This window comes from Cervus elaphus, chromosome 24 (genome assembly GCF_910594005.1).
Source record: "Cervus elaphus chromosome 24, mCerEla1.1, whole genome shotgun sequence".
Lineage (NCBI taxonomy): Eukaryota > Metazoa > Chordata > Mammalia > Artiodactyla > Cervidae > Cervus > Cervus elaphus.
Window position 1 is genome coordinate 13,832,459 of NC_057838.1, and position 123,242 is coordinate 13,955,700.

General features: G+C 43.7%; 3 protein-coding genes, 1 long non-coding RNA gene and 1 pseudogene across 10 annotated transcripts; 3 read left to right on the forward strand and 2 right to left on the reverse strand.

Moving 5' to 3' along the window:
• The first annotated feature begins 7,071 nt into the window (after positions 1-7,071).
• PGAM2 (phosphoglycerate mutase 2) lies at positions 7,072-9,446 on the forward strand. Its single transcript, XM_043885849.1, has 3 exons — positions 7,072-7,547; positions 7,670-7,850; positions 9,243-9,446. The coding sequence occupies exons 1-3, from the start codon at positions 7,134-7,136 to the stop codon at positions 9,407-9,409; spliced, it is 762 nt and encodes a 253-aa protein (XP_043741784.1). The 5' UTR covers positions 7,072-7,133; the 3' UTR covers positions 9,410-9,446.
• Positions 9,447-10,304: 858 nt separating this feature from the next.
• Positions 10,305-22,994, reverse strand: DBNL (drebrin like). Of its 3 annotated transcripts, none has more exons than XM_043885847.1 (13): positions 22,809-22,993; positions 18,704-18,759; positions 16,839-16,951; positions 16,181-16,255; positions 15,101-15,247; positions 14,222-14,299; positions 13,733-13,884; positions 13,562-13,607; positions 13,065-13,140; positions 12,373-12,468; positions 12,159-12,271; positions 11,815-11,911; positions 10,305-11,340 (listed from the first exon to the last, which is right to left on the reverse strand). In XM_043885847.1, the coding sequence occupies exons 1-13, from the start codon at positions 22,889-22,891 to the stop codon at positions 11,201-11,203; spliced, it is 1,272 nt and encodes a 423-aa protein (XP_043741782.1). In that variant the 5' UTR covers positions 22,892-22,993; the 3' UTR covers positions 10,305-11,200. The 3 variants fall into 3 exon arrangements, with proteins under 3 accessions (XP_043741782.1, XP_043741781.1, XP_043741783.1); XM_043885846.1 differs by having other exon boundaries at positions 13,562-13,610; XM_043885848.1 differs by lacking the exon at positions 16,839-16,951 and having other exon boundaries at positions 13,562-13,610; positions 22,809-22,994.
• An 8,231-nt stretch (positions 22,995-31,225) lies between these two features.
• On the reverse strand, positions 31,226-58,903 carry UBE2D4 (ubiquitin conjugating enzyme E2 D4 (putative)). Of its 5 annotated transcripts, none has more exons than XM_043886962.1 (9): positions 58,526-58,903; positions 47,058-47,121; positions 43,269-43,300; positions 43,102-43,179; positions 39,931-40,036; positions 38,141-38,234; positions 36,646-36,687; positions 35,732-35,774; positions 31,226-31,900 (listed from the first exon to the last, which is right to left on the reverse strand). In XM_043886962.1, exons 1-8 carry the CDS (start codon positions 58,751-58,753, stop codon positions 35,747-35,749), a joined length of 672 nt encoding a protein of 223 aa, XP_043742897.1. In that variant the 5' UTR covers positions 58,754-58,903; the 3' UTR covers positions 31,226-31,900; positions 35,732-35,746. The 5 variants fall into 5 exon arrangements, with proteins under 5 accessions (XP_043742897.1, XP_043742896.1, XP_043742898.1 ...); XM_043886963.1 differs by lacking the exons at positions 31,226-31,900; positions 35,732-35,774; positions 58,526-58,903 and adding exons at positions 35,798-36,265; positions 47,839-47,950; positions 58,173-58,405; XM_043886964.1 differs by lacking the exons at positions 31,226-31,900; positions 35,732-35,774; positions 58,526-58,903 and adding exons at positions 35,798-36,265; positions 48,894-48,934; positions 58,173-58,363.
• Positions 58,832-95,607, forward strand: LOC122683268. The gene is made up of 4 exons (XR_006337664.1): positions 58,832-58,962; positions 62,334-62,512; positions 63,434-63,503; positions 95,470-95,607. It is a non-coding gene; the product is annotated as an uncharacterized LOC122683268 (long non-coding RNA).
• Positions 95,608-103,223: 7,616 nt separating this feature from the next.
• On the forward strand, positions 103,224-103,607 carry LOC122683236 (annotated as a pseudogene).
• The last annotated feature ends 19,635 nt before the right edge of the window (positions 103,608-123,242 follow it).

Genomic DNA, 123,242 nt, shown 5'->3' on the forward strand with positions numbered 1-123,242 from the left:
CCAGAAACTATAGAACTCCTACAGGAAAACAGAAAACATAGGCAGAACACTCTCTGACATAAATCACAGCAAGATCTTCTATGACCCACCTCCCAGAGTGATGGAAATAAAAACAAAAATAAACAAATGGGACCTAATTAAACTTAAAAGCTTTTGCACAACAAACAAAACTATAAGCAAGGTGAAAACACAGCCTTCAGAATGGGAGAAAATAATAGCAAACAAAGCAACTGACAAAGAATTAATCCCAAAATATACAAGCAGCTCATGAAGTTCAATACCAGAAAAATAAACAACCATCAAAAAATGGGCCAAAGAACTAAACAGACATTTCTCCAAAGAAGACATACAGATGGCTAACACACACATGAAAAGATGCTCAACATCACTCATTATCAGAGAAATGCAAACCGAAACCACAATGAATTATCATCTCACACCGGTCAGAATGGCTGCTATCCAAAGTCTACAAACAATAAATGCTGGAGAGGGTGTGGAGAAAAGGGAACCCTCTTACACTGTTGGTGGAAATGCAAACTAGTACAGCCACTATGGAGAACAGTGTGGAGATTCCTTTAAAAACTGGAAATAGAACTGCCATATGACCCAGCAATCCCACTGTTGGGCATACACACCGAGGAAACCAGAATTGAAAGAGACATGTGTACCCCAATGTTCATCACAGCACTGTTTACAATTGCCAGGACATGGAAGCAACCTAGATGTCGATCAGCAGACAAATGGATAAGAAAGCTGTGGTACATATACACCATGGAATATTACTCAGCTATACAAAAGAAGACATTTGAGTCAGTTCCAATGAGATGGATGAAACTGGAGCCTATTATACAGAGTGAAGTAAGCCAGAAAGAGAAACACCAATACAGTATATTAACACATATATATGGAATTTAGAAAGATGGTAATGATAACCCTATATGCAAGACAGCAAAAGAAATGCAGATGTAAAGAACAGACTTTTGGACCCTGTGGGAGAAGGCGAGGGTGGGACGACATGAGAGAATAGCATTGAAACATGTACATTACCATATGTAAAACAGATGACCCATGCAAATCCAACGTGTGAAGCTGGACACTCAAAGCTGGTGCTCTGGGACAACCCAGAGGGATGGGTGGAGAGGGAGGCGGGAGGGGGCTTCAGGATGGTGGGACACATGTGCACCCATGGCTGATTCATGTCAGTGTATGGCAAGAGCCAGCACAATATTGTAAAGTAATTAGCCTCCAATTAAATAAATACTTTTTTAAAAAAGAAAAAAAATTTTTAAACTGTAATTTAAAAAGATATATACACCCCTATATTCATAGCAGCACTGTTCACAGTAGCCAAAACATAGAAAGAACCAAAATGTCCATCAACAGAGGGACAGATAAAGAAGATGCATACATACATATGATGGACTGATACTCAGCTATAAAAATTAATGAATAATGCCATTTGCATTAATACAGATGCAGCTAGATTATTATCATAAGTCAGAAAAAGAAAGACAAATAACATATGATATCACTTATATGTGGAATGACTTCCCTGGTGGCTCAGATGGTAAAGTGCCTGCCTGCCATGCAGAAAACCTGGGTTCAATCCCTGGGTCGGGAAGATCCCCTGGAGAAGGCAATGGCAACTCACTCCAGTACTCTTGCCTAGAAAATCCCGTGGACAGAGGAGCCTGGCAGGCTACAGTCCAGGGAGTTGCAAATAGTCAGACACAACTGAAAGACTTCATTTTCCATGTGTGGAATGAACCTATCTGCAAAACAGACTCATAGAAATAGAGAACAGATTATGGTTGGCAAGGTAGGGGGGAGGGAGACAGAGGGGCCAGGAGTTTGGAGTTGGTAGATGCAGACTATTACATTTGCACTGGATAAACAAAAAGGTCTTAATGTACAGGGAGCTATGGTCAATATCCTGTGGTAAGCCACAATGATAAAGAATATTTTAAAATAATGTATATATGTGTATAACTGAGTTATTTTGATTCACAGCAGAAATTGGCACAACATTGTAAGTCATCTATACTTCAATAACAAAACTAAAATAGATAACAAATAAGGACCTAATGTCTTTCACAGGGAACTCTACACAACACTCTCTAATGGCCTATCTGGGAAAAGAATCTAAAAAAGGGTGGATATACATATATATATATATATATATAGCTGATTTACTTTGCTCTCTCTCTATATATATAAACACACATATACAAAGAGATGTAGAGGTTATTGTATAAAGATAAAAGGGTCAATACAACAAGGGTAATTTTAAATATTTACTCAGCTATTAAAAAGAATGCATTTGAATCAGTTCTAATGAGGTGGATGAAACTGGGGCCTATTATACAGAGAAGTAAGTCAGAAAGAAAAACACCAATACAGTATATTAACACATATATATGGAATTTAGAAAGATGGTAACAATGACCCTATATGTGAGACAGCAAAAGAGACAAAGATGTAAAGAACAGACAGTTGGACACCGTGGGAGAAGGCAAGGATGGGATGATTTTTGAACAACACTGAAACATGTATATTACCATATGTGAAATAGATCACCAGTCCAGGTTGATCGCATGAGGCAGGGTTCTCAGGGCTGGTGCACTGGGATGACCCAGAGGGATGGGATTGGGAGGGAGGTGGGAGGGGGGTTCAGAATGGGGAACACATGTACACCCATGGCTGATTCATGTGAATGTATGGCAAAAACCACCACAATATTGTAAAATAATTAGCCTCCAATTAAAATTAAAAAAGGTGAATACCCCCCAAAAATATTTTGCACCTGCATTAGGGAAAGCAAATATATATTTATTATATATGTATATTATTATATATTTGTATAATTTACATATCTTTATTAAATATTATATATTTATGTCTGTATTAACAGACATGAAGGGAAAATAGACAGATATACACAGTAATAATGGGGGACTTTAGTATCCCACTTTCAACAATGGATAGATCATATAGACAGAAAATAAGGAAAAATTAGACTTAAAACTATGTATTATACCAAATGGACTTAACAGACATATACAGAACATTTCATCTATCAACAGAATACACACTCCTCTCAAGCACACATGGAATATGCTCCAAGACAGATCATATCCACAGAGCAAGTTCTTAATAAATTTAAGAATGCCAAAACCATCCCAAGCATCTTTTCTGAACACAATGGTTTAAAACTAGAAATCAACTGCAAGAAGAAACCTGGAAAATTCACAAATATTGGAGATGACATAATATATTCCTGAATAATCAATGAATCAAAAAAGAAGTCAAAAGAGAAACCAAAATATATCTTGAAACAAATGAAAATGGAAATACAACATACCAAAGCATATGGAATGAAGCAAAAGCAGTTCAAAGAGGGAAGTTCATAGCAATATACACCTACATTAAGAAAAAGAAAGAGCTTAAATAAGCAATTTAACCTTATACCTCAAGGAACCAGAAAAGTCCAAAGTTAGTAGAAGGACAGAAGTAACAAAAATCAGAGCAGAAATGAATGAACAGATATCAGTGAAACAAAGAGCTGGTTCTTCGAAAAAACAAACGAAGCAGACAAAGCTTTAGCTACTCATCAATGAGAGGAGTCAAACAAAATTATAAATGAAAGAGGAAGAGATACATTACAACTGAACACATAAAGGGCCATAAGAAACCACTATGAACAATTATATACCAACAAATTCAACAATCTAGATGAAATCTAGAACTGTCAGAACTAATCAACTCAATGAAGTTTTGAAATACAAACTATACAAATATCAGTTACATTTCTATACACTAAAAAATAGCAGAAAAAGAAATTAAGAACAATCCTACTTACAATTGCATCAAAAAAAAAAAAATAAAATAACTAGAAATAAATTTAGCCAAGGTGGTGGAAGATCTATACACTGAAACCTGAGACACGGATGAAAAATTTGAAGATAATACAAACAAGTATAAAACTATTCTGTGCTCATAGACTGGAAGAATTAATATTGTTAAAATGTCCATGCTACAAAAAGCAATTTATAGATTCAGTGTAGTCCCTATCAAAATTCCAATGGCATTTTTCTCAAAAGAGAAAACAAAACAACACAAAAAGCTAAAACTTTGTATGGAACCTCAAAAGACCATGAATAGTTAAAGGAATTTTGAAAAAGAAGAACAAAGCTGGAGATACACAGTTCTTTGTAACTATATTACAAAGCTACAGTGATCAAAAAAGTATGATATTGGCATAAAACACACACATAGGCCAAAGGACAGAATAGAGAACTCAGAAATAAATCCCCACCCATGAGTGGTCACATTCACAACAAAAGAACCAAGAATATACAATAGGGAAAGGACATGCAATAAATGGTTTGGGGAAAACTGAAATGCCACATGCAAAATTGTCCTAGGTATTCTGGATATTGAGAGTCTGTTTAAATTCTAAGAATGTTGATCTTATCATTTTGGCAGATAATCAGGTCACCAGTGGGTCAGCCTAGGTCAAAGACCACAAGTGCAGGGAGCCCAGGAATTCACTTGTAACTGGACTGAATCCCTCACCTAATCTCTGTCTTCTCCATGCTTACCCTGATACTTGACAGTTACCTGGTCCCTGCTTTTCAAGGCCACTGGCCAGAAATTCGGGGTCTTATTCCCCCTCCATCCCCCAGCTTGCTGCACATCTCCTGCAGCCGCATCCAGTCCTCAGCTGCAGGAGGGCAGACAGAGAAAGCAGTGGGTAGTTGCCATGCACTCTTGTAGCCTCACCTCCTCTGGCTAGAGGGTAGCTCTTCTCTCACGGTTTTAGCTACCTGCCTGGCTGACAGTGCCACCTCCACGTTACTGCCCAGGAGCTGTGGTGCTAAGAAGCGGAGAAAAGGAAGGGACTTGTAGGAACTTTATTTCTACTCCTTGGACCAGAGATAGTTTCTGGAGCCCTTTCTGTCCACATTGGGCATATGTCTAGGTTTCAAGTTGGGAAATTCTAGAAGAAGAAACATGCAACTTTGAATCTGACCTGCTTTATCTGCCTGAAACTTTTCTGTTTTCTGAGATCTGCATTCTGCCTGTCCAGGATTTACAGCTGTGGTCATGGGGAGACCAGTGAAGGGTGCTCACTCCATCCTCCCAGCACAGTCCCATTAAAGAGCAGTCCTGCTGCCCCCTTGCTTGCTTCTCCATGGACCTCTTAACTGTCCACCATGCTACACACATCACATGTTATTGTCCATGTCCCATCATTGGGATGGAGACCCATCCCAGTGCTTGAACAGCCCTGGCACACCAGACATGCCTAGCAAACACTTTTTGAATGAATGAGGCAGGTTGAAGTGAGCCACAACTGAGAAGCTGTGTGTCTTCTCGATCTTAAAACTTCCTTTGAGGTCCCTTGTTTTTTCAACATCCCTCAGACAGACAGAAAGGCATGTCCTATCTCTTCCTTTGATTTGCAGTAAGCCCAGTGGCTCCCCAGTCTAGCATCTCCTCACCAGGCCATCTGCACCCAGCCTAGGCTAAGCAGCCTCGTTCACACCTAACCCAAAGCCACCACCTCTACCAGGGCCTTTGGCTCCCAGTCCTGCCTCCACAGCCGCAACTGAGTTTACAATCATGCTTCAAACTCTCCAGTGATGCTCACTCATTAGGACACATGACCCAGGCCCTCCATGCCTCTTTACCACACACTTGTTTGCTGTCCTATAAAGATTGGTTCTTTGCTGGTGCAGCTGCAACGTGGCATCTTAACCCTGCCCCTCTGCTTGATTTCTTCACTGCCAAGACCCCCGCGGCCCTCGACCCCCCAAAACTGAATGCAGAAGTCCTGGGCCTGTAACCAACTCTACTGCCAAGTCCCAACCTTGGCTGACCTCTGCATGCTTCTGATAAGCTGGGCACAGACCTAACACACGGTACCTCTGATTCTGGGACCCCTTATGAGTCCTGGATTTCTTTTTCTTTTTAAAGGTACTTTCAACTAAGAAGAATAAGCCTGACTTGCATGAAGGCAGGTAGGGTGGGAGAGTGTGGCAGATGTGGGAAAGAACTTGACAAAAGGATGTGAGAACAGAAAACCCTCTGCGCCTCTCTGGCCCGAGCAGCCAGGCCTGCAGCCCTCATTTGTCCTGGAGACCCACCACAGCCCTTGCCCCACACTGCTGCCACTTCCCACAGGGCCAGACCTCTCCCTGCAGGGCTGCGGCCCTCACCCACTCCCTCACTCTGCCCACAGCACCCTTTCCTTCTCCCCTGTCCTTTGAGGGGATTAGTGGAGATATCACAGTCCCTCCCAGCCTGGCTGTCAGCCAGAGGCTTCTGCAGGACCCATCCCGTGAGCAGGCAAGGCAGAGTCTGCCAGGGCAAGAGGGACCCGAGGAGGGAGGTCAGGAGTCCTGCGGAAGGTCCCCTGCCAACATACAGACCCCATTCAGGTGAGCAGAGCAGAGCCACGGGGGGAGCCTTCTGGCAGCTCACATGTACGCACATGTGTGAGCACACAGGCAGCATACATGTGAGTACAGGGCACACATATGTCTATGTAGTGTGTGCATGCACACACACACGTGCTCACAGGCACGCACACGTGGGTGGGCAAACACGTGTGCATACTCACTCTGGTTCCTCTGACAGCATACCAGTATCCTTACTGAAATGCAGCCTTGTGCCCCAGTTGTGTCGAGTGATTCAAAGAAAGCAGTTAGGATTTTACTGTGCCTCTGCCTAAGAGTGACAAGTTCCCTGGGAGCAGAGAGCAAGCAGATTGACAGGGCTGGGAGCCCCAACATCTGGGGGTCTTTCCCCAAAGAGTCCTTCTGTTTCTGCTAGCCCTCAAATTTCAGACTTGTCAGAGGCCCTGGCTTCTGTTCTTCACAGCCAGCCCTGCTCAGCAGCCCCACCCAGCCTGGGCTCTGGGCAGTGGGGTCTGGTGAGGCTATTTTAAGTCGAGCTCTTGGCCTGCCTTACACCAACTCTGCTACTGGGCACCTGCCGCCGCCTGTCAGGCCTGGAATGCTGATTGGCAGTTGGCTGGGGCGGGGGCTGGGGACAGACCGTTATAAAGCTGGGGCACCCGGGAGTCACCCGCCCCTGTCCACAGCCCGCCAGTCCCCACCTCTACCACCATGTCCACCCACCGCCTTGTGATGGTTCGGCACGGTGAGAGCACCTGGAACCAGGAGAACCGCTTCTGTGGTTGGTTCGACGCAGAGCTGAGCGAGAAGGGGGCTGAGGAGGCCAAGAGGGGGGCCCAGGCCATCAAGGACGCCAAGATGGAATTTGACATCTGCTACACGTCAGTGCTGAAGCGGGCCATACGCACCCTCTGGACCATCCTGGACGGGACGGACCAGATGTGGCTGCCCGTGGTGCGTACCTGGCGCCTCAATGAGCGGCACTACGGGGGTCTCACTGGCCTCAACAAGGCAGAGACGGCCGCTAAGCACGGGGAGGAGCAGGTGAAGATCTGGAGGCGCTCCTTTGACATCCCACCACCCCCCATGGATGAGAAGCACCCCTACTACCACTCCATCAGCAAGGTGAGGTGTGGGGACATGGGAGGGCAAAGGGAAGGCCTGGGGCCCAGGCCTTCAGGGATGGAAGCCGGGTCGAGGCGGGGGTGCCCCGCCTGGGGAGTGAACAGCAGCCTGGATGCCCCCAGGAGCGTCGGTATGCAGGCCTGAAAGCTGGGGAGCTGCCCACGTGTGAGAGCCTCAAGGACACCATTGCACGGGCCCTGCCCTTCTGGAATGATGAGATCGCCCCTCAGATCAAGGCTGGCAAGAGAGTGCTCATTGCAGCCCACGGGAACAGCCTACGGGGAATCGTCAAGCACCTGGAAGGTGAGGCCCATCCTCACATACGGAATGGGCAGAGGCGGGTGGGATGACACGTTCCCATGAACCAATCAGCCCCCAACTGCTCTTTTCATAGAAGGGACAGTCACTTCATTGAGGCAGCTTTGCAGACATCAGCATCAGGGTAGGGTTTTTTAATTGTGAACTCCAGTTCACAACCAGGAGGGTTGAGAAACCTTCTCTGTTAAAAAAAAATATATTAAATTTTTTTTAAGTCTCTGTGTAGTGGGACACCATGTGACATGAGTCTCCTTCTGAAGATTCTGGGTGAAAATGTCTGCCACCACTGACTCAGGGCCCAGGCCCCATACAGGGGTCCACTGCTGGCCCAGGTTCCCAAACTCAAGCCCCAGGTGAGAAGGGGGAAGGCCCTGGGGCTGGCACCCCGCCAAAGGACACCCACTCCTGAAAAGAGCCCATCTCGTTCTAAATCCCAGCTTGCTGAGTGAACTTGGTCAAGTCATGTCACTGGTGACCGAGGGCAAGGTCCTGCCCACACCCACTCCAAGCAAAGATTAGTCAAAAGCAGGGAACAGGGTGTGGAGAACACTAGAGACCGTAGGTTCATAACTTGGCTTTCATTAAAACAGCAATACCTCGCAGTATGACAGGCTCCTTCATGGAAGCCCCAGCTGCCTTTCTGATGCTGAGTCCACACAGATGCCTCACATTTGGCGTTGAGCCTGGCAGACGGAAAGACCACCTGCCCTCCCTCCTGGGGACTTCCTGCAGCCTGGTCTAGGAGAAATGAATGCACTGAGGCAAAGCTGATTGGGGTCTCGCACTGACCAGAGCATGTTCTCTTAAGCTCTCCTTCCATCAACAGAGTGGGGTGACAGGAATGCCAAAGGTCGAGCTGCTATTCCAGGCCATGGACTGGAGGCCAGCAGGCTTGGGTTTCCTCGGAAACCTCTCCTTTGCACCTGGCAGGGCCTCCCATCCACCGTGGCCATGAGCAGCCCTTCTTGCTGTCCCTCCCTGCCCCCTCCCCCTTCTCAAGGCACCGATGCTCCTTTGCTTAGAATGTCCAGAAACTATAACTCTCTAGAAACCAAATGGTTAATGTCTCCCCTGATCCCAAACATCCAGAGTTCACGCTGGGCCAAGGGGGGCTGATGGCATCGGCCCAGATCAAGACAGCTTGGGGTGGAGTGAGGTCCCTGGTTCGCCACAGCTATTTCTGTAGGCTGCTGTCTCAGAGCTGCCTTGACCTTCTCCGGGCACAGTCCTGTGGCTGTGCTATCAGGGGTGGGAAGACTGCTGCCTGGCTCACAGTACTATGGCCCATAAAGGTCACGAAACCTGCTAAATGCACGAGCAGGTGGCTGGCTGGTCGACAGGCTGGGAGGGGCTAAGGACCCTATTCCCCTGGTCTAGGGATGTCGGACCAGGCCATCATGGAGCTGAACCTGCCCACGGGGATCCCCATCGTGTACGAGCTGGACCAGGCGCTGAAGCCCACCAAGCCCATGCGTTTCCTGGGGGACGAGGAGACCGTGCGGAAGGCCATGGAAGCTGTGGCCGCCCAGGGAAAGGCCAAGTGAAGGGCGGGCTCTGGCAATAAAGGCACCTCCTTCCACAGCCTCGAGTTCAGCGCAGCCCCAGACATCCGGCAGGTGGGTTGGCAGAAGCTCACCCGCTACCCCAGCACTCCCTCAGGGCTAGTTCCACAGGTCTGCAGCCTGGGATGCCACAAGCACAGCCCCAGGCCCGTGCTGCCTGCCTACCCCATCCCCATCGGTGGTGGCCAAGAGACTCCCTATCCCTGGCTAGCAAGTGGCTCCTGACAACTCACCATGTAACCCCCAAAGCTGGAGCCACTTGGTAGCCGTGCTCTAAATTAAGAGTGCCCAAGGTCACCTAAGGGGTGTCCAAGCAATGCCGCCCACGCTGTGCTGAGCCAGGACTGCAGCCAGGACACCACTTCCTTCACACTGGTGTCCTCTACCATCTCTGCAGCCCCAGGGTGGGAAGGGCAAGATGCTACCCTGGGCCCTGCCCTGCGAGTGTCCCCTTGTCCAGGGACAGACAAGCGCACAGGAGGCCTTAAAGCTGGCAATACGTGATTCATGGAGCTCCCATGGCTGGGTGAGCCTTGGAGTTTGTCCTGAGATATCTGGACATGGTGGGACCTGCCTGCAGCTCAGCCTAAGTCGACAGGAAGTGCCATCTGCAGCCAGGCAGTGGGGGGAGGGGGGCACTGCGATTGGCCACCAGCCCCACTGCCTGGGGCTGGCAGCCTCCTCAGCACATCCTTTGCCCCACGCTGCTTCTGCCCGGCACTAGAAGAGAAGCTGTAATTCCCCAGACACGGTGGTGCGGGTGCCTCGCTGCATGCACACAGGCACACGGGCTGTCTTGGGTGAGGGGAAGTTCCCTGCGGCAGGGGTCAGAGTGGTCCTCGGCCCCTCCCAGAGAACTGAGATGCAGAAGGCTGACTTCAGTCACATGTAGATCTTTATGCCTCTTCTAGGTGGCTAATGGTTGGTCAGAGGTCAGAAGATATACAGGTGTGGGCTACAATAGGATGGATCAGAGCTAGCGCCTGTGTGGGGCAGTTGTTATTCCAAAAGCAGACACGGGTGGGCTGGGGCAGAAATAAGGAAAGACAGCAGAACAGGCCACCATGGTTACTTCTCCTGAACCTCTCAGGCACACTGGGGCCAGGAGACAAGAGTGAGCCACATGGAAGGAAATGCAGTGTCTGTTGATGTTTTCACCTCCTCCTTCACATATTCAGATGGGGGCTTGGTCGTCCCTGTCTCCACTGCCCACAGCCCAGGCAGAGGGACAGAGAAATGGGCAGGACAGACTAGGATCCAGAAATACTGTCGTCAAAGTCATGACCCACTCCAACTTTGGTCATAAACTAAGTTCACTGTTCCCAAGGATCATGGACATTCTACTTATAGACACCATCCCATGGAGCCAAGAGGAAATGGAAAGAAAGGCGAATGCAGGAGGCCTCGAGGTGCCCCTGCTCAGATCCCCCGCCCCTGGCAGTGCCACACTCCTGGGGCAGAGGTTACTGAGGGCTGGCTCTGGGCAGGCCTCGGCGCAGTCTTCTGCTGGGGGTCTAGGGCCAGGCTGGTTGGGAGGAGTTTGGGAAGCTCTGGTAGCACGTTTGGAGATCACCAGGTTATTGCTGCATCTGGGGTAACAGAGGCCAAGCCACCCAAGCCAGAGGGAGCCAGAGGGCTTGTCCTCATCAGCAGATACCATTCCTTGAAAGTGCTGTACACAACCCTCACCCAACCTCTTCCAGCAAGAAGGAAATCACATGTGGGTGGGGAAGGGAAGGACAGCCCTTGGTTTCAGCCAGCAGTCGAGGGTCCTTACTCAATGAGCTCCACATAGTTGGCGGGAAACATGCCAAAGTGGCCATCTGGCCCATAGCCACGCCACCAGCCTTCGTCAATCACCTCAATGCCGGTGATGAGGTTCTCAGGGTCAAAGGAGATCTCGGTCTCGTCGGCTGCAAAGAAGGTGAGCCCAGATGCTGTGCTGAGAGCTCGGGGACCCTGGCCACCAGCCTGTCCTGATGCTGCTCCTGTGGCCAGTCCCCCAGGACACACCTTTCTACACAGTCTGGCTCTGGGACCACTGTCCCAGTGAAAGACTAGAATATAGCACTTCCACATGTCAGCCTGCTCCCTGAAGCCTCCACCCAGGGTCAGCGGGAGGGGTACCAGCATCCAGGTCTGACCCATCCCTCTGGTCATATTTCTAGTTCCAGAACAAGGTGGGCAACCGGGATTCACACCAGTGGACAGCAAGCAGCTGCTCAGAGCACGTGGGGAGGCCTAAGTTGTGCAGCACCCCCATCCATTCTTCCTTCTCAGCCTGTTTCCATTTCTGACACCTCCTGAGGCTATTTCCTGAGGGGACCCCCAAATCCCGCCTCCTGGTCTTGGGCCCTGTGGTCTGAGGTGGTGGGACAGCACATTACCTGCCTGGTAGTCATACAGGGCCCGGGCACAGAGCCCTTTCCCACTCAGCCCGGGGTAGTGGTCAACGGGCTCAGAGCTGGCATCTTGCTGCTGCACCTGAACACAGACGGGAAAGAAGAAGCGAAGTCTCAGGTCTTGATTACCCCAGACTCAACCCTGCTTGTGACCAGGGCTCACCACAGGCTTGTGGGGAGGGCATGAGGGACAGGGCCTCCTCCAGGACTAAGCGAGACGAGTCAGGCAGTGAGTCACAGAAGTTAGGTGTCCCATGATGGGAGAGCCAAGGCGTGCATGTCTGGGTATGCGGCCCCTTCACAGATCTGCCCTGCTGCAGAGAACCCACCCCTGGAGGCTCCTCATAGACAGTCTCCTGCTCTGGAGGTTCCTCGTACACAGCCTCCTCTTCCACCTGCACCGAACACGGAGGGACGCTGGGCACCGGCTCCTCGCGGAGATCTGCATGGGGGACACAACTCACTCTGACCCAGGGGAGGGGACAGGACCACCCACGTCTCCCTCCCACCCTCAACCCTCCACGGGGCAGCCAACAGCCTTACCTGCCCTGGGCCTAGGGGTGGCATGAGCTGACTCTCTGCTGAGGGGGGTATCTGGTTGAGTGAGTTGCTTCTGCAGGAAGGGGCTCCTCAGCTTGCCTACAAACCAATGGTAAACATGTAAGACATCACACAGTTGGAAAGGAGGAAGAAGCAAGTACCTGCCGTCTTTTCTGTGCTCTGTATTGCTCAGAAGGGGGACCTGTTCTGGGACAGTGAGCATCACACAGGGAGTGAATGGGGACGTGGAACAGCTACAGGAATACTACCGAGCATGCACAATCACATGTGTGTATCGTGGGCCTTGTGCAGTGCTCCAGAGCTGGCCAGCAGTGCAGTCTGATACAGCCTTTGAAGGCCAGAGAGATGACAGATCCAGGCCCCTGGGGCCTGGATAACAGCCCAGCACGGTAGGTGTGCCAGGGGTACAGGGCCAGGACTGGAGAGTATTCTTTCCAGAGCCACACATGGTCCCTCCTGTCCCACCAGGTCTCTGGAGGAGGAGGTCAAGAGCAGAAGGTGGCACCTGGGTCCCAGGCTCGCATCCCAGAAGCTACCCACACGAGCACAGGCTCTCCTTACTCATCCCTTTCACGTTCTGATACATCTGTCACTAATTCAGGGGGGCCTGTACTGGGACCCCCAGACCCCTTCAGCCATCCCCTGCCTCACAGCTGGACCAAGGGAAGTCTCACCTGGCTGGGGGCTGGAGATGGATGTGGTAGACATGGCCCTCTCCTTCTGCTTGAAAATCTCCCGTGGGTGTGCTGGCTGTGGACAAACAAGCTCATAGAGGAGTGCACATGGACCCGATAGTGAATGAGGCCCAGGAGCCCATCGGCCTGCCTGGCTCCCTGCAGCTGTGCAGGGGGGTCGGGAAGCAACACCCCAAAGCTGAGGGGCTCACAGGTCTTTTCCAGGACCACAGGAAACCCACATCGGGCTAAGCTTCTGCCCTCAGCCTCCTCTCCACTGCCAGCTCTGAGACACCACATGTCCCATGTTCAGATCTGCCCAGCCCCCTGCAGGCCCCTTAGAGGAAGCCCCTCTCTTGGGCCTGTGACGCAAGATGCGTGCATCTGGAGGAATCCATGTGGCCATCACCGCTCCCAGCAGGCAGCTTGCACACCTGTCCTGGATGAGCCTCCACGTATTACTTTGGCCTCTCAAGGTGGGAGCATCCAAGACTCACCTGCTCCTCTCTGTTCCTTGAAACCACCTCATGCTGTTCATACTTCCTGCTGGGAGGGACAGAAGGAAGAGCTGCAGCCTGGCCTCAGCATACTCCTTACCTGCTTCTGGGGGACACTCCTAGGGAGAAGGAGAGACAGCCCCTCCCAGTAGGTGCCAGCCCCCACCTCACCTCTGGAGGCCAGCCTCGCCTCCCTGCTCCTGATAGCGCTGCTCCCGGAGGGCAGCCTCACGCAGCTCCCGCTCCCGGCGCTCCTGTTCCAGCTGCTGCCGCTCCTCCTCCGCTCGCCGCTTCTCCTCTAGCCTGCGGTTCTCCTCCTCCTTCTGCAGGGAGAGTCGCACCCGCCTGCCCCACTCAGCCTCTGCACTGCCGGCAACATGGACCTCCCCTCTCACCTGTGACCTATTCAGGCAGGCTGCACAGGCTGTGGTCAAGCGTGGGCTCTAAAGCAACGCTCACTAGCTATGTTACTTAACACCTCTAACCCTTAGCTCAACCACCTGCAAATGGGTGCCAAAAGGCTTATTTATTCAAATCCCTTACTGAACAAGTATCAGTGAACTTATTGTAAGAAAAACTGAGATGCAGCAGCTCATGTTTGGTGCACAGACAATGCTCCATAAATGCAGCTCTCGTCATCATGCCCTGGGCAGCACTTACCTCTGCTTTGGCCCAGAAGCTGTCTTTGCCAATCCTTTTGATCTCAGACACAGCATTGGTCTTCTGGTACACTGAGCCCTGAGAGGAACAGAGAATTCACTACAGGGTCACTGACAGGAGCACAGAATGGCTAAGAACTGCTGTGATGGCACCTGGCAGGAGAGGCGCTTGGAACAGCGACTCTTAAGGAGGCCTGAAACAAAAACAGCCTGAAAGGCCCTGGAAACTCCAAGTGGGGATGCTCAACCCCAGAGAAAACTGGAATCGTCTCTGGTTGCAACCAGGCCCTTGTGCACGGAAGCCAAGGCAGGAAAGGCCCCTGGGCCTGCCTGAGAATCCTGGGAGCTGGGCCGTGCTGAGGAAGACTCTGGACAGGGGTTCCCTCAGACAGCTAACTGCAGTGCAGCACCCACAGAATACCCGAGAACCTCAGCTGTGTGTTGGGAGACTCAGCTCCGCAGCAAGCACCAGGCCACAAGCCCAAAGGTGTGTGGCCACAACCTAAGAGAGGCTTGCCCTGTACACCACCAGGAGCTGCTCCAAAGCAACCACTGTCCAGGGCCACACAGGATACTCTGGTGCCGTGGCCTGCAGAGTGGATGGAATCTCTCTGCAGAGCACCCCTGACCACACAGATGCAGTGTGAGAGGCTCCAGCACCACCGCACAGGGTGAAGGCCACTCCTCATGCACACTGGCGCCTGCCTCAAGAAGGCAACTCCTGCTCCTGTCAGGCGCAGGGTCACCACAGGCACCTCAATCAGGCTCCGGGACCAGAAGCCAGGCAGGTGGCGGCCCAGTCCCTCTGCGAATAAAGCACTGAACGTGGGTCCAATCAGTCTGAAGTTAGGGGTTGCCCTCAGGCCCACACAGCACTCACCACTGGGGCCTGGGGGCCCGTGTCCTGGAAGCGGCTACTCTCCTTGTGGAAGGCGTAGTTAGCACCTGAGGCCCTGGCCACCTTCTGCATGATGCACTCGGGCTCCACGTCCTCCTCGGCCCTGGCATTGATGGTCACATGGGCCCCCTGCAGCAGGAGCAGGACTTGATGAGAAAAAAGCACTGTGGCCCCAGGAGAGGACAGGCTGCACAGGGCTCGGGGTCAGGAGGCCTGCTCTCACCAGGGCCTCAGGAAAACCAGCTGAGGGAAGCCTACTGTTCTTGTCCCAGCTTTCGTGGAAGGCCCGTGCCCTCCACAGTGTGGCCTGTTCAGCGCTGCTACAAGACAGCCCTGGCATTAAAGAGCTTCTTTCCAGTGAATGAAAACGAACCTTAAAAGGCACCTGGAAACAAGCACATTTTCTGCAAAAAGCAAGCTACTATTTCTCCATGGAAAATGAGAACTATGACCTTGTTGGCACTAAACACCAATAAGCTTGGGACCCTCTCTTTTACCTCCTAGATGGAGAAACTGAGGTGCATATGAAGAAATGTTGGCAGAACCAGAAAACAAAGTCTTGGATCTCCTTGCCAGTAACCAAAGAAATGCAAACAGTAAGCTGACAAGTGAACAACAAATAGTTTTTGATCACAATGCTTTTGAAATTAAACAAAGTTCCATTCTATGATGACTAAAATAAATATATGCAGAAATGGACTGGAAAAAAAAAAAGCATTAAAGGGAACATGCACATTGAGGTTGTGGACATAAGCAACTATCCTTCTCCTCCAGATCCTTAAAGTACAGCTGAAAATTTGTCCTCATAAAACAAGTGGAACCCAAGGCTTAGCCCTGCCTCAAGACCAGCTCCAGCATGGCCTCTTTGTGGTCCTCTTCCCCGCCCCCCCTGCCCCCCCACTGATGCCAGCTTGCAGGGGCTCTGGCTACATCCTGGGCAAGAGCAGAGCAGCCTCAGACGCAAGGCACACTTCCAACTCTGGATGTGATTCCTGCCACCTCACACCCTGGAACCTGGAGATCTGGTGAATGCTGGGAGGCCCCGTACAGAGCAGCCCTCACCTTCAAGAAGCCGGCCATGGTGCTGACGTGGTTGGCGCATGCTCCCTTCCGCACGTCATTCACACCCTCACCGGTCTGCAACACAGCACATTCCTCGGTGTCACCCAGGTCTCCCTGCAAAGTCACCGCCCACCCCAGGGACTCGGCAGTTTCCCTGTGTTCCAGGAAAGAGAAAACCGCAATCCCTAAAGCAGAGGACATGGTGAGACCCCAAACCTCCGAGTCAGGCGGAGTCTTGGAGAAGGACGTCACCCGCTTCCACTGTGGTAAGTTTCCTTAGAATTCCACAGTCCCCACCCAGGGGAGCCATTTCATTAGAGTCACTGTCCTATACTCCCAGAGCCCTCCTAGCCCTCATCCAGGCCCTCTGCTCCCTGAGGATGACTACATTGAGAGGGACAAGGACAAGGAGAAGAGTGTCCTGTGGTTGCCTGTAATCCATTTTACAGGAGTACTTCTGGGCCAGGACAGTGAAGTCTGCACAAGTAAGGCCCCAGGTGCCCTTTGGGCCACACTGAATGAACCCACTATTCTGTCCAGTCACCAGATTCAAGTTCTCCCCTGCTCCAGTCATAAAAGGCAAAGAAGGAAATAAGAAAAGGAAGTTTTTCTGGATCACATCTAGATGAGAACTCAGAAGCCCTCAAGTTCCACATACCCAGTTGATGAGGACAAACTTGGGCAGGCCGGAGTTGGGGTCCTTGACCCTGCAGAAGGCGTACATCACCTTCCCACTGTTGAGCTCCTCCACCATCTCCTCCAGGCCCCCCTCTGCAGCAGTCACAAGGAGAGTCAGAGGTGGCCCAGGCACCCCACGCCCGCCCTGGCACCTAGTCCACCAGGAAAGGAAACCCCAGCTGCTTCTAAGCCAGGGTTCTCAGTCCTATCTGAAATAGAATCAGATTCCTAGGCCTACCCCCACCAAGCTGACTTATGAGAACTGGACGGACCCCAGGGTCTGCACTTGTGAAAAGCACCTCAAGTGATTTTTAAGCCACACTAGTCTAAAAATCACTCCTCCTGCAAACTCACAGGTAATTCTGGAAATAAAAAATGTCATTTCTGCTGCAAACCAGGCAGGCACCAGACCTCCAATGGAGGAGCTCTGCAATAGTTTTACCAAGGCCTGAACTCCACTAACCGCCCTGGGATAGCAGGGCCTGCTGTGAGTCACCCTGTCCTTACATGTCTGCTCAGACTCCAGGGCCACCCAGAGGCTCCTGAGCAGATGTTAACTGCCCACAGTCATATAGGACCTCAGCTCTTAGACTCCCTGAGTAGGGACAAGGGAGTGATGGGGAAATAGGAGTGGTCGACCCTATGCCACTCTCCCCTGACACTTAGGCTGTAAGCCCCAGCATGCACTAGAGTTCTGGATTCCTCTCAGGTACCCCAGACATTCCCAGGTTGTGAGAAAGTGCTGGATCAGGTATTTTACCTATTGGGCTCCACAAAACCTGGGGACAGCAGAGCCTGTGAATATCACTGCGAATGGTGGCATGAAAACTGAACTCTGCAACTCTCAGTTCCCTATGACATCACAGTGCACCTGATTCCACCGTCAGTGGCAGTCCTTCTAGAAAGACGACCACCAAGAAGAACCGCTCATGGAAGAGGTTTTCTACCAACAAGTTACTAGAACCGTTCATGCAGCAAGCAGAGAACATGCCAGTGAGCATGCACTGAATAATGAGGCTATGTCACTCAGGTCAGGTGAGCTGGCCTTGAGAATTGAGGAGTCAAGGGTATCAGGTGGGGGATCTACAGTTTATACCCCGCTGCCCAGCACTGGCCAAGAGCCTGTTCTTCCCAAGAGCCTTCCTATCACCCTGTATTTGGGCAGCACTTTTCCAGGTCACCCTGTCCCAGCTGACCATATACATTGATATGACCTCTCCCAGGTGGGGGTGTGCCCAGCAGATATTCAATCCACCAGAAAGAGGGCAGAAGGAAGGATGTGTCTGTACCTTCTCTTCCTCCACCAACACTCAGCTCTGTGGGACTGTCATCCTGTCTCAGCTACAGCCGGGGGCTAAGGACAGAGCACAGGCCAGGCTTTGGGCTGTCTGCAAGCTAGAGAGGGCAGGCCTATTCCCCATCTCAGCTCTTCCCACCTATGACACAGAGAACACTGCTGCCTTGCACCTCCAGGCAGAGACAGCCAAGGAGCAGGTATTTTCACTTAGAAACATCTGAAACCCAAAGCAAGCCAGAAGGAGCTGTGGGCCCCACACTGCTGGGGGAAAGCCTCTGTCCTGCCTGGCTGGCTGCAGTCACTCAGATCAGGGGAGCAGGGAATTCCTCAACATTGACACTGATGTGGGGCAGGCTCACTGACAGCCAGGGAAGGTGTCACTGGTCATGCCACGTGCAGGGAATACCTCTGCACCCTGAGTGTCCTTCCCCCTGCTGTGACGGTGTCAATCCAGCAGAGATAGAGCACTGATGTCCCAACTCTCCCTGCTGCCCCCCATCTCCTGATGCTCCTGTAGCCCATCTACCTCCTCATTTGACCACACTCACCCCCAGTGCCAGCCACGCGGATGTCATTGCTGTTTCCTTCATAAGTAAAGAGGGCCCTGAAACAAAACACAAATAGGCTCATAACCAGTGCCCTGGTAACCTTGTGCCCTCACTGAACCCACCAAAGCTTCACACTGCACCCCAAGAGCTCAGCCTGACAGCAACAAGTGGGCTGACACAAGCCCCACTATGAGGCAGGATCTCACTAGGCTGCTGGGGCTCCCAGAGCTCAGCCTTCTCATCTGGAACTGGCCCAACCTACCAGAGCGGCTTGTCGTGAGGACCAAATCTATGGAGATGGGAAGCATGCGTCTACTTTGCAGAAAACTAGGCTGTGAAATTTTACGGCAACGTTCTACACATTTATGTGTGAAACATTTACCTTGCTACCATGTATGTCAATGGTGGTGGTGGTTTACTCATTAAGTTGTTTCTGACTGTCGTGACCCCATGGACTGTAGCCTGCCAGGTTCCTCTGTCCATGGGATTCTGCAGGCAAGAATACTGGAGTGGGCTGCCATTTCCTTCTCCAGGGATCATCTCGACCCAGGAATCAAAATTGGGTCTCCTGCATTGCAGACAGATTCTTTACCGACTGAGCTATGAGGGAAGCCCACGTATGTCCATATGAACAAGCAAAAGATACTTGCATATTCCTGAAACCAGAGCACACCAAGGAAAGAGAAATACATGCATTTTTAATAACCAATGCCCGTGTGCATGTCTGCAGTCTTCTGGAAAGTCTGAAAGGTTGGTGGAGCAGGTCTGCCTCGGCTTGAGACTCTTCCAGCAAACGCAGACTTTTATAGGTTGCATATGGCATCAGAAACCATAGAGGCCATGACGCAACATGAAGTCAGTTTCCTCACAGGACAGGCTCCTATGAGCAAGTTCTATAACCTAGCAGAGCCTCGGGTCTTCACAGGTGACCCTGGGTCATGCCTTCCTTCTATAAGACTATTCATAAGAACACTGGCAAAGATTTGGGCTTATAAATCTGTGCCCTGTAAGTGTTGAGAAGTATGGTAAATTGTATTAAATCTAGGAAAGGGCCATGGAAGGTCCTTTGACCAGGACAAACATTACTCAGAGAGAACATTCTAGAAGAGATAGCATCCACGCAGGCCACATAAAGCCGAGCCATCAGCATGAACTCTGCAGAAGCTGAGTTCCAGAGAGTGCTGGCAGACGCCAAGGTGAAGTTGGTAATCCATGGGACAGTAAGTCAAAGGCTTAACCCAGTCAAAACCCAGTCTGGCGTGTCATCTCCCCATGCTCCAGAGCACAGGCTGCTGAGGTGTGCCAGACAGAAACTGCAGAGTCAAAAGTCTGACAGGAACCAAATCAAGTTCCACTCAGCTTTCCACGGGCCTAGAAAACAGCACTGGGCAGCGCTGCCTAAACCTAAGAAAGTGAGAAGAAGTTATACCCAGGTCCAAAGATCTGGGAGACATCCAGAATCTGGGGGTCAGGGTCCTGACCAGCCTTCCTCCTGGAGGAAAGAAACCCATTCCTCTTGAAGGCCACAAACCGTGGCTGCAGAAGACAGGCACACTGGACAAGCACCACGAAACAGAGACTGCTGCTCAGGCTTCACTTTTCCAAGAAGAGATCCAGCAGCTAAGAAGGCATGCTAGCACGCCTTGTGTCTACCATCCACCCCTCTGACTTCATTCCACTTTATCCTAGGCTCCAGCCTAAGCCACCTTCTTGAATGTTCCCAGTTCAGAAGTTCATCCAACATTCAATCAAACAACCCTTCTTGCAAATCAACATTAAATTAAAAAAAAAAAATGATGTGATGGCTGTTGGTTTGTGCAGGCCCATGGCACAAGGAGCATGCGGGCACTAAGTACCTTATAACTCAGTCACTTTCAAAAACAGTCTGAAAACCTGTTACTTGCGAGTGATGGAATGCAGCTATGAATAAACCTTAATAGGACCTGACCACAGAACTTACTTTCTAATGGAGACAAAACACACACACGCAAACACATCACACTAATGTATAGTCAGATAGTGAAGTGGGTACAGGAAGTGAGCAAATATGCCACAACCCAGGGGAAGAACCTGGTTTCCCCAGGAGAAAGTCCCAGTACAGAGAGCTGATGTTAGGGCTGCTCCCTATCCCACCTCGCTTTGGAGCCTGTTCCAATGCACCCACTCTGAATGTGACACTTCATGACCCACCAAACTGGAGACCAATTCTTGCTTCTCTGCCACTTTTTCTGTACTCCTCTCAGTACCCCTACAACTGGGACAGAGATGAGGCCCACTCCATCCTTTCTGGTGAAGAGAAAAGGTGACAGAATCAACGAGGATGCATAGTGTGTGTCTGAGGAAGCCAACCAGGGAGATGGGAATATTTGACTGCAACCAAACGAACAAGAATCTAGAAAGGCCTCTCCAAAAAGGCAATACCAGAGCTTGAGAAATCGTTTGGGGAGCCCCCTAGGATGATGTGGAAAGGCACTCCAGGCAGAGGAAGCATAAAGAACAAGGGTTGTGAGGAACACCAGCTTGCAAGTTTAAAGAAGAAAAAGAAGGCTGCTGCTGCTAAGTCGCTTCAGTCATGTCCGACTCTGTGCTACCCCATAGACGGCAGCCCACCAGGCTCCCCTGTCCCTGGGATTCTACAGGCAAGAACACTGGTGTGGGCTGCCATTTCCTTCTCCAGTGCATGAAAGTGAAAAGTGAAAGTGAAGTCACTCAGCCATGTCCGACTCTTAGAGACCCCATGGGCTGCTACCAGGCTCCTCCGCCCGTAGGATTTTCCAGGCAAGAGTACCGGAGTGGGGTGCCATTGCCTTTTCGAAAGAAGGCTAGAGGGATGGTAAACAGGTGGAGCAGTTAGGAGCCAGGTCATGCAGGGCTTGTCAGCCATGGCGAAGAGTCCAGGCTTTATTTATGCAACAGGAAGCCACTGCGGAGTTTAAGCAGGGAAGTGACATGGTCAGATATTTTTTCAGCAGGTCTGTACATGCAGACCTGCCCACATTGACATGGCCCCAGAAATTCTGCAGACCTAGGAAGCTGGTATTCTGAAGCTCTTCCCTAAAATGCCTTGGAGTGAAGGAAAGGATAGGCACTAGTGTTCTCGATATCCCAGTAGTACACTGGACAAAAGCCATTGGGCTGGGCACCAGGGAAAGCAGAGATGAGAAAACAGTAGCACTTGACAAGCGGAGAAAGCCATAGTTGTTCAGCCTCGCCGGCAGAGCCCTTTCCCAGGCAAAGGAATAAGGCTCCTCAAAGTTGGTCACCTTACTTCATTATACTCAGCATATTTCTTAGAACTATAAACGCTCAAAACTGATCTGTGAATGTAATTTAAGACATATGGAAAGTAACAGAATGACTATGCCTACAACGACCCTTGTTGCAGGACAGAACAAGGGTCTATGTGTGGGCTACCCTGGGCTCTGTCAGAGGTTTCAGATTCAGGCCTTCTGTACTATAAAGGCCCTATTACCGACACTCCAGCAAAGGATGTCACCGGAGGTGGAGGGAAGGTGGGACCTTTTCCAAACAGATAACCAGCATCCTCCTTTCATTCATCTCCCCATAGTTCACGCATACGAAGTAGTATTCTTCGTGATGAAAGGGAGGTTCTTAAAAATCCCTGGAGAACCAAGGACCTAAATCCCTCGACCTCTCTGTCTGACGCTCCCAAAGCAAGGCTCCCATTTCCAGTCTGGCTGCTAGACCACCCTCGGAGTCCCACTGCTGAACAAAGCATTCGGAATGAAGGCAGATGTAGCTTCCGCTTTCTCAAGGAGGGCTGAGAGGGCTTTCTCAAAGTGCCCCATTGTCCACGGAAGTCCCCGAGCAGGAAACGAGAACCTGGCGAAGCCATCAAGCACAGCCAAGGCCCAGGATCCAACGAGGCCAGGGGGCCGAGACCGGTTGCTAGCGGAGTGGAAGGGCTGGGGACTTACCGGGCCCCCACCCGGGTTTAAGCTGCACAGAGGGGCACGGGGTGACGGAGGTGGGGACCTAACCTCGTGGGGTGTGGCGCAGGTGCGCGGCGCTCAGCGTTCCGCGCGCCCTGGCTCCCCGGCCCCGGCCCGCTCCCGGCCCGCTCCCGGCCCGCCCCGTCGCCCACCAGTCGGTTGAGGACTTCTCGTTGACCACTCTCTCGTAGGCCTCCAGCAGCGCCGGCCCATTGCGGCTTAGGTTCACAGCCATAGCCCACACCTCGCTCTCCGCGACACTATCGCCGCCGCCGCCGCAGCCGCTTCCCAGACCTGCCGCGCAAGGCAGTCCAAGGCCCCGCCCGGCGGCCGGAAGCCCCGCCCCGACGGCCGGAAGCGGAAATGGGGCAGGCGGGACCCAGGGTGAGCGGCCGAGTGCGGGCTGGGCGTTTGTTAGGCTGCGGGCAGGCTGGAAGCCCTTGGGGGGTCGAGGTATGTAGACCGCTGTACGTGGCGATGGAGGGAAAATGTGGCCTTCTGCGTGTCCCCGTGCTCTGTGCTGCCGAGCCAAGGCACGCTCTCTGAGTCTGGCCGAAGGATGCCACCCAGTCACTCGTTAGTTACTTTCGTGGAGCACTTTCTTACTCTTATCACGGTTAAAAGCACTTGTTTGAGGATCCCGTGACGGGCACGGGGGTCCCTTATCATCTGTGTGAATTCCGAATAGTTTTATCTAAGAATGAAGCATGCGTGATAATTAATCAGCAGAAGAATAAAAAGGAACACTAAGTGATGGCCACACTGCCACAAAGAAAGAAAGTGAAGTCGCTCAGTCGTGTTCGACTCTTTGCGACCCCATGGGCTGTAGCCTACCAGGCTCCTCTGTCGATGGGATTTTCCAGGCAAGAATACTGGAGTGGGTTGCCTTTTCCTTCTCCAGGAGATCTTCCTGACCCAGGCATCGAACCCAGGTCTCCTGCATTGCAGGCAGACGCTTTACCATCTGAGTCACCAGGGAAGTCTACAAACCTACCTCAAAGTGCAGTTGTATTTCTCAGACCTCACCTGCATTTTCTAGAGAGGTCAAGGATGGGGTAGCGAAGGGAAGATGAGAACCTGCCCCGTGCTGGTCCTGTTACCCAGCCAAACTTGGGTCCACTTGTCCATTGGTCCCAGTGCAGTAAAGCCAGTCTACCAACATGAGGTTGTGGGGGAAAAGTGCAGCAGCTACTGTATGCGCCAAGCAAGGAGTCCAGGCAACTAATGCCCAAACCACCCACTGGCTTTCAGAAGGTTCTTAAAGATAGGGTGAGTGAGGGGGGGGGCGGTGTGGGGTTCAAGATCAGCTTGTGGACATTCTTCTGATTGGTTGGAGGTGAGGTAATCAGCAATCAGCAGCATCAACCTTCTGGTTCTGACCAGTCAGGTCTACCTGCCAATGAGCAGCATGCAGTCAACTTCCACCTGGTAGGGGTTTCATTATCTGTAAAAAAAAAAAAAAAAAAAATTGCTCAAGGATGTACCTCAGAGTATTATCTATAGCCCTTAAAAGGAACTAATGGTCCTTGACTTTATTTAGTGATGAAACTTATTATTTCACCTTGTTTGACTTTTCCTTTATTTCTGCGTTGTCTCACTTCTCTGCTTAAATTTATTCTTTGAAACTCAGGGAAGGCCTATGAGGCTAAAGTTTTTCTACAGACAAGAGGCAGGCAGAGGACCTGGTGTTGGTGGTGGTGGGGTGTCTGTCCCAGGGAGGCCTCCTAGGGTCCTGCTATTGTGGTTCTGATTCTTTCCAGGCCCTAGCTGACTGATGGAAGGAGCTCCCCATGCTTCAATCTGCACCTGACTGTGACTGACCTATCTGGAGAGAAACAGAGACCCATGCCTGGCCTATAGCAGTCCACAGCTTCCTTCTCACCTTAGAAAACTCTCATTTCCCTGAAATTCATATCCACAGTCCCATAACCCATTAGAATTCCATGTTTGAAATTCAGTCTTTCAGTTTTCAGAAAATATCAAGTATATCCTTTATACTATGTAAACCCTACCACAGGATCCTGAGCAGAATCTGGTAGTCAAATATGTTCATTTTTCTACAACAATGACTGAGAAATCAGTTCAGTGGCTTATAGAAAGACTAACAGCCTCATGACAGTTCAGGTCAGATTTTGCTGCTAAATCACTTACCAAAATCTTAAGGTGTTGGGGTCTGGGCTGCACATTTAAGGACTTGTAAGCCTTATTTGGGCACAAGTACTGTTCATTTGTTACATCTATTTTCATTTCTGTTCACATCACTGCTTGTCTTACAGGCAAAAACTCTGACATCTCTCTGATGGGCAGAGCAGTTACCTGGTCCCACCCCGGGGAAAACCTGGGTCCTAGCCAAATACTCCCTCCCTTCAGCAACTCCATCTGCAGCCCTCCTCCCTCCCCCAGTTCACCCTGGATCTTTTCTTCTACAGTGTACAGGTCTCATTTCTCCACTCTGACTTCACAAATGTGTTTGCATCGGAAAACCAAACTCTTGTAAATAGAGGACTCCCAGATCTCCCAATCTCTAGTCTTTTTTTTTTCCCCTCAGTAACATCTATGCTGTCATTTTTTCCTCAGAGGCAGCCTTCAGGTGACTTCCTGATCCACCACAGTTCAGTTCAGTTCAGTCGCTCAGTCGTGTCTTTGTCATGACTCTTTGTGACCCCGTGGAATGCGGCACACTAGGCCTCCGTGTCCATCACCAACTCCTGAAGTTTACTCAAACTCATGTCTGTTGGGTCGGAGATGCCATCCAGCCATCTCATCCTCTGTCACCACCTTCTCCTCCTGCCCCCAATCCCTCCCAGCATCAGGGTCTTTTCCAATGAGTCAACTCTTCGCATGAGGGGGCCAAAGTACTGGAGTTTCAGCTTCAGCATTAGTCCTTCCAATGAATACTCAGGACTAATTTCCTTTAGGATGGACTGGTTTGATCTCCTTGCAGTCCAAGGGACTCTCAAGAGTCTTTTCCAACAGTGCAAAAGCATCAGTCCTTTGGCACTCAGCTTTCTTTATAGCCCAACTCTCACATCTATACATGACTACTGGAAAAATCATAGCCTTGACTAGATGGACCTTTGCTGGCAAAGTAATGTCTCTCCTTTTTAATATGCTGTCTAGGTTGGTCATAACTTTCCTTCCAAGGAGTAAGCGTCTTTTAATTTCATGGCTGCAGTCACCATCTGCAGTGATTTTGGAGCCCTCCAAAATAAAGTCTGCCATTGTTTCCACAGTTTCCCCATCTATTTGCCATGAAGTAATGGGACCAGGTGACATGATCTTAGTTTTCTGAATATCCAGCTTTAAGCCAACTTTTTCACTCTTCTCTTTCACTTTCATCAAGAGACTCTTTAGTTCTTCTTTGCTTTCTGCCATAAGCGTGGTGTCGTCTGCATATCTGAGGTTATTGATATTTCCGTCGGCAATCTTGATTCCAGCTTGTGTTTCATCTAGCCCAGTGTTTCTCTTGATGTACTCTGCATATAAGTTAAATAAGCACAGTGACAATTTACAGCCTTGATGTACTCCTTTTTCTTTTTGGAACCAGTCTGTTGTTCTATGTCCAGTTCTAACTGTTGCTTCTTGACCTGTATACAGATTCCACAAGAGGCAGATCAGGTGGTCTGGTATTCCCATCTCTTGAAGAATTTTCCATAGTTTGCTGTGATCCACACAGTCAAAGGCTTTGGCATAGTCAATAAAGAAGAAATAGATGTTTTTCTGGAACTCTCTTGCTTTTTTGATGATCCAGAGGATGTTGGCAATTTGATCTCTGGTTCCTCTGCCTTTTTTAAAACCAGCTTGAACATCTGGAAGTTCACAGTTCATGTATTGCTGAAGCCTGGCTTGGAGAATTTTGAACATTACCAGTGTATGAGATGAGTGCAATTGTGTGGTAGTTTGAGCATTCTTTGGCATTGCCTTTCTTTGGAATTGGAATGAAGACTGACCTTTTCCAGTCCTGTGGCCACTGCTGAGTTTTCCAAATTTGCTGGCATATTGAGTGCAGCACTTTCACAGCATCATCTTTTAGGATTTGAAATAGCTCAACTGGAATTCCATCACCCCTGCTAGCTTTGTTCAGAGTGATGCTTCTTAAGACCCACTTGACTTCACATTCCAGGATGTCTGGCTCTAGGTGAGTGATCACACCATCATGGTTATCTGAGTCATGAAGATCTATTTTGTATAGTTCTTCTGTGTATTCTTGCCACCTCTTAATATCTCCTGCTTTTGTTAGGTCCATACCATTTCTGTCCTTTATTGAGCCCATCTTTGCCTGAAATGTTCCCTTGGTATCTCTAATTTTCTTGAAGAGATCTCTAAGTCTTTCCAATTCTATTGCTTTCCTCTATTTCTTTGCACTGATCACTGAGGAAGGCTTTCTTATGTCTCTTTTGGAACTCTGCATTCAAAGGTATACCTTTCATTTTCTATTTTGCTTTTCACTTCTCTTCTTTTCACAGCTATTTGTAAGGCCTCCTCAGACAACCATTTTGCTTTTTTGCATTTCTTTTTCTTGGGGATGGTCTTCATCTCATCTCCTGTACAATGTCATGAACCTCCATCCATAGTTCATCAGGCACTCTGTCTACAGATCTAATGCCTTGAATTTGTTTGTCACTTTCACTGTATAATCATAAGGAATTTGATTTAGGTCAGACCTGAATGGTCTAGTTGTTTTCCCTACCTTCTTCAATTTAAGTCTGAGTTTGGCAATAAAGAGATCATGATCTGAGCCACAGTCAGCTCCCAGTCTTGTTTTTGCTGACTGTATAGAGCTTCTCCATCTTCAGCTGCAAAGAATATAATAGTCTGATTTCTGTGTTGACCATCTGGTGATGTCCATGTGTAGAGTCTTCTCTTGTGTTGTTGAATGAGGGTGTTTGCCTAGATCAGTGCGTTCTCTTGGCAAAACTCATTATCCTTGGTCCTGCTTCATTCTGTACTCCAAGGCCAAATTTGCCTGTTACTCCAGGTGTTTCTTGACTTCCTACTTTTGCATTCCAGTCCCCTATAATGAAAAGGACATCTTTTTTGGATGTTAGTTCTAGAAGGTCTTATAGGTCTTCATAGAACCATTGAACTTCAGCTTCCTCAGCATTACTTGTCGGAGCATAGACTTGGATTACCATGATGTTTAATGGTTTGCTTTGGAAACAAACAGAGATCATTCTGTCATTTTTGAGATTGCATCCAAGTACTGCATTTTGGACTCTTTTGTTGACTATGGTGGCTAGTCCATTTCTTCTGAGGGATTCTTGCCCACAGTAGTAGACGTAATGGTCATCTGAGTTAAATTCACCCATTCCAGTCCATTTTAGTTTGCTGATTCCTGAAAGGTCAACATTCAGTCTTGCCATCTCCTGTTTGACCACTTCAAATTTGTCTTGATTCATGGACCTGACATTCCATGTTTCTATGCAATATTGCTCTTTATAGTGCAATATTGTGCTTCCACCACAGTCCTTTTAGAGTCTCCATAGTTCAGAGGAGTTCAACCCACAGTCTTATTGTTTTTCTTCCTTATTCTCTTTGGCCCCACGTCTCTTTGTTTTCTCTTCTTTCTCTGGTAATACTGCTATTTAAACACATCCTAGTTACCAGTTTCCCGAATCCCTAGGGCCTACTAGGGAGCACTTTTCAACACTTTAGTCAACTTGGGGAGGCCCCACCTTGCTTGAATCAGGTTGTTCAAACCAAAGAGGCGGGTAGGTCTCTTTGTTCTGGAAATAGATCAGCTCAGTGTGGTGACCAGGTTTATCCATACTGAGGAGGGGAAAGTAGGGGGGCCCAGGCTCCACTGAAATAAGACTATGACTGTGAAGAGAGGTCCCTGGTGTGGGAATGTGGGGGCATTAGGATTCTGTTTTCTGCTTTAGTGTTTGGTAGCCTATTTCAACTTGACAGATCAGGGAAGGCCTCTCAGAGGTAACACTGGAGCAGACTAGATATGAGGGCTGGAGGGTGGCAGATGTGGCTATGGAAGATCTTGGTGGAAGTGTTCCTAGCAGAGGGAATAAGAGCTCTGAGGTGAGAGCACAGAGAGAAAGAGAAGGAAGGAGGCATGGGTGCAGGTTGGATCCTGTAGGACCCTGTGAGTTAGGGGAAGCACTTCAGGTTTTATTCTTAGGTGTGATGGAATCCTTGTGTGCTGTGCTTAGGCGCTCAGTGGTGTCCAACTCGGTGACCCCATGGACTGTACCCCGCCAGGCACCGCTGTCCATGGGGATTCTCCAGGCAAAAATACTGGAGTGAGTTGCCATGCCCTCCTCCAGGAGATCTTCCCAACCCAGGACCGAACCCAGGTCTCCCTCATTGCAGGTAGATTCATTGCAGGGAAGTAGGATATTTTTTAAATGTTCCTCTACTTGCTGTGTGTAGATCCTCTCCATGTTCCTCTCCCTCCTACTCCAGCTTTTCTGGAGTTTCTGTTTCCTTTTGGCCATCTCTCTCTTGTCGGTTGATTGTCCCTTGGTTTGAGAATGTGAGATATCTCCAAAGGTCATTCCTAGAACTCTTCTCTTTTCTTAGCAAATTGGCCCCATCTTTCACACAAGCCTCTATACTTTTCTTGCATGTAGACAAACTCAGATCTGCTTTGCTTCTTGAAGCTCTCCTAGTGGGTTTAGGTAACAGATCCAAGGCATGAAAGCAGAGCTCCAGTCAGTCAGTGTCCTTCGAACTCTGAGGGCAGTTGACTGTGTCCTGAAGGCATGTGAGCCCAAATGTAGAGGGAACATGCTGGCAAACTCCCTCTGGAGTCCACTGTCTAGAAGGAATCAACAACAGCAGTGTCCCCCAGTGTTTACATCCATTCAAGCTGATACAACAAAATACCACATACTGGGTGGCTAATGAACAACATAGTTTCTAGCGCCTGGAAGTCCTAGATCAGGGCACTGGTAGATTTGATGTCTAGTGAGAGCCCATTTCCTGGTTCTGATAGGCAGGAAGTTATCTGAGAGCAACAGAGAGGTGGACCATTCAGCTAACTGTCCAATAGCCGCCTAATCCCACCAAGCAATTTACCAGCCCTGCCCCTAATACACCCACTAGCACTGCAAAAATAGTCATGGGGCTGAAAAAGCCCCCACCTGCTGACTGGTGGGACTTTCCCCATGTCAGCACATGTACTCACCTCACAGTATCCTGTACTAAGGTAATCTTTGTCAGCCACTGGACTCATTAACTGCTCATAAATATTCCATGAATGTACTGTGCTTAGTTGCTCGGTCATGTCTGACTCTTTGTGACCCCAGGGACTGTAGCCTGCCAGGCTCCTCTGTCCATAGGGATTCTCCAGGCAAGAATACTGGAATGGGTTGCTATGACCTTCCTCCAGGGGATCTTCCCAACCCAGGGATGGAACCCAGGTCTCCCACATTGCAGGCAGATTCTTTACCAGTTGAGCGACCAGGGAAGCCCATTCCATGAATATATACATCTAATTATAACAGACTAAATTATAGGAAGAACATGCACAGTAGAGCATCTTGTTAATATAACCTGCAGCTATCAATCAATGATACCCCCCAATTATGCAAATGACCCTGCCTTAAAACCTGTACTTCAGCCATCCAGGGCCATTTGCCTCCCTTGCATGCTTCCAAGTGTTCTTTCTGTACTTTTTTTGTGTATACTCAGTTCAGTCGCTCAGTCGTGTCCAACTCTTTGCAACCCTATAGACTGCAGCACACCAGGCTTCCCTGTCCATCAGCTCCCGGAACTTGCTCAAACTCATGTCCATTGAGTTGGTGATGCCATCCAACCATCTCATCCTCTATCATCCCCTTCTCCTCCTGCCTTCAATTTTTCCCAGCATCAGGATCCTTTTCTAAGGAGTCAGTTCTTCACATCAGGTGGCCAAAATATTGAAGTGTCAGCTTCAGCATCAGTCCTTCCAATGAATACTCAGGACTGATTTCCTTTAGGATGGACTGGTTTGATCTCCTTGCAGCACAAGGGACTCTCAAGAGTCTTCTCCAACACCACAGTGCAAAAGCATCAATTCTTCGGCCCTCAGCTTTCTTGATGGTCCGACTCTCACATCCATACATGACTACTGGAAAAACCATAGCTTTGACTGTATGGACCTTTGTTGGCAAAGTAATGTTTCTGCTTTTTAATATGCTAAGTTGTCAAAGCTTTTATCAAAGGAGTAAGCGTCTTTTAATCTCACGGCTGCGGTCACCATCTGCAGTATACTCAGTCTTGTCCAACTCTTTGTGATCTCTTCTTTCCTGATTGTTAATAAACTTTCTTGCAACAGGCAAGACCTTAGATTCTTCTTTGCATCCTTACCAAGATCTGAGGCCCATAGGAGGAAGGGTCTCCAGACTCTCCTGCTGACAGTTCACAGATGGCCATTATGTGTTCTCACATGGCAAAAGGGACCAAGAAGCTCTCTGGGGCACCTCTTTTATAAGCACACTAATGCCATTCATGAGGGCTCCACTGCTGTGACCTAATCACCTCCCAAAGGCCCCACCTCCCAATATCATTACCTTGAGGGTTAAGATTTCAACACAGGAATTTTGAGGGTACATAATCATTGACACCACAATAATCGGTAGAAAATAATAGGTTTTTATTCAAAGTCTTCATCCACAGAAGTGTCAGTTAGCAAGAAAATAATTTTCTTAAAAACCACCAGGATTACATCTCTATGCTCCAGCCACACATGACCACATTATGACAGAATGGGAGAAATGAAATCATTGGTTTTCCTGCCCTAAAAAGAAAACTTATTTATGCTGCATAGTAAGTGGAACCCAGTAAACAAATACTTCACATCTTGAGAGATTAAAAACAAAACAAAAACCCCCAAACCTTCCTAGTTGAATCCCTGTTATGATTTATACAGAGGGTAAGCAGTCAAGGGTGGAAAGGTGGGAAGGCTGCAGTCTTGAGCTTGATCTGTGACTCAGGCCCGCGGGTAGGGAATGGCCAACGTGGTCTGCTTGTCATTTAAGGCTTGGCTATGAGGGGCTGCGACAAGTCAGTATGTGGTGTCTCACAGAAAGGGCAAAGCCGCCTCCTTCAGGAGAAGCAGTGCTCTTTCCTGCCATCCTAACCCTTTACAGAGAGGGCATACTTGCTGCTCACATAGCTCTTGCTGTGAGGGCCTCTAGCTTCTCAAGCCTTGCTGAAGCCTCAGCCTCAAAGACCTGGAGACATGCGTGCATCAGCCAAGCTCCCTGTTGTAGACAGATGAGCCCACAGCAAGGAGTCGGCAGAAATTCTAGAAGGTTCAAAGGGAACAGAAGGTACAGGTGATGGGGATTTTGCAGTTTAACTACAACTCTGCCAACATTTTAAACCCAAAGATGTTGACAGCTTATTGTTAGTTCCTCCTGTTTCAGGATGGTGTCCTGAGCTTGCTTCGGGTCACATGGCATGTGGGATCATAGTTCCCTGACTAGGGATTGAACCTGTGACCCTTACAGTGGAAGCACAGACTGCTAACCACTGGACCACCAGATTATTCCTACTGCTGGATATTTGACACAGAAGGAAGAAACAGCCAAGTTCCCTCAGAAGGGTAGTTAGCCTTTCACCCCTTGCCTCTGCCACCCCCAACTTTACCGCCCATACCTCCATCTGCATCCTTGTTTCTGGAGCTGGTAGATCATTTTGCCCATTAAGCACGCCTGGCCTTCTAGTGTCCTGGCCAGGTCATTACTGCTCCTGGGAACAAGCTTTGACATGAGGCTGGGCCCAGGCCTAATGTCATTCCATTCCTTTCTTCATGTGGATCAAGGGATAGATGCAGTTCTGTGCCTCTGTCCTGGCCCCTAAGAAGTCCCCGGCCCAGTGACGCTGCTTGTTTACCTGGGAGTCTAGGGTGCGAAATGGTTTTACACACCAGCTTATATGAACTATGCCATCCACTTAATATGAAAATTGCCATTCATCCTGCATGCCTCTGCCTGTAATGATTCTCCAGAAAGGTGAGCCCTGTGACACCCGGAAGGTAACAGGGCCCCAATTCTGGAAGGGCCAGGTGCTGGGTGAGCCCCCAGAATGTGCTGTGCTTGCTGGGGAACACAGTCCTCTGCCTGTAGAACCCTCCTCCCTGTCCATCCACCAGGCCCTACCCTAGGTTTAGCTCCTTCCTGAGGCCTGTGTAGTTCCTTTTTTTGCATAATTCTCTTCCTTTCCCCTCCCCTTCACACCTTGTACTTGGCAAGTGCTCAGTCATTGCCTTGATAAAGCTACCTAAAGTCATGAGAAAGTGATGACAGCCAGCAGTGATGGACATTCCCATGACTGGCCCCTTGAGCTACTGTGGTTGTGGTGGGGTGGGCAGCACGGGTGAGAGGCAGGCTCTGAGAGGGCAATTCTGTCATTGCCCCCTAAAGTGGAGCCCGGCCAAGCCCGTGCACCCAGAGGTAAGCTCTGTTGCAGGGAGCTGGAACAGCTCAAGTGGGCCTATCTGAAGGTAAGGATTAGGCGCCTGGGAGAAGTGGGGTAGAGACGGCGTAAGATGGGGACATGACATTTTTTAGGAAAGTCAAGAAACCACTATTTCGTTTGAGAGCGGGTTTGCAGATTTTCTGTAGCTTTTTAGTTTTAATAAAATCCCTCTGCCAACAGAAGAGAAACCCCAACGGTGGTCATGATGAGGCCAGCAGACTGGCTGGGATGACCACCAGGCCTGAGGGAGCCAGTGTGCCTGCCTGCATGGCCCCAGGCTGCTGTTGTGAGCGTGCTGGTGAGATAGGCTGGGGCCTGGGTCCCTTTACTGGAGTGCTCGCAGGTGAATAAACATGAGCAACAGAACACAAAGAAACTGTACGGGACTGAAAATAACTTGATGAATGCACAGTTGGGGTCAATTCTGACTAATGCAAAAAGACCAAACCCAACTGTCACTTCTGGGGTACGGGGAGCAAAAGCAGGGTTCTGCACATGATCCTTGCACACAGCACCACGTGGGCTGGCAGACCACCCAAGCCACCCTTGCAACCTGACCCACTGGTCCGCCCCACCCTCACCTCATTTAAGGGACCAGCTTGCCCTGCCACCTGCAGGGGTCAAGCAAGGGCACTGGTTCACTTGCTCTTACTCCCCACTGCTGCAGCGTGAGTTCCAGTAAAGCCTTGCCTAAATTCCTTGTCTGATCTCTTATCAATTTCTATTGATTAAAGAGTCCAAGGACTCAGGTTGGTAACACTGGTAAGCCATCCTGTTTCTCAGACAGCTTTCATGGCTAGATCTAATCCTCATTCAACCCCCACCCAGTGCTGCCAGGGAGGAAGCATGTGTCACAGAGAGACGAGCTGGAGGAACAGAGGCACTGAATGGGGGGCAGGTGAGGGCAAGAGGGGCAAGTGGCCCGTGCTGCTCCCAAGGCTTTCTCTGCCTCTACCAGAACAGGCCTTCGGGCCAGGAGCTCTGCTGACCAGTTTCACAAGCACCTCTTTATCACTTTAGGAGACTTTGTCCTGAATCTGAGACAGAAACCTGCCTGTCCTTGAGCCTCTGTGGTCAGCTGGTGTGGGATCCCATGGTGCTGACACATGGGTCAGCTGTGAGTTGCCAGGCCCATTGGACATGGGTGCTCTGGTGTTTTAATCCCTTGTTGGGAGATTTTGACCCTTTGCCACATCCTTGGAACTCTTGGGTCTTCCTGTAGTCTGCCAAAGGATCAAGATCACAGCTCCATCCAGCAAACTGAGACACTTTTGGCCACAGTTAAGTCATTTGTTCATGTTGGATTAATTGCTTAAGATCATGCAATTCCCTGGTATCTCTGGTCCATGGAGAAAACAAAGTATCACTGCACAGTTAGCTTTTTAGATGTGCTATTAAGTTACTGACCTGAGACGCGCCTTGGAAACATGATATCTATACCTGTGTGATACCTGGGAGCTGCCTGCACACAGTGCATTTTAAAATAAGGGTTTCAACTTAACATGCCTGTCCTTCAGACTGATCTGAGCCCTGGAAGGCTTGAAAAGCAAGTTTCCCAGGGGTAGAGAGTCCAGGGAACTTGCCAGGGACAGGAACATCACTGTGGTGGCCTGTCCATCACTTGGCCTGGCACAAGTACAGGCCTGTCCAAGTACAGAGTGCAAATCAAGCAAACGGTGAATGGTAATTCATAATCAGGATCCCAAAGGATAATTTTACTTTTTCTACTGCATTATCTCCAACAGAGATAGCAGGCTTGGGAAAATTTTAGCTAGACAGAGAAAATTCATGAGCTTCTGGGGAGTCATAAGCTATTATGCTTGAAAGGCTGAAAATGGCACCCTCCAACTCAACACCAACTTGGGCCTGGATATTCCTTCTCTGAACCTCTGACTTGTCTCTGAAATTTGAATCTGTCCCACCTTCCTAGGCTTTGTTACATTTGGTTCAAGGAGTATTATGACCACTGTCTGAAATGGCAGAGTTGTGTGATGGCAGTGTTCCCAGCGGACATCTGAAGTTTATCATTTTGTTTAAGTAAAGACCAAAGGGGTAGCAAAGAGAGAAAAAATTAACAGGGCAATCCTCACCATGGTACAAAGCAGGGAATGGGGCCCATGGGACACAGAAAGCAGCCTTGTAACTGAGGATCCCAAATGGGGACCCCCGTAAAGTAAATACAGACCAGGCTCAGACTGCTGCCTGCTTTGCTAAGGAAGTGGTGGTGACTAATCCCAGCACTCCTGCTGGAAAGCAAGAACAGTGAAGTTGTGCTACAATGTAAGAGTTTCCCGAGCAGGTCAGGCTCACGTGATCCCCAGGTGCAAGGTCTATAGGCCTCCTTCCAAACGCCACAGACCTGGCCATCTGGTTGGAGAATTTTAGTGTTTGTCCACTTCCTGGTCCTACTCACCCAAACATTATTCTCATATGGCTGCTCTGGGAGTGGACTAGCTTTGAAAACCACTTAGAAAAGACTAGGCCAAATTGGACTTTAGAGATGTGAAGTCCCTCAATTTTCCTCCTCTCTTCGGAGGTTCAATTAGAATAATCCCTTTACTACCCTTCTCCTCACTAACCTAATCTCAAACCTCTGAACTCTAAAGGCAGCTCTTGAAATGATTACATCAGAAACTTAAGAGAGGAGGCCAGTTACCTGATGGGCTACCTGTTAAAAGTTTCTGTATCTTCTGTTCTGCCTGGAAAAAAAAAGAGACTTAAATGTCAGTTATCATTCAGGGTTATGAGTGCTTTACATTTTTATTTACATTTCACAGTCCCCCTCTCTCCCTGTGTTCTGTTCAGGGAATGGCTCACACTCTGACTTCATGTAGGCTTGGGCTGGGAGGAGGTAGGGGTGGTGAAATCTCATCAGATAGAAAAGCATAACCCAAATCTTTTCAGGCTTCATAATTTTGTTCTTGCTTCTAAAAGGACAGTCACCTCTCATGGCGTGTTATGTGCTTTATACCCTGACTTTCTATTTACAGCTCCTTGGTGCGGGGCGAGAGTGCCAGCCCGTGGCACTGCTGAGGAAGACTGGCGGGAGCTGTGGGGCGAGGCCTCCACTTCCCAGTGACGCTGTTTCCAACTCCCAGAACTCCTGGGATGAGCTGAGAGTCCTCAGGATGTGGCTTGTGGCAGACACGACGTGAGGAGAGCCTGCCCGCTCCTTCCTGGGCACCGAGTTCTAAAAGGCAAAGAGCACGTGGTAAGGGGCCAGACTGAGGCCCCTGTGTGGCGCCATGGCAAGCGATGCCGCCTGAGTGAGGCCAGGCAGGGGAGGCACCCAGGTCCCCCCAAGAGGTGAGCAGTGAGTTGGGGTGGAGGGACCGATTCCACCGTAGCCAGGAAGGCTGTGGATCCCAACAGTGACTACTGATCTGGCATCAGAGACAGGACGTTGTCAAAACCACGATGGCTGAGAGTGGTACCAACATGCTGTGGTTGGAGAAAGTGGGTAATCAGCATTTGTTTGCAGAAGAGATGACGCTCTGTGAGTGGCTCAGCCAACAGCTCAGCTCAGCTTCTCTTGGACAATGTCTCCTGTAAAACCTCTGAGGCACTTACATAGCATATTTCTGTGTCCACTCTCTTGCTAGTCTGTTGTACCTGGAAGAAAAAAGCGGAGGAAGTGACACCCTCATTCATAATGGTCACTTCCTTTCAATGTGCAGAAGAGAAAATAACTGATATAGGGAAAATGCTGTTGCTTTTCATCAAATACCTAAGACGGATGAATGAATGAAAGAGACCGCCTAGACCAGGAACATGCCATTCACGGCCATAAATCCCGAGCTTGGTGAGTCCTAGTAGTTCTTCACAACTATCTGTTGTGGAAGATTTAATGTAGACTTCCTCCCTCTGTCTCTCCTGTCTTTCAACATGGATGCATTCAGATCAGGAAGAGATACACAGAGGTCAGCTTGGGAGTCCCTGGTATCCAGCACATGGGCTCCATGAATCTGGCCACCCGAGTGAGTCAGCGCCACCGGTAGCAGCCACAGAGCAGGTCTGGTGCCCGTTGAGAATATGTGCATTTATCCACATTACTGTAATGAAACCTGGTGCCATGACACTGTAAGAGAGCTATGTCATCAGAGGGGGCAATGAAGAAAATCACTTCTGGTGTATCTAAAATATATCATAAGTGTTGAAATAAATACAAATTAAGATCTCATCAATTAAGAATCACTTTGTCATACAGGAGAACTGAAATGAGGGAAATAATGAGCTCTGTAAAGGTTTCAAGAAATATATGCTGGAAAGACCACATTCCATTCTAATCTCTTTAGACAGAAGAGAAGTAATGAACTAGAAGACCCACTGGAGAGTTCTTTTAAAAGCCAGCAATGCCACCCTCCGCACCCTGGGCCTGCCGCCACTGCTGACGCCTGGGGCCCTGCCATGCCCAGCGCTTTCTCACAGTGCTGTCAACGCTCAGAGGTCTTCACACAATGTGCCTGCCTCAGCAGCCACAGACATCTGCTCAGGATACAGGGCACATGGTTGTGTCTGGCCACATGAGTCAGAATGCTACAGTCACGAGTCTGGCGATCAGTACTTAAACGCAGTCGGCAGCGAGGGTCTGTCAGCAAACCAGGAGCACACCGCCTACTTCTCAGCCTCAACTAGCAAACGGGGCACGGCAGTGTTTCCCACTTCAGTCAGCCTCGGCCTCACCCTGGGCATATCTGAGCAGATACCCCATTTTCTTGTGATGAAATCCTTGTACTTTAACCCAGAATTTTCTTGCTGTCAGATTCTTCTGCGTCCATTCCTGGCTGACCACTGACATTACTGGCCTCAAGGGCAGGTTTGGCAATAATATTTTAGGATTCAGTAGCAGCAGCTGATGTGCTATCTGGGAGGGCTTTTATCTCTTTTTCCCTCCTCAGAGTCAAAGGATATGTTAGTGAGAGAGGCAGGAGTCTCAGCCCAGCTCAGAATGGGCAGGATGCTGTCCATGGGAAAACCTCGTTGGCCTGGAAGCACCAACTCAGGGTATTGCTGGGAGCTGCCCGGAGCAGCTGGGGCCCAAAGGCAATCCAAGGAGGACACGTACTTCTCTCTATCAGCCTTGTAGGTATGGGCTATCTCTGGCACCAGAGGGTCATCAGGGTTGGGGTCGCAGAGCAGAGAACAGATGGATAAGAGAACTGGAAGGAAAAGAAACCATGAGTCAACTGCAGTCACAAGGCTCCCAGGTCACCCCAGGTCCAGTGAGCCCCTCAACTTGAACTCTCTGTTGACAGAGCAATTATTTTGTCTTCAACATCCCATCAAAATTATTCTGATGTCCCAAGAGTCATGAATGTATTTACTTTGTCCATCTATCAGCTGAACAGCAATTTTACCCTGTGGTGTCCCAGTTATATCTGCTCTAGGGCACTTCTGGCCTTCCTTTCCTGATCTCAAAAGTTCTTTGGCTCCGTGCCATGTACCTTTGTTGTTTGGTCCCAGGGGCCCTGTTCACTCTTAAAGAAACCAGAACGCAGAAGATTCTGGTGACCTGTCCAAGGTTACAGACTTGGCACACCCACCAAATGGGTAAAAACAAGACTCGGAACCAGGTCTGTGTGACTGCCAAGCAAACGCGCACTGCCCTGCACTCTCAGTTCTGCTCTGCACTTGTGAGGACACTCCCACCGGGGCTGTGGCTGGAGGCTGGGGAAGAGGTGCTGCTGGGGTTGTCAGGGTCCAGGCTAAAAGCACTGTCAACCCTACATTTGTTCTGGAACCCTCTGTACAAACAAGTATCATCCTTGCCTCAGTGAATCCATCCAAGTCCCGACCACAGTTAAACTATGGTAAACCAGGTACACTGTGATTGAGGGATGATTTGTCTTTTTAAAGCTGTTCAACTCTCCTGCTGTTCTGAGCTCAGAGGACGTGTCATGAGAGGGCTAGTTCCTTCCTTCCTTCCACATTCAAGTGCCTACTCCTGACCATTCTGATTTCTTCTCCCTTCTTTCTTAGAGAGTGTCCTGACCCCCACACCCAAAGGCATGCTAGGCAGTGGGGGTGAAGATTCAGCTCAGAGAGGAGCAGGCCCCCAGTGTGGAGTTGTCTCCTGGAGGCCTGAGGACTGGAGTCAGCTCTGCCTCCACGGCATCTGCACCACCATATGGGAGCGGGCAGCTTTCCCTCTAGATTTACCATGCAGAGTCTCAAAGAGCCTGCTCCGGTCAGCTGTCCTGGTGCCTTGGCCCCTCCTCCCCCTGCTGCCTAAAGCTCTGCCACTTGCATTGCCTCACACTCCACTGTGTTTGTTGGCCTCTGGTACCCTGATTCTCTCAGGTTGCTTTTTTTTACCACCTCACTCATTCCACTGACAGGTAACTCACACCCTCTGTGTTCAAGTCTCAGGGTTCATACAACCATGTTCAGTCTATCCTAGTTGGGAAGGAATATCTGCATTCCTTAAGCCCAGTTTAGCCTGGTTTCTTCACCCTCAAGCAAAGCACAGGCGCTGTGTCTTCTTCACTCAGGGCTGGTTCACAATCCATGTTGCATAAATGAATAAATGAGAGAATGGAGGAGGCAATGTAATATTTGCCTTTCTTACTTTTAGATCAAAAGTATAAATAGGATCAATATTTTCTTTTGCACCCATGCAACAGTCTGGCTGGAGCACCCTGCAGCAACAGATCCAGGTGGACACAGTGGGGGTGGGGAAAGCACCACCTCGGACTCCTCCCGTCTGGGCTGTGACCACGGGCTAGGGCCGAGGCTGCTTCCCCGGAGCCTGAATCTGCCCTCAGGAGTGCGGGGGTAGAAACGCTGCTGTGACAGAGATGGGCACGAGACAGGCATTCACAGCATGAGAAGCTGGTGCACACATCTACCTTTTACCTTTTGACACAGTCAGGGCCGGAGACCACTGGGACCGCAGGATGTCAAGGCAGATGCTGCCGTTGCTGTTGATGTTGGGATGGTAAATTTTGGTTGTGAAAACAACCTGCAGAGATGAGAGACCTCACGTCAGACAGGCCACAGGGACATTCTAGATCGTATCTGTCTGGAAAATGAACCAAGTAAGGTGGAAACGACCACTACTGGGACATACCTGGCCCTGCACAATCCTGGGTGAGCTGGGCATTATTTCAAACCAGAATGGGATCTAGGAGGGTGCACCTGGAGGAGAAGCCCCCTAACCCATTCCCTGCTGGGCTCTTGAACTAGACGTGGGGACTGACACCATCTCCCCCAGAGGAGTGTGTTCTGAGGGCTAACAAGAAGAGCAATGGCCAGGACTCAGAAGTCTTCTTGAATAATGGAGTTCTTAAGCCAGATGATGAATATGTGGGTATCCATTATATGATTATCTACAATACTTTACATGCCTGAAATAGTTTATAATAAAACAGGATTATTTTTGTTGGTTTCATTTTAAAACAACTCAGAATATGAGGAGGGGAAGGCTGTGTATGTGAGGCTCCTCATCTGTTACCAAACGACTTTTTCCAGGAGGGGCTTCCCTGGTGGCTCAAATGGTAAAGAATCTGCCTGGAATGCAGGAGACTTCCTGACCATCCCTAGGTCGGGAAGATCCACTATACCCACTGCAGGATTCTTGCCTGGAGAATCCCAGGGACAAAGGAGTCTGGCAGGCTACAGTCCATGGACTGTACACAGTTGGACATGACTGAGCGACTAACACTTTCAGTTTTCACTTTTTTCCAGGAAGCATCAAACTTCCAAAGCGTCTCAGGCAATAAATATTTGCCTTATTCTTTATTATCTCCTGTAGAGAAGATCATGCAACCTTGCCAGATTCCCCCCAGAGATCCAGAAAATTCTTGCCAAAACAGCAATCTTATTTTATCTTGTTCTTCTATGGAAAGGAGATTTTTAAAAAGACAGAAACACTTTCTTCTATTGTAGAAGACACAACATTTTGGCACACAACTCTCCTTGTTACAGTAAACCCAACTCACAGGGCTGACTTCAGTCTCTAATAATAGGCACTGCTTTTGCTTTGTCCTTGGGCAATCAGGAATCCTGAAAATGCCCAAGAGACATACAGGATTATATCCTATCTGTTTATTTTAAAAAAGATCAGCAGCAAGTTATACACTAATGAAGGGAATAAGATGCTACTTTACAAGACACTGCAGCAAGTCTCAATAGGGAAAGGGGAGAGTGGGGGTAGATTCAAGACCATGAAACGTGCGTTTTCAACCAAACCCCTGAAATAACAGTTATACTTAAGAGAGGTATTTTACTATCTGTCCCCCTGTGCCCAGCACAACCCAGTCGTCTTCGCTAAAAGCTGGCAAAGTCTCCAGAATCTTAACCACATTTAACTCTGATTTAAAATACAGAGGCACCAATGGCCTCTGGTGGCAATGACCAGGGAGAGTTGTGGGCTGGGGAGCCCAGAGGGGCTTCTTCTCATAGCTTAGATAGAATGTGCACACAGGGGTGAAGGGTCTGACTTTAACTGAGCCATCAAGGTCAACCTCAGGGCAGTAAAACACACCACAAACCCTGAGACAGGGGGCCCTGGCACAGATTCAAGACTTCTGCATAAGTCTTGCTAAAATGCAAAACCTTAGGTCAATCCTGAGAAAACAGCACACAAACCCCAAATGGGGGCGGGGGGTGGTCTCTGACAATGATCAATACTTCTCAAGAGCATCAGGGTCATGAAAGACCAGAGGAAATGGAGGCTCTGTTACAGACTGTGGAGATGGAGGAGACAAGACAATAAATACAGTGCAGGGTCCTAGAACACGAAGAAAACGGGTTAAAAAGCAAGGCCATCAGTTTAGCTCTGAGCATGTGGCCAACACTGACTTCCTGGATTTGATACTTGGACTTCAGTAAAGTAAGATGTTGACTTCAGGGAAAGCTAGACAAGGCATATGTGGAAAGTCTGTACTATTCTTGCAACATTTTTCTAAATCTAAAAGTAATTTAAAACAACAAGTTACCAAAAAATAGGCTGACACATCTGGGCTCAAGTCCCACCCTCCACTATAAGCCACACCATTTTCAGGAAATGGAGGGCCCATTCAAAGCCTCGGCTTCCTCATTCACAACCAGGACTGACAATTTTATTTTAAAAATAAGAATTAAAATATATATTGGTATATGAAGAAAAACCCTGGAGGAATGTACACAAGGCTATTAGCTGTGATCTCTGGGGATAGGTTTATACATAGACTGATTTCCATCTGTATATTAGTTAGTTCTCCATATGCTCTACTTTTAAAATAACCCACTTTTATCAATTTTTCCATCAGAAAGATAAAAATATGTTAAAAATGATATGAATAACATACAAGCACTGCTGTGTGACCACATCTGCCCGTGCTGCTGGCTCCACCTTGGAACATGCACACCGTGGGTCCCCTCGGGCTCATCCCACCCCCAAACCAAAGCTTGCCCTCCAGTTCCCTGTGACGCTTCCCATGCTCTGGGTGAGCCCACCACCACCTGCCCTCACAGTCCCATCCCACTTTCCTGCTGTGTGCTTCTCCTCAGCAGGGCCTAGCTCTCACACTAAACTTCTCCCACATGAAGGCAGGGCTCCTCCAGGTGCAGGAAAGAGGTGACTTGCCAGGGTCCGAGGCCAGCTTCTCTCCACCCGTGGACACTCAGGGCCATCCTGTGCAGTTCAGGGTGCTGAGTAGCATTCCTGGCCTCCACTGGATACTAGAAGCAGTCCTCTCCCCACCTCCCATCTCAGGCTTTATTACCACGAAACCCCAGTGTCCCTGGGGCAGGGGCTGAGAAGTCCTGTCTGAGACTGAAAGGGACTGCACAGAAGGGAGCTGGAGCCTGAGACACATCCTAAGTCAGCCACCCCACAAGGAACACCCCTGAAAACATGGCTTCAGTAGGAAGCCCTCACCACACCAGCCCTTGCTCACATGAGGAGTGAGTCCTGAAAGTCCAGAGTTTAATTCCGGGCAAGCTGTACTCCCGGTGGTGGATAGGGGCCCCTGGGAAAAGCCCCAGGTGCAGCTTTCTGTACCAGTGACTTCATCACACACTGTCCCTGTCCCCTGTCCTCACCTTTGGGGGCTTGAAAGGATAATCGGTAGGGAAGTGGATGGTCAGGAAGAAAACGCCTCCTTGGTAAGGACTGTCATTCTGGAGGATGAGACACCAAAAGCAGATGAGTACATGTGCAAGAGGCCCAGCAGGCAAAGCAAGGGCTGCGTTCAGCAGCTGCTACCTACCGGGCCCATGATGGTGGCTTGCCAGTGGAACACTGCAAGACAAAAAAGAGACAGGAACGTGAGCCTCTCCAGCAAACACGTCTCTCCACCAAACAGGAGCTGCTCTGTTCAGAGGGCGCTGATCACACAGGCCTGCCCTCACTTCTGACACCAACCACCGCTGTAGGCGTTTCTGTAATTTAACTGGACTCCAGACTCACCAAAGACTGTTGTGCTCACAGCTCTGATTTATCACAGTGAAAGGCTGAGGTCAATGTCAGCTGAGGGAAGAGCTCATGGGGAAAGTTCCAGGCAGAGTCCAAGCATAGACCTTCCACTGTCCTCTTCCCTGGAGCCCCGGCACCGATGTGTGAGAACACATGGAATACTGTCACAGGGACGCTCACCCCGGCTCAGCGTACAGTTTCTACTGGAACTCCATCATGTTAGCGGGATGGATTAATGGACTATTCACATGCTGATCTACGTCTCCAGTTCCTCTGGCAATGACCCAAAACCTCCACCTTAAACCAGCTGGCTGGTCTGTCTAGTGTGGCCTGCCCCACCCAACTCACATTGCTGGTTTGGGTCAAGGCCTTCAGCTAAAACAGACAGTCCTATCAGGCAGGGTAGTTTAGACATCGCATTCCTGAGGCTAGGGACAAAGGCCAGATCTTTTAAGGACAAAATTAAATTCTTCACTATCCAGGTGCCAGTAAACTACAATTCAATCTTCTCTCTGCACAGAATTAAGCCTTACATAGGCTTTAGCCACTTTCTACATCACTTTAAATCCTCAGTTCTTCATTATTTACTCTGAAGCCTTCTCCAAAGGGTGTCTTTCAAGAGTCAATCGATGCCTGTGGCCCTGGGGCTTCAATGTGGCTACTTCCCGCCTGTGTCCTCTCATACCTCCAAAAGCAGCCCTCGTGTTCTTCCCTCCCAGGTTCCCACCAACCTGGTGGTCAGGCCAGGTGCCTCCTTAGAGCGTCGGAGCTTTCTCCAGCTGCACATCATGCCTGCGGCCCTCTCTGGAGTCATGCTGCTTTTACTGCTGTTCACGTCCCTAGAAAAGCTCCTATGCACTCAGCAAGACTGGCCTCAAGCAGGCAGATGACTCAGTTCCAAAGCTCCCAGGACACTGTACTCCAGTCTTTGTGGAAAGTGCCTATATACCCACCTTGGGGGGCTGCTGAGAGCATCTGAGGGATCTGTTATTCTCTAGGGAATTCTGTCTCATGGGTCCTTCACGGGTGTGAAATCAGCCCCAATTTTCAGACCTGGTCCTGTATTGGGTTTCCTGCCATTTATTCAAATACCTCACAGACTCTGCCCTTGCCAGCAGACAGGAAATTTCCAAAGCATGAGGAGGGGAAGGAATTGAAGGGACAAGAGAAGAGGTTTCCCAAGCCCCTACAGGTATCCAAAGATAGTCACAGAAGCCCTTGCCCTTTTTCAAATGTTTCAAGAAATGCTACTGATGGGAACACTTTTATCTACAATGAGGCTGCCTAAGCTAATAAAGCGTCACTTCTTTTTCTTTTGACTGCTTTTATTCCAACTCATGCTAATCATTAGCTGGTAGGTATACATTTTCCTAATCACAGTAGAGAATGGAATTCCTTATTAAATAAATGTTTTTTGATAATTAATATACAGAGAAGGGGAGGAGTAGATATGAGTGGCTCCTTCTGGCAAAGAGGTGACCCTTTGGTCCCATTCACTTTAACCCCTGAGGTCTGCTGAGGGGCTGAGCAGAACCCAAAGGCACAGTCAGAACAGAAGGCTCCAAAAGAGAGAGGAAGAGAAAGGAAATTGCAGAGGGATGCCGGAAAGGGGCTGTTAACTCACAAGGCAGGCATGAAATGGCCCCAAAAGGTTAGCTAGTTTCCAAGACTGTGCAAACCTCATCAGAACTCAGGTACTGAGCATGGAGGGCAGCTAGACTCTCAGATAAAGACGGCTGCTTCCCAGCACAGGGCTTCAGGGAAGGGTGAGACTGTGTGGTGCAGAACACCTAGGGGTACCTTTAGAAAGCAGAGGCTGAATCATTACCAGTTCAATCTTATCAGTAACCCCAGTACACATTGTTTCAAGCAACAGGTAAGAGGGGGAAAATATGCTACTGAGACCTGTGACGCTTGGAAGGACAACACAGATCAAGTAACAAACCAGGGAAGCCACACTTGTTCACTAATTCTGCATGTGCAATGGGAATCATTTCTGTTCTGCTCTAAAGAATTCTTTAAACTCTCACATAAAGCTTTTGGAATCCTCCATTTTCAGTAGCTGTCTGCCCACTTTCACTTCCTCTAAGCATCAGCCCATAGAACATGCAGGAACACACACATATGACTTCTTCCTCACATATGACTACTTCCCTCTTTTTCTTTTTTTTTCCCATCTCTGTGAAATTTTTCTTTCTTGCATTTTAACACAATAAAAGTTTTAAAAAATGTAGCGTATGGCTTCCCTGGTGGCTCAGACAGTAAAGAATCTGCCTGCAATATGACAGACCCAGGTTTGACCCCTGGGTCGGAAAGATCCCCTGGAGAAGGGAATGGCTACCCACTCCAGTATTCTTGTCTAGAGAATTCCATGGGGTTGCAAAGAGTTTGACATGAAAATGTAGCAAAAATATGTCATTTAAGTCATTTTTAAGTGTCAAGTCAGTGGCATTAAGCATGTTCACGATGCAGTGCAACTACCAACATTATCCATTTCTGAAACTTTTCCATCACTCCAAACGGAAATTCTGTACCATGGAATATTTTCCCATTTCTGCCTCCTCTCAGCTTCTATAAACCTCTCTACTCTACTCTCTGTCTCTATTATCTGCCTTCTCTAGCTAGACAGTTCATATAAATGGAATCATATAATATCTGTCCTTTCATTTCTGGCTTATTTTATATGGCATATTTTCAAGATTCACCCATGTTATTGCATGTGTCAGAACTTTATCCATTTTTATTGCTAACTAATATGCTATTATATATATATATGTATACACATACACATATATACCACTTTGCTTAATCACTTATTTGTTAATGGACATGTGGGTACCTCTGGGGGGTTATAAACAGCGGTGCAATGAACACTGATATATGAGTTCTCTTTGAGTACCTGTTTTTAATTCTTTGGTGTCCTTGGAGGGCACCACCCCTCTTTTTACACAGTCTCTCCCTCACACACCTACTTTTCCTTCATATGCAGCTATTAGAGCCTCACAGTAAAGGATGAGCATCCCAGAGCCTGAGATGCTCAGAAAGTAGAGGTGAAGTGGGATAGCGGAGTAGATTTGGGCTATCCAAGTGCTGCACAGCATGGCCCACGGCCAGTCGGCTACAGAAGGCGACAGAGGGCTGCCCACTGCAGCTCCTTCCGTCTCCCCCTGGGAGCAGAAGTGGGAGAAAAGAACTGTCCCTTCCCTTCGCAGAGGCAAGGAGCTAGCCCCATTCCCCACCCTTCACCAACCCTCCAGTTCCACCCCCAAGTGCAACAGCAACAGGTCCTCCATGATTAGCTTCATGACCATTTTTCCAGCAACGCCCCAAGTTTTATTTGGCTTTCCAGATGGCTTTCTTGTGCCCCAGTGGAGGGAGACGGTGACTTCCAGCAACATCTTGACCAGCCGGGCTATGAAGTCAATGCATCTTATGAAAAAGCTACTCACAAGTAAAGGAAGAGAAAGCAACAGTAACAACGATAGGTTTTCTTAAAACAAAAAACAAAAGAACTGAGGGGCAGATAAATTTGGGGGTCTTAATTGCAAGGCTCATAGGATCTGGAGCCCTGAAGGGTACTTACAATCATCTCCCACAGGTCCTGCAGAGCACTGGGCAGGGGGGTCCCTCTGCAAGTCAGTTAATTCCTGGAACACAAGATAGTGAGCTCAGAGCCGGGGTGTGAACTGAGGATACTGCTCCACACCCCACACATTTTGGCCAGAAGCGCATTCTCCTAGTGGGAGGGGGCTTCCAGACTCCAAGAGGGGGTGATCCTGGCTGATGAAAACAAATGATCTGCAATACCCTTGAAAACAAGGGTCTGCTCATGGCTGTGAAGATACATGTGAAAAATGTATTACCATTTCCAATTAATAAGCTAGAAAATTTAGAGGTAAAGAGGTTAAGTTACTTACCCAAGGTCACAGAGCTGAAAGGGGGCAGGGCCCCAACACCACTCAGGTGGAGAAGGGCAGGGGCTAGGCTTTAGCTCTGAGCTCCCCAATGCAAGCACTTAGCCCAGAGGAAGTGCCCAATTAAGGACAGGGCTCCTGGATTTCAATCTCTCTGCCCCACTACTGCCCTACCCACCATGGTTGTATGGGAGTCCTAAGGCTCCAAGTGGGAGATGAAGGACATCTGAGCCAGTGAGTACACAGCTATACTATATACCAATGGGGGAAAACAGGAATTACATCATAACTAGATTCCCTAAATGGAATACAACTTGTGGGCACAATCCCCAAAAGTTATCCTAGCCCAGCATGAGCCTCAATGTCTAAGAGTTTGGGCAGTGACTTAAAAACTAGTTTACATGTACTAGGATGTTTCCTAATACTCCTCACTCTCCCTAGGTTGCAGACCTGGGTAAACTTCTTGTGGTCTCCAGAGGGGTTCCAAAGAGAAGGAATGAGGCACAAGGAATGGTCCATCAGGTTGCAGGGAAACTTCTCAGAGGATGGCAAATCCCAGGGTCTAGGGCAGTATGTATGAAGTTTAAACCTGGCTGATCACATTCTTCCTTACCTGAACAACGCTTGAAACTGAGCTCATCCACAAAGAACCTCGAGACCCCACCTTGTAATCTCTGGGCATGCTGATCATTCTAATAATGCCTGCCTCTCTGGCCATTCCGTACTTATCCCACCTACACACAAACACAATTGGCCACAGTGGGAATATTTATATTACAGAAGCCAGCAAGTACCGCAAGTCAGGGCCAAGTTTTATCCCAGGGGGTTGGTTTCTAAACACCTACTAGTATACCACTGGTCAGTTCTTAGCTGCTGCTGCTGCTAAGTCTCTTCAGTCGTGTCCGACTCTGTGCGATCCCATAGATGGCAGCCCACCAGACTCCCCCGTCCCTGGGATTCTCCAGGCAAGAACACTGGAGTGGGTTGCCATTTCCTTCTCCAATGCATGAAAATGAAAACTGAAAGTGAAGTCACTCAGTCGTGTCTGACTCTTAGTGACCCCATGGACTGCAGCCTACCAGGCTCTTCCATCCATGGGATTTTCCAGGCAAGAGTACTGGAGTGGGGTGCCATTGCCTTCTCCATCTTGGCTAGGATCTAATATATCTAAATAGGTTACTCTTGATAAGCACTAAGTACCCAGCGTTACTAGTTGTCACAACAGAAATGAGCTTGGGGAACAACTAATGTCAGGTGATGGGACCAGAGGACATGCTCAGAAATGCAGCATGCCTGTAGGAAGCTCCACAGAACAGCTCCTCGCCTGTCTACCTCTGCTTTGGGCTTCCACACCTCTACAACCACTCTGTAGGAGACTGTTTAGACTCTGCAATGCTGTATGAATGAATGAGCTCTGTGATGAGGCTAAAGGAAATCCTGGAGAGATCACATGAGCAACTGGGGGCAGGAAAGCTAGCAGAACTGGCCAATTCCCCCCAACTCACCAGGTTTCTCCATACCTCCAGGCATCCACATGGGCTGTTCCCTGTCCATAGAAGGCAAATACCTCGTAAAGGGCGTGGTGAATGGCTACTAAGAATTGATGATTTCTGAAGGCCCAGAAGTGGGTCTCAACTGACAGAGACTCCAACTAGCACCAAGGAGTTTCCAATGTTAACTGGCATTTCAAGGAAGAACAGCGTGATTTGAAAGAAACTAGTCTACCAATATATTGCATTCCTGTGCTTTCCCAATAGAGGCCAGAAGACCCAGGTCTGAGTTCCAGCTCTGTCACTAGGAAAACAACTTTGACCTCTCTGGGCCTCCATATAAATTATCTGTTGAGATGTAATTACATCTGCCTGCCACCTAGCCAGCACTAATATTTGGCTATAATTTTGTAATGTTTATAACGTACACAAATGTACCCAGTAAAAAATCAAGGATGACAGTGTATAGAGGCTTCAATGATTAGCATTACAATAAGAAGAATGAGGAATGTACAGAGATACCTATTACTGGAAGAGTACAGAAGAAACTAGTAAGACTAACCACACCCTGGGAGAGGAACTGGGTGGCTGGGGGCAGAAGTGGATGGGAGAGTTTTCCCTGTAGACTCTCTTGCATTTTTTGAATTCTGAACCATGGGAATTTATTACCTAGACAACAAATGCAGAAATATTTCATAAATTGTAAAGGACAAAGCAGGTTAACACTGTATAATCCTTATTGTTATAAATAACACTGATGATAAGTGAGTCTTGAAAAGGAAAAAGGTTAGAGTGGATTACCAGAGGAAAACAGTAGTTTTTTCTGTTTGTGAAGCAAACATAGTACACACTCTTTTCTTTAACTGTGCTGTACTCAATTCAAGATCTCACTCAATGCCAGACACAGTCTTATAGACAACTAAGAAAGAAAACACACTGGCAGTTAAACTCAGACCAAATGCATTCTTTTCTTTCCATCTTAAATTGGATAGTCTTTGAGTCTTGCATTGTAAGAGTTTTTACATATTCTGGATATATATCCCTTTTCAGATATTAATATTTGAGAAATACTTCCATCCATTCTGTGGGTTGTATTCTTGCCATCTCTAATTTTTTTTAAGTACAGTTGGTTTACAATGCTGTGTTAGTTTCAGGTGTATGGCAAAGTGATTCAGTTATATCATTTTTTTTCTTTTTCAGATGCCTTTCCATTATAGGTTATTGCAAGATATTGAATATAGTTCCCCGGATTATACAGTAGGTCCCTGTGTATTTTATACTCTGTATCTGTTAAACCCAAACTCCTAATTTATCACCCCCTCTTCCCCTTTGGTAACCATAAGTTTGCTTTCTTTTTTTTTTCAGAAGTTTGTTTTCTAATTTCTAATTTCTGATTTCTAATTTGTAAATCAGTTCATTTTTGTATAATTAAAAAAAAAAACCTCCACATACAAGTGATATCCTATGAGATTCCTTACACTTAAAACTTTTAATTTTAATTTGAAACTAAGCTTTAAGTCAAAGCTATGGTTTTTCCAGTAGTCATGTGTGGATGTGAGAGCTGAGCATGGAAGAATTCATGCTTTTGAACTGTGGTGCTGGAGAAGATTCTTGAGAGTCCCTTGAAACGCAAGGAGATCAAACCAGTCAATCCTAAAGGAAATCAACCCTGAACATGCATTGGAAGGACTAACGCTGAAGCTCCAATACTTTGGCTACCTGCTGAGAAGAGCTGACTCACTGGAAAAAATCTTGATGCTGGGAAAGACTGAGAGCAGGAGAAAAAGGCAACAGAGGATGAGAGATGGTTGAACAGCATCACTGACTCCATGCTCATGAGTTTGAGCAACTCCAGGAGATGGTGAAGGACAGGGAAGCCTGGCATGCTACAGTTCATGGAGTTGCAAAGAGGCAGACATAACTAACTTAGTGACTAAAAAACAACAACAAAAAGCTTACTACTTGGGCATATGTTTTATCTTTAAATCATTCTCATGCATACCAAAAAAGGAGTGGAAGACAAGTGAAATAAATAAATGGGCTCTCCTCGTTTAGGGTCTATACTAACCCTGGGTCATGAGTATCCTCACAGTCATCCCCTGTGCCTGCCAGGCAATGGTGATGTGGCAATTTTTAAACAGTCCCCCATGAATGTTTCTGGAGTTTTCTTCCAGAAAGGTCCACAGTATACAACGTTTTGCACAAACCTCAGCAAATATAGGTGAGCCAGCCTCACTGACTACAGGTACATGGTATCTTCCTTTCTGTGGTCTATGAAGCATTTGGTTAGCATGGCATGGAAATAAAGAACTGCAGTCCATTTTCCAGCAACATTTATTCCATTAATATAAAATTTACTCCCCACTGTTCCGTTTCTGTGCCTGTGTTCACAAAAGCTTTACTCTTCAGCATTAAATCAAAATATCTTTTTGGAGACATTTTTAAAGCAATTAAACTCAACACATCGACAATGCACTTAACCTCAATATACACTGCTGTGACACGGCTTTCACACAGTGACAATCAAGTTACTGCCAGTGATTTTAAGCAGCATCCCAATTTCAGAGATGTGAAAATGTAAAAAAGTGTTCATCTTAGAGTAGATGAAAATACGGTATTATCTATACTTTCCTGACTTTGCAAGTTATCTCTAAAGAAAAATTAACATTTATAGTCAGACCATTACATCTACCACTGTGGACAAGAATCCCTTAGAAGAAACGGAGTAGCCCTCATAGTCAACAAGAGTCCAAAATGCAGTACCTGGGTGCAATCTCAAAAATGACAGAATGATCTCTGTTTGTTTCCAAGGCAAACCACTCCAAATCTATGCCCCAATCACTAATGCCGAAGAAGATGAAGCTGAACAGTTCTATAAAGACCTACAAGGCTTTCTAGAGCTAACAGCTGAAAAAAAAAAAAAAAAAAAAAGATGTCCTTTCCATCATAGAGGACTGGAATGCAAAAGCAAGAAGTCAAGAGTAACAGGCAAGTTTGGCCTTGGAGTACAAAATGAAACAGGGCAAAGCCTAACAGAGTTCTGCCAAGAGAACGCACCAATCATAGCAAACACCCTCATCCAACAACACGAGACAACTCTACACATGGACATCACCAGATGGTCAATACCAAAATCAGACTGATTATATTCTTCACAGCTGAAGATGGAGAAGCTCTATATAGTCACCAGAAACAAGACTGGGAGCTGACTGTGGCTCAGATCATGAACTCCTTATTGCAAAATTCACACTTAAATTGAAGAAAGTAGGGAAAACCACCAGACCATTGAAGTCTGACCTAAATCAAATCCCTTATGATTATACAGTGCAAGCGACAGATGCAAGGGATTGGATCTGATGGGAGTGCCTGAAGAACTACGGGCGGAGGTTTGTGACATTGTACAGGAGGCAGTGGTCAAAATCATCCCCAAGAAAAATGAAAAAAGGCAAAATGGTTGTCTGAGGAGGCCTTACAAATAGCTGAGAAAAGAGTAGTGAAAGGAAAAGGAAAGATATATTTATCTAAATGAAGAGTTCCAAAGAATAGAAAGGAGAGATAAGAAAGCCTTCCTCAGTGATCACTGCAAAGAAATAGAGGAAAACAATAGAATGGGAAAGACTAGAGATCTCTTCAAGAAAATCAGAGATATCAAGGGAACATTTCATGCAAAGATGGGCTCAATAAAGGACAGAAATGGTATGGACCTAACAGAAGCAGAAGAGATTGAGAAGAGGTGGCAGAAATACATAGAGAACTATACACAAAAGATGTTAGAGCCAGATAACCACAATGGTGTGATCACTCACCAAGAGCCAGACATCCTGGAATTCGAAGTCAAGTGGACCTTAGGAAGCATCACTATGAACAAAGCTAGTGGAGGTGATGTAATTCCAGCTGAGCGATTTCAAATCCTAAAAGATGATGCTGTGAAAGTGCTACACTCAATAAGCCAGCAAATTTGGAAAACTCAGCAGTGGCCACAGGACTGGAAAAGGTCCGTTTTCATTCCAATCCCTAAGAAAGGCAATGCCAAAGAATGTTCAAACTACCACACAATTGCACTCATGTCAAATGCCAGCAAATTAATGCTCAAAGTTCTCCAAGCCAGGCTTCAACAGTACATGAACTAAGAACTTCTAGATGTTTAAGCTGCATTTTAAAAAGACAGAGGAACCAGAGATCAAATTGCCAACATCCGTTCAATCATTGAAAAAGCAAAAGAGTTCCAGCAAAACATCTATTTCCGCTTTATTGACTATGCCAAAGCCTTTGACTGTATAGATCACAACAAACTGGAAATTCTTAAAAAGATGGGAATACCAGATCACCTTACCTGCCTCCTGAGAAATCTGTATGCAGGTTAAGAAGCAACAGTTAGAACCAAACATGGAACAACGGACTGGTTCCAAATTGGGAAAGGAGGACAACAAGGCTGCATATTGTCACCCTGCTTATTTAACTTACATGAAGAGTACATCATGCAAAATACTGGGCTGGATAAAGCATAAGCTGGAATCATGATTGCCAGGAGGAAAAAAAAATTGCCGGGAGAAATATCAATAACCTCAGATATGCAGATAACACAACCTTTATGGCAGAAAGTGAAGAAGACTAAAGAGTTTCTTGATTAAGGGGAAAGAGGAGAGTGAAAAAGTTGGCTTAAAGCTCAACATTCAAAAAACAAACATCATGGCATCCGGTCCCATAACTTCATGGCAAATAGATGCGGAAACAATGGAAACAGTGACAGACTTTACTTTCTTGGGCTCCAAAATCACTGCAGATGGTGACTGCAGCCAAGAAATTAAAAGACTCTTGCTCCTTGGAAGAAAAGCTATGACAAACCTAGACAGCATATTAAAAAGCAGACATTACTTTGCCAACAAAGGTCCATATAGTCAGAGCTATGGTTTTTCCAGTAGTCATGTATGGATGTGAGAGTTGAACCATAAAGAAGGCTGAGCACTGAAGAATTGATGCTTTTGAACTGTGGTGTTAGAGAAGACTCTTGAGAGTCCCTTGGACTGCAAGGAGATCAAAGCAGTTCATCCTAAAGGAGATCAGTCTTGAATATTCACTGGAAGGACTGATGCTGACACTGAAGCTCCAATACTTTGGACACCTGATGTGAAAAACTGACTCCTCAGAAAAGACCCTGGGAAAGACTGGAGGCAGGAGGAAAAGGGGACCACAGAGGATGAGATGGCTGGATGGCATCACCGACTTGATAGACATGAGTTTGAGCAAGCTCCAGGAGTTAGTGATGGACAGGGAAGCCTGGCATGCTGCAGTCCACAGGGTGGCATAGAGTTGGACATGACTGAGCAACTGAACAGAACTGAGGAGAAAGGTCCTCAACAAGAATGGACCTTGGGGATGACTTGGATACCACTGATATAAGGTAATTGAGGTTACAAGGCAAAGAACTTTCCTTGGTGGGAACCAATAAAGGAAGTAACCAGAGCTGGCTTCACCAATATGTGACTCATACTCTCTCTCAGGGACTTTTGCTGTGAAGGGCCCTAGCCTTGGCTTAATGCTCTGCAGTCTCTGTCTTGAAATTTTCAGTAATTTTGAACAAGAAACCCTGCATTTTCACATTGTGCAAGGACCCTGCAAATTATGTTTCAAAACCTGGAGGAAATAACACAACTTAAAAGTGTGTCAGCTCCACAGAGGAAGCCCTGACTGCTAGTAACAGAGACCCAGCCACACTCTCTCAGAATTGGAGGTCCATAGGACTTCGGAAGTGATTTTGGAGCTCCTGCTCTATTTTTGTAAAATTCTCTGGACTGAGCAGCTCTGGGTCCCATAGCCCACTGGACATACCCTGGGAGGCAGAGAGGCATTGGCTTTCAGAAGTTCTCAGAAAGCACAGCAAATCATTTTTTCCTTGCCCTTGTTGCGAATCATTTCACATGCTTATTGAACCAGCGGTTAGTAAGGGGAGTGGTTGGTAAGTGGAGCTGAGGGTGAGTCTGCCTTTCCTAAGGACTGGATCTGAACAAGAGCTCTTCTGGACAGAGGAAGGGGAGTGGCTGCCAGCAGCATGAGGCCTGATTAGGAACTGGCCTTGCACTAACTATCTCCTTAGCTCTCAATCCACAGCCCTTGCCAACCAACTTCATACCTTTAACAAAGTTTTTTTCCAGAGTTGAGTATTTGTACGTGAAGTCTCGCTTTATTGTTAAAAGTATTTCCTTCAATTAAACAAGAATTCACATTTTTAAAATCTGAGTATGTGTGACATTTCTAAATGCCTCCAAAAGGGACGGGGATAGAATTACATTTCTGTTTATATTAATACTTACTTTTTGCTTTTTAAAGCAATATGTATCCTTTAGAAAAAGTCTGAAAAATACTCCCAAATCCAGTTTTATAAAAAGTCATCTGTAGCCCCATGATATAATTCTGGTTAACATTTTGATAAGATTTCATTCCACTCTCCTCTCTGTGAATGTGTGTTCCTGTAGATTATAGTCACTTGGTACATCAAATTTTATATTCTGCCTTTTCCCCCTCTTTTTTCCTTATTGTAGTTTCATGACTTTTACTCCTGTTACCCTGTAGTCTCTTCAGAAACTATACTTTTTATTGATTGCATAATTGATTTAACTTTTCATAAAATCTTTCAGTTCAGTCGCTCAGTTGTGTCTGACTCTTTGCCACGCCATGGACTGCAGCATGCCAGCAATGGTCCTTCACCAACTCCTGGAGCTTGCTCAAACTCATGTCCATCAAGTCGGTGATGCCATCCAGCCATCTCATCCTCTGTGGTCCCCTTTTCCTCCTGCCTCCAATCTTTCCCAGCATCAAGGTCTTTTCTGAGGAGTCAGTTTTTCACATTAGGTGTCCAAAGTATTGGAGCTTCAGCGTCAGCATCAGTCCTTCCAGTGAATATTCAGGACTGATCTCCTTTGGGATGGACTGGTTGGATCTCTTTGCAGTCCAAGGGACTCTCAAGAGTCTTCTCCAACACCACAGTTCAAAAGCATCAATTCTTCAGTGCTCAGCCTTCTTTATGGTTCAACTCTCACATCCATACATGACTACTGGAAAAACCATAGCTCTGACTATATGGACCTTTGTTGGCAAAGTACTGTCTCTACTTTTTAATATGCTATCTAGGTTTGTCATAGCTTTTCTTCCAAGGAGCAAGTGTCTTTTAATTTCACAGCTGCAGTCATCATCTGCAGTGATTTTGGAGCCCAAGAAAATAAAGTCTGTCACTGTTTCCATTGTTTCCGCATCTATTTGCCATGAAGTTACGGGACCGCGTGCCATGATCTTTGTTTTCTGAAAGTTGAGTTTTAAGCCAACTTTTTCTCTCTCCTCTTTCACCTTCATCAAAAGGCTCTTTAGTTTCTCTTCACTTTCTCCTAGTTCTCCTTTTTACAAATCTTATCAGTCTACATGTTCAGACATATAAGTTCAAACCTACACCCTTATCTCCCTCACCCTACTCCCTGCCCTCAAGATGTTTGATTTCCAAGACAGGCAATAACACTGCCATCCAATCAGTTATCCAGGTTGTGTGTCCCCCTCCCTCACTTTCACCACATACTCGTTTTCAAGTTCTGTCAATTCTACCCTTTGCATGTCATCCAAGCACAGTTCCCGTCTCGGCACCTGCTCCACGGTCGGTCACTGGGACGCAGTTTCGCTGGACGTTCTCGGCGCCCTCAGTCCCTCTCTGGCCCACTCCAGGCTACAGGAGCGCCTCTTCCTGTGACACAGATCTGAGCATATCATTCACCTGTCTCAAAGTCCTAAGATAACAGATTACCTCTTTCAGAGAATAATTTGCTAAACAAATTACTTTTAGGAGAGCTGTTTATTAAAAATGAGCCTCACCCTTAGCGTACCCTTGATGCTTTTGAATCGTGGTGCTAGAGAAGACTCTTGAGAGTCCCTTGGACTGCAAGGAGATCAAACCAAACAAGTCAATTCTAAAGGAAATCAACCCTGAATATTCATTGATAGTACTTATGCTGAAGCTGAAGCTCCAATACTTTAGCCACTTGATGTGAAGAGCCAACTCACTGGAAAAGACCCCACTGTTGGGAAAGATTGACGGCAGGAGAAGAAGGCAGCAGAGAATGAGATAATTAGACAGCATCACTGACTCAATGGACATGAATTCGAGCAAACTCTGGGAGATAGTGGAGGACAGAGGAGCCTGGTGTGCTGCAGTCCTTGGGATGCAAAGTCAGACAGTACTTAGCAACTGAACAACAACATCATACTCTTAAAGAGATCCTGCAATCCCACCTCAGACAATCAAACCTAAGCTCACCATGTTGCTTTTAGTCACTAAGTCACACCCGACTCTCAGGACCCCATGGACTATATCCCGCCAGGCTTCTCTGTTCATGGGATTTTCCAGGCAAGAATACTGGAGTGGGTTGCCATTTCCTTCTCCAGGGGATCTTCCTAACCCAGGGATCGAACCAAAGTCTCCTGCATTGGCAGGCGAATTCTTTACCAATGATGGACCAAACTCACCACACAATGATGCTTATCACAGTATTATTTACTTCCTATAAAATTTAGAATATCAGTGGCCGTTAATTCATACTGAGCGCTTGATATATTCCATGCATGTACTAAACATGTATCATCTAAGTCTAAAAAAAAAAAAACCTATAAAAACATGTGGACACAGAGGCTGGGAATGATTAGGTTCCTCGCCTTCTGACATCCATTTCCATATGTTTATTCACTACAGGTAACGAGTAAATAAATTAATGGTCATATACTTTTGGAACTCTGATGTTAAAAACAACAGTTATGAATACTATTTAACATGAAAAATGCCTACGTTTAATGCTATGTGAAGAAGCAGGATGCAAAGTATAATTTAAGAATAGGGCAAAGATTGATAGTAGATATACTACGATGTAAACAAATAATAATATAGCATAACTGAAAATACTTTTTCTTCCTCCTATTATGCAGTCTCCAAATTCTATTTAATATATTAAATGCCCACAATGACTCCCAATTACCTACAGGATAAAAAAGTTATCCTAGCACTGCCCCTAATACCCCCACCCTAGTCCTGCCCACCCACTCCCTTCCCCTGTTCCAGCGGCACTTAAAGCCCAGTCATGCTCTCCCCAACCCAAGCCCAGCCACAGCATCTCTCCAAGACCGCGAACGCCCTTGTTCCTCTTCTGCACTTGCAGAGTTCGTACTCATCCCTTAGAATCCAGCTCCAGCCTCGACTCCTCTAACCAGCCCTCCAGACACCCCACAGGGGCATGCCCTCCTTCCTCTGAGGCCAGGCGCTACCTCTCCGCCCAAGGCGCCCGGAACACAGCATCCAAGGTGCAGGGAGCCCGCCCCTTGCCACAGATGCGGCGCTGGGAGGCGGGGAAGGAGTGTGGAACGCTAACCCTCCGTGGCCCCGCCCGGTGCCCCGCCCCGTCCCGCGCGACGCTAACCCCACGTGACGCCGCCCCGCCCCCGCGCGCTGCGCGGTACCCTTTTAAGGCCGCGCGGGCGGCGGTTCCGCCTCCCTCCCTGGCAGGTGTTACCGTTCTCTGCTCGGTCTCAGCCGCCGTTCATTTGGCGGCCGTGGCGCCTCCGCCTGGGAGTCGACGCTTCGGCCTCGCAAGGAGCCCTCAGGCGGAAGGACTTCTTACCTTCTGGATCCTCTTCAGCGCCATCTTACCCCCGCTGCTGGGGACGGGGGCGCCTGGCCCGGGGCTGCCAGAGGCGGCCCGCTGCCGGCTCGGCCGCCGCGCAGCGCTGCAAGCTGGGAACGGCTGCTTGCGCGCGTGCGCGCCGCGGGGCACTGTGGGTAGGCGGTCCGCCTGTGGCCGGTACCGGCGCGGGCGAGCAGAGCGGGCCTGGCCTGCAGACGCTGCCATGTCGGTTGTTACCTTTCCTCTGCTTTATGTCGCCCCGCCACCCTATCTCCGGGTCGGCGAGGGCCTGGGGAGGCCTGCGGAGAGGGGCGCTGGTTGGTTTAACACAGGACGTGCCCGGGTCGTGCCCTTTTAGCTTCCGCCTGTGTTCCAGGCTGTCACATATTCCTGTAGATAGTGGTTCTTGGTTGTTCTGCTTTTAACTTAAGTCTGTAAGTATTCATACCCTTTCCTTTGTTATTTGTCAAATATGTTACAGTTTTTTCCATAGAAATACATGTAATAGAGCTTTATACGCAGTGGGCTTGGAGTTGTGCGTTTTCAGTAATGTTTCAGTCTATTTTGATGGATAGCCAAGGTTGAGAACCACGGCCTCAAAAGTGTGCATATCTAAACTTAAACTGTGTCTTTTTCCTCCTTAAAACCTGACAGGCATCTTGGTCAGAGTTTTGGGATTAGGAACAGTTAACGTGTGTCGTAAAGTCAGTTTAATGGTTGCAGCTCATCTAGGGTGCCAGCAATAGGGCTTAGAGCGGGGCGTGTGTTCCCTGGGCTGAGGCAGGGTCCTGGCAGTGACAGCACCAAATCCTAACCACTAGACATGTGATCAGTGACAAAGGCCCTGGGTCTTTGGCTTTGCAGAGAAGAATTGCCCCAAAGAAGGAAAGTAGTGACGCAAATAAAGGGTTTACTAGGAGGGAAAAGAATACAGGACTGTGGATAGACAGACAGGCAGACTGAGAGTGAGTGGCAGAGTCACACCCTCAAGGTAGTTAAAATTACTTTTATGGGGCATTTCTTCTGGGTTTCCTTTGGCCAATCATTTTGATTCTCCTGTTTCACAGCCCATATTTGGTATATCTCAGGATCCACCCATGTGTGCACATGCATCTCTTAGCCAAGATGGATTATACTGTAAAGGCCCAACTTCCACCCCCTAATTGTCTTGTTCTCATCTTGGAGTTTTTCAGTCTATAGGGAATGAATCTCCAATTGCCTGGGCCTATCTACCTCCTGCCTCACAGCCAATGTACATTTTTTTTTAGTGAATTAAAATAGAATATTTTATGTGTGTGTATGTAGATGATGATATTTATCCCCCAAACTTAGGCATTTTGAGAGTGAAAGGGGGTACAACTAGAAGATCAAAGGTGTAACTGAGGCTGTGACCAACCAGGTCACAGGTCTGTGAGTACTCAGAATATGAAGTGTATCACAGACATTTACATTGTCTGCAGCCGTCTTTGTCCGGAAGTCCTTAAGGATGCCCCGCGGCCTGCATGGATCACATCCATTGCAGTGTAAAGCCCTTCAAAATCCAATGTCATCCAGTCTGGCTTAGTATCAAGAGTTTACTCACTACTCCCTTGACATTCCTTTACTTCTGGTTGCCCTCTATAAAACTTTCTTTTTCTCCTAAAGTACAGTCATCACTCACCTACAGAGTCAATTCAAGCCACCACTACCTCTCCTTGGTGTCACATGGCATCACAATAGTTCTGCCTGCAAAGAACAAGTGCTCCTCAATTTTTATAAATATTTATATATTTGTGTGAGAATATAACACTCAGTGACAGTGATAATTATCTCTGGATGGTGAGTTTACTAATGTTAATTTCCAGAGAATTTGCATCACTTGTATAATCTGGGGAAAAAAAAAGAGGAAAAGAAACAGAATTGTATTTAACAGCAAAGGAAAAATTCCACTTCTCCTTCCTTTTGGTAGTCTAGAGCACAGTCTTCCAAACTTCTTACATAGATTTTTAGTTTTTTTTTAATGTTGAAGTAATTTTAGATGTACAGAAGTATTGGAAACCAGATATAACATTGTAAAACTCTTGTGCTTTAAATAGCACCATCAAGAAAGCAAGAAGACAACCCACAGAATGGGAGAAAATACTTGCAAATCATGTATTTGATAAAGATTCAGTATCCAGAATTCTTGCCCAGATGGCTCAAGCAGTAAAGAATCACCTGCAATGCAGGAGATGCAGGTTCAATCCCTGGATCGGGAAGATCCCCTAGAGGGGGAAATGGCGACTTACACCAGCATTCTTGTCTGGGGAATCCCATGAACAGAGGAACCTGGCAGGGTACAGTCAATGGGATCGCAAAGAGTTGGATACAAGTGTGCGTGCATGCATTCAGTATATATACACTCTTGCAACTCAATAAAAAATATAAACTGATTAAAAACTAGGGAAACGATTCAAGTAGAAATTTCTTCGAAGAAGAGAAATGGTCAATAAAGCACATAAAAAAGTTCAACATCTTTTCCTCTTGTGTGTGTCTTACCTCTGTGTCCAAATTTCCCCTTTTTATAAGGACTCAATCATTGGATTAGGACTCACCACACCTAATGACCTCATCTTTACTTGATATCTGCAAAGATCCAAATTTCAAATAAAGGCACTTTTCATAGGTACTGGCCTTATTAGAACATCAGCACCTTTTGGGGGGACACAATTCAGCATATAACGGGATGAACCTTGAAAACATGCTAAATGAAAGAAGCTGGTTACAAAAATCTTATATTTCCATATGATTCCATTTATATAAAGTGTTCAGAATAGGCAACTGTTTTGAGACAAAATATATTGGTAGTTGCCTAGTGCTGAAGAGGACTAGAGGAGTTATTGCTAGTGGTTAAATTACACATGGGCTTTCCAGGTGGCACTAGTAGTAAAGAACCTGCCTCCCATTTCAGGAGATGTAAGACACATGAATTCAATCCCTAGGTCAGGAAGATTCCCCTGGAGAAGGAAATGGCATCCCACTCCAGTATCCTTGCCTGGAGAATCCCATGGGCAGGAGCCTGTCAGTCTGTGGTCCTTAGGGTCGCAAAAAGTCGGACACAACTGAAGCATCTTAGCAGGCAGGCAATACTGAAATATAATAACAAATACACAGGGTTCTTGTATACCTTTCATCCAGCTTTTAATGTTTGCATATTACATAACTAATTAATTGAGAAAATTAACACCTATGCAATACTATTTTCTAATTTACAGACTTCATTTAAATTTCACTACCCAAACTGTCCTTTTTCTGGTCAAGATCCGATTTAGGATCCCATGTGTTTGTTTTTCCTGTCATCTTAGCCACCTGCAATCTTAGACAATTCTTTAGTTTGTCTTTGATGTCCTTGACACTTGAAGAGTATTGGAAAACTATTTTGTAAGATGTCCCTCAGTTTGGGTTTTCTGGTTGATGAAATTTAGGTTATGCATTTTTGGCAAGACATATTACAGAAGTGATGTTGTATCTTTCTTGGTGCAGCATATTACAGGTATATGAAATTGATGTCATTACTGGTTAAGCCTGGTTATTTATCAGATTTCTGTACTATAAACTTAAAATTTTTCTTTATAAATTAATAAGTAGCCTGTGGGGAGAAAATTTAAGACTTTGCATTTACCTTATTTTTAAAAATCAGAATTTCATCCTGTAATTTTAGATTCTATTCTTGCTCATGGCATTTATTAATGTGGTATATACCTAATGGTAATTTTCTTTCTACCGTTGTTAAATGTAATTCTACTGTAAGGAATAGCTGTGTCCTTTCCCCTCTATTTATTTACAGACAGTCCCTGACTTACAGTGATTCAATTTATAATTTTGTGCTTTGCAAAAGCAAAAGTTGAGGACAAACTGTACATGGAATTTTGAACTTTGATCATTTCCTGAGCTGGCGATAAGTAGTATGATACTCTTGTGATGCTGGGGAGTGACAATGAAGCTGTCAGCCACACAGTCGGAAAGGTAAACAACCAATACACTTGCAACCATTCCATACATCCATCCTGGATTTTTATAGTATTCAATAAAATACATGAGATATTCAGTAGTTTATTATAGGTTTTGTGTTAGATGACTTTTTCCAACTTTAGATTACTGTGTTCTGAGCACATTTAAGATAGGCTTGGCTGAACTGTGGTGTCCAGTAAATTAGGTGTATTAAATGTATATTCAACTTATGATGGGTTTATGAGGACATAATCTCACCATGTGTTGAAGATTTGTGTTTATTTATTCAATTGTTTTATATAGCAGTATGGATTCATGGATTTTTATTCTATCAATTTTAATCCATTAGTGTCATCATTTATTATGCTGCTCAATTTGTCCCAAATTTGGCCATTGAGACCTTGTAGGGAGCCTCTAAGATGGCCTCTGATAATACCTACCTCCTAGTATTCAGGCCCTTTTAAAATCTCTCCTTGGGTGTGGGCTAGATTTAGTGACATTTCTAACGAAAAGAAAAGGTGATGGGATGTCACTGCTGAGATTAGGGTTTAAGTAAAAGCCTGGCTTCCATCTTGAGCAGACACTTGCTCTCGCATTCTCTTATTCCCTTGCTCCTTCAGTTCCTTGCTGTGATGGAAACCAGCTACCATATTGTTAGCTGCCCTGTGGAGAGACCCCTGTGCCATGGAACTGAGAGAGGCCTCCTAGCAATAGCCAGTGAAATACAGGTCCTTGGTCCAGCATCCCACAAGAAACTGAATCCTGCCAATACCATGTTAGTGAGCGTGGAGTTGATCCTTGGGATGATCCTGGCTGACAGTTTGATTGCAACCCCATGGGAAACTTTGAGCCAAGGCAATCTGTATTAGTTTGCTAGGACTGTCATAAGTACCACAGACTGGGTGACTTAAACAGCAGGAATTTGTTTTCTTACAGTTCTGGAGGTTAGAAGTACAAGATCAAGGGTCTAGCTGATTTGTGGTTTCCAGTGATGGCTCCCTTCCTGGTATGTAGATGGCCTCCTTCTCACTATATATTTACATGGTCATTTTTTGGTGTGTGTACTTAGGGAGGGGTCTGGGTGGGGAAAGTGCTAGTTCTCTGGTGTGCTTTATATAAGGATATTAGTCCTGTTGAATCAAAGCCCAATATTATGACTTCATTAACTTTAATTATTATTTAGAAACCCCATCTCCCAGTATAGCCACACTGGGGGCTTCAACATAAGGACTTTGGGGGAAAATAAATAAGGACCAAGAAAGAAGCAACTTAGCAAGACAGAAAACTTACAGACAATAACTGCTTGACTGCAGCCAAACATGGTGGAAGAAAGTGGGCCCTTATCCCCCTCAGCATAGGTTAAGTGGGGACCCTAGACGTCCATGATAGTCTTGCTGATATGATTTCAGAAAAGGCTAAGAGGAGCTGGGATTGTCATGATCACCCAGTGGTAAGGAGACCTTTCCTCTTTAGTGTTTTTGAAAGTAATGTAGGGAACAATTGCAAGGCATTCTCCCCCACCCCCAAACTGGCACTTGGTATTAGGGTTCTCCTGAGAAACTAGAGGGAGGTGTAAAGAAGAGATTGACCAGAAACACTAAGGGCAGGAGAAGATTGGTATCTTAAACTCAAGCATTCAGGCTTGAACTTTTGTTCTGTTCAGGCTCTTGATAGATTGGATGATATCCACCCACTTTGGGGAGGACTGTTAGCTTTATTCAGCCCACCAATTCAAGTGCTAGTAATTGCTTCTGGAAACACAGACATCCAAAAATAGTCTTAAGCTCTCTAGGCATTCTGTAGCCTATTCAAGTTGAAACATAAAATTAATTATCATACTCTCCCAGCCAGGGTGGTGGACTTTCACCCCGACTTGGCAGAAATGGGGTGAGGTCTGCCTTTCTGTGCTGATGTCAGAGGCACCTGTAAAACAGATTTAAGTAGGATCCCAGTCACATAATGTAGTAATCAAAAATGTCCCCCCCCCCAAAAAAAAAACCAAAACACAAAAATGTCCAGGGTACAAATGAAAACCACTGATACCAAAAATCAGGACTATCTTAACTTGAGTAAGACAAGACAGTTGTCTTGATACAGAGATGGGAATTATCTGACAAAGGATTAAAGCAGGCATGATAAAAATACTTTAATGAAAGTTTATGAAAATGCTTGAAACAAAGCTGTAAAGTCTCAGCAAAGAAGTACAAAATATAAAAAATCAAATGGAAATTTTAAAACTGAACAATAAAGGAAATAGTAAGCTCACTAGATGGACTCAACAGCAGAGTGGAAACAATACTGAAAGGATCAGTGAAAGTAAAGATAAAGCAATAGAAATTAACCAGCAGAGAATAATAGGTTGGAAAAAAAGTAAATAGAGCCCCACGGATCTGTGGTAGTATAACAAATGATCTAATATTTATTTCATCTGTGTCCTAGAGGGCGAGAAGAAAGAGTGTGGGGTTGAAAAGTTATTTGAATAAATAATGGTCAAAACAAAACAAATTTGGTGAAAGACATAAACCTACAAATTCAAGAAGCTGAGCTAACCCCAAATAGGATACACCCCCAAAAATATCTTGCCAAGATACATCATAATTAAATTTCTGAAAACTAATGGTGAAAAATCTTGAAAGTGAAAAGAAAAAAATAATACTTTACCTATAACTGAAAAGCAATTTGAATCATAGCAAGTTTCTTATCAGAAACCAAAGAGGCCAGAAAGAAGGGGCATCACATTTCCAAGTGCTGAAAACAAAGAACTGTAATTCACAATTTGATATGCAGTGAAAATACTCTTCAGGAATAAAGGGGTTGGATATCAAGACATTCTCAGACAAAGGAAAACTAGAAGGATTTGTCTCTAGTAGATCTGCCTTATTTAAAAAAAAGTAAAAGACCTGAAGGAGCTTCTTGAATTGGAAAGGAAATGATGAAAAGAGGAAACTTGAAACATTAGGAAAGGAGATTGAACAATACAAAGACTAAATATATTAGTTAATACAGTGGAATTTTTTCTTAAGTTTTCTAAATTGTATTTCACTGAGGCAAAATTATAACATTGTCTGATAGTAACTACCATACAATTGCACTCATTTCACATTCTAGCAAGATAATGCTCAAAATTTTTCAAGTTAGGCTTCAATAGTATATGAACCAAGAACTTACAAATGTACAAGCTGTATTAAGAAAAGGCATAGGAACCAGAGATCAAATTACCAGCATCCGTTGGATCATAGAAAAAGCAAGGGAATTCCAAAAAAACATCTGCTTCATTGACTACACTAATGAACTTTTGACTATATGGTCTTTTGACTATATGGATCACAATAAACTGTGGAAAATTCTTAGAAAGATCCAGATACCAGACCACCTTACCTGTCTCCTGGGAAATCTGTTTGCAGAACAAGCAGCAACAGTTAGAATCAGACATGGAAAAATGGCCTGGTTCCAAATTGGGAAAGGAATACATCAAGGCTGTATATTGTCACCCTGCTTATTTAACTTATATGCAGAGTACATCATGCAAAATGCTGGGCTGGATGATTCACAAGCTGGAGTCAAGATTGCTGGGAAAAATACCAGCAATCTCAGATATGCAGGTGACACCACCCTAATGGCAGAAAGTGAGAAACTGAAGAGTCTCTTGAAGGTGAAAGAAGAGAGTGAAAGAGCTGTCTTAAAACTCAACATTCAAAAATATTATGGCATCTGACCCCATCACTTCATGGCAAATAGAAGGGGTGAAAATGGAAGCAGTGACAGATTTTATTTTCTTGGGCTCCAAAGTCACTGTGGACGGTGACTGCAGCCATGAAATTAAAAGACCCTTGCTCCTTGGAAGAAAAAGCTGTGAAAAAGTGTATTTAAAAGTGTATTAAAAAGACTTCTGCTGACAGAAGTCTGTATGGTCAAAGCTATAGTTTTTCCAGTAACATATGGTTGTGAGAATTGGGCCATAAAGAAGGCTGAGTGCTGAAGAACTGATGCTTTTGAACTGTGCTGGAGAAGACTCCTGAGATTCCCTTGGACAGCAAGAAGATCCAACCAGTCCATCCTAAAGGAAATCAGTGCTGAACATTCACTGGAAGGACTGAGGCTGAAGCTGAAGCTCCAATAATTTGGCCACCTTATGGGTAGAACCAACTCATTGGAAAAGATCCTGATGCTGGGAAAGATTGAGGACAAGAGGAGAAAGGGACAGAAGGGGATGAGATGGTTAGATAGCATCACTGATTCAATGGACATGAGTTTGAGCAAACGCCAGGAGATAGTGAAGGACAGGGAAGCCTGCTTTGCTGCAGTTTAGGGGTTGCAAATATTCGGACATGACTTAGCAACTGAACAACTAATAATACAGGATCTTAAAGGAGTAAAGTTTTTTGCACTTCACTGGAACTGGTGAAATCTTGACACCAGAGGACTATGAAAGCTTACGTATACATAATATAATACAAGAACTAAATAGCTACAGAAAGAGATACAAAACCACTATTGATAAAATGGAATTCTAAAAATGGTACAAGTAACCCAAAGGAATACAATAGAAAAAACAAATCCCACTGAAGTTCTCAATTCAGTTCAGTTCAGTCGCTCAGGCGTGTCCGACTCTGCGACCCCATGAATCACAGCACGCCAGGCCTCCCTGTCCATCACCAACTCCTGGAGCTTACTCAAACTCATATCCATTGAGTTGGTGATGCCATCCAGCCATCTCATCCTCTGTCATCCCCTTCTCCTGCCCCCAATCCCTCCCAGCATCAGGGTCTTTTCCAATGAGTCAACTCTTCGCATGAGGTGGCCAAAGTATTGGAGTTTCAGCTTCAGCATCAGTCCTTCCAATGAACACCCAGGACGGATCTCCTTTAGGATGGACTGGTTGGATCTCCTTGCAGTCCAAGGGACTCTCAAGAGTCTTCTCCAACACCACAGTGCAAAAGCATCAATCCTTTGGCGCTCAGCTTTCTTCACAGTCCAACTCTCACATCCATACATGACCACTGAAAAAACCATAGCCTTGACTAGATGGACCTTTGTTGGCAAAGTAATGTCTCTGCTTTTTAATATGCTGTCTAGGTTGGTCCTAACTTTCCTTCCAAGGAGTAAGCGTCTTTTAATTTCATGGCTGCAGTCACCATCTGCAGTGGTTTTGGAGTCCAAAAAAATAAAGTCTGACACTGCTCCCACTGTTTCCCCATCTATTTCCCATGAAGTGATGGGGCCAGATGCCATGATCTTAGTTTTCTGAGTGTTGAGCTTTAAGCCAACTCTTTCACTCTCCTCTTTCACTTTCATCAAGAGGCTTTTCAGTTCCTCTTCACTTTCTGCCATAAGGGTGGTGTTATCTGCATATCTGAGGTTATTGATATTTCTCCCGGCAATCTTGATTCCAGCTTGTGCTGCTTCCAGCCCAGCGTTTCTCATGATGTACCCTGCATATAAGTTAAATAAACAGGGTGACAATATACAGCCTTGACATACTCCTTTTGCTATTTGGAACCAGTCCCTTGGTCCATGTCCAGTTCTAACTGTTGCTTCCTGACCTGCACATAGGTTTCTCAAGAGGCAGGTCAGGTGGTCTGGTATTCCCATCTCCTTCAGAATTTTCCACAGGTTTATTGTGATCCACACAGTCAAAGACTTTGGCATAGTCAATAAAGCAGAAATAGATGTTTTTCTGGAACTCTCTTTCTTTTTCGATGATCCAGCGGATGTTGGCAGTTTGATCTCTGGTTCCTCTGCCTTTTCTAAAACCAGCTTGAACATCTGGAAGTTCTCGGTTCACGTATTGCTGAAGCCTGGCTTGGAGAATTTTGAGCATTACTTCACTAGTGTGTGAGATGAGTGCAGTTGTGTTCGAGCATTCTTTGGGATTGCCTTTCTTTGGAATTGGAATGAAAACTGACCTTTTCCAGTCCTGTGGTCACTGCTGAGTTTTCCAAATTTACTGGCATGTTGAGTGAAGCACTTTCACAACATCATCTTTCAGGATTTGAAATAGCTCAACTGGAATTCCATCACCTCCACTAGCTTTGTTCATAGTGATGCTTTCTAAAGCCCACCTGACTTCACATTCCAGGATGTCTGGCTCTAGGTCAGTGATCACACCACTGTGATTATCTGGGTCATGAAGATCTTTTTTGTACAATTCTTCTGTGTATTCTTGCCACCTCTTCTTAATATCTTCTGCTTCTGTTGGTCCATACCATTTCTACCCTTTATTGAGCCCATCTTTGCATGAAATGTTCCCTTGGTATCTCTAATTTTCTTGAAGAGATCTCTAGTCTTTCCCATTCTATTGTTTTTCTCTATTTCTTTGCCTTGATTGCTGAGGAAGGCTTTCTTATCTCTCCTTGCTATTCTTTGGAACTCTGCATTCAAGTAGGACTATCTTTCCTTTTCTCCTTTGCTTTTTGCTTCTCTAGCCCAGCAATAATTACATGAAATGTAAATGCTTGAATATACCAACTAAAAGAGGGACAGAGTAGGTAAAAACAATACCCTACTCTATGCTCCCCAGCAGAAACTGAGTTCAAAATGAATAGTATGTTAAAGGTTGTTGTTGAGCCATGAAAGACGCCAGGATTCTTGGCCTCTGGAGGAGAGGAATTCAATCTGGGGCCAATGACCAGGCTTGGTCACTCAGATTTTTTGTGTAATAAAGTTTTATTAAAGTATGAAAGAGATAGAGAAAACTTCTGACAGAAGGGGGCAGAAAGAGTGCCCCGCTGCTATTCTTTAGCCAGATGTTATATAGCTACTAGCAGTCTGCTAATTAGAGAAATGAAATGTCTCAAAACTCAGAGATTGGCACCAGGCCCCTCACCCACAACATGCGTTTTGAGATAACATTGGCACAAGGAGAGTTGTCCCGGGCCATACAATGATGGGTAAGAATCTTGAAGAAAGGCAAGTTTCCAAGCAAATACAGTCTCATTAACATAGCTTAAGAGAACACTTGCATGAGTAAAACATGCTGGTTTGTCAAGTGGGTTCTGAGTCTTAGGGGAACAACGCGAAGACAGAGTGTAGGGTGTGTTCTGTCCGTAGTCCGAGTCCCCGGTCAGGAAAGAAGACTCCTCGAAACAATGCAACTTGCAATAGGGGAATTTATTACTGACTCGAGCCAGGGCCTCCCGCCCTCACCAGGTGTGTGAGAAAGAAAGGCCCCGAGCCCCAGTTCTCTCGGGTATTTATTAGGTCAAAATAAGCAGCAGGTAGTTGGCGCAATCGGATTGGTTACACAGTGGGTAGTTGGCGCAAGCTGATAGGTTACACAGTTGCAAGGTAATTTTTGTTGGCCCAACGTGGGGCTTTCAGCTTTCCCCTGATAGGTTCCCTTTTCTCTGGCTAGGCATATGCTGATTGGCTGGCTCTAGGAGGCCTGATTATTATGTTACCCTGGGAAACCAGGCCTACTCCTAATCTAGGCTGCCTGCCATGGCGTTAGCCGTGACAGCCTCACATTTCCCCCCTGTCTGTTGTTCAAGTAGAGGAATCTTCCTCTTTACTCTGTGAAATTGACTGATATTGTTGTCTCAATACCATAATTTGGATGGTATTTAGGCGCTCCCTAATAAATGAGACCAGACGGTTTAAAATGCATGGACCAAAGGTCAGTAACAATATTAATACTATGAGTGGACCCAGGAGGGTGGAAATCAAAGTGGTCAACCAGGGGGAGTGCTGAAACCAAGATTTAAACTAGCCTTGTTGGGCTTTTCGTTCTCTCTTCTGCTGGGCTAGTCCCTCTCTTACTTTTTAGAGAGATTTTTGTACCACCCCTGAATGGTCGATATAGAAACAGCATTCTTTTCTCAGTGCTGCACATACTCTTCCTTGTTGCAGAAACAGCAAATCTAAACCTCTCCTATTCTGTAACATTACTTCAGCCAAGGAGCTCAAGGATTCTTGGAGGTGCGAAATGGACTGTTCCCTTGGTTTTGCAACCCCAAGCGGCGCAATAAAAAGAGTCAATTTCCCCACATTTTTCATTTTGGTTCTGATCCCTCTTCCCCCCCCGGGCAGACATAGACAGGCACCTGTTCGTAGTACTGTGGGCCTTTTCTCTCACAGTTACAGGTGAACAGACCGAAAGAGCCGTGGGCAAAGAACTTGGTCTGTTGGTGGGGACCAAACCCATTACCGTCAGCCACCAGCACGCACAAATCAAAGGTCAGTACTGGCCACCATGTCCCTTTGGGGCCAAGCTGGACCTCGAATTATGCACTTCTCCAGTCTCAGGATTGTAGATCACCCAAGTCAGGTTAGCTGGCTGATGGGGGTTGTGGCTGGTTCCTCCTGGGCCAATGAAAACTGTTATCAGCAGGAGAGTTAAGAGGGCTCCCGTCGTACGAGTTTCAGTTTCAAAAGATTTGACGGGTGAGGTCTTGCCTCCCATTCTGCTTGCATCTTCTCCTGTTCTTCTGGGGTGGCTTGCTGCACGTGATTGCAGTGAACCTAGGGCCCGATCCCGTTGACCTTAACAGCAGTAGGAGTGGTAAGGAGAACAACATAAGGGCCTTTCCATCTAGGTTCTAATGCTTTAGATTGGTGTCGTTTTACCCAAACCCAATCACCCGGGCCAATATTATGTGAGGGGATGGTCCCCTTGCTTGTTCCCTCGTGTATCTCTCAAATTAATTTCTAAACATGGCTATGCACCTTGCTTAATGCCATCAGTGATTGCTGGAATTGTCCCAAGGTAGGGGGTGGTAGGCATTTTCCCTCAAATATAGGACACACAGGAGGGGGTCTTCCATACAGAATCTCAAAAGGGGTAAGATTCAGCTTATAAGGGGTGTTACGCGCTCGAAAGAGCGCGAAGGGAAGGAGGGTCACCCAGTCCCAGCCAGTCTCTATTGCCAACTTTGTCAGAGTTTCTTTTAGGGTCCGATTCATTCTCTCAACCTGTCCTGAGCTCTGGGGATTATATTCACAATGTAACTTCCATTTTGTCCCCAGGGCTTGGGCCAGCCCTTGTACAATCTGGCTCACAAAGGCAGGTCTGTTATCTGAGCCCATAGTCACTGGCAGCCCATACCTAGGCACTATCTCCTCTAAGATCTTTTTAGCAACCACTGTTGCTGTCTCTCCCTTAGTGGGGAAGGCTTTTACCCACCCCGAGAAGGTATCTACCAGAACCAACAGATAGCAATACCCATACTTGCCTGGTCTTACCTCAGTGAAATCTATCTCCCAGTGTTGCCCTGGCTCTTCCCCTCGGTACCTCGTTCCAGTGTGCTGCCTCTTCCCTGTCCTCATCAGCTGGCATGCTTTGCAAGCCTGGATTATTTCTCGTACAGTTGCATTTTGTCAAGGGAACCTGAGGCAGGCTGTCTGGAGAAGAGTCAAGGTCTTTTTCTCTCCCAAGTGTGTAGTTGTGTGCAGGTGTTCACATAGGTGACGACCCAGGATGGCAGGCAATATCAGGTTGTTGTTTTGATCTCAGTACCATCCATCTTTGTTATTCTTCTGGAGGGTGGTATCCTCGTTGATCCAAATGAGGTCAGGGAGGGAATAGTCGGGGACTGGTGGCAGAGTCCCCATACCAGGAGGTGGAAGTCCCATGGCTAATATGGGGGCGGCATAGTCCCGGCTGGCCGCTTTTAGTAGGGCCCGTCTGAGTGTCTGGAAAGCCTGTTTCCTTGGCTCAGTCCAAGTCCAGTTTGGGGTCTCTTTACTTCCCTCATATAAGGGCCGGGCCTTCTCAGCAAACCCCATGATCCATAGTCTACAATATCCAACAGTCTCTAAAAACTCTCTCACCTGGCGAGGGGTCTTGGGCTCTGGTACCTGCAATATTGTTTCCTTCATGGCCTGAGTTAGCCACCTTTGCCCCTGCCTGATCTTATACCCCAAATAGGTGACCTCTTGCCAGGATATTTGCACCTTCTTTGTGCTAGCATGATATCCCAAGGTGCCTAGAGTCTGTAAGAGGTCACCAGTGGCACAGCTGCATGCCTCTTCTGTGGTTCCAGCCAACATAAGGTCATCCACATATTGCAGCAGGATGACCTCTGGGTGGCGAGTCCGATATTCATAGAGGTCTTTACTCAAAGCCTCGTTAAACAAGGTAGGGGAGTTTTTGAACCCTGGTGGGAGGCGGGTCCAAGTTAGTTGTACTACCGGTTGGCCTTCCCCCTCAGTCCCCTCAAAAGCAAATATTTCCTGGCTCTGGGCCACCAGGGGTAGGCTGAAAAAAAGCATCTTTCAAGTCCAACACAGTGTACCAAGTGTACTCAGGCAGCAAACTGCTCAGGAGGGTATACGGGTTGGGGACAGTAGGGTGTATGTCACTCACCCGCTTGTTGACTTCTCGTAGGTCCTGGACAAGTCTGTAATCCGTACTCCCTGGCTTCTTCACCGGTAGTAAGGGGGTGTTCCAAGGGGATTGGCACCGCTTGAGAATTCCGGCATCCATGAGCCGTCGAATGTGGGGAGTGATCCCCCGCCGAGCCTCCTGGCTCATAGGATATTGCTTCACCCTCACAGGAGTCGCTTCAGCTTTTAATTCGATGACGACCGGATGTCTCTGTTTAGCCAGTCCCATTCCTGCTGTTTCTGCCCATGCCAACGGATATTTGTGGACCCACAGTTGTACATCCAGTGCTATAACCTCTGAGGGCTTAGGCACAAAAAGTCTGTATTCATCTCTTAAAGCTAGAGACAAGACATGTATCGGCTGTCCAAGTCCATCCGTGACTGACATTCCCCCAGGGTCAAAATGGATCTGAGCATTAACTTTAGTCAACAAGTCCCGTCCAAGTAGAGGGGCTGGGCATTCTGGTATCACCAAAAACAAATGGGACACCTGATGGGTCCCCAAATTTACTTTCCGTTCTGTGGTCCAACAATATTTTTTTTGTCCCCGTGGCTCCCTGCACCAAGCTGGTTTTCTTAGACATTGGTCCCAGTTTTTTATTTAAAACAAAGTGTTGGGCGCCAGTGTCCACCATAAAGCCAACGGGTTTCCCCTCTACATGTATGGTTACCCAGGACTCGGGGAGGGGTGTCGAGTCTTGACTCCCCTAGTCACTGTCTTCCCCCGCATATAGAACTCGAGTTCCAGGGGAAATTCTCTCTCTGGGTTGTTCTTTTCTTCGGGTCCCTCTTAGGGCACTCATTTTTCCAGCGCCCCCGTTCTTTGCAGTAAGCGCACTGATCTTTCTTTAGGGCCTGCCTTTTTGGTCTCTCTGTTTCTCCCGTCTGGGGGTCTCGAGGCTCCCTCAATTCTGTTCCGGCCTTCATCCCCGCAAAAAGAATCTTGGTTAGCTGTCTCTGGTTCTTCCAGTTTTCTTTTGCCCTATGTTCCCTATCTTCTTTCCTGATCTTCTCAGCTAGTTCCCTTTCCTCCCGACGAAGTCGTTCCTCCCTTTCTTCTGGGGTCTCCCTATTATTAACTATCTTTTCAGCTGCTTTCAGTAAGTCTTGTATTGTCTGCTCTCCTAACCCCTCTATCTTTTGTAATTTCCTCTTAATATCTGGGGCTGCCTGATTCACAAACACTAGTAGAACTGCAGCGCATGATTCCTCAGCCTGGGGGTCCATGGGTGTATATTGCCTAAAGGCTTCCATTAGCCTCTCTAGGAAGGCTGACGGGCTCTCAGTGGGCTCTTGCCTTACTAAATTTACCTTTGCCAAATTTGTCGGCTTCCTAGCTGCGGCCCGCAGGCCAGCCATTAGAGTCTGGTGGTACACTCGGAGACACTCCCTACCTTCCACTCGCTCAAAATCCCAGTTAGGCCGCAACAGAGGAAACCTCTCATCCACGAGATGAGGCTGGGTGGTTGGTCTCCTGTTGACCCCCGGGACCCGTTTCCGCGCCTCTGCCAGGATTCACTCCCGTTCTTCCGTGTTGAAGAGCACCTGCAACAGCTGCTGGCAATCATCCCAGGTGGGGTTATGAGTGAACAAAATGGGAAAAGGGCCAGTATTGCTAGGTTCGCTCTCCGTCCGGGTTAGCTGGTCCCACCCGGACGGGGAGTGCCTGTACAGTAGATGAAGGTTCCCCATGATCCTGCTCACCCCTATTTCCTCTATTCTTTCTCCGGGGTCGGGATTCCCTTGTCCCTTCTGATTCATTGGGGGGGGGGGGCTCTTCCCCCCGGGGGAACCTGCAACGGAGGAGGGGCATATGGTGGGGGCCTAATTTCTGTCTCCAAGTCAATCAGGTTCCAGTCCGAGGATTCCTGCAAGACCAGTTTTGGGCCCTTATTCTTCTTGGCTTCCTCTGGGGCAGTGGGAGTTTTCATAACTAGGGCCTGTGCATTAGGAGAATCAGGGAGTTTGTGAACAAAAGGTTTTAACCATTCGGGCAGATCTTTTACTAGATCTTGCTAGACCATAACATATGGGACTTGGCTCGGGTGGCCCCAGGGATCAGGAGCCATAACTTTTTCTTTTTCACTGCCCGAATAATAGAAGGTTGAAAAGTTTCTTCTGAAGGCCATCCAACCTGGAAGGCAGGCCACTCTGCAGAGCAAAAGGTTATTAATTTACTCTTTGTAACCAGTAGCGACAGTTCATATGCTCTAGCCCTGACATCCGAGAAATGATCAGTCATGAGAGAGAATGAGGTAGATTTTCTTGCCCCATAGCGAGAGTCAGAAGAAAGTCACCAAGAATTACCACCAATAAATCCTATCGGGAGTGGTGGCGGCCAGGAGGTTGGGCTTGTGGTATGCTTCGTGGAACTATTTGAGTGCCTTAGTCGTTGCACGGAAGTTTTCTTGCTGGGGGCGGGCACCCTAAGGGTTTCTAGCCCGTTCCGTGACCCCCTTATCCTTTCACGGGAGTCTTCCAGTGGCAGGCGCCCTATCGGCTCTTAAGTGCCTGTCCTGTGCCCACACAGACGGGTTTTTATTTGGCCAGATTCTCGGTTTAGAATACGAGAAAAAAAGAAAGGAGTTTCACCCTCTCGGGCTCCCGTTACTGGGGCTGACTTGTTGGGAGGCCTTCAGAATCCGTCAGGGAGTAGCCCTGGCTGGGACTCGTCAGTTGCCCCGACAACTGTCTGCCTGTTCACTGAAACTCCCAGAAACAGAAATGAGGCTCCAAGGCTTTATAGGAAGAAGTAGACAACGACACACCAGAGAACAATGAGACAGGAGACAATGCTGGCAGTTACACAGAAAAACACACATACATCGGCTGACGACACAGATCCTCTGGAACAAGGGTCACCTTACCGTATGGCGTCCACTGTTCCCCAGATTCGGGCTTAGGAGAGGAGGTCTCCTTCCCGCAGAGCTGGCTGCCTCCCAGCACACTCGCTGGCCGTGGCCTCACACCAGCCGGAACGGCCAGTCCGTTCCCTCATGGAAAGCTTTCCCTAACGCCAGACACCTTCCTGCTTCACAGCAGGGCCCCGGATTTACTCTGGTCTTTTTCTGCGCCAGACACCTTCCCGCTTCACAGCAGGGCCTCGGCTTTACTCTGGTCTTTTTCTGCGCCAGACACCTTCCCGCTTCACAGCAGGGCCTTGGCTTTACTCTGGTCTTTTTCTGCGCCAGACACCTTCCCGCTTCACAGCAGGGCCTCGGATTTACTCTGGTCTTTTTCTAAACCTGCCTGAGCACCGGTGCTATTCCCTATCTTTTTTTCCCCTTTGTTCCAAAGAGCGTTCTTCCCCGGTCAAGGGATCCCGGACGAGCCCCCAAATGTTCTGCCCGTAGTCCGAGTCCCCGGTCAGGAAAGAAGACTCCTCGAAACAATGCAACTCGCAATAGGGGAATTTATTACTGACTCGAGCCAGGGCCTCCCGCCCTCACCAGGTGTGTGAGAAAGAAAGGCCCCGAGCCCCAGTTCTCTCGGGTATTTATTAGGTCAAAATAAGCAGCAGGTAGTTGGCGCAATCGGATTGGTTACACAGTGGGTAGTTGGCGCAAGCTGATAGGTTACACAGTTGCAAGGTAATTTTTGTTGGCCCAACGTGGGGCTTTCAGCTTTCCCCTGATAGGGTCCCTTTTCTCTGGCTAGGCATATGTTGATTGGCTGGCTCTAGGAGGCCTGATTATTATGTTACCCTGGGAAACCAGGCCTACTCCTAATCTAGGCTGCCTGCCATGGCGTTAGCCATGACAGCCTCACAGGGTGAATACATAGTTCATTAACATAGCTTAAGACAAACGTTTCCATAAGAAAATAGCATTGGTTAGCTAAAGGTTTGAGAACAGTTAAGTTCAGGTGGAACCAGGTGTCTTTATGGCAACACAGAATTTTAAAAGAAACCTTTTTAAACATTCATATAGAGAAGGGAGAAAAAACCAAACACTTGTTGTTTGTTTCCTCCTGCTACTTAAGAAAGAGATAAAAAAATGTCTGAGCCTATTTCTTCCCATTTGGAGACACTTGGCCTGCCTTCCTTACCCTCTCATTCCCCCCTTTTCTTTTAGGAGAATTATGTTGCCTAGGGAAAGGGGTGTCATTCTCATTCTGTAACTGATTCCAAGCTAATAAGAGGTGTCTTCCCTAAATTGGTGAGGCAAGATGCTCTCCTTACCCTCATATTGAAGGTCTCTGATCCAGGGACCCAAGTAACAGTTGAAGGGAGCTGCCACAGTCTCAGGAGTTTGAGCACCATTTGTAACTTAAAAGCTGTCATGCAACTAGAAACAAATCCAGCTACACAGTTGCAGATGGAGGGAGAAAACAGGAAAAACAGAGCAATTGAAATCATTACAATTAGGATAGTTTTCCACCATGGGGAACTAGTTAGAATCTCCCAAAGTGAGGCAATTGAGGATTCAGGAGTATCCATAGCCTGAATCATTTTGTTCATATGTTTAATAAAGTGAGTAACATTAGTGCTCATATCAGGTATATATGTACAGCACTGGGTATGAATAATGGCACAAGTTCCTCCTTGTGCAGCTGTCAGAATAAGGCCAATCTATTTTGTAAAACCATGTTTCTAATTTGTATTTGTATTTGTTCAGCATTAAGAGCTGAAATAGCTTTTTGAGAATCTTGTAAAGCCTGGTGAGTAAAGTTGGAGCATCCACTTGAAGCATAACATCTGTAGTTCCCAGAGAGGGAACAAATACTGCAGCCAAATAATCATACCAGTGAAATATACACCTTGCCCTGCAAGTTCTCAGGTGTGGTAAATTAGCAGGCTTCTCTGGAAGCTCTGAAAATATGAAGCCCTGAGTAAAAGCTAGACCTAGGGTGCATCTCCCTATCCAGCCAGGAAGAAGCCGTGCCCACAGGTAAGAGCAACATATCCAGTAGGTCCCGTTTGGAGCAAGCCAGCATGACTGAGGTATCCAGTCCCAACTAGTGCCTGGCCAGGCAAAGGGAGGGCCTGAACTGGGATTGGAAAACACGGAAATGATTACGTTGCATATTTACTGAGGCAAAAATCTCAATTGTTTCCAGTCATTATAATTAAGTTGTTGGCTAACTTCTGGAGATGGCTGTATTTGTTCCAAGCATATGGGGGCACTAGATATTAGATGTCCCTTTTCAGGAGTTAGCCATATAACTTCATCCCATATTTGGTAAACGTCAGGTAAAAAGCCACCAGATATAGACCCATTTACCTTCTTATGTGTAGCAGAATAGTCATTAAACCAACACAATGTACAATCAAAATTAAAAGTCACATGTCCATCGCTAAAGTACAAAATGTTGCACTTTTTTTAGGATCGTTAGATGTCATCACATTAAGAAGAGGCATCACATATGATTGTTGTTGTCAAAGGTATTCACAGACTTGGAGAAAGTCTTTTCCTTGAAATGGAGATGCCCACTACAGGAAACCTTCCACTGATGAAGAGGGGAGCGCTCCACAGACCCAGCAGTTAGACCAATTGTGGAATGCAGCATAGGGGGGAGCCCAGGACAGGAAGTCATTGTCTTGGGGATCAAATGGCAGACTCGGGATTTTTGGAGTCAGCAGAAGCAAGCTCGCATAGATTATCAGGCTCATCTGAAAAACACAAAGTCAGAACCTACAAAGTAAAGACATAAAATGACATCACTTAGTTCTGGTCAGGGCGCCACCTCTTAAATCAAGTGTGATGCACCTGGGAATCAATTCCTGGCACTTTGACAACTATGGGAGAAGAAAGAATAACCTGGTAAGGGCCTTCCCAGAGGGACTCAAGGGATTGGCTCCAAGATCCTAATGTTTTTATCAAGACCTCGATTCCTGGTTCAAACAGAGGCTTGCTTGACTCAGAGGCAGGGTCAGGAGTCACCTCCCGGATTTCCGCTAATGCTCGTTGAAAAGCTGAGAGCTGAGTTACATAATTAGTTAATTCCAAGGCTTCAGGTTCTATAACAATGATTGTGCGTAAGAAAAGCCTTCCATAAATTCATTCAAAGGGGGACAGCCCCTCCTTTTTGGGGGCAATTTGAGCCCTCATTAAAGCTATGGGTAGAACTTTTATCCAGTTGTCCTGCGTCTCTTGAGTTAATTTGCGCAGATGTCACTTAATAATGTTGTTAGCCTTTTCAACCTTTCCTGAGGATTGGGGTATCCTGGAACAGTGTAAGTGATACTCTATTCCTAGAGCTTTAGACACCCCCTGAGTTACAGCAGGTTAAAGGTGGAGCCATTGTCACTCTGAAGGCTCCATGGCAGCCCAAACCTGGGGATAATTTCATGGATTAAAATTCTTTAACCTCTGTAGCCTGTCACTACGACAGGGAAAAGCCTCATCCATCCAGTAAAGGTATCCACCCAAACTTGTAAGCAAGAATATCCATTTGCTTTTGGCATATGAGTAAAATCAATTTCCCAGTCCTTTCCAGGATATTTTCCAGTTCATTGTAACCCAGGATTTGGTTAGCTTTTCAGTCTTTGGGTTATTTTTCTGACAAACCTCACATCTTTTGATAATGTTCTTTAAAGTTTTCATTACATTTTAACCTTCAAACAAATGAAAAGCCTTCTGTTAAGTACTCTCTATACCTAAATGAAAACTCTGCTGTAAACCCTTAAGAATTTTCCATTGAGCATTTTCAAGAATTATTAATTGCCCATCCTTTGACTGTAAAAATCCTTTATCAGTAATCTTTCTCCTCTTTTTTCATATCTTTCTAATTCTTCCTCAGTATATTGTGGTTTATCCTGTTCCACAGGACCTGTCCAGATCAAAGGTGTCTTCAGTGAAGGGGTTTTGCAAAGTGCCACTTTTCTGGCTTGACAGTCAGCCAGCTGATTACCTTCAGCTGCTTTACTCTCGTCCCTGCTGTGCCCTTTGCAGTGCATAACAGCTAATTCTTTAGGACAATATATAGCAGTTAAAAGTCTGTCAATCTCTCTGAAATGCTTACTAGGTTCTCCTGTTGCCATTTTAAACTGTCTTTCCATATTGCAGCATGAGCATGTAAAGTCAAATAAGCATACTTAGAGTCAGGGTAGATATTCACTCGCTATCCCTTACTTAACTCTAGAGCTCAGGTCAGAGCCACAAGCTCCTCTAACTGAGCACTCATTCCCTGGGGGAGAGATTTTGCCTCTAAAACCTGTTCAGCCACCACCATGGTGTAACCTGCTTAACACTTCCCATCCCGAGCAAAAGAACTGCCATCTGTAAATATTTCCATATCTGGATTGTCCAGTGGGGTATCCATCCGATCTTTCCGAGCTGCATAGTTTAAAGTTAGAAATTGGGAACAATTGTGATCACGTGTTTCATTTTCCTTTTCAGGAAGGAAAGTGGCAGTATTTAAATTTCCGCTAACTTTAAGCTTAGTTTTTGGTCCTTGGAACAACAAGAACTGATATTTAAGAAGCTTACTGTCTGTCATCCAAGTATTAACCTTACAGTTTAATAGTCCACTCGCCTCATGAGAAGTCAGTACGGTAAGATTTCACCCATTAATTATTTTGAGGGATTCAGGTTAATAAATCAGTTGCTCTAATTACTCTTAGTGCGGCCACCCATGCGACACTACATCTGATTCTCTGCTCAGACACGCTATAGGTTGCTGGTGAAGCCCCTGGGGTTGTGTCAAAACTCCCAAGGCCATACCTTTTCTTTCAGTGACAAATTAAATTCTGACCCTGTGGGCAAGCTCCAAGTGGAAGCTTGCAAGATAGCAGTCTGAAGAGCTGTAAAAGCCTTTTCAGTATCTGGAGACCAAACCAGTTCATCAGTTTGGGCTTGTTGAGTTTCAGTTAGAAATTTATATAAAGGCTGGGCAAGTTCCCCTAACCCAGAATCCAAATGCAGCAGTAGCCTGTGATTCCTAAAAGTCCTCTCAGTTGTCTTAAAAGTCATAGGTAGGTGATGATTTCAGCAATATGTGAATAGCCCCTGCTCCTTTAAATTCTCAATGATGGGTTTTAACCCTTCCTTAACCTCAGGTATCAGTAGATAGTGCTTTTTATGTGGAAATAAATGTGGGCCTTTGAGCTTGACCACTATAGGAATAGCATTTTGTGCTTGACTCACAGATTTTCCACCAGCCCACACTCTAGGATTTACATTGTGTTCAATTAGAGAGAAAGGGAGGGCTCCATATTCATGAAAACAGAGGCACAGACCTTGCTCAGTATACCCCTCCCCAAAAGGGGTGAGGGAGACTGCCATGATCAGAAATTCGTGTGACAATAGCATAAAGTTCCAGTTGCAGCTTAGAGGACGACTGAAATAATAACCTTTGGCTTGTCCAGACAGTCCCATTACAGAAGCAGATTGGGGTGGGCCAGGGACTTCAGTAAGCACAGAGTAAGTTGCCCCAGTGTCTAAAAAGAAATCGATGGATCCCCCCCCCCCCCCCCCCCAGTTATTAATACCTGGGGTATTACTCAGGGGTAATTAGTATGGGAGCTTGTGTGGGGACCCCTGGGCACCTTCAGTCCTGATTGTCTTGAGAGTCTGACCCCTGAAACCTATGCCTCTGGGGGCAGTCTCTCCTCCAGTGTGGTCCCTTCCAGAGAGGAAATGGAGCCGGGGGTGGCTTAGCTGCCTGAGGGCAATCCCGCTTGAGGTGCCCCTCCTTTCCACAGTAATAGGAAGCCCATCCCTTTTCACCTGAGTCCCTCTGGGCATTTTTCTCAGGCTGTTTAAGAATGGTTCTAACAGCCATTACAAGGGCTTCTGCCTGTTTGTCTTTTTCTGCCTATCTTTCTTTTCCCCATATTCCCTGCTGTAATAGACTGTCTGAGTCAGTTGCAGCAGATTATCTAAAGACTGATTTGGCCCATACACCTGTTGTAATATCTTATGACTATTCTGAGTCTTCAGCAGAATCAACTTGAAGACAGAGTCTAGGGTAAATACATAGTTCATTAAAATAGCTTAAGACAAACATTTCCACAAGAAAAATGCATTGGTTAGCTCAAGGTTTGAGAAAAGTTAAGTTCAGGTGGAACCAGGTGTCTTTATGGCAACACAGAATTTTAAAAGAAACCTCTTTTTAAGTTTGTATAGAGAAGGGGAATAAAATCTAGCACTTTGTTTCCTCCTGCTGCTTAAGAGAGAGATAAGAAATGTCTGACACTTGCAGCCTGTGTCCTCCATTTGGAGACACCTGGGCTTCCTGCCTTTTACCCTCTCATATGGATAGGTTGAAAGGAAAAAGATGGCGAAAGATATGCAATACAAACATTAATCAGAAAAATGCATTAGCAGATATATTAATGTCAGATAAAGTAGACTCTAGAGCAGAGAAAATTGCTAGGGTCAGAGAGGGGCATCTCATAAGAATAAAAAGGCCAGGCTGTCAAGAAGACAGGACAATCATAAATTTGTATGTACCAAACAACAGCTGCAAAACACTTAAAGCAAAATGGATAGAGCTGAGAAGAGAAATAAAGTCCATGATTATAGTTGGAGACCTTAGTGCCTCTCTTTTGATAATTTAGCTACATGGAAATCTGCAAGGATATATAATAACTGAACAGCACCATAATCAACAGGATGCAGCACGCATGTGTGCACACACACATTTTCCATTTCTTCTGTGGATAGTTTACAAAGACAGATCACTTACCATCATAGGACCATAAAACAGACTTCAAGATATTTAAAATACTTGAAATCATACTGTGTGTGTTCTCGCCACAAAGGAACCAAACTAAAAGACAATACCAGAAAGATAATAGGAAAATCTCTGAATAGTTGGAAACTAAACAACAAATTGTTGAATAATCTTTGCATCAAAGAAGAAATCTCAAGAGAAACTAAAAACAACACATTGAACTAAATGAAAATGAAAGTAAAACACACCCAGTTGAGTGGACCACAACTAAAGTAGTGTTGAGTGAAAAATTTATAGCACCAAATTCTTACATTAGAAAAAAGGGAAAGTTGGGACTTCTCTTATGCTCCAGTGGTTAAGAATTTGCCTTCCAATGCAGGGTGCGAAGGTTTGATTACTGGTCAGGAACAAAGATCCCATATGCTACAGGGCGACTAAACCTGCATGCCACAATTGGAGAAAGCCTGTGGCTGCAACAGAGACCCAATGCAGCCAAAAATAAATTTAAAAAAAATTTTAAGGAAAGTCTGAAGAAAATTATGTAAGCTCTCACCTTAGGATCATATAAAAAGAAGAGCAGGGTAAACCCAGAGGTGCAGAAGTAGGAAAATAATGAAATTGAAAATAGAAAAGCAATAAAGTAAACAAAAGATGGTTCTTTGAAAAGACCAATAATATTGCCAAACAACACAAATTAGCAGATATCAGAAATGAAATGGTATGTTACTATAGATCTTGTAGATGTTAAAAGAATAATAAGGAAATATAACAATTTTACAAATTTGACAAAAGCAAATAGGCTAGTTCTTAAAAAATCACCTAATATGAAATATATAATTTTGTAGTTCTATAAATATATTGAATTTTTAATTTAAAAATGCCCAAGAAGGGACTTTCCTGGTGGTCTAGTGTTAATACTCTGAGCTTCCAATGCAGGGGCATGGGTACAATCCCTGGTCAGGGTACCAAGATCTTAAACATGTTGCATGGCATGGCCAAATAATAAATTATTCAAACATTTTAAAAATAAAAATAAAAACTTCCAGGAAAGAATCAGATGTTTCAGTGGAGAATTATACCAAACATCTAAAGAAAAAGCAATTCTACTCATTATCAACCAGAAAACAGAAAAGGAGAAATTCCACAACTCATGTTACAAAGACCACCACTCAAGAAAGGAAAACAGATTAATAGCTCTCATGAAAACAGGTGTAAAAATCCTCAAAGAAACATTAATAAGTGGAACTCAGCAATATATAAAAGAGCTATGGGATTCTGGGGAGATGACAGAATATGAAGTGTCAGGAACCTGTCTTTCCTAGACAGTTATACTGGCAGAATCTGCTTGATGTAGCTATGTTGTAACTCTGGAGTCTATTCAGACTTGCAGCTTCAAGGAGAAGGTTTGAATGGGAAATTGCAGTTCATTTTGGTCAATTTCAGCAATGGCTACCCATCCTCCACTTATATCTCTGAGACAGACAGTTCATTTCTGCCAGGAGCAGTTTATATGCAGCTTGCTGACCCAGGGTGGGCAGTAAGGACTCTGTGCTCTGAATATCAGGGATCTGCTTTCTGATTGCTGATTGCTGCTTCTGATAATGGAAGTACAGACAAAGAGGTGGGCAGTCATTGCTGCACCACCACTCCCATTGTTGCAAGCCCCTTGCTCTATAGCTTACACAACTTCCAGGAGATTTAAAGGGCTGGCGATTTTCTCTCCATTTTTATTTATCTCTTTTCTTCATTTTGGGAGTCAGACATTAAAGGACTAAGACATTTAAAAGCAACTACATATGCATGTTACCATACATGCCTAAGGAAATAACACAGGCTCAGAAAGATCTGATAAGACCTTAAGTTTATACCCCAGGCAGATCCCTGGGAAAGAGATCATAGAACAATAAAAATATCAATAAAATAAACAAAAGCAAAAGGAATTCCCTTGAGAACTCGAACAATCTGATTTCCAGACTTATTCCATTGCTGGACTCAATTATAAAAATTTTTAGAAAAAAATATAAGATGTGAAAAGAAACAGGGGGAAAAAAATCTCTATTCCAAGGGAGAAAGTCAACAGAAACTGGTGAGAAAGGGCAGATAGCAGACACAATAGACAAAAAATTGGAAAAAAGTGTCTTTAAGATGTTCAGATTAAAAAAAAAAAAAAAGATGTTCAGATAACTAAAGGAAGACATGGAGGAGGTCCATAGTGATGTATGAAGAAAATGGAAATATGAATAAAGAGAAAATATAAGAACATACCAAAAAGAAATTCTGAAACTGAAAAGTACAATAGCTTGGATAGAAAACTCATTAGATGGCAATCAACACAGATTTGAGTAGGAGAAGAATCAGTGAATTAGAAGATAAAACAATTGAAATTGTCAAGTCTGGGGAACAAAAAATAAAGAGTGAAGGAAGGTGAAAAAAGCTCAAGTTCCAATCTGTGGAACGTCTTCCAGAGGATCAAACATGCATTATTGGAGTTCCAGAAGAAGAGAGAAACAGGAGCAAAGGGAAAGAAATAATGCCTAAAAACTTCCCAAATTTGAAGAAACACCTGAACATAAACACTCAAGAACCTTAATGAATGCCTAATCAGAATAATTCAAAGAAAGTCATGTGGAGACACAAAAACTGTTGAAAGTAAAAGAAAATCTTGAAAACAGCAAGAGAGAAGTGACTTGTCACATAAAAATGATCTTCAATAGGTTATAAGCAGATTACTCCCTTGATACTTAGGAAACCAGAGGTCAGGGTTGATATAGTCAACCCTGGTATATAGTCAACCTGGTATATATTCAGTATATACCAGGGTTGGTATATTCAAAGTGTGTGCTGAAGAAAAACTCTAAAAAGTGTCAATCAACAATCCTATATCTGTCAAAAGCTGTCCTTCAGAAGGGAGGGAAAAATTAAACCAAAACCTAGCACAAGGAATAAATATTAAAGATTAGAACAGAGATGAATGAAATATAAATTAGAAAGATTATAGAGAAAATGAAAGAAAACAAAGGATTTTTTAAAGAACATGTGAAATAAATTTTTACCTAGATAGATTGAAGGAAAAAAAAAAAGAGGCTTCAGGATAGATGGTGAAGGCAGAAGCACCACAAATCTGTCTACCCGACTCGACAACAACTGGATCAGCTAAATTATCTTATGAAACTATTGTGGTGCTCTGGAGTCTGTTGAACACAAGTAACTTTTATGGGAACACTTGGATGGTAAATTTTATGTCAATAATCAACATTTGGCACAGTGGCAGCTACCAATTCCCAACATAGTTACATGGAAGGCAGCTGCAACTGTGTTCCTGAAGCGGCTTGCACCCAGCTTGTGAGAGTCAGGGTGGGCAACAAGTACCCTTTCTTTCAGGTATCAGGGATCTCTGATATGATTGGTGATTGCTACTTCTGATCAGAGAGGTGCAGATAAATAGAGCTAGAGGAGAGCCATTGTGGTTGCACCTCTTCCCATTATTGCAAGCTCCTACCCCTCCTGGCTCAAGTGTCTTCCAAGATACTTAAAGAGCCAGAACTCTTCCTCACAGCTTCATTTTCAGATTTTTCTCTTTTGAGAGACAGGAATTCAAGACCAGACTATTTAAAAAACCCTGCATATATGGGTAAAATTAGAAGGTGATTGTAAATGCCTAAGAAAATTCTGAGAAAATACATAAGCCCTTGACTTTGCACCTTAGGCTGATTCTCAGGACAGAGACAGTCAACAGCAGTCAGAAACAACAACAGCAAACTCTTGGGGAAGGGGGAAGAATCTGATTTCCAGAGCTACAACATTATTACATTCAAATGCCCAGTGTTCAACAAAAACATCACAAGACATACAAAGAAACAGGAAAGTGTGACCCATTCAAAGGAAATAGTGTATATCAATGAAATTTGACCCTGAATAGAGTTTATGGCAGAAGAGAGGCAAGATGGCATAGGTAGGAGAAGGTCTTGAGATCACCCTTTTAATGGAAACACCCAAATCACAAATAACTGTTGAAAAACTATGGACAAAAAATGCTGGAACCTACCAAAAAAGATAACCCACATCCAAAGGCAAAGAAGAAGCCATAAGGAGATGATAAGAGGGGCATAATCACAATAAAATCAAATCCCAAACACACTGGTGGGCAACCCACAAACTGGAAAATAGTTATACCACAGAAGTTTTCCCACAGGAGTGAAACTTCTGAGCTCTACATTGGGCTTCTCAGCCTTGGAGTCTGGGAACGAGAGGAATAGCCCTCAGAGAGATTAGCTTTGAAGACCATTTGGATTTGGCCATAGGACTTCCACAGAACTGGGGGAAAGAGAAACTCCACTCTTGGAGGGTGTTGTGTGCACCAGGACCTAGGGAATATAGCAGTGACCTGATAAGAGACTGGGCCAGACTTAGCTGCAAGTGTTGTAGGGTCCCCTGCAGAGGCAGGGGGCCTCTGTGATGTACTGTGGGGAAAGGGAGACTGGTAGAAGTGACTCTGTCAAGTGCTGATTGGCATGGGCCCTCTAGGAGGCTGCCACTTTTTCCCTAAGACCTGGCCCCACCCAACAGCCTGAAGCCTCCAGAACTGAGGTGCCTAAGGTCAAAGAACCAACAGAGTGGGGACATAACCCCACCCATCAGCAGAGAGGCTGCTTAAAGTCTTCCAGGATAAATAGCTGCCCAATAATGAACACACACCCAGACATGATCCTGCCTGCCAGAGGGATAAGACTGAATGCCACCCACCAGTGGGCAAGTACCAGTCTCTCCCACCAGGAAGCCCCAGCTATGGGTGGCAGACAACAGAAGAAAGAAGAACTACAACCCTGCAGCTGCAATGTGAAACTGCAATCACAGAAAGTTAGACAAAATGACACAGCAGAGGAATATGTCCTGATAAAGGAAACTGATAAACCATGAACAGAACAACTAAGAACAGACTAAGAGCAGTGGAGATAGGCAATCTATCCAGAAGAATAACTGAGGTGGATCTAGCCAAAAAAGAATTCAGAGTAATGATATTAAAGATATCCAAGATCTCAGAAAAAGATTGGAGGCACAGACTGAGAAGACACAAGAAATATTTAACAAAGACCTAGAAGAACTAAAGACCAAACAAACAAAGGTGAACAACAAAATAAGTGAAAACTACACTAGAAGGAAACAATAGTAGAATAATTGAGACAGAAGAGTGGATAAGTGACTTGGAAGGCAACTTGGTGAAAATCACTGTTATAGAACAGAATTAAAAAAAAAGAGAGAACAGTCTAAGACACCTCTGGGAAAACATTAAATGCACAAACAATCACATGATAGGGGGCCCAGAAAAAGAAGAGAGAGAAAGGGCCTGAGAAAATATTTGAAGAGATAATAGCTGAAATATTCCCTAATGTGGGAAAGTAAACAGTCACCCAGGCCAGGAATTACAGAGTCCCAGCCAGGATAACCCGAAGGAGGAGCACACTGAGACATATAGTAATCAAACTGACAAAAATTAAAAATGAAAAACTTTTTGTTTTAATTTTAAAAGTTTCATTTAATTTTAAAAAATTAAAAAAGAAAAATATTAAAAGCAACAAGGGAAAAACAACAAACAATACATAAGGGAAACCCATAAAGTTATCAGCTGATTTCTCAGCAGAAACATTGCAGGCCAGAAGGGAATGGCACAATACATTTAAACTGATGAAAGGGAAGAAACTGCAACCAAGAATACTCTACCCAGCAAGGTCATCATTCAGATTTGACAGAGAAAGCAAAACCTTAACACAAAAATGAAAGCTAGGAGAATTCTGCACCTTCAGACCAGCTTTGCAGCAAATGCTGAAGGAGCTTGCATTGAAACAGCTAGAATATATAAAATATAAAATGTCATAATAAAAACATAGAAGGGTTAAGTAAACAACATGAAAAATACAAAGAACTATTGCTTTAATAGATGTAAAATGTCAAGACAAGATTACCACTGATCAAACCACATTTCGAATATACAGTTTTGGATGCCAAAGCATAAGTGAGATATTTAAAAATCTTGTGAGCAGAGGAAAGATTTCCAGAAGATTAAAGAGTAGAAACTATGTCATGGCAGTAACAATGGGAGTGGAAGCAATCATAGTTGTGTAACCAGAAGAGAAGAGCAAAAACTGTTAAAACAATCATGCGGAAGAATTACAATTTTTCTTGTGACATAGGAAGGATAAAACAGAGTAGGTTTCTTTGTTTTTCTTTTTGAGGAAACTGCAGCTAAGGACGCTGAGTCAATTGTACTATTTAGTTTATGATAACTTCTTCTTATTGGTCTTTACAGTGATTTATTCTCGTCATCATCATAACATGACCCATTCTAACTCTATTCTATAGACAGTTATGTTTAATGAAAATAGTTTTTCTGTTTTCAAAAAATATATATTAAGTAGTGTTATATAGAATTCTGTTATTAAACATTTTCAAGCTTTTTGTTTCTAATAATTATTTGCTATGCTATGTATATATCTAAAGTTTTGTTCTCAGCTGCTGTGCAATGCCCCATGGAGGCTATCCACCATGCTTTACCTCTCTGGCCCCTGAATGGTAGATTCAAAGATTGTCTTAGGTCTCAATTCCCCACAGCACCATCATAGATAAAGCCATGAAAACCATTTTTTGTACATGTCCTTTTACAAAATGTGTGAGAATTGAGTTGAGTTTTACACCCAATAATAGAATTGCAGTGTCAAAGGGTGTAAAAGAAAATGAAGTAGAGATAGAGAAAATGACAGAAAAGATCAATGAAACTAAAAGCTAGTTCTTTGAAAAAATAAACAAAATTGATAAACCTTCAGCCAGACTCATCAAGGAAAAGAGGGAGAGGGCTCAAATCAATAAATTAGAAAGGAAAAGGGGGCATTACAATGGACAGCACAGAAATTAATAGGAAATTCATAGGATCACAAGAGACTGGCACAAACTCCTATATACAAATAAAATGAACAACATGGAAGAAATGGATAAAGTCTTAGGGATGTTCAATCTCCATAGACGGAAGCAGGAAGAAATAGAAAATACGAACAGACCAATCACAAGCTGAAATTGAAACTGATTTAAAAACTTCCAAAAACAGTCTAGGAAGAGCTGACTTCACAGGTATGTTATATCATACACTTAGAGAAGAGTTCTAAAACTATTCCAAAACATCTCAGAGAAAGTAACATAGCCAAACTCATTCTATGAGGCCACCATCACCCTGATACCAAATCCAGACCAAGATACACAAAAAAGAGAAATACAGGACAGTATTGTGGATGACCATACAGACAAAAATCCTCAACAAAATTCTAAGAGAGTCAACAATACATTCAAAGGATCATACACCTTGATCAAGTGGGATTTACTCTAGAGGTGCAAGATTTTTCAGTATTCCCAAATCAGTCAGTGTGGTCACCACATTAGCAAGTTGAAGAATAAAAATCATATGATCATATCAATAGATGGAGAAAAAACTTTTGACAAAATTCAATATATATTTATAATAAAAATTCTCCAGACAGTAGGCATAGAGGGAATATACTCAACATAATAAAGGGCCTATATGACAAACCTATAGCTAACATCATATGCAATGGTGAAAAGCTTAAAGCATTTTCTCTAAGATCAGGAATGACAAGGATGTTCATTTTAACCACTCTTATTCAACATAGTTTTGGAAGCTTAGCCATGGCAATCAGAGAAGAAAAAGAAATAAAGGGACTCCAAATTAGAAAAGAAGAATAAAACTGTCACTGTTTGCAGATAACATGGTACTATACATACAAAATTCTAAAGATGCTACCAGAAAACTATTAGAGCTCATCAGTGAATTCAGTAAGGTGGTAGGATTTAAAATTAATACAGAACTCTGTTGCATTTCTACAGACCAACAACAAAAGATCAGAAAGAGAAATTAAGGAAACAATTCCATTTACCATATCAAAAATAACAAAATACCTAGAAATAGAACTACTTAAGGAGGGAAAAGACCTGTACTCCAAAAACCATAAGATGCTGATGAAAGAAATTGAAGATGACACAAACTAAAGATGTATCTTATTCTTGCTTTGGGATATTTTCAAAATGACTATATTACACAAGATAATCTATAAATCCAATGGAATTCATATAAAATTGTCAATGGCATTTTTCACTGAACTAGAAGAGAAACATTTTTAAAATTTTTGGATACCCAAAAGACACTGAATAGCCAACGCAATCTTGAGTAAGGAAGACAGAGCTGGAAGAATCAGGGGCCCTGACTTCTTACTATACTACAAAGCTACAGTCATCAAAACAGTATTGTACTGGCACAAAAACAGAAACCGAGATGAAAGGGACAGGATAGAAAGCCCAGAAATAAACCCACAAACCTGTTGTCAACTAACTATGACAAAGGAGGCAAGACTCAAGAGAAAAAGACAGTCTCTTCAATAAATGGTGCTTAGAAAATTGGACAGCTGTGTAGAAAAGAATGAAATTAGAACATTCTTTAACCCCATACACAGAAACTCAAAATGGATAAAAGGACGAAATATAAGAACGGATATACTCTAAAACACTTAAAGAAAATATTGACAGAACACTCTGACAGAAATTATAGCAATATCTTTTTCAACCCAATTCCTAGAGTAAGGGAAATTTTAAAAATTAACAAATGGGACCTAACCCATCTCAAAAGCTTTTGCACAGCAAAGGAAACCATAGTCAAACCAAAAAGACACCGCACAGAATGGGAGAATATATTTGCAAGTGCTGTAACTGACAACGAATTAACACCCAAAATACACAAACAGCTTATGCAGCTCAATATAAAAAAAAACAAACCCTAATTTGAAAGGTGGCAGGATATCTAAATAGACATTTCTCCAAAGAAGATATACAGATGGCCATGAGGCACAGGAAAAAATGCTCAAAATACTAGTTATTAGAGAAATGCAAATCAAACTTCAGTGAGATATCACTTCATACAAATTTGAATGGCCATTGTTCAAAAGTCTACAAGCAAAGCCACAGAGAGTAAGGAAAAAAGCAAACTCTCCTACAGAGTTGGTGGGAATATAAATTGGTGCAGTCATCATGGAGAACAGCATGGAGGTTCCTTAAGAAACTAAAAACAGAGCTACCATATGATCCAGTAATCCCACTCCTCAGCATATATCCAGAGAAAAACATGGTTCAAAAGGATATTTTCACCCCAGTGTTCTTTGTAGCACTGTTTGCAATATCCAGGATGTTGAAGAAACCTAAATGTCCATTGACAGGTGAATGGGGCGGAGAGGCGGGGGGACTCTCGTACAATGAAATAGTACTCAGACACAGAAAAGAACAAAATCGGATCATTTGTAGAGATGTGGATGAACCTAGAGTCTGTAATACAGAGTGAAATAAGTCAGAAAGAGAGAAGCAAACATCATATATTGCATGCATATGGAATCTAGAAAAATGGTGCAGATTAACCTATTTGCAGGGCAAGAATAGAGATACAGACAGCGAGCAGATTATGCACATGAGGGAGAGGAGTGGGGTGAGATAAACTGGGAGGTTGGGATTGATCTGCGGGCACTGCCGTGTGTAAAACACGCAGTAGGAGCCTGCTGTATAGCACAAGGAGCTCAGCTTGGTGCTCGGTGGTGACCTGTAGGGATGGGACGGGGAGTGGGACGGAGGTCCAAGGAGGAGGGCGAGTGCGTATACATACAGCTGATTTACTTTGTTGTGCAGCAGAAATGAGGATGACGTTTTACACCAACTATACCCCAATTTAAAAGAAACAAAAATGACGACAAACAAGGGCCTGCTACATAACACAGGGAACTCTGCTCAGCACTCTGGAATAACCTAAATGGGAAAAGAATTTGAAAAAGAATAGGTACATGTATAGGTATAACTGAATCATTTTGCTGTAAATTTGAAATGAACACAACATTGTAAATCGACTCTACTCCATTATAAAGTAAAATTTTAAAAAGTTATGGCAGATGTATTAGACAAAGGCTTTTAAACAACGGTTCTAAGGATGCTAAAAGAAGTAAAGGAATATGGGGGGAAACTCAAGAAAACTGTGAGTAAACAAAAGAAAAACATCAATAAAGAGAAAACCTAGAAAGAAACCAAAATAAAATTCTGGGATGGGAGAGGATAATAACTAAAATGAAAAATTCATAAGCAGCATTCAAAGAAGACTTGGCAGGCAGAAGAATAAATCAGTAAACTTGAATATAGGACTCTGTAAATGATCATAGCTGAGGAACAGAAAGAGTAAAGACAAAATACTACAGAATTTATCTAGCCTGAGAAACAGAAAGAGAAATGATTGAGGAAAAGCACACAGAGCATAAGAGACCAATTGAACACCATCAAAAAGACCAAAATACGCATTGTGGGAGTCCCCTAAGTAGAAATGAGAAAGAGGCAGAGAGAGAGATTGAAGAGATAATATTAGAAGCTTCTAGAATTTAAAGAAATGAATGCATGTAAACATCAAGAAGCTCAGTAAACTCTAAAATGAAATCAGAGACTTACACCAAGACACATTATAGTTAAAAAGAAGAAATCCTGAAAGTAGCAAGTGAGAAGGAAATCATTACACACAAGTGACTCACAAAGAGATCATTTGCTGGTTTCTCATTAGGAACTTTGGAAGTCAGAAGATAGTGGGAAGATGTATTCAAGGTGCTTTAAAAAAAAAAAAACTGTCAACCAAGATTCATATATACAGCAAAACTGTCATTCCCAGATCAACAAAAGCCAAGGGAGTCTGTGACCACTACACTGTCTCTGGAAGAAGTGTTCAAGGGAATGCTACAAATAGAAAGGATATTAGACAGTAATCTTAATCAGTGGGAGCCCTGGGCTTGTTTTCCTGCAACTATATGGTCCCATCTGGGGGTGATAGAAGACAGTGACACCCGACGTGTGTTGCTTATGTCCATTCTACTCTGTAATCTTGTTCTGATTGCTGTCACTGCAGAAAACCTTCCTTCACAAAGATAGGATGTTGGAAATGGAAGCAGCCTTTTCAGTGCTTTTGTGGCAATCTCAGCATATTCCACCTTGACTTCAGTCCAGAATGGAGATTTGACATTGTCTCAAACATACTTTTAAGGCTACCATCATTTGCAATCTCAAGCAATTGCCTCTTCTAGCATGTACAAGGTCGATTTACCTGGCTTATTCACAAATGGGTCACTGATTCACTCCTTCCCAGTTTGGGGATCTTTTGTAATTGGGAACTAATTCTCAAATTCTTTTGAAAATTGAGATTGATGATCATGCATGAGCTGGGAGAAAGAAGGCCCTGACTCAGTCTATCTCAAAATCTCTGCTAATGTTGAATCTTGTTAAAAATTTCATTGTTCACTCAGTACCCCCCATAATTTAAAAACTGGCTTTGAATGCAGATGCTTTATCTGCTGGCTAGAACACAATTGTCCTTCTCCCGTGAAGTGACAGATTGAGTTTGTCGAGCAAGATGAATATGTCACACAAGTAAGCATGTTTGTGACCTATTCTGTTCCACTGAAATGTGCTTCCAGTGGTGACTGTTTTTCTAAAAAAAAAAAAAATCTGGTGTGGCTCTCATAACTTAAAAACTCTGGCTGGTGGTCTACCTTTAGAAAGCCATCTCACTTCTGTTTATAAGAGAAGATATGTGTGCTCTGTGTCCACCTCCTCACAAAGCTGTGAACAGATGTGAGTTAAGGGCATGTATTTTGATGTTGTTACTAATTTTAATCATATTCTGCAAAATGTTTGGGTGGCATTTTTGGCTAGCGAGCATTTCTCTGTGAATGACACAATGCATAGGCTCACATTCAGAAGTGACCTCTTTGAACTGAGTAGTGAAACCAGAAAGCTGTCCAGTAATGGCAGCTGCTCCATCCATGCATATACCGACACAAAACGACCAGTTCAGCTTTCCTGACATGTAATCACTCGAAGACTTGAATAGTTCTGAAGCTGTGGTGCTAGCTGACAACAGAAGTGCATATAACATATCCTCTTGCACATCCTTCTGAAATCTCTCTCTCTCTCTCTCTCTCTCTTTCTCTCTCTCTCTCTCTCACACACACAAAGCATTTTGCCTCATTGTCAATATTAGTAGACTTACCAACCTGGATTACTTACCATGGTGACTCATTAATCCTTGCTAACAATTGTACCTCAATATCCTCTGCTATTTCATTAATTCATCTAGTCATGGTGATAGCTTTTGAACTTCAGCCTCTCCTAAAAGCTCACAAAAAATATCCTTAGGAGCAAGTAGAATCAACTCTTCCCCAATAGTAAAGGGCTTCTTAGCTTTAGAAATGCAGTTAGCCACTAAGAATGATGCTCTCACTGTAGACACATTTGACTAAGTGGTGGCCTTCAATGATTGCTTCTGTTTTTTACATTCACATTACTTTCTTTTGAAAAATTCCAAAGGCATGTCTTTTGATACAGGGTGCTTGGTCTCTATGTGGCAAAGCAGGTTTAATGGCTTCATTGGACAGCTGGTTGCCACATATTATACAAAGTGGGCTTAGAGAATGTGAATCACCTGTTGCAATAAACCTGTAATTTAAGTAGGACTCTCTTATTTTCTTTTAAATGTAGTTTTCTTTTTGTTGGCAGTCTTAGAATCTTCTGTTTTCTTCTTATTGGATCTCCCTCCCTTTTCAAAGAAGCTCCCCAGTGACATTTGTTTTTTACTCATTTTGGTTAGTGTTAGCTTGTGGGCTCACCAAACTGTGGCTGAGACACACATGCAGCATAGAAAAGAGGCATGGGCAGAAATGGTAAACAAAATAATGGGCAGGCCATGTGCAGACTAAAATAAGTGTTGGGTTCTGACTTAAAGCCTGACACAGATGCAGCTATACAATTGAAGTATATCAATTCACTTGCCATTGTAAAGCCTGCCACCAGATGTAGCATAATTTTCACTTGCCACTCACTGACAGGTTTTGATGTATCTGCAAGCTATTGATTTATTATGGACTGTGCAGTCAAACCTCTCTGGTAATAATAATCTGTATTTGCAGCCACTCCTCAGCACTAGCTTCACTGCCTCAGCTCCACCTCAGATCATCAGGCACTGGATTATCATAAAGAGTATGTTTTCCCCACAGCCAGTCCCTCCCATCAGAAGGCAGACAGAAGAACTACAATCCCATAGCCTCCAGAACAAAAACAATAATCGCAGAAAGCTAGCCAAAATGAGCACACGAATTACAGCCTTGTGTAACTCAGTGAAGCTATAAGCCATTCCATGCAGGGCCACCCAAGATGAACGGGGCTTGGTGGAGAGTTCTGACAAAAGGTGGTCCACTGGAGAAAGAAAGTGAAAGTTGCTCAGTCATGTCCAACTCTTTGCGACCCCATGGACTAGACTGCCAGGCTCTTCTGTTCATGGAACTTTCCAGGCAAGAATACTGGAGTGGGTTGCCATTTTCTTCTTCAGGAGATCTTCCCAACCCAGGGATGGAACCCAAGTCTCCTGCACTGCAGCAGATTCTTTACTGTCTGAGCCACCAGCGAAGACCAAGAATACTGGAGTAGGTAGCCTATCTCTCCTCCAGGGGATCTTCCCAACCCAAAAATCAAACCGAGATCTCTTGTATCACAGGTGAATTCTTTACCAGCTGAGAAAGGAATGAGAAATAACTTCAGTATTCTTGCCTTGAGAACCTGATGAACAGTATGAAAATGCAAGAAGACATGACACCAGAAGATGAGACCCACAGATTGGTGGGTCTAATATGATACTGGAGAAGAGCAGAGAAATAACTCTGGAAAGAATGAAGAGGCTGTGCCAAAATGGAAACTATGCTCAGTGGTGGATATGTGTGGTGCTGAAAGTAAAGGCCAATGCTGTAAAGAACAATACTGCATAGGGACGTGGAATGCTAGGTCCATGAATCAAGGTAAATTTGACGTGGTTGAGCAAGAGATAGCAAGAATGAACACTGACATTTTAGGAATCATTGAACTAAAATGGATGGGAATGGCTGAATTTAATTCATATGACCATTATATCTATTACTGTGAGCAAGAATCTCTTAGAAGAAATGGAGTAGCCCAATGGTCCACAAAAGAATCTGAAATGCAGTACTTGGGTGCAATCTCAAAAATGACAGAATGATCTTGGTTCATTTCCAAGGCAAATCATTCAACACCACAGTAACCCAAGTCTATTCCCCAGCCACTAATGCCACAAGAAGATTAAGTTGAAAGTTTTAGAAGGTCTTGTAGGTCTTTATAGAACCTAACACCAAAAAAAAAAAAAAAAAAGATGTCCTTTTCATCACAGGAGATTGGAATGAAAGTAGGAAGTCAAGAGATACCTGGAGTAACAGGCAAGTTTGACCTTGCAGTATAAAATGAAATAGGGCAAAAGCTAACAGAGTTCTGCCAAGAGAACACACTGGTCATAGCAAACACTCTCTTCCAACAACACAAGAGATGACTCTGCACATGGACATCACCAGATAGTCAATACCGAAATCAGATTGATTATATTCTTTGCAGCCAAAGATGGAGAAGCTCTGTACAGTAAGCAAAAACAAGACCTGGAGGTGACTGTGGCTCACATCATGAACTCCTAATTGAAAAATTCAGCCTTAAATTGAAGAAAATAGGGAAAACCATTAGACCATTAAGGTATGACCTAAATCAAATCCCTTATGATTATAGAGTGGATGAATAGATTCAAGGAATTAGATCTGGTAGATAGAGTACCTGAAGAAGTATAGATGGAGGTTTGCAACACTGTATAGGAGTCAGTGATCAAAACCACCCAAAGAAAAAGAAATGCAAGAAGGCAAAATGGATATCTGAGGAGGCCTTACAAATAACTGAGAAAAGAAAAGAAGCAAAAGGCAAAGGAGAAAGAGAAAGATATACCCAACTGAATGCAGAGATCCAAATAATACCAAGGAGAGATAAGAAAGACTTTGTAAGTGAACAATGCAAAGAAATAGAGGAAAACAATAGAATAAGAAAGACTAGAGATCACTTCAAGAAAATCGGAGTTACCAAGGGAACATTTCAGGGAAAGATTGGCACAATAAAAGATAGAAAAGGCCAGGACCTAACAGAAGCAGAAGAGACTAAGAAGAGGTGGCAAGAATACACAGAAGAACTATACCATAAAAAAGGTCTCCATGACCCAACAACCATGATGGTGTGGTCACTCACCTAGAGCCAAACATCCTGGAGTATGAAGTCAAGTGAGACTTAGCATTACTACAGACAAAGCTAGTGGAGGTGATGGAATTCCAGCAGGGCTATTTCAAATCCTCAAGGATGATGCTGTGTAAGTGCTGCACTCAGCATGCTAGCAAATTCGGAAAACTGAGCAGTGGCCACAAGAGTGGAAAAGGTCAGTTTTCATTCCAATCCCAAAGAGTGGCAATACCAAAGAATATTCAAGCTACCATACAATTTTGCTCATTTCACATACTAACAAGGTAATGCTCAAAATCCTTCAAGCTAGGCTTCAGCAGTATGTGAACTGAGAATTTCCAGATGTACAAGCTGGATTTAGGAAAGGCAGAGGAACAAGAGATCAAATTGCCAGCATCCGTTGGATCATAGAAAAGGCAAGAGAAATCCAGAGAAACATCTCCTGCTTCATGGACTGCACAAAAGCCTTTGACTCTGTGCACTAAAGTCTTTAACTGTGTGGATCACAACAACCTGTGGAAAATTCTTAAAGAGTTATGGGAATACGAGACCGCCTTACCTGTCTCTAAGAAACTATATGTGGAATCAATGCAGGGCTGGATGAATCACAAGCTGGAATCAAGATTGCCTGGAGGATTATCAACAACCTGAGATATGCAGATGATACCACTCTAATGGCAGAAAGTGAAGAAGAAATAAAGAGCCTCTTGATAAGGGTGAAAGAGGAGAGTGAAACAGCTAGTTTATATCTCAATACTTAAAAAATTAAATTATGGTATCCAGTCCCATTAGTTCATGGGAAATAGATGTAGGAAAAATGGAAAGAGTTGCAGATTTTATTTTATCTTTTTTTTTGCTCCAAAATAACCATGGATGGTGACTACAGCCACAAAATTAAAAGACAGTTACTCCTTGGAAGAAAAGTTATGACCAACCTAGACAGCATATTACAAAGCAGAGACATCACTTTGCCAACAAAGGTCTGTATAGTCAAAGCTATGGTTTTTCCAGTAGTTGTGTACAGACGTGAGAGTTGGACCACAGAGAAGGCTGAGCACTGAAGAAAATTGATGCTTTTGAACTGTGGTGTTGGAGAAGACTTGAGAGTCCCTTAGACTGCAAGGAGATCAGCAGTCAATCCTAAAGGAGATCAACCCTGAATATTCTTTGGTAGGACTGGTGCTGAAGCTGAAGCTCTAATACTTTGGCCACCTGATGTAAAAAGTCAACTCATTGGAAAAGACCCTGATTCTGGGAAAGATTGAAGGCAAGAGGAGAAGAGGGCAACAAAGGGTGAGATGTTTGGATGGCATCACTGACTCAATAGACATGCTTTTGAGCAAACTCAGGGAGCTAGAGAAGGACAGGGAAGCCTGGTGTCCTGCAGTTCAAAGGGCCGCAAAGGGTCAAATGCGACATACTGACTGAAGAACAATAACAAGAAAAAAATAGAGAAGACTCAAATTATTAAAATCAGAAATGAAAGTGGGGATATTACTGTTGGTTCAACAGAAATAAAAAATCGAGTACTGCGATTGAGTTTATGTCCCCAAATTGGATAGCTCTAGGTAAAACAGACAAATTTGAAGAGACATAAAATCTACAAATAAGTAGAAAATCTGAATAGATCTTACCTGTGCTGTGTTTTGCTATCTGTTGAACAACCATTGACAGGAGGATGCTGGAACCCACCAAAAAAGATACCAACCACCCCCATCCAAAGACAAAGAAAAAGCCACAGCAAGATGGTAGGAGGGGGGCAATCACAATAATATTGAATCCCATGCCCTGTGGGTGGGTGGCTCACAGACTGGAGAATAATACCAAAGAAGTTCTCACACTCTTGTGAAGATTCTGAGCTCCACATCAGGCTTCCCAGCCCGGGAATCTGACAAAGGGACTGGGAAACCCAGGGAACCTGACCAGCGGGTTTTGATTATAGACCTTCCAGAAGACTGGTGGAAAGGGAGATCCAGTCTTGGAGGACATAAACAAATTTTTTCTTGCACCAAGACCCAGAGGAGAGGAGCAGTGACCCCACAGGAGACTGAGTGAAAACTACTTGCTAGTGTTGGAGGGTCTCCTGTGGAGGCATGGATCAGCAGAGGCTCACCACAGGGATGGGGGCACAGGAAGATTCCCCTTGGTGTAAACCCTCTTGGAGTTCTCCATTAACCCTACTATAGAGCCCATAATGGACATGAATTTTGGCAAACTTTGGGAGATGGTGAGGACAGAGAGGCATGGCGTGCTGCAGTCCATGCCATCACAAAGAGTTGAATACGACTGGGCAACTGAACAGAAAAACAAGAGTACCTAGACCCCATGGCTGGGTCACCTCAGGCCAAACAACTATGGGGGTGGGAGGTGGGAGGGCAACCCCACCCATCAGCAGCATTAAAGCTGTACTGAACAAGGCCCTGCCCACCAGAGCAAGACCCAATTTTTACCATCACCAGTCCCTCCCTCAAGAAGCTAACTCAAGCCTCTTAGCCTCAGCCATCAGAGGGAAGACAGAAGAAGCAAGAAGAAGCACAATCTCACAACAGCTAAAATAAAAACAGTATTACAGGAAGTTAATCATGCTGGAAAAAGCAGAAAGTTATGTCCCAGATGAAGGGACAAGATAAAATCCCAGAAAAACAACTAAATGAAGTGAAGATAGGTAACCTTCCAGAAAAAGAATTCAGAATAATCACAGTGAAGATGATCCAGGAGCTCAGGAAAAGAATGGAGGCAAAGATTGAGAAGATGCACTAAATGTTTACCAAAGACCTAGAAGAACTAAAGAACAAGCAAACAAAGTTGAATAATACACTAGAAGGAATCAATAGCAGAAAAACTGAGGCAGAAGAACAGATAAATGACCTGGAGGACAAAATGGTGGAAACCACTGCCACAGAACAGAATATAGAAAAAAGAATGAAAAGAAATGAAGACAGCCTAAGAGACCTCTGGAAAAACATTAAATGCACCAATATTCACATTATAGGTGTCCCAGAAGGAGAAGAAAGAGAGAAAGGACCTGAGAAAATATTTGAAGAGATAATAGCTGAAAACTTCCTGAACATGGGAAAGGAAATAGTCAACAAAGTCCAGGAAGCACAGAGAGTCCCAGGAAGGATAAACCCAAGGAGGAAGGCACCAAGACACAGACTATTCAAACTGACAAAAATTAAAGACAGAGACAAAATATTAAAAGCAACAAGGAAAAAAACAATAACCTACAAGGGAACTCCCATCAGGTTATCAGCAGTTTTCTCAACAGAAACTCTATGAGCTAGAAGGAAATGTCATGATATATTTAAAGTTATGAAAGGGAAGAACCTGCAAGCAAGAATACCCAGCAAGACTCTCCTTTAGATTTGATGGAGAAATCAAAAGCTTTCCAGACAAGTGAAAGTTAAGAGAATTCAGCACCACCAAACTGGTTTTACACAAAGGCTAAAGGAATTTCTCTAGGCAGGAAATAAGAGAAGAAAAAGACCTACAGAAAATAAATCCAAAACAATTACTTAAATGGTAATAGGATCATATATATCTATAATTACCTTAAGTGTAAATGGATTAAATGCACCAACCAAAAGATATAGACTGGCTGGGGTTGTGACAACATGTGCATATATGCACTTCCACTTACCACATCATTCTGCTTGACACCTCCCCAAAGTGTATGCAATTATTTTATATTGTTGTTAATCATGTTCCCATTATGGCTTTGATTGTAATTATCTTTTTTTTTTTTTTTTTGGTCTGGCTATTGATTGTGAAAACTGATAAACATCTTTTACTATTGTGATTATGTAGCTGTTACTCACTTAATATCATTGTATCATGATTGGTCAACAGGAAAATAATAGAACTCCATATCACCAAAACTAGGATCTAATAGAAAAACTTGTAATCATTTTTTAAAGTCCAGATGCATATCAGAATTATCTTGAAATTTTTTGAAAAGTACAAATACTCAGGTGTTGCTTTTTTTCTCCAGAGCTCTAGATATGTTCCTAATGAACAGTCATGTTTAAAAATAACTGGACTATACATCTGTGTCTCTTTTTCTGTCTTGCATATAAGGTTATTGTTACCATCTTTCTAAATTCCATATATATATGCCTTAGTATACTGTATTGGTGTTTATCTTTCTGGCTTACTTCACTCTGTATAATGGGCTCCAGTTTCATCCATCTCATTAGAACAGACTTTTGGACTCTATGGGAGAAGGCGAGGGTAGGATCTGAGAGAACAGCATCGAAACATGTATATTATCAAGTGTGAAAGAGATCACCAGTCCAGGTTGGATGCATGAGACAAGTGCTCAGGGCTGGTGCACTGGGATGACCCAGAGGGATGAGATGGGGAGGGAGGTGGAAGGGGGGATCGGGATGGGGAACACATGTAAATCCATGGCTGATTCATGTCAATGTATGGCAAAACCACTACAATATTGTAAAGTAATTAGCCTCCAACTAATAAAAAATGAAAAAAAAAAAAAAAAAACAACAACTGGACTATATGATGATCTTTTACTTTTAGGTAGTTTGTTTCACTTTTTCTATTTCATATTCAGTACTCCCATTTCACTTAGTTTATATTCTCCAATTTCTCTATCTCTTCTTCTTTATATTTGATGTTCTTTCTCAAGCCTTTATCAAGTGTAGTAGAAAAGCTTTTATATACATATATATAAATATGTATGATATGTACACTTTAGAAAGCTTATGAATTTTTGCCTAACTAAAATATTATGACATTTTGACTTAACTTGTTTGACTTAGTATGAATAGAATGCTAGATTTCTAATTAGAAAATAGATATGCAACAGGCAACAAAGGTTTACTGTATAGCATAGGGAACCACAGTCAATATCTTGTAATAACCTGTAATGTAAAATGATTTCAAGCATAATATATGTGTGTCTATATAACTGAATCACTTTACTGTGCACCTGAAACATTGTAAGTCAACTCTACTTCAATAAAATATATATGTTTTAAAAAAGAAAAAATTTGAATAGTAACGAGATTGAATCAGTAACAATAACAATAATTATAACCCTTCCAATGAAGAAGAGCCCTGGTCTTGATAACTTCCCTGGTAAATTCTTCCAAGCATTTAAAAAAGAACTAATACCAACTTTTGTCAAACTTTTACAAAAATATTGAAGAGGAGGGAGTACTTCCTAACTCATTCTATAAAACCAGCATTGCCCTGATACCAAAGCCGGGCAAAAACTGTAGAAGAAAATTACAGAATACTGTCTATTGTCTCAGTGATGTAAAAATCCTCAACAAAATACTAACAAAATGTATTCAGAAGCATATTAAGATGATTATTTTCCAAGTAAGAGGTGAACAGAGAAGTGAAGTGATTATACTGAGAAGTAGCTGCAGTGAATTAGGAGGAGAGCCAGAGAAAGACTATAGTAAAACTATGGGGAAATTGAAAAAGACTGCTCTTAGGGAAATAGTGGGAATTCATCAAGGAATGAATGACCATTTTCAGGAAGAGCCACTGTCCAGTCATGCATGCCAGTGAGTTTGGATGTGAGGATGTAGTGATGCTGCTTTTGGTGGAACAGTCTACTCTGAACTTGGTGACCATCACATCTGTTGCTTTTAAAACTTATGTAGATGAGACATGTAGAGCTGCTGTGGGATTTGTCAATAATTACTATTGGATAATGGACGAAAGCTACGCACTAATCAGACTGTAAATGGACAACTTCACTTTACTATGGAATGGCAATATTAATTTTGGGGGATGTTGCCTTCTACTGAGTTCCAAGTCAGTATGTTATATTGCCCTCAGTTCATGAGCAAGTTACCTAGGCCCAAAGTACAGTTCTTGTGACCAGTGGAACTGTGAAATTTGATAGTAACAAAAACACTGCTTCAACCAGAACCTCCTGTCAACTGCTCTGTTCACTCCTGAAAAATCTGTGTCAAAGATTGCAAGGATTTGCTTCTATTTTCAAGATTGGACTAGTTGTTAAAGGGGGCAAGTCACTGTCCTTTTGGTCCATTCCAGCTACAGGAATTTAGGTGAATTAATTCTTTTAATTGTAGAAACATTATGAACTAGTATGTACTGAAACTAAATTTCTTTCATTTTAAAAACTTCTAGGAGAAGGAAATGGCAGCCCACTCCAGTATTCTTGCCTGGAGAATCCCATGGACAGAGGAGCCTGGTGGGCTATATATAGTCCAGGGGGTCGCAAAGAGTCAGATACGACTAAGCGACTTCACTTTCACTTTCACTTTCAACCCTCAGCTGAGAAGATTTTCAGCTCAAGTGTTTGCTATTGATTGTTTTCTTGAGTTCTCAAAGACCTGTGACCATATTTTTTTTAAGTTGCCTGTTTTCTAATTGCATCACTTTACACACTGTTGTCTAATAATATGTGGTATTTAGAATGCCTTCTAAATTATTTTGAGCAGCCGTTGCCTGTATTTTCTTAGCACCTCCCTGGTTTTCTTACATGAACTCAACTGACAGGGAAATGCGGCTTTTTTGTTTGCCCTCTCTGCATATTGGACCGTCTGAGTCAGTGTTCTAAATAATCCCTGATGGTCTCTGAGCTACTGTTCTAGCAGACTCAGTAGTTATGTGCTTCAGGAATTTTTCGGTAGAATTGGTCCTATTAGGAGATTCTTGGTGTCACCTTCGTTATCTTAAAAGCTGGTCCCTTCGCTGAGGCTCTTAATTTTTTGAAAACTTGATGCTATGTCAGCTGAAAAAAATTGTCAAGGCTATTTAAAAAATTGAGGGAAGCCATTTAAGAAATTGAAACGTAGTCACAAACAACATTGGGTAGTTGTGACTTTCAGTTCTGTATCAGTTGAATTTTTGTACTCTTTTCCCTGTGTACGTGGTGGTTCTATTTTTCTCCAATAAAACTTTTTATTAAAAAAAAAAATTTCTAGCAGCCTCTTTTTTTAGGTGCTGCCATTTTGGATTGTGCCATTAAAAGCTTTAATGCTAGCTTTTGCATGCTTTATATAAATATTATACTAATAGCATCCTTAAACATATGATCTTTGTACTAACATACTCAATGTGAGCCCAGTATATCAGAGAAATTAAATCCTTCCATAATGCTTTCTATGAGATATTAGCATAACTTAATTCTGAGAGGAAGTAGATTGTTAAAAAATTGTTGTTAGTACATTAATTTTGTAATAAAATACTTGCCTATTTTCACTAACCCCCAGTAATGCTGTTTTAATATGACTTATTCAAACCAGTTCAATGAAAATATATTGACTTAGGTATGCATAACTGCTTTGACATTGCAATCACATGTAGAGATGTCTTTTTCATGTTAAGCAATGTCTTTTATGTTTGCCAATTTTCTTGTAGAGTGACTAGATCTACTAAAGAGATGCATAATATTCTGGTTGATACCTGAATATCTGATACATTTGGTGATTTAAAAGCAAAATTTCTTAAAAATATTTTTTTCCTGTGAATGGTGGTAGGACTAATAAATTAATGGAAGAGTACGGAATAAGAAGTGTAGAGATATGGGGTTGGAGCCCAAAGTAAGGACAGGTGGCCAAATGTTAAATTTTTAGTACTTATTTTCTACCTTATTAAAAAATATAGCATATTTTAAATCACTAAGGTAATGTGTATACTTGCCGAATACTCTCATGTATCACATTGTTCCAAGAATGATTTTTAAAGGTTTTCCCACTTCCCTTCATGTTTATCACCTATATATGTGTGTGTATATATATAATATATGTAAATTTATGCAAGAAATTATGGAGGTAAAATGTCAGCAATAAGGATTACTACAAAATTTGTAAACAAAGCTATTACTTTCTTTCTGACACCATTAACTTAAAAGTCTTTAATGTGAATTTTAGATCGGAAGTCTCTTGTGTATTAGCCATCCTCCAAATAAGTGATTTTCCTCTATATTTTGCACTGTTGTTATATTTTAGTCACTTAATGTTAAAAATATTTAATTTTATGCCTTGTTCTTCCACATGACATTGAGCAAATAGAGCTGTTTTAAAACATATTTGTTAGGTAACTAGCTCTTTGCCTTTTTAGAGACAAAATAGAGAATAGCAGATCATTATAAAACTATAAACTTCAAAAGGACAAGTTGATTAGTTGATTCATTTTGTGTCTCAACATCTAAAGGTAAATAAACCTAGTTAGTTTTAGTTGTCAATTAAATTTTAAACATCATTTCTTTATTTTTTAATGCTTTAAAGCTAGATGTGCCTGTTTTATTTCTACACTGCAACTCAAAGCTAATGTTTTATCATTTAATTTAAAAACAAGTAATTCATTTACTTTTGCCCCAATCTACACACTTTATTTATGGTATAATAATGAAAGAACATTAAATAAGAGAAGAGTGGAATTGAAATTTAGACCACATCTTCCTACTGATCAGATATACTCATTGTATCTTACTCAAAATTAGCTCATTCTTATTTTTGACTGACTTCTTAGCAATCATCAGACTGCCCAAACACCCCCCCTTTCCTATGTTTAAAAACAGTTTAAAAAACTTCATTTAACTAGCAACAGCTGAATTGAATAGTGTATGCCATTCAGTAGGTGTTGCATGTTTTAAGGCTTGTAGGTAAATTGTATATACCAAATTACTTATAAATTTTAAATGACTAGAACCGTTCTTATATGAAATAGATTGTATTCTTTACATGCTTATATTTTTGTAATTTGAAAAAGTAAAATAATGTTTGCCCCGTGACAGGTTTTCTCAAAAGAAAAAGGATTATCCACTCTGACCAAGTCAGATTTATACCCAGAATTTAGTGATGGTCCAACATAGGAAAATGAATCATTGTAATATGTTACATTGACAGTAAAAAGGGGAAAAACCATAACGGTTATCTCAATTGTTGCATAGAAAGCATTTTACATGATTTAACACATTTTTTATGATAAATACATGCAACAAACTATGACTAGAGATAACACCTCAACATAGTAAAATCTATATATGAAAACCCCACAGTGGACATCATACTCAATGGTGAAAGACTGAAAGCTTTTCCTCTAAGGTCAGGAACAAGACAAGAAGGTTCACTCTCGCCATTTCTATTCAACATAGTCTTTGGAATTCTAACCAGAGCAGTTAGGCCAGAAATGGAAATGAAAGGCATCCACATTAGAAAGGAAAAAGTAAAATGATCTCTCTACACAAATGATATGATCTTGCAGGTAGAAAACACTAACGATCTCATACACATACAGAAATTGTTAGAATAAACAATTTCAGTAGAATCACAGAATACAAAATCACCACAAAAAGTCAGTTGCATTTCTATTTACTAACAGTGAACCAAAAGGAAATTAAGAAGACTATTCTATTTATATTAGCATCAAAAAGGAGAAAATAGTAACATTTAGGAAGCAACAAGGTAAAAGACATATACAGTGAAAACTACAAAACATTGCTAAAAGAAATTAAAGGATGCATAAACAAATGGAAAGACATTCTAAGTTCACATTGCAAATCTTAATATTGTTAAGATTATTTATATTACCAAAGAAACCTACCATTTCAATGAAATCCTTATCAAAATCCCAATGATGGTTTTTGCAGAAATGAAAAAAAAATTCTAAAATACATACAGAATCTCAAGGGACACTGAATATCCAAAACCATCTTGAAAAAGAGCAAAGCTGGAGGACTTGCCCATCATGATTCAAAACTTAGAATTAAGCCATAGTAGTCAAAATGGTATAGTACTGGCAAAATACCTACATATATAGACTACCTGAATAGAATATACAGCTTGGAAGTAAAACCTCAAGTAAATGGACAAATGACTTTCAACAAAGGGATGAAGACTATTCAATGAAGGAAAGGACAGGCTTTTCACAAAATGGTGCTGAAGAAAACAATATCTGCATGCAAAAAAAATGATATTAGACCTTCACACCAGATAAAAAAATAAGCTCATGTGTGAGCTTGGACTGCTACAACAAAATGCTATAGTCTGGGTAGCTAAACATTGTAAATTTAATTTCATCACAGTTCTGGAGCCTGGGAAGGTCAAGATTAAGATTCTGCTGAGGGCCTTCCTCTGCCTTGCAGATGGCTGCAATTTACTCTGTGCTCACCAGGCCTTTAATCAGTGTATATGGAGGGAGGGTGAAGGGGGCACTCTGATTTCTCTTCCACTTCTTCTAAGGTCATTAAACCTGTAGAATTAGGACTCCACCCATTTGACCTCATTTATCCTTAATTACTTCTTAAAGATCATACCTGCAAATACACTGGGGGTTAGGACTTAAACATGAATTTGGGGGGAACATAATTCAACCTAGGGCTTCCCAGGTGGCTCAGCTGGTAAAGAAGCTGCCTGCAACGTGGGAGACCTGGGTTCGATCCCTGCATTGGGAAGATCCCCTAGAGAAGGAAAAGGCTACTCACTCCAGTATTCTGGCCTAGAGAATTCCATGGACTGTATAGTCCATGGGGTGGCAAACAGTCGGACAGGACTGAGTGACTTTCACTTCACACTTTCATTAATTCAAACTATAGCAATTCCAAATGGATCCATGACCTTTATAAATTTAAGACATAAAACTCCGTAACTCTTAGAAGAAAATAAAGGACATAAACTTTATGATATTGGATCTGGCATTGGCTTATTGGATATGATACCAAAAAATCACAGACAACAACAAAAAATAAATATAGACATGGATTTCATGAAAATTTAAAATATTTATGTATCAAAAGACACCAAGAAAGTAAAAAGAAACTCACAAAATGGGGGAAAATGTTTGAAAATAAAATATTAGTCAGAGATTAATATATATAATATATAAAGAACTCCTGAAACTAAACAAGAGAACAACATGTTTAAAGAGTGGGTAAAGGACTTGAACAGGTGTTTCTCTAAGGAAGATAAGCAAAATCACTGATAAGCACATGAAACTGTTCAACATCACTAATTATTCAACAAATATAAACTGAAATTATAGTGAGATAACTCCTCACATGCATTAGAATGACTGCTATAAAAAGAAACAGTAAATAAGTATCAGTGCAGAGGAGGGAAAATGGGAATTGTACACTGGTGGTAAGAATGCAAAATGTCACAGTTCAGTTCAGTTGCTCAGTCGTGTCTGACTCTTTGCGACCCCATGGACTGCAGCAGGCCAGGCTTCCCTGTCCAACACCAACTCCTGGAGCTTGCTCAAACCGATATGCATCGAGTTGATGATGCCATCCAACCATCTCATCTTCTTTTTGTCCCCTTCTCTTCCTGCCTTCAATCTTTCCCAGCATCAGGGTCTTCTTTGAGGAGTCAGTTCTTTGCATCAGGTGGCCAAAGTATTGGAGTTTCAGCTTCAGCATTAGTCCTTCCAATGAATATTCAGGACTGATTTCCTTTAGGATTGACTGGTTTGATCTCTGTGCAGTCCAAGGGACTCTCAGGAGTCTTCTCCAACACAATAGCTCAAAAGCATCAGTTCTTCGGCGCTCAGCTTTCTTTATAGTCCGACTCTCACAACCATACATGACTACTGGAAAAACCATAGCTTTGACTAGACGGACCTTTGTCAGTAAAGTAACATCTCTGCTTTGTAACATGCTGTCTAGGTTTGTCATAGGTTTTCTTCCAAGGAGCAAACGTCTTTTAATTTCATGGCTGCAGTCACCATCTGCAGTGGTTTTGGAGCCCAAGAAAATAGTCAGCCACTGTTTCCATTGTCCTATCTCTTTGCCATGAAGTGATGGGACTGGGTGCCATGATCTTAGTTTTTTTAATGTTGAGTTTTATGCCAACTTTTCCACTCTCCTCTTTCACCTTCATTAAGAGGCTCTTTTATTCTTCTTCGTCTTCTGCCATAAGGGTGGTGTCATCTGCATATCTGAGGTTATTGATATTTCTGCTGGCAATCTTGATTCCAACTTGTGCTTCATCCAGCCTGGTATTTCACATGATGTACTCTGCATATAAGTTAAATAAGCAGGGCAACAATATACAGCCTTGACATATTCTTTTCCCAAATGGGAAACTGACACAACCGCTGTGGAAAACAGTTATGGTTGTTCCTCAAAAAATTAAACAAAATTACCATTTAGGCCTTACAAATAGCTTAGAAAAGAAGAGAAACTAAAGGCAAAGGAGAAAAGGAAAGATATACCAATTTGAATGCAGAGTTCTAAAGAATAGAAAGGAGAGATAAGAAAGCCTTCCTTAGTGATCAATGCAAAGAAATAGAGGAAAAAAATAGAATGGGAGAGACTAGAGATCTCTTCAAGAAAATCAGAGATGCCAAGGGAACATTTCATGCAAAGATGGGCACAGTAAAGTATAGAAATGGTATGTACCTAACAGAAGCAGATGAGATTAAGAAGACATGGCAAGAATACATAGAAGAACTATACAAAAAAGATGACTCTTCATGACTCAGATAACCATGATGGTGTGATCACTCACTTAGAGCAGACATCCTGAAAAGTGAAGTCAAGTGGGTCTTAAGAAGCATTACTCTGAACAAAGGTAGCAGGGGTGATGGAATTCCAGTTGAGCTGTTTCAAATCCTAAAAGATGATGCTGTGAAAGTTCTACATCAATATGCCAGCAAATTTGGAAATCTCAGCAGTGGCCACAGGGCTGGAAAAGCTCAGTTTTCATTCCAGTGCCAAAGAATGTTCAAACTACTGCATAATTGCACTCGTCTAACACACTAGCAAAGTAATGCTCAAAATTCTCCAAGCCAGGCTTCAACAGTATGTGAACTGTGAACTTCCAGATTTTCAAACTGGATTTAGAAAAGGCAGAGGAGCCAGAGATAAAATTCCCAATATCTGTCGGATCATCATAAAAGCAAGAGAGTTCCAGAAAAGCATCTACCTCTGCTTTATTGACTATGCCAAAGTCTTTGACTGTGTAGATCACAACAAACTGGAAAATTCTTCAAGAGATGGGAATACCAGACCACCTCACCTGCCTCCTGAGAAATCTGTATGCAGGTCAAGAAGCAACAGCTAGAACTGGACATGGAACAACAGACTGGTTCCAAATTGAGGAAGTAGTACATCAAGGCTATATATTGTCACCCTGCTTATTTAACTTGTATGCAGAGTACATCATTCAAAATGCCTGGCTGGATGAAACACAAGCTGGAATCAAGGGGAGAAATATCAATAACCTCAGATATGCAGATGACACCTTCTAGGGGACTCATGTCCCTGTCCAGGGTACATATGGCTGCAGCAAATATAGTCTGATCCTTATTCCATTTAGGCTGCCACAGATCAGCTGCTTCACTCTGAGCCTCAAATGTTTCTCCTCTGGCCCAAACAATTGCTCTTTTGTGGGGATCAGACCCCCTACTTCAGTTCCCCCACCCACCTAGGGGAGGTCCAGTCCAACTAACTCTCCTATTTCCCCCCCCCCCCCCCACTTCCTTCATCCAAGTTTTCCATTGGTCTATATATTCCTTTCTGGTGGTTAGTTACTCCTGTCCACTTTCAGCTGGTATTCTGCAAGCACTTCTGTGTCTCTGTTATGTATATTTCATCACAGCAAAAAATAAAAGACAATTGAGCCCATGAACACTGGAAACTTAATCTTTGATCTTGACAGTTCTGACAGCCTTGTGAATAATGGACTCAAAAATCAAATCCAAGACTTGTTGTTGTTATTCAGTTGCTAAGAATGCCTGACTCTTTGCGACTTCATGGACTGTAGCATGCCAGGCTCCTCTGTCTTCCACTTACTCCCAGAGTTTGCTCAGATTCACGTCCATTGAGTTGGTGATGCTATCTAACCATCTCATCCTCTGCTGCCCAAATCTTTAATCTTTCCAAAAATCAGGGTCATTTCCAATGAGTCGGCTGTTTGCATCAGGCAGCCAAAGTATTAGAGCTTTAGCTTCAGCAACAGACCTTCCAATGAATATTCAGGGTTGATTTCCTTTAGAATTTACTGGTTCTCCTTGCTGTCCAAGGGAGTCTAAAGTGTCTTCTCCAGCACCACAATTCAAAAGCATCAATTCTTTGGTGTTTAGCCTTCTTTATGGTCCAACTCTCACATCTGTAGATGACTACTGGGAAAACCATAGCTTTGACTATATGGACCACTGTTGGCAAGGTGATATCTCTGCTTTTTAAAACACTGTCTAGGTTTGTCATGGCTTTCCTTCCAAGGAGCAAGTAGCTTTTAATTTCATGACTGCAGTCACCATCTGAAGAACAATAACAACAAAGGAGGCAAAAGAGCTGTACTCTGAAAACTTTAAAACACTGATGAAAGAAATCAAAGATATCAAACAGATGGATACGTATACCATGTTTTGGATTTGAAGAATTAATATTCTGAAAATGAATATACTATCCAAAGCAATCTACAGATTCAATGCAATTCCTATCAATTACCAATGGCATTATTCACAGAATTAGAACAAATAATTTTACAATTTATATGGAAGTACAAAACACTTTAAATAGCTAAAGTATCTTTAGAAAGAAAAACAGAGGTGGAGAAATCAGGCTCCTCAACTTCAAACTATACCACAAAGCTATGGTAATCAAGACAGCATGGTACTGGCACAAAAACAAAAATACAGACCAGTGGTACAGAATAGAAAATCCAGAGACAAACTCACGCACTTGTGGTAACCTAATCTATGGCAAAGGAGGCAAGAATATACAATAGAGAAGAACAACATCTTCAATAAGTGGTGCTGAGAAATCTGGACAACTACATATAAAAGAATGAAATGAATACTACCTAGCATCATACACAAAAATAAACTCAAAATGCATTAAAGACCTAGATGCAAGACCATTCACTATAAAACTCATAAAGGAAAACATAGGAAAAACACTCTTTGACATAAATCACAGCAAGATCTTTTTTGACCTACCTCCTAGAATAAAGAAAATAAAAACAAAAATAAGCAAATGGTCCCTAATTGAACTTAAAAGCTTTTGCACAGCAAAAGAAACCAAAATAAGATGAAAAGATAACTGTCGGAATGGGAGGAAATATTTGCAAATGAATAACATACAAAAGTTTAATCTCCAAAATATACAAATATATACAAAATATACAAATAGCTCATGGGGCTCAATATCAAGAAAACAAACAACCCAATCAAAAAATGGATTCAGGGCTTAAATAGGTCTCTCTTCAAAGAAGACATACAGATGGCCAAGAAGGTCATGAACAGATGTTCAACATCACTAATTACCACAGAAATACAAATCAAAACTACAACAAGATACTACCTCACACCAGCTATTGTAAAAAATCTACAGACAATACATGCTGGAGAGGGTGTGAAGAAAATGAAACCCTCTTACACTGTTGGTGGGAATGTAAATTGATACAGCCACTGTGGAAACAGTATGGAGATTCCTTAAAACACTAAACATAAAACTACCATATGACCAAGCAATCCTACTACTGGGCATATATCCTGAGAAAACGATAATTCAAAAAAAAAAAAAAATGTGGTAAATGGATTAAACACACCAGTCAAAAGACATAGACTAGCTGGGTGAATGAAAACATGTGCATGTATGCACCTTCACTTGCCATATCACTCTACTTAACCTCTAAAATTGTATCTAATTATTTTATATTGTCAGGTGAACCATTTTTCCATTATGGCTCAAAATTGCAATTATCTTTCTTTTCCCTGGCTACTCTTTGTAAAAAATGATAAACATTTTTTTACTATTGAGATTAACTATTATTCATTTTAATAGTATCTTGATTGGTCAACAGAAAATGATAGAATTCTATATCACTAAAACAACCATTTATAGAAAAGCCTGTAATTACTTTTCAAAATCCAAAGGTACATTAGAATTATCTTGGAATTTTTTGAAAAATATTAATGCCCAGGTATTATTTTTTTCCTCCAAAGCTCCAGATACAATTCTAATGGGCAGCCATGCTTAAAAACAACTGGACTATATGATGATCTTTTACTTTTCTCTAGTCTGTTTCACTTTTTCTATTCCATATTCAGTGCTCCCATTTCATTTAATCTATACTTTCCAATACCTCAATCTATTTTTTGTTGTTGTTCATTCTTCAGCCTTTATCAAGCATAGTATAAAGCTTTTGCATACATATATATGTATAAATAGTATGTATAATATAATATATATTTTAGAAAACTTATGTTTTTGCATAACTAAAAATAATATAACATTAATTCCACTTGTTTGACTAAATATGAATAGAATGTTAGATTTCTAATTTTATTCAGTCAAAACTTTGATATAGTTTCACTTACTCTGGTGTCTAATATTACTGCTAACAGTCTAGAAAGCTTATCATCTTAGTGATTTTTCTGGTTACCTGAGCTGCTCGGACCTGGGAAGTGCACAAAACGCAGATCCAATCGAGTCTGCACCTTTGTGGAGTATCCAAGAACCTGAACCTGAGTGGCTTGGACATGGGAAGTGCACACAACCCGGGGCCCGCCTCAGACAGTTCCCGGCAGAGCAACCTGGAGCCTGAGCAGTGTAGACCGGGAAAGCACACACGCCGTGAGCGGGGGCAAACCCAGCGTGGCCGGGACACTGCAAGCGCTCCCCGCACACGCCAGTGATACTTGTTTGCCGTGTTGCTCCCTCCCCACAGCAGGACTGAACACGTGAGCCTAAAAGAGTGACCACCACCGCCCCCTTGTGTCAGGGCGGAAATTAGACACTGAGGAGACCAGCAAACAGAAGAAGCCAGAATAAACAGAGGGAACCGCCTTGGAAGTGACAGGTGCAATAGATTAAAACCCTGCCTTAGCACCGACTACATAGGAAGGGGCCTATAGATCTTGAGAAGTATAAGCTGGATCAAGGAACACTTGATCTGAAAATGAACTGACCCCACACTGTCCACAACACCACCAGAGAAAGTCCTAGATATATTTTTACTATTATCATTTTTTTAAAATTAAAAAAAAATTTAAGTCCTCTATTACTCCTTTAATTTTCATTTTTATAACTTACTATAACCCTGCAAAAAAAAGATCCTATTTTTAAAGCAAACTTCATATATATTTTTTATAATTTTTGTGATTTTGTTTTGTTTGTTTTTTTAATATTATATTTTTGAGAGTCTAACCTCTACTCTAGATTTTTAACCTTTGCTTTTTGGTATTTGTTATCAATTTAGTACTTTTAAGAACCCAATCTTCAGTATTCATTTTTACTTAGGAGTGTGATTACTGGCTTGATTGCCCTCTCCCCCTTTTGACTGTCCTTTTTCTCCACCAGGTCGCCTCTATCTTCTCCCTCCCCCTTCTCTTCTCTGCCCAACTCTGTGACTCTCTTTGTTCCAGGTTGTGGAGAACACTTAGGGAACTGATTACTGACTGGATCTGTCTCTCTCTTTTTGATTCCCCTTTTATCCTCCTGGCCACCTCTGTCTCCTTCCTCCCTCTTCTCTTCTCTGTGTAACTCCGTGAACATCTCTGAGGGGTCCAGACTGTGGAGAACACGTAGGGAAGTGATTACTGGCTAGTTTGCTCTCGTACCTTTTGATTCCCCCTCTTCTCCTCCTGGTCACCTCTATCTCCCTCCTCCCTCTTCTCTTCTCCATATAACTCTGTGTACCTCTCTGGGTGTCCCTCACTGTGGAGAAACTTTTCATCACTAACCTAGATGTTTTATCATCAGTGCTGTATAGATGGAGAAGTTTTGAGGCTACTGTAAGAATAAGACTGAAAACCAGAGGCAGGAGGCTTAAGTCCAAAACCTGAGAACACCAGAGAACTCCTGACTCCAGGAAACATTAATTGATAAAAGCTCATCAAAAGCCTCCATACCTACACTGAAATCAATCACCACCCAAGGGCCAACAAGTTCCAGAGCAAGACATACCACGCAAATTCTCCAGCAACACAGGAACATAACCCTGAGCTCCAATATACAAGCTGCCCAAAGTCACACCAAAACCCACTGACATCTCAAAACTCACTACTGGACACATCATTGCACTCCAGAGAGGAGAAATCGAGCTCCACCCACCAGAACACTGACACAGACTTCCCTAACTAGGAAACTTTGACAAGCTACTCATCCAACCCCACCCACAGCGAGTAACCTCCACAATAAAGAGGAACAACAAACTGCCACAATACAGAAAGACCACCCAAACACAGCAATATAAACAAGATGAAAAGGCAGAGAAATACCCAGCAGGTAAAGGAACAGGATGAATGCCCACCAAACCAAACAAAAGAGGAAGAGATAGGGAGTCTACCTGATAAAGAATTCCAAATAATGATAGTGGAAATGAACCAAAATGTTGAAAACAAAATGGAGTTACAGATAAATAGCCTGGAGACAAGGATCAAGAAGATGTAAGAAATATTTAACAAGGACCTAGAAGAAATAAAAAAGAGTCAATATATAATGAATAATGCAATAAATGAGATAATAAACACTCTGGAGGGAACAAACAGTAGAATAACGGAGGCAGAAGATAGGATAAGTGAGGTAGAAGATAGAATGGTAGAAATAAATGAAGCAGAGGGAAAAAAAGAAGAAAAATTAAAAGAAATGAGGACAACCTCAGAGGCCTCTGGGGCAATGTTAAACACCCCAACATTCGAATCATAGGAGTTTCAGAAGAAGAAGACAAAAAGAAAGGCCATGAGAAAATACTTGAGGAGATAATAGTTGAAAATGTCCATAAAATGGGGAAGGAAATAGTCACCCAAGTCCAAGAAGCCCAGAGAGCCCCAAACAGGATAAAACCAAGGCAAAACACCCCAAGACACATATTAATCAAATTAACAAAGATCAAACACAAAGAACAAATATTAAAAGCAGCAAGGGAAAACAACAAATAACACACAAGGGGATTCCCATAAGGATAACAGCTGATCTTTCAGTAGAAACTCTTCAGTCCAGAAGGGAATGGCAGACATACTTAAAGTGATGAAAGAGAAAAACCTACAACCCAGATTACTGTACCCAGCAAGGATCTCATTCAAATATGAAGGAGGAATCAAAAGCTTTACAGGCAAGCAAAAGCTGAGAGAATTCAGCACCACCAAACCAGCTCTCCAACAAATGCTAAAGGATCTTTTCTAGACAGGAAACACAGAAAGGGTGTATAAACTCGAACCCAAAACAACAAAGTAAATGGCAATGGGATCATACTTATCAATAATTACCTTAAATGTAAATGGGTTGAATGCCCCAACCAAAAGACAAAGACTGGCTGAATGGATACAAAAACAAGACCTCTATATATGTTGTCTACAAGAGACTCACCTCAAAACAAGGGACACGTACAGACTGAAAGTGAAGGGCTGGAAAAAGATATTCCATGCAAATAGAGACCAAAAGAAAGCAGGAGTTGCAATACTCATATCAGGTAAAATAGACTTTAAAATAAAGGCTGTGAAAAGAGACAAAGAAGGACACTACATAATGATCAAAGGATCAATCCCAAGAAGATATAACAATTATAAATACATATGTACCCAACATAGGAGTACCACAATATGTAAGCCAAATGATAACAAGTATCAAAGGGGAAATGAAGAATAGCACAATAATAGTGGGAGACTTTAGTACTCTACTCACACCTATGGATAGATCAACAAAACAGAAAATCAACAAGGAAACACAAACTTTTTAAATTATACAATAGATCAGTTAGACCTAATTGATATCTATAGGACATTTCATCCCAAAACAATGCATTTCACCTTTTTTTCAAGTGTACATGGAACCTTCTCCAAGATAGATCACATCCTGGGCCATAAATCTAGCCTTGGTAAATTAAAAAAAAAATTTGAAATCACTCCAAGCCTCTTTTCTGACCACAATGCAATAAGATTAGATGTCAATTACAAGAGAAAAACTATTAAAAATTCCAACATATGGAGGCTGAACAACACACTGCTGAGTAACCAACAAATCACAGAAGAAATAAAAAAAGAAATCAAAATATGCATAGAAATGAATGAAAATGAAAACACAACAATCCCAAACCTATGGGACACCGTAAAAGCAGTGCTAAGGGGATGGTTCATAGCAATACAGGTTTACCTCAAGAAACCAGAAAAAAGTCAAATAAATAACCTAACTCTACACCTAAAGCAACTAGAAAAGGAAGAAATAGAGAACCCCAGGGTTAGTAGAAGGAAATAAATCTTAAAAATTAGGGCAGAAATAAATGCAAAAGAAACAAAAGAGGCCATAGGAAAAATCAACAAAGCTAAAAACTGGTTCTTTGAGTAGATAAATAAAATTGACAAACCATTAGCCAGACTCATCAATAAAAAAATGGAGAAGAATCAAAACAACAAGATTAGAAATCAAAATGGAGAAATCACAACAGAACACAGAAATACAAAGGATCATAAGAGACTACAGTCAGCAACTACATGCCAATAAAATGGACAACTTGGAAAAAATGGGCAAATTCTTAGAAAAGTACAACTTTCCAAAACTGAACCAGGAAGAAATAGAAAGTCTTTATAGACCCATCACAATCACGGAAATTGAAAGTGTAATCAGAAATCTTCCAGCAAACAAAAGCCCAGGATCAGACGGCTTCACAGCTGAATTCTACCAAAAATTTAGAGAAGAACTAACAGCTATCTTACTCAAACTCTTCCAGAAAATTGCAGAGGAAGGCAAACTTCCAAACTCATTCTATGAGGCCACCATCACCCTAATACCAAACCCAGAAAAAGATGTCACAAAAAAGGAAAACTACAGGCCAATATCATTAATGAACATAGATGCAAAAATCCTTAACAAAATTCTAGCACACAGAATCCAACAACATATTAAAAAGATCATACATCATGACCAAGTGGGCTTTATCCCAAGGATGTAAGGGTTTTTCAATATTTGCAAATGAATCAATGTAATACCCCACATTAACAACTTGAAAGATAAAAACCATATGATTATCTCAATAGATGCAGAAAGAACCTTTGACAAAATTCAACATCCATTTATGATAAAAACTCTTCAGAAAGCAGGAATAGAAGGAACATACCTCAACATAATAAAAACTATATATGACAAACCCATAGCAAACATTATCCTCAATGGTGAAAAATTGAAAGCATTTCCCCTAAAATCAGGAACAAGACAAGGGTGCCCGCTCTCACCACTACTATTCAACATAGTTTTGGAAGTTTTGGCCACAGCAATCTGAGCAGAAAAAGAAATAAAAGGAATCCAGAGTGGAAAAGAAGTAAAACTCTCACTGTTTGCAGATGACATGATCCTCTACATAGAAAACCCTTAAGACTCCACCAGAAAATTACTAGAGCTAATCAACGAACATAGTAAAGTTGCAGGATATAAAATTAACACACAGAAATCCCTTGCATTCCTATACACTAACAATGAGAAAACAGAAAGAGAAATTAAGGAAACAATTCCATTCACCATTGCAACAAAAAGAATAAAATACTTAGGAGTATATCTACCTAAAGAAACAAAAGACCTATACATAGAAAACTATAAAACACTGATGAAAGAAATCAAAGAGGACACAAATAGATGGAGAAATATAGTGTGTTCATGGATTGGAAGAATCAATATAGTGAAAATGAGTATACTACTCAAAGCAATCCATTGATTCAATGCAACCCCTATCAAGTTACCAATGGTATTTTTCACAGAATTAGAACAAATAATTTCATGATTTGTATGGAAATACAAAAAAACCTTGAATAGCCAAAGAAATCTTGAGAAAGAAGAATGGAACTGGAGGAATCAACCTGCCTGACTTCAGGCTCTACTACAAAGCCACAGTCATCAAGACAGTATGTTACTTGCACAAAGACAGAAATATAGATCAATGGAGCAAAATAGAAAGCCCAGAGATAAATCCATGCACCTATGGACACCTTATCTTCGACAAAGGAGGCAAGAATATACAATAGAGAAAAGACAATCTCTTTAACAAGTGGTGCAGGAAAACTGGTCAACCACCTGTAAAAGAATGAAACTAGAACACTTTATAGCAGCATTCACAAAAATAAAGTCAAAATGGATTAAAGATCTAAATGTAAGAACAGAAACTATAAAACTCCTAGAGGAAAACATAGGCAAAACACTCTCCAACATAAATCATATCAGGATCCTCTATGACCCACCTCCCAGAGTATTGGAAATAAGAGCAAAAATAAATAAATGGGACCTAATGAAACTTGTTGGGGTCCTTTAATGGACCGGAACCTTGTGGTACAGAGTCAACGATAAGAAAGTGAGAGAAAGAGAGAGAGAGAGAAAGAGAGAGAGAGAGAGAGACAAAAAAGACCCAGGGACCTAAGCTCTGGTGGAGCAAAGGTGCTTTAATGATTTTCTTATGGGTATATATAGGCTGTGGTACAAGAAACTTCTTTCGGGAATGATAGAGATCAGAAAACCAAATGTACAGCAACCGTTACCAAGGGAACAGGGGTAATGTTAGTCACAAGGTCAGGACACAATCCATATCTCAAGAAAGGGGAACGAGACTAAGCAGTTTTGTCCTAAAGAGAATGTTTACTAAAGGAGACCCAAGCCTGCCTCACACAATGACCTCAGTCCCTGGGAGCAGCGTGCTGTTCCGCTTGAAGAGGGACAAAGGACTCATGAGAGACAGCACGTAGGAATCCTCCCGTCAAACATTCCCTGACAATTCCCCCTTATTTATTTATAATATTTGTAAGAAGAGTTCTGACCATCAGAGTTTATTCAGTTTTGATAATCTTTGCATGAAGGCAACAGTAGACAACAAATATAATTGTTAAGACAATCACCGAAATTATAGTTTTAGACCCAATGCTATGATTAAGGCTTTGAAACCATCTATGTGGGTCTAGCCCAGATAATTGATCAGCCAATTGTTTAGCTAAAGTTCCCATACTAGTGGAAGAGGGCAGATTATTAGAAAAGGTTTCACATATTTCTTTTTTGTAATAACTGTACATTCAGAAAGGCATTATCATATATGTTTTTTTAAAAATGAAACTTGATTTGTTTCTAGTTGTAGCTACTATTAAGGAAATGAACAGGAGTAACATGAAATTGAGTAGAATTTCAATCATATTTTAGCATCATCTGTTTTTGTACATCTCTTTATTGATCTCTAACCCATTTGATGGCTGTTCTCAGTTCCTGTATTTCTTTTTGAATATCCTCATCTATTTGAGCCTGAGTGGCCCACACAGTATGAGCATCTTTAGTCCAATTTTGGATAAAATTATGTGTTTGAATTGAGGTTTGTAAAGTAACGCTAGTGATGACAGCAATGGTGCAAATAGCTATTAATCCTATAATGTCAAACATCAGCCATCCAATGAATGATTTAGATCATTAGAGCAATTCAGTAAATAACTGGGAAGCAAGTCTAGCCTTGGGACCTTCTTCCCAGGGCCATTGGAGATTTATTGGTAACCATAGATTATGTCGAGATCAAAGAATCAAAAGGGAGTCATTTTTTAAGGAAATAGAGGAGTTAAGACAAGTACATAATTTACAATTTATGCAAGTTACAGAACATAAAGTCTTATTGAATTGTAAATTTCCTATAGCTACAACAGAAGGAAGTGGAACATAGGCTTGTATAAAATATGATTGATTATAGTGAAAGAAATAATTGCTATAGCTATGATTGGTCCTTGTGGAATGTCTGGTCCAAGTCCCAAGTTCTTCGGTGCTTGCAGCAAGTTTTCAGATGTCCCATTGTTTAGGCCCAATCTGTTTATCAAAGATGATTTGAGGACGAGGTGGGGGCCATTCCATCATCAAGCTAGCCAAGAAGTCCTCTGTCATGGTAATGTTCCATTGTAGTCTTAGTAACCTTCCATGTTACTTGAGTAATATAATCATACATAGTATTGTTAATATCATCTGAGCAGTTCAATAACCACATACTATGGGGTCCCCAATTGACAATTGTATGATTAGCTATAAACATTAATTTTCCTGGTTTGGCCTGACATTTGTCCTAATGAACAGGAATATATTTAAAGTTCTTATTAATAAACCCTTTGCATGTTGTTCTTTGTTCTTTCCCTAATTCTTTCCCTAAAGTTTCAGTAGTATAAACATGGTTCACTGACAAAGAAAGGGCAGTAAATAATCCAAGTAGTGTCCGAAAATCCTTTTCTGGAGGCAGGACGAAAGCCCAAGTTTGTCGACTAACGTTTATACATAATTCTGCTGGGCCCATACATAAAGGGAGGACTTCATAACCTAGAATGATATTAATTAGTCTTTCTTTTTCTTCAGGATGAGAGGGCCCCTCCAGTTCCAAGGAGGGGGCATATGTGTTGACTCATTAGTGGATATGATTGGTTCTATATCTTTCCATTTTACAACCTACAATAAAAAAAGGGGGGTTAGGTATATAAGCCCAGTAAGTGTGATCAATCAAGTCAGCCCGAGTGGGGGAAGCAAAAGCAATCAAAGCAAGCATAGCGAAGAAAAATATTTTTAGGATTCTGAGGCATTCCCTGTTGAGAAATCAGGTTTTCAGTTTAATTAGTAAGGGTTTTTATCTGTCCCCAAGTAGGGAGATCATAAGGTTGATGACGTCGAGTGCGGCATTTTTTGGAAATTTTTAATGTTGCCATGGCTTATATTGGAATTCTTTCTTCCTGGGTTTTTTGCTGTTTTTTGGTTTCTTCTCCGATTACAGTATGGGAAATAGCAGCTTCTAATCTAGCTTAAAAATTAGCATAACTTTTCATTAGGTTCCAACAAATGAGAGACTTTTGGAGTTGCGACTGTTGGCAGAGGAGAAGCATTTGGAGCAGCCGGGGCAGGGCTAGTAAGAAAATTTTGAGATATTTTGTATCGTTATAATTAGGCCTTTTGTAAAGTTTAATCATTTAATTTATATTTATGTAATAAGTCTTCTATCTGTTGCTGAATATTGGAAGGGCTAGAATGTACCTTGAAATGGCAGAATTACAGCTTTAATAAGAGCCCATGGGGCTAAAGATCAATTGGAATATTTTTTCCTTGTTCATTTAACATTTTCTTTGACCTGGAGCCAAATTTCTAAATCAAAACTGCATTTATCAGGAAACTAAGGATTATGTTCAACTACTGTTTGAAGGCAAGCCTCTATTCATTGCCGTGAAGCCAGAAGTCCCTGAAATTTAAACAAATGGTGAAGTAAAGTAGAAAAATAATGGGGCTGGTCAGCCGTTTAACCCATGCCTTAGTACTTACCAACCTCAATAGGTCCCGATATCCGCCCAATATGCCACGTATACCAGTGTCCCTGTTCCTTGGCGCCATTTGTTGGGGTCCTTTAATGGACCGGAACCTTGTGGTACAGAGTCGACGTTAAGAAAGTGAAAGAGAGAAAGAGAGAGAGAGGAAGAGAGAGAGAGAGAGACAAAAAAGACCTGGGGACCTAAGCTCTGGTGGAGCAAAGGTGCTTTAATGATTTTCTTATGGGTATATATAGGCTGTGGTACAAGAAACTTCTTTCGGGAATGATAGAGATCAGAAAACCAAACGTACAGCAACCGTTACCAAGGGAACAGGGGTAATGTTAGTCACAAGGTCAGGACACAATCCATATCTCAAGAAAGGGGAACGAGACTAAGCAGTTTTGTCCTAAAGAGAATGTTTACTAAAGGAGACCCAAGCCTGCCTCACACAATGACCTCA

What these genes read in the sequence shown, in the direction of transcription:
- PGAM2 (XM_043885849.1), top strand. Translation starts at nt 7,134, where the DNA reads ATGTCCACCCACCGCCTTGTGATGGTTCGGCACGGTGAGAGCACCTGG. An exon ending in ACTACCACTCCATCAGCAAG is followed by an intron (nt 7,548 to 7,669) that starts GTGAGGTGTGGG and finishes GGATGCCCCCAG; the next exon opens with GAGCGTCGGTATGCAGGCCT. An exon ending in AATCGTCAAGCACCTGGAAG is followed by an intron (nt 7,851 to 9,242) that starts GTGAGGCCCATC and finishes CCCCTGGTCTAG; the next exon opens with GGATGTCGGACCAGGCCATC.
- DBNL (XM_043885846.1), bottom strand. Translation starts at nt 22,891, where the DNA reads ATGGCTGTGAACCTAAGCCGCAATGGGCCGGCGCTGCTGGAGGCCTAC. An exon ending in CAAGGAACAGAGAGGAGCAG is followed by an intron (nt 13,141 to 13,561) that starts GTGAGTCTTGGA and finishes GTTTGTCCACAG; the next exon opens with CCAGCACACCCACGGGAGAT. An exon ending in CACCCCTAGGCCCAGGGCAG is followed by an intron (nt 12,272 to 12,372) that starts GTAAGGCTGTTG and finishes TCCCCCATGCAG; the next exon opens with ATCTCCGCGAGGAGCCGGTG.
- UBE2D4 (XM_043886960.1), bottom strand. Translation starts at nt 58,753, where the DNA reads ATGGCAGCGTCTGCAGGCCAGGCCCGCTCTGCTCGCCCGCGCCGGTAC. An exon ending in AGGACCTGTGGGAGATGATT is followed by an intron (nt 43,301 to 47,057) that starts GTAAGTACCCTT and finishes TTTGTCTTGCAG; the next exon opens with TGTTCCACTGGCAAGCCACC. An exon ending in GGCCCTGACTGTGTCAAAAG is followed by an intron (nt 38,235 to 39,930) that starts GTAAAAGGTAGA and finishes TTTTCCTTCCAG; the next exon opens with TTCTCTTATCCATCTGTTCT.